The 144,179-nt window shown below is 42.3% G+C and overlaps 1 protein-coding gene across 1 annotated transcript; it reads right to left on the bottom strand.

Annotated features, from left to right (window-relative positions):
* Window positions 1–70,099: 70,099 nt before the first annotated feature.
* On the bottom strand, window positions 70,100–134,642 carry LOC145346991 (serine incorporator 1-like). The gene is made up of 10 exons (XM_080194879.1): window positions 134,607–134,642; window positions 127,330–127,491; window positions 124,710–124,900; window positions 124,060–124,139; window positions 113,702–113,839; window positions 103,877–104,046; window positions 89,657–89,744; window positions 79,441–79,609; window positions 74,976–75,191; window positions 70,100–70,253 (listed from the first exon to the last, which is right to left on the bottom strand). Exons 1-10 carry the CDS (start codon window positions 134,640–134,642, stop codon window positions 70,100–70,102), a joined length of 1,404 nt encoding a protein of 467 aa, XP_080051005.1.
* Window positions 134,643–144,179: the final 9,537 nt, after the last annotated feature.

The following is a 144,179-nucleotide window of genomic DNA, read 5'->3' as shown; positions in this document are numbered from 1 at the left end:
AAATTCCACCCTATACAATAGAGGAAGGGTATATAGTTGAAATCATCCCTAGAGAGTAATTGGAGAAATGGATCAGGTGATTTTTAAAAACTACATTTTGCTTCTCTATGGTTAAAGCCCTATTAATATCTCTCTCTTTTCTCTTACTGTACTCGCACCTTAATAGCATAAATGGCATATTCTGGTGTGAGTGGCTGAAATTCTGATTTCCCCAATGCATCTTCCCCCACCTAGAAGAGACAAATTCAGAGGAGGCTGAAATATTCAACACTTTTCTGGATGGGTGCAGCTAGAAAAACACTCAAGGAGCTCAACATAATTCAAGACAGTCTACTTGATGAGAAAATCCTTGAGGAACCTTAACATTCATTCCTGTATTAGCAACTTTCTATTCCATTTCAACACTCTTCCTGCACCTAGTGGTGAACTAAGGCAGACTTTTGATTTGATTCAATTTGATTTATTATTGTCACATGTATTAGTGTGCAGTGAAAAGTATTGCTTCTTGCATGTTATACAGACAAAGCATACTGTACACAGAGAAGGAAACAAGAGAGTGCAGAATGTAGTGTTGCAGTCATAGCTAGGTTGTAGAGAAAGAGCAACTTAATATAAAGTATAATATAAAGTCTATTCAAAAGTCTGATGGCAGCAGCGAAGAAATAGTTATTGAGTCAGTGGGTACGTGACCTCAGACTTTTATATCTTTTTCCTGACAGGAGAAGGTGGAGGAGAATATGTCTGGGTGTGTGGCATCCTTGATTATACTGGCTGCTTTTCCAAGGCAGTGGGAAGCATAGACAGTGTCAATGGATAGGAGGCTGGTTTTTCTGATGGACTGACCTTCATTCATGATGCTTTGTAGTTTCTTGCTGTCTTGGACAGAGCAGGAACCATACCAAGCTGTGATACAACCAGAAGTAATGTTTTTTGTGATGCATCTGTAAATGTTGTTGAGAGTTGTAGCAGACATGCCAAATTTCCTTAACATCTTGAGAAAATAGAGGCTTTCACAACTTGTAATTCTCAGAATTGGTTTAAACTGTCATTGGAGGCTTATAGCTTGAGGGTGCAACTCCACATCAAGCATGGCTGACTTGAGTTTCTCCTGCTGTTACCACCAGTCATTGTCATGTTAGAAGGACTTGCAGGTTAACACTCAAAGCTGTTTGGCTGCGATGTTAAAACACATTCCTTGTCAATCAGGTCCTGGGGTGTGTCTTGAATACAAAGCTTCCATCTCAGAAGCAGGGATGTTACCCACTATGCCACATGACTTCCAACCAATTGCTCCCATGTTTATTGGTTATAGCATACATTACAACAATACAACCAGCCTTCTTTGGCAGCATCTCCCAAGCCCATGACTACCATCATCTAGAAGGACAAGGACAAGGCACATGGTAACACTATAACCTCAACTTTGCTTCTGGTTCAGGGACCTTCCTGACTTGAATACATATTAATCTCATAAAAGGGTCAAAGCCCTGGGATTCCCACATATCTTTATCACATAGGCTACACAGGTTCAAAAAGGTAGCTTGGCACCATCATTTCATTGCTTTAAGAGATATGCAGTAAATATTGTCATTGACAGCAGCAGGCACAGCTGAGAATAAAATGAAAAACAATGCCTACTGTTACTTTTTACTTTGATGGCTACGTTTTTGATATATATTTCCTTTTGCCTGTTTTAATGGGTTTCTGCATGTTCTTATATTCAAACCAGTCTTTGTCATTCCTCCTACTGAGTTTGTAAAGATAGTTTGTTCTCCTTATTTTGCTTTTAATTGTTAATTCTTTTAGTTCATACATGCTATTCCGAGGTATGCACTGGTCATGAGTACTCAGAATTACATATTTATCAGTGCCCCACTTGCCTTATGCTGTGATATTGCCAAGCAATCCCCAATTTCCCAACCCAAATCGATTCTTAGGATACTCTTACTTTTCTGATGTAATATTATAATTATATACCCTTGGCTCCTTTATATTTCAGATTTCTGATCATGGACCATTACTAAAATAAAAACAAATAAAAATGCAGTTATTTAATATCTGATGTCCCAAATTTCTTTACATCCATGGAACAACATTTTAGAAATAATCATTATTGTTAGATAAATGCAGCAGCTAATTTATTCACAGCAACATCTCACAAAAGAGCAAATTAATTGAATGATCTGTTAATCTAACTTTGATAATATTAATTGAGGTAAAATGCTCAGAACCCCAGATGGGCACTTCTCTGTTAATAGTTCCATGAAATATTTCTCATCCACCTGAATGGGCAACCCAATTTATATGAGTTTAACATCGGAATGAAAACACGGCACATTGGGTATTCCCTTTTTATGAGATAGAAGCGTACAAGCGACATATACTTGAATTTACCAAAGCTTGGTTAGGCTTATAAAAATGTAACTTCACAAAGCATGAAGCCAAATGCAAACTGCTATCTGCAATTGGCTAGACCCACCCATTAGCAGTATCCATCCATCCATTATATGGCAAAGGAAGATTAACTTCTCCATTCGCTCAAAACCCTTCATATTTCTAAAGTCCTCAATTAAATCTCCTCGGCTTTCGCCAGTCCACACAAATTGGTTTAGTCAATGAATCATGAGACACTATTTCTTCTGGTTTTGGAGTTAGTGATGAGGAATTATCAGTTTAACATCGGAGAGTATTTAATATTCATGCTGGGCAGAACACTGCTAGTAGTGAATAGGCGACTTGAAATATACTCTGTCTGGTTTTCCTATCCATTGAAAATCTAATAATACAGGTGTTTACCTGGTCCACGTTGCTGCATTTACTGCCTGGCATTAAAAATCAGTTAAAATTTATTCAAACACTAGCCTTTGTGAATGATGAGAGACGTTAGGAAAAACTTATTTTCAAGCTGGTTATTGAATTATGTCATTGTCACCTTCTGATGAGCTGGCTGAGGCAGACACCGTTGCACATTTTAAGGGGAAGTTGGATAAATGTTCGAACTGCAAGGTATAGGAATATGAGAATGGAGAATGGTGGTGGGCTTAGTTCTGGGCTGTTCATAACTCAATATCAGGGCAAATGAATTCACATTATTGTATTGGTCTGTTTTATCTTCATTGCTTAAGAAGATTTCTAGTTCACTTTTGTCATGTAAACATGCAATTCAATAATTACTTTGTTTTGGAAAAAGCATTATTGCATGTCAAATTTGCCATTGTGAGGTTTATATTTGAAATTGTTTCAGGATATATTTACCCTGATTATTGTTCTTAGTTTTCCTTCTTTTATGGCTTACACAATACATGAAAATCCAAAACAATGTTGTCATCTTATATGTGTCTAGTTCATTTTTAAAAAAAAAATGCATTTTGGGTAGGTGATAATTTATGAAATAAAGCCTGTGCATCACGCAAGACTCACTGTGGTCTGACACTGATATGTTTATCAAGAAAATACATGCATAATTACTGAAATACCAGTTGTGCATTAAGTATAAGATATATGTTACATTGAGTCTGGATGTGGAGCACCAGCTAACAAGCATTTTCTGCATGGCACTTTTCCATTCATAAAGGCAATCTGGTCAGACAGCCAGTTTCCAGAATATTTTGTTTTGTTGGCTTATTTGATAAAAGAAAGATTTTGCTTGTTACTAGATTGTGAGGATGTTGTGCATTTCCAAGAAGCTGAAGCCGTTGCAACATTCTCCTGAAAAATGGTTTATCTGCGGTCTCTAACGTTATATTTCTGTAACATTCTGAAAAAGATCAGTAGCATTTCTTTCTCAGTCATTCTGGTTTTCTACTATGCACAAGGTTCTAGTTCAATTAAAGTCGTCTTGTAATTTCCTTTTTCATTAGCGCAATCTCACAACTCTTGATTAACAATATTTTGCTAGATTTTCCAAGGCCCTAACTGCAATCCAAAATGTCTCATTATGCCTGCGAGCTATAAATATAATTGTGAGCCAATATCATTTTAATTGTTTCTCCTATGTCTTTTTTAAATGATTCAGCAGTCATCAATAAGATAAGTGTTCTCATACCCTGTAGGCTTAATCTAGGGATGATGTTATAAGGCAATGTAACAGAGTTTTCGTATAATGAAACCTTATGCAGAGGATAATGACAAAGCACTTATATCTCTCACAAGATAAATGAAAACAGTAGATCTTCTTTTCTCTCTTTTATAACTACCATTTTGTCTCCCATTTCAATCGTAAGTCCTCAGTAAAACAGATTATTCTAAGGAGAGCATGCATGCAGTGCTCTTAATTTCACCATACATTTCCCAGTTCCTGGCTGTGAATGATGATATTAACGAACTATACAAATCTTCTTGTTCATTAACTAAATTTTAAAAGACCAATAAATTATCCTTAATCCCACTAGATAATTGCAAATAAAGATGCCTCAGTCTTTCATACTTGCAATCGACACTTGTAATTTTGCCAGATACTTCACAGGAATTTATTAAGCAAACAGTAGGTTGCAGTTATAGTTTACTGGTATTCCGATCCTTTGCAGAAGTAATAAACAGCACTGCATAATGACATTAATTAAAGAAGTAACTGCCCATTAAGGAATGGCAGGGTAGAATTATAGCATGGTGGAAACTCAAAATGCCTGCATTATTTTTGAGCTTTACTCACAGCAGTCATCAGCCTAATGTGAAACACATGTAATTTAACTGATGTTTGGCTTCTAATATACATCTTTCCTTTATGCATTATTAAAAATGCACTATATTCTTTTTACATATGCTTAAATGTAATCAAAGTTATTTTCCACAAAGCCTGATTCTTCTCGCATCTTCATCTTGGGCATCATTTCATTGTTGTTTGTCACAGTCAGTCTAGTCAAAGCCAGGCTTTCCAGCTTCCTAATGTGATGGATGAAACCACCTTCACCCTTCAGACATAAGTTAAAAAAATGAACCACTGACACGCTGAACTGAATTTCTGGAAAACCCATAGGTCACTGTTTGCCTATGAAATGTCATTGGAGATTTGAGCACTGCAAGCCATATTCTGCAGCAATCCCATTTGTGTCCATGTATATCTTTCAACTGAGAAAAGAGCAAAACCAATGCTGGAGAGAATTCTTGGGCCATCTACAAAATGGCATTTTAGACCAATTAGTATTAACAGTAAAGAAGCAAACTTGTGACTTTTCATAGCTTACGGCCCAGGGAATTCAATTTGACAAATCATGTGCCTAGTTTTATATGAACATAACCAAACTGCTGTTGCCTATAAAAGCAAGTTTGAACTTGCATGGCATTTTAGAGAGCATTCTACAATGGCTATCTTTAGGACCATTCTCAAAAATAGAATTCTGAAAGCATAACTATACATCAACTAAGGTATTGAACCATACAAGCCAGAACGGTCCTTGGTTCAAATCCTACTTTGTGGGGCATTTGTTCATATCAGGCCCAGTTGGCAGCACATGCACTACAAGTGGCAATGCTAATTCAAGGATAATGAGAAGAAAAGATCAGCTTTGGCTTCCATTTGCGATCACCATCCAGTGCTATGCTGAAAAGTGCATGTTTTGATGAAGAATAGATTGAACTCAGGCTTGATGCATTCCTCGTTTGAATAGGGCACTGATAGTCAGTATTTACTCATGAAGAAAGGGGCCTCGGTTGAGCTAGAGGAGCACGGCATCACTTGAGAAACATTGACTAGAGTTTTACCATCCTTCCCCGCCTCAGGAATTGGAGCGGGTGGGGGGTGGACCATGGAAAGGTCCATTGACCTCAGGCAGGATTTTACCTCAGGACGAGCAAGGACATAAAATCCTGCCCATTGAATAATATGACCATTTTGTTGCATCCGGCGGGCATTTGGAATTGGAAATGCTAAAGATGAAAATTAACTTCACCTTGCATAATTTAAGTCACTGTCTTCAGGAACAACAGGGAGAAAAACTAAGAACACTGGAAAAAAGAGTAATGAAAAACATGCTCAAGGCTTTGCAATCTGTGTCAATAAATAGAAGGAAATACTGAAACAAACAGTTCAGCAAATAAACAGAAGCCTGGGTGACTATTTTAGTCCTATTGACAAAGCACTTCATTGTGGAATGGTGACTAATTCAGTAGATTTTGAAAGCTATTATTCAAATGTTAAATTCACTCCAATTGCATTTTGGATGGAAATTTGTTTCTTTGGTCAATTAACTGTGAGCTTTAACATTCCACTTTAAGTTTATTTAGACAGAAACCATTCCACAAATATTCTAATCATATAAACAAAGATTACATGTAACTGATATATTCAGATTTTTTCACTTAATGTACATTGTATATTTAGGTATACCTCGCAATGAACACATTTTTTCATTTGATTTATTGTTGTCACGTGTATTGGGATACAATGAAAAGGATTGTTTCTTGCATGCTATACAGACAAAGAATACCATTCATAGAGTATATACAGGGGAGAAGGATCATAGAGAGTACAGAATGTTGTGTTACAATCATAGCTAGGGCGTAGAGGAAGATTAGTATAATATAAAATAGGTCCATTCAAAAGTCTGATGACAGCAGGGAAGAAGCTGTTCTAGAATGAGTTGGTACGTAATTCAGACTTTTGTACCTTTTCCCCAACGGAAGAAGTTGGAGAGAGTATGTCATGTGGTTCTTGATTATGCTTTTCCAGTAAGAGATCAATGTCACATTTTCATCTCAAATGCATGATTTATGCGTTTCCTCAATATTTGAAACACATCTCAATGAGTTCACACGAGTAGGTTTGGTGAATATAAAATCTGCCACAGCAGAGAAAGGATTCTGTTGTTTAAGTGCTTGGTGGGAAAAACCTGCTGTGCACACGAGAACTTTTCAGCATGACTTGCTGAACATGCACATGTAATGCTGGAAAGCCAGAAGAAAGAAATTAAGAATTCAGGAGTAACTTGCTGCTGTCCTGAGGGCTCAGTTGAATTTGGGTTTCAACCTTATTGCATTTGGTCAATGTGTTTTTTCTCTCTGCTTTTATTGTTAACAGACAAGGTGAGCTTTATCTTGGGTTTTGGGGGATTTTTGTTTTGCAGAAGCATTGATGTTTAGTCTTGTGGGGATGGTTGCATATTACTAGGCAATGTTAGAGGTTTTTCTAACTTTGATGCCTGGAACCTGGTTGTCCCTGTCCATCTTTGATTCTACCCTGAGTCATAGAATCATCGATTCATACAGTGCTGAAGATGCCCTTCGACCCATGAGTTTGCACTGACACATTAGAAACACCTGAACTCCCACCTAATCCCATCTGCCAGCACTTGGCGAATAGCCCTGAATGTCGTGATGTGCCAAGTATTCATCCAGATATATTGTAAAGGGTGTGAAGGCAGCCCACCTCCCAGGCAGTACTTTCCAGACTATCACCATCCTCTGGGTAAAGAAGTCTTTCCTCCCATCCCCCTAAACTTCCTGTCCCTCACCTTGAACCTATGTCCAATTGTGACTGACCCTTCAACCAAGCGGAACAATTGATTCTTATCCACTCTGTCCACGTCTCTCATAATCTTGTACACCTCAATCAGGCCATCCCTCAGTCTCCTCTGCTTCACAACAAAAGCAACCCAAGCCTATCCATAACTTAACTGTTCCATCCCAGGCAGCATCCTAGTGAATGTACTCTGATTCTCCTGCTTAATTTTGCACTGTTTAGAAAGAACACATTCCATTCTGAAGTGTGAATGCAAATAAAGGATTAGCCAGCATAAATGATCAAAATGCCATTATAAAATCTGCTGGTAACTGTCGATTGTGTTTTTGGTGATCAGACACAGGAAGGAATTAGTTATTGACTATGGCATAACTTAGAAGTCCATGGAAGTAAATTTGATCTTTATACTGCTATTGGAGGCTGTCTATTGCCATTTTGCCATAGTGAACACATGCACACCCTTTTGAGAAGAACCCTCCTTTAACTACTGACGTTGCCAAATGCCTGTGAAGCAGCACTATCCTGATATCACACAGTCCAACGGGCTGATGCAATGCCAGATATCGAATTTTGACCCATTCACGTCCAGGCTATGTATTCAGTTATCAATCTGCAAACAGCAGATGGCTTCTGTGCTAGAGATTTCAAAAGGGTCAAGTGCCTGTTACAGATGGGGTGAGATGGGATATTTTTCCTCTTTTCCCATCTCTCAGCTGACCCCCCAAGAAGACTTTCTTTTTCAGAAGCAGTGTTTTAATTCTTTTGACTGCTATAACTTTAAAGGACAGACATGAACTGGTGTTTGTGAAAGTTTTAATCAATAGAAAGGATCATTTTTGTTGTTTACAACAGTCAAAATATTAATGCAACAATGATACTCTCACCAAATATGCACACACACACACACACACACAAAAGAAAAGATGATTCCTGGAGATGTAACGTGCACTTTGATTACTGATGGAGGAACAAGAAACAGGTCACTTGTTTGCAATCCTTAAGATGGATTGTTGAAAAATTTGCAGGCCTAATGGATTCCCTCTTGGTTCCTTGAGGCAAATGGAAGTTAGAAGTTTCTGGCAATTTTAAGCAGTAATTTGGCCAATCTCCGACAGTAAAGAAATATAATACCACAGGCAAAACAAATTGGTCTCTTTTCACTGCCTGAGATGACCGTCTATTTGAGGCAGGTTTCTTTCTGTTTCCTTGTGATCTCTCCCTCTGAGGCACTGGTCCAAGATTATCTTGTGGCATGCGATGTGCCCCCTTCTTTAAATTAATTGTTTCCATCCAGCAGAAACTACTATAAAAGTCACCTGACTTCTTAGAGTCCATTTTGTGAAGGTACAGTATCAATATTTCATATTATTGGCTTATTTTTATAAGGATATTGTCTATTTCCTAATTAGTTTCATGGATATGACCATCACACATCCAATTCGAAGTTAAGGTCAGTTCCAAGAATTGCTATTGCTATTGCACTATCTCTGGCAGTACTTTGGACTGTTTTTAATAGTTTTGTGGTAAGTTTTTTTTATTTTTCAGAGTATTGCTGCATCCTCAGAGGCAGGACAAAGGAATAGGTGGCAACTGGTATGGAGTCAGCAGTGGTAGTGTCTCTCCATTAGTAACTGAAGAGGGAGCTGCAGCAGAGGTTGTGAAGAGGGCAAAAGCTGCACAATGCTCTCTGCCAACTAGGAACCAGCTATCTCAATGCTCCTTGAAGGTGATTGGAGGCTGTCTCCAACTCAGTCAGTATCTTGGTGTGTATGCCCATAAGCAACTAAGGATACCTCGCTGAATATTTTTAAGACAAAGATAGATAGATTTTTGAACAGTAAAGGAATTAAGAGTTATGGTGAGTGGTGTAAGTGGAGCTGACTCCACAAAAAGATCAACTATGATCTTATTGAATGGCAGAGCAGACTTGAGGGGCCAAATGATCTACTCCTGCTCCTAGTTCTCATATCTTATGTTCTTATAAGCATTTTCCGGGAAGCTGCACCATCATCTGAGTTATATGCAGCAGAACATGTCTGCAACCTCTCCTTTGGAGAACTGGCAAACCAACCATTCTTTCCCCCTGGCTTGGTTACAGCTCACTCATGCCTGGACAACATATCACATGCTGATTTGAACTGTATACTTGCCTCCACAAAACGCTCAGTGTCAATGTCTGCCCGTCAAACTGACAAGACATTCCATTCATCATACAAATGAGTAATGTGGTATATAAATTTCAATGTCAATGTGATGCTGGGTATGTGGGCCATACGTTCCAAAGACTGGTGGATCATATCAGATCGCATGTCCCTTCCACTGTCCACAATGGGCAAGGTACAGATCACACCCAAATAGCCTGCGCTTGCAAAATTTAAAACACAATGTCCAACATTAGACGAGATTCTGTGATTTGACAACATTTGCTAAATAATCCACAGTGCACTAAGAATTACACTGACAACCAAGTTAAGGTTGTCAGTTAGCCTTGCAGTGTGGTGTGTTTGTGTCTACAGGAAGCTACATATATGAATGAACAGGGCCCAGTTCTTTGCAGAAAGAAGGAACAAAGACACACATTTCACCTGTTTCAGAGAACTAAATAAGTGACAGCCATTCCTCAGGGCAATGTTTGACCAACTGGAGCCAAGTTTAAATTTCAAATAATGCTTGGTAGTCAGTTGCCAGTCACCATCAGCTAGGATATTCTCCATGTCAACACCTCTACCAATCAGAATTCACTTGCCAGTAAGTCAGCATTTTCTTCTCATACAGTTTATTGTTATTTCCCCTGACATTGTGTTTTTAAAGTTTATTTATAAGTCACAAGTAGGCTTACATTAACACTGCAATGAGTTACTGCGAAAATCCCCTAGTTGTCACACTCTGGTGCCTGTTCAGCACACTGAGGAAGAATTTAGCCTGGCCAATGCAACTAACCAACGTGTCTTCCAGACTGTGGGAGGAAACCGGAGCACCCGGAGGAAACACACGCAGACACGGGGAGACCACTTACAGATAGTGATTCTAGTCGGGAATCGAACCCAGGTTCCTGGCACTGTGATGCAGCAGTATAAACTACTGTGCCACCAAGCCTTCCCACTGCGATTGTCCTGATGAGTGCCAGACAAAAAGATTTGACAACTTTTTTTTACAGCAATATTCAAGTTCTGTATTACTAAATGACTATTTAATACTGAACTATTTTTGCAAGTGTCAGATCAAATAACAAGGCTGCTTCATTAAGGCTATGCTGCTGCTGTCTCTCCCTCTCTTTCCCTTCTTCCTTCGGCTGCTATTGGGATCAGTGGTTTCATCATCCCTAAAATCAGAAGATGAAGGCTGAGGTAAAGGAAGGTGTTTGGGGTGGGAAACAAGAGAACAATGGTTATATAATCTGCCATCATGCCAAGTGACAGGATAAGGGCATGTTGCGAGTTGAGAAGAGATATAATAAAGGAAAATGCAGGGACATCCACAATGTTTTCAGCCACGCACAGCTGCCCAGTGATTTCCTCCATAGAGCTCAGGAGATATCCCAGCTCTGCTCTCCTTGTGTACCAATCTGTCCTGCAAGAGAGAGAGAGAGAGAGCAGAATATCACCAAAAGTAAAATTGTATTTGGTTTTGCTTTGATTTGATTTGATTTATTGTTGTCACATGTATTAAAATGCAGTGAAAAGTATTGTTTCTTGCGAGCTATACAAAGCATACCGTTCATGGAGAAGGAAAAGAGAGGGTGCAGAATGTAGTGTTACAGTCATAGCTAGGGTGTAGGGAAAGATCAATTTAAAATAAGGTAAGTCCATTCAAAAGTCTGATGGCAGCAGGAAAGAAGTTGTTTTTGAGTCAGTTGGTGACCTCAGACTTTTGTATCTTTTTCCTGATGGAAGAAAGTGGGAGAGGATATATCCAGGGTGCATGGGGTCCTTGATTATGCTGGCCATTTTCCCAAGGCAGCAGGAAGTGTAGAGTCAAAACAATGGAGGCTGGTTTGTGTGATGGACTGAGCTTCGTTTATGACACTTTGTTGTTTCTTATGGTCTTGGGCAGAGCAGGAGACATACCAAACGGTGATACAACCAGAAAGAATGCTTTCTGTGGTGTATCTGTAAAAGTTGGTGAGAGTCGTAGCTGATATGCAAAATTTCCTTCATCTTCTGAGAAAGCAGAGGTGTTGGTGGACTTTCTTAACTATAGCATTGGCATGGAGAAACCAGGACAGCTTGTTGTTGGTCTGGACATCTGGGAACTTGAAGCTCGACCATTTCTACTTCATCCCTGTTGATGGATGCATGTCCTCCACCACGCTTCCTGAAGTCGATGATTATCTTTTTCATTTTGCTGACATTGAGGAAGAGACTATTATCGTCACACCACTTCACCAGTTTCTCTTTCTCTTTCCTGTAATCCGATCCACTACGGCGGTGTCATCAGCAAACTTGAAAATTGAGTTGGAGTAGAATTTAGCCACATAGTCATTGGTGTATAAGGAGTATAGTAAGAGGCTGAGGACACAGCCTTATGGGGCACCAGTTTTGAGGATAATCGTAGAGGAGCAGCTATTGCCTATCCTTACTGATTGTGGTCTGTGGGTAGAAAGTCTAGGATCTAGTTATAGAGGGAGGCGCTGAGTCCCAGGCCATGGAGTTTGGAGATGAGTTTTGTAGGAATAATGGGTGATGTGCCCACTATATCTGAAAATATAAATTACATGTTTTATAAATGGGATACATAGGAGGGAAGCTTTATAAAACACCCAAATTGCTGAGGAAAGTTATTTTGCCATTCAGTATCATTAACACTCACTACTTGTATAAAATCGTTGTTCCTTAAATGTGATGCTACAGACCTGTGAAATAGACTGACACCATGTTGTCTTCAGTACTGTAAGAAGCACAATCTCCACCAGAGTTCCCAGTGATTGTAGCTAGAAGGCTGAGTCTGTGTACAATCAGAAATTAGTTTTCAGGAGGTGCAGCTCAGTCACTGCCTAGGCAGTTTGACACTGCTGACTTGCATGGTTGAAGTATTGTAAGAAAAGATTTTCTGACACCCTGAAGGAGACAAACTCATACCCATTCCCGTGGCACTGTTGCCCCACAGCTTCTGGCATTTTTCACTCCGGCTCTGCGCTTAATGTGAGTTGAAAGTGGGATTCGTGCCAAATGTTTGGAATGGATGCAATGAAAATTAAATAAATTCAGGAAGACCAGATTTTGTTTTGTTTTTCCTGCTATGGGAAGAGTTTGTGACTTAGTCAAAGGTGTGTGGGTTAGGTTGATTGGCCATGTTAAATTGCCCCTTAGTGTTGGGGATAAATACATGGGGTTACGGTGAGATTGTTGCCAGCGCAGACTCAGTGGGCTGACTGGTCTCCTCCTGCACTGTAGGAATTCTATGATTTAGTGAACTATTAACTTGTTCACAACTTACTTATAATGTACCAGCTTTGCTGGGGGCTTCAACTTCTCTACTGTGCTCCTTCTATTTATGCTGCAAGCATGTTTTCAGACTCTGATTAATGTTGTGTGGAAGATAGTGATATTTTGTACAATTTGTCTTTGAAGTTCTATACTATAAATCTAAATCATGTGAAGTCCTATGTTACCAGCCTTTCAGACAGTACAGGAGCATCGAAAGACCTTCCCATCATTAACATAAAATCAGAGCTATTGCCCCAAAGGCACAATTAATAATGATAATTTTAATCAAAAAAATCACTAGCTATGGATGGTATCAGTTTGAATTCATTGGTAAAATTCTCCAGAAGGTTGTGAGTTCAAGCATAGTTCTAGGATTTGAACAGTTAATCCAAGCTGTCACTTCAGTGCATCTTTGAGCAAGTATATATTGTAATATTATTTGAAGTGTTCTCTATCAGATGAGATGTTAATCTGAGGCTTGGACTGCAGAAAATCCATAGCAAGAAAAGCAAGGAGTTTCCCCATATCCTGACCAATATTCACCCCACACCACCTCACAGAATCATAGAAACTCTTCAGTGCAGAAAGAGGCCATTTGGCCCATCGAGTCTACACCAACCACAATCTTACCCAGGAACTACCCCCATATCCTTACATATTTATCCACTAATCCCTCTAACCTACACATCTCAGGATACTAAGGGGCAATTTTAGCATGGTCAATCAACCTAGCCTGCACATCTTTGGACTGTGGGAGGAAACGAGAGCACCCAGAGGAAACCCATGCAAACACGAGGAAAATGCACTAACTCCAAGCTAGGAACCGAACTCAGGTCCCTGGAGCTGTGAAGGAGTAGTGCTAACTACTGTGCTACCAGTCCTAAGTTATTTATCTGACTTGCTGTTCATGGCATTGGTTGTCATCACATTGGTTGTTAACACATTGGCTGCTGTGTCTGCCTTTGCAGGAACTGTCATAGAGTCATAGAGGTTTACAGCATGGAGCCAGGCCCTTCAGCTCAACTTGTCCATGCCGTCCTAAAGTCACTACAACTTCAGAAGTTTTTAATTAGTCGTGATGCATTTTGGAATGTCGTATCAAAGAGTCAAAGCCCAAGATATCCTGAGTTAGTTAAATTCAAATATGATAGCAGTTCAGCGTCACTAGGTTAATGAGAGGAAGACTGGCTGTTCAGCAACCCTTGCTGGAAGTGATTGTAAGTGAATGTTGATTCAGTAGAAGTTTGAGTTTGGATGTAATGGTTAACAGGTTGTTTATAGCCATTGACTAAGGTTATGGATATCACTTGGGCAAAATGAGAAAGGTAATTATTATCCCAGCAAGAGTCAATACTTTCCAAATATATTGAGAAAAGGCACGATAATTAGCAATGCAAGAAGTAAAGCAAATGAAGGGACTCCAGGCACATCAAATTATAAAGTTATGACAAAATTTCAAAAGGTTCCAAAGAAATGTAATGAAAGAATAGTTTTCTCCAAGGTGTATGCAGGCTGGGAGGCAGAGTAGTGCATCAGTTTCAAATTCTGGCTTCCTAGATCTTAGCTGGATGCAGGCCCTTTGAACTACTAACTGCCCATCATATTGGCACAATGGTTAGCACAGCTGCCTCACAGCGCTAGGGATCCGGGTTCAATTCCAGTCTTGGAGGACTGTCACGTGGAATTTGCACATTTTCCCTCTGCCTGCATGAGTTTCCTCTGGGTGGTCCGTTTCCTCCCACACTCCAAAAAATGTACGGGTTAGATTGACTGGCCATGCTAAATTGCCACTTAGTGTGGGGAGGATTAGTAGGGTAAGTATGTGGGTCATGGGGATAGGGCTTGGGTGGTATTGTTGTCAGTGCATGCTCGACGGGCCAAATGGCCTCCTTCTGCACTATAGTGATTCTATGATATTGCAATAACATGTTATTTCAAAAATGTCTGAAAACACTTAAGTTTGGTGGACCTTAGCAGGACTTTGGTATATTATTACCTTATATGAATGTATTATAAATTGTGTATGGTAAATGTAATATTCAATGAGGTCAGCAGGAACAATATTAAATTCCCCAAATTTGTAAGATCTTCAGTCGTTTCTCATTGCATATTAGCTGTTCCTACCTAGAATGGATATTCACACAGCCTAGACAACTGACTTTATAATTAAGCAAATGTTAAACACAGAAACAGGTCAACCAATCTATGGTGTCTATGCTTCATACAAACCTCCTCCCACTGGTTATCGTCTTACCTATCAGCATCTCCCTCTGTTCTTCCTCCCTCATTTATATAGAAAATTACAAAGCATTTTCAGCACAGAAACAGGACAGTCAGTGAATTAGATCCATGCCACTATCTATGAGGAGGAACTTCTTCACTCAAAGGGTGGTGAATCTCTGGAATTCTCTGCCCGTTGAAGTGGTGGAGGCTGCCTCGCTAAATATTTTTAAGAAGCGGGTTGATGGGTTTTTGATAAGAGAGGGGATTAAGGGTTATGGGGAGAGGGCGGGAAAGTGGAACTGAGCCACGACAGATCAGCCATGATCTTATTGAATGGCGGGGCAGGCTCGAAGGGCCAGATGGCCTACTCCTGCTCCTATTTCTTATGTTCTTATGTTCTTATGTTCTTATTCTTCATAAAGCCGACTCCCACTCCTTTGAACATGTCCCTCTCATCATATGTTTATTGAGCTTCCTTTTGAATACATCTTAGAATCCCTACAGTGCAGAAGGAGGCCATTTGGTCTATCAAGTCTGCACTGAATCTCTGACAGAACACCCAGGCCCTATCCTTCTAATCCCCTGTCCTACACACCTTGGGACTCGAAGGGGCAATTTAGCATGGCTAATCCACCTTTGGACTGTGAGAGGAAGCTGGAACACCTGGAGGAGATCCATGCAGACACGGAGAGAACATGCAGACTCCACACAGTCACTTGAGGTCAGAATTGAATCCAGGTCACTGGTACTGTGAGGCAGCAGTGTTAAGCATCTGCCATCTGTGCTAGTCAGCTCCGCTATTCCTTATTGTTGTGCGTTCCATATTCTAACAACTCTTAGACTAAGAAGTTTCTTCTGAATTATATTTATTGTCCTACTTCTGGTCTCTGCTGGAAGTGGACACACCTTGTCTACATTTACCCTATCAAATCCCTTTAAAGATCTCGATCAGATCATCCCTTAGTCAATATTTAAGAGAAAAGATACACAGCCTGTTCAATGATCCCTGATTAGTATAACCTCTTAATTCACCCTCGAGAATGGTTTTGCCCCTTTTTGCCAACACCACCAGATCTTTTTGAAAATATGGAATCAAGATTTTGGAAAGCAACAACACATCCAAGGACTTTGTGCAAGAGAGGGAACTTAGAGATGGCATGATTGTCTCCAAAGACAGAAAGTCAATAACTATCTGTCACACGCTCGTGCTTAATATCATTTATGCACAGAATTATCTGTAGTTTTCTTTGCGAGCCCAGAGAGTAGAACCTTTGAGACAGTAGTCAGCAACCAAATTTTTCAGACCCTGATCTCTAAACAACATTGACACATTGACAGGGCATTTCCTTTCTGCAGCTAATATGCTATTTGGAATGCCTGTAGCTTTGTTGTAAAGAAAGAAATGTTCTAATTATTAGTGCAATTCTCTTTGTCATGATGTAAAGCCTAAGAAAGTTACAAGCCTTTGAGTGATCAGGCCTTATCTATGTTGTGTGTTATGGATTAGGAAGGCAAAGAGAAGCCACAAAATTAAATTCATTAGCGAAGGAATAGAGCAGAGGGATGGTGGACAATTAATGTAATTCCTATATTTAAACAGGGAAATAGAACAAGTACAGGGAATTAAAGACCAATTAACTTAATGTTGGTGATAGGAAAGATAATGGAATCCTTACTCAAAGATGTAATAGAGGAACATCAAGGAGTTGAAAATACAAAGTGTTGCTAACTTGGATTTCAAAGTGATGGCCATGCTTGACAAAACTTACTGGGTTCTTTAAAGAAGTGTGTAGAATGGGTAAGGACCATGTAGCAGCTGTCATATATTTGCATTTCAACAGGCATTCAAAAAGATATACAGTAGACTCTTGATTAAGAACAGAACATCTGGGGACGGATTCTCCCTTCAAGTTGGGAAGTCTGAGTCTGGCCATTTTCAGACATTGTGTTCCCAACATCTGAAAGTTGGTCCACTCACACAGCATTTACATCCTCCAGAGAGAGGGACATGCTGAAGTCAGGGCTATCACCCCCAGGAGCATGCGCAAGGCAGGAACAGAGGCAGGTGAATGTCGAGGCCAACATCTGCTCACTGGGATGTTGGCCGAATCTCCCAATTCCCCAATTCATCCTCTACCCTCCCCTCCGGCACCCGGCCACACCATGTAATCTTGACCCCTCCCACACTCATAACAGCCCCCCACCACACCCCCATCCCAATAGCCTCCCTCCCTCTATCACCCAGCCTGCCTGCAGAGTGGCATCATGACCCTGAAGCCCCTGCCCCCTAAACGCCCTACCCCCTCTTATCCCACACTCTTGGCATTCATATGGCTAGTCTGGTTCAGTTTCTGGTCATTGGTAATGCCCAGGATGTCGATAGTGGTGATTCAATGACAGTAATGCCACAGTCAATGTTCCCAACTATTCAGCAGACTTTCCCCAAAGTTCACAAACTGATGTAGTTGCTGTGATTCACAAAGCCTTCAGCAATATTCCCGCCTCATCGGAAATAACACTGTCAAGAAAAGTTGCATCAGCATCACATGTTTAAATGATAATTACAACATCACTTTGTGTGAGCATCAGCTCGGAAACAGCCACATTTCTCATCCCAGAACAATGGCATCATCATACATGGTAAGTGTAAGTTTGTGGACTTGCATTCCTGCAGTTTGGTTCACCTGGCATAGGTTGGCTCAGAAGTCAGGAGGGCAAAATCTAATCCTTGGATTCAGGAGAAACGTAGCAGCATGAATAGCAAGCTGGCTACAAAATGAAGAACAGAAAATAGGGCTCAGATTTCCGTGGCCCTAATTGGACACAAATGGTGGTGTGCCAGTAAAAATAAAGGCTGGAGAGCTCCGCAGCCAGATATTCTGCTTCCATTTCTGCCAGCCCCCATTTCCTGAGGACTTGCGTGGAAGTGGGCCCCAGAACAGCCCCACTGCCATTAAGAAGCTAAATTACACAATTTTGGGCTCATCAAGACCTCATTTCCAGAAACAGAGTCTGCGCATTCTCCCCATGTCTGCGTGGATTTCCTTAGGATGCTCTGGTTTCCCCCTAGAGTCTGAAAGATGTGCTGGTTAGGTGCATTGGCCATGCTAAATTCTCCCTCAACTGCACCCGTAGTGGAAGGATCATCCCATTGAACTATGTCATGAACACGTCTTTTGTGGTCAAGAGGTTCAAACATGGAATATGAATCCAGAGATTCAAGTCCAGTGGCAGGGACACTATCACTGTGCTATGATGATAGTGGTTGCTCTTTATACAATGTTTGAGGAAAATATTTTAAAGGTTAATTTTTTTCTACAGGCAGTCAGTATGTCTGGCAGGAATACAGCTCAGATGATGCGAGAGCAGTATACTTGCTCATTTTAGCCTTGTGCTATTTACTTAGGAAAGACCTCATGGATTTTTGTTTATAGATGTATTCCTATTTCTATCTTAATTCCCAGCCCAATTAGATTTACCCTGTCTAGCTGTACAGTCATTGTTGTGCACATTAACTACTTCTCTATACTGCTGACCAAGTTTATTTCCCATAGAAGATTCCAGCTTCCCATGTGCTTTATCTGTATATACCATGCAGGATACTTTCCACTTATTACATGATAGTTCACATAGCATCAATTTGCCCTTAAGAGCAGAAATCATCCCTTTCCCGTCACTACATAATGAGACATGATAGTTTACAGAAAAATAAAGAAGAAAGGAAACAAAGTGGTTCACACAAGACCAGCATCTACCCAATTTCATTCATTGATTCATTTTTACACCAGCCACTGGACTCCACATAAATACATTTTATTCCTCTAAATTAGTTCCCACCTGTGAACTATTTTAAAGTTTTAAAGTTTATTTATTTTACTAGTGTCACAAGTAGATTTATATTAGCACAGCCAATGAAGTTACTGTGAAAATCCCCTAGTCTCCACAATCTAGCGCCTGTTCAGGTACACTGAGGGAGAACTTAGCATGATCAATGCACCTACCCAGCATGTCTTTTGGACTGTGGATGGAAATCGGAGAACCGGAGGAATACCATGCAGACACGGAGGGAAGGCGCATACTCCACACAGACAGTGACCTAAACTGGGAATTGAACCCGGGTCCTTGGCACTGTGAGGCAGCAGTGCTACTGTGCCACCACAAGTTAGTAATCAAAACCAGAAAGATGTTTGAAAAGTGGAACTATCTTCAGGTCCTTTGAACAGGGCAAGTGGTATCTTCTGCATTAAGTTAACAATTTACTATTAAATGCACACTTTGCATTCATAAATCTGGTAATCACTGAACTCTTCACATTCAGTTCAAAATAAACAGATGCCGGTAATGTTTCCCATACTAGGATTCTCTCAACATATGCTGGACATCTGCAGGACCACAAGACATGAACAATGTGGTTATATGGTTCACACTGGAATGCTGAGTTAGAGAACGTGAATTGAATTAACCTGTAGTTTTCTACTACATACAGCACACACTGCCTGGCTCCCTCTCATTCACTGATGTGCTATTTGTATTACATGATTGCACTGTACCTATTTTCAGCTCATGAGGACATCCTATTTTATGTGGAACTAATATTGATTCATCTGCAAGACTTTCTCTATTTGAATCACTGAGCTTTTACAAGAACGTGATCCAGTCTGTGTGCATACATACAGAAAGCATACAATTTCACTTGTTATTAGCTGATATAAACTCACTCTTCTATGGTGGCAAAATTAATTTTTCCTTCCAGCCATTTAGGGCTTAAATGGTGAATAGGTTATCTTTGTACAAGCCTGTTAAGCAGCCTTACCCAATGCTTTCCCATTATATTTGTCACAATTTGGAACCACAAAGGCCATTCTCCCATTCCACTGTGCTAAAACATTAGCGCAGTGGGCTGGGAGAATTATGCGTTGGCCAATTCACAGGATTTCAGCCTTTCCAGTGTGAATAGGTCCTGCCCCCTGAAATCTAATGGTAATCATGCTGTTGATCTCTGTGTTGCACAGAGTATGGGAGATTCTAGCGTCAACTCCCACTGAAAAAAACAGCGTGAATTACTCCAGTTTTCCAGTGAGTTTGGCACTTAGAATTACTTTGGGGAATTGCACCACCCCACCCCCCCCACCCCATATTTATAAGAAATTATACTTTTAATGGATCAGAGTTGCGCGGAACACTTTCCAAACCATATTTCAAGCAAAAACATACTCAAAGCAGGGCATCTTTAGTATCATCAACAGCTAATAGAAAACAATGTGTTGATTTTGTTGGCTAATGTGAATTAGTGACCAGATTAACACAAATAAATATTTTGATCAGTCCAGACAACAGAAATGAATGTATGTTGTAAGCTCACACTCTTAAATAAGGTTAGATCAGAGCAGGTATCATGCACATAATCTATCCTTATCTACATACCTTTGTGTTGTAGGAACAAACCAGTACATGGTTCCTACCTGCTAATGTTTGTAATGAATGCTCCAACGAGATTCATATTGGCACAGGGAACATACAGTTGATTGTGAGAGCTAAGTGTGATCATTTTCAAAACCTACTTACTTCTAAATAAATCCTCATCCATGGTGGGAGCACCTGTTAAAGTAAGTTTATAAGTTTCCCTTATGCAGCCAAACTTAAAATTTCTCTAGGTTCGGTGGAGTGATGGAAGTGACAGTGAGCCAGTAGAATCTGTTAACATTCAACCTTAGCTGAAACACTGAAACTGGAGTCTCCCTATGCCATGCATCTGACAAATGGTATTCCTGATAGGGCAGCTGCCAGTATTTCTTAAATCTGCTCTTCTAAATTATGCATGATTATTTTACAGATTGCTAATGATAGAGCTTAATGTTAGTAATTCTATCAGTAATAATGCTAATTATAACCTTGTTCCTTGAAGTTCGAAGCCTCTATTCCACTGTGAATCAGATTTGAGTGGTCGTTACAATCATGGAGGATAAAATTAATTCAAATTGGTTGAAAAATGCCACAACACACATTCTTCAACGGATTTACGCAAAAAGGAACACAGAAACTGCAAGTGTGAAATAAAAGCTGGGAATCACACCGGAATCAACCAGCAGGATGAAGAAAAATGATGGATTAATATTTCCCATAAGATTCTTCATCAGTACTGACAACTTGGTATGCTGATTGTTTATTGGCTAAATATAGATCCAATTCTGCTTGGCTAACTTAAAGACTGGCCATTCATGGATATGCTTATAATGGTGTTGTTGTCACACGAGGTATTGTCCCCATCTGCTTTGCCTTGGAATAAACAATAGATCAGTCAGTTGTGAATTCAGAAATCCAATTTGTAAATAAAATCCATCTTTAAAATGCAGTGACAGATAAACGAGCCTGATTTTTGTAGTTAGTGCCTCTGCTTTCTTTGAAGTAAACCAGCAAAAGAAGCGGCTGTTTTACGACGTCAGATGTTGGATGAGAAACATGCCATGCCAGGCAAGAGGAGCTGGCTCGTATCTCATCAGCAAAACATGAGAAGGTACTTGAGTAGAAAATCTCAATCTGTTTGCCACAGGCTATTTTCCAGTGCCTCATGCAATATGCTGTGCACGCATTTTTTCCTGCTCCTTTTTAAAAATTAAATGAAATACTCCCAACCAATGACTAGGTGCTGCTGTCAGCATGTACAAACATTACACTCAAATTTCTTCATGTTTCTGGGGGAATATGTAAACGAGGAAGTTGTCTAGATCTGATTAGAATTTGGTTTATTTAGAACTACAGTCAGAACACCATCTTTTTAATGTTATACGCAAGCAGCAATGGAGCAGATAAAAATTGACATTCAAATATAAATGCAAGACCTCCGTGTTCCTTCTGGTGAATAGATTTACAAATAGAGAAAGCCTTGCAGTTATAGAAGCATGATCATTCAAAGATTGTAACAACGTTTTTGAATCTACTAAGTCATAAGCGCGTTCGTTTTTCATTTCATGTACCAAAAATATTTCCTTTTCAAAAGGTTTTAATTCAACTCAACTTTAAAAATAAAAAGTGAAGATATTGTGATATGAAGATTAAGCACAAACATTGAGCACAAAGTGCAAAATATATAACTTTCTGTTTCATGTATTGATCAATCTGTCACATTTCCAAGATTTCTTGTTCTAATTCCAAATAGTTAATATTAACCATGTTTTTTAAAATCCCTAAGCTTGTGAATGTTGGATCAGTTCACTGTTTTGATAGCAACACATAATGGTTTAAAGAAATCTTTTTTTTCCTGATGATCAGCCAAAAAGCAATAACACATTTAAAAATTATATGTATAGGTGAAGCAAACAATATCCTCAACTGTTAGGAAAAACAAGCGATTTTGCCAAAAATATATGCCTGGTTAGTGGTATCCATTAATTTGAAAACTGGTTATTCATGAACATGCTTGTAATGGTGCTGTTGTCACACAGATTGTCCCTATCTGCTTTGCGTTGAACAAACAATAGGTCACCGTATTTGTGATACTTAAATTACAAACTCAGATCATTTTCCTTTGGGTGGAGTGTAGATCATCAGGGTTTAAAATAAAACAGTTGCTCTGCTTTCTCCTGAGTCGTAGCCTGCAGCCTATGCTTTTAAAAAGCCCTATGTCAGGGTCTGAAGTCACAATGTAGCAATAATTCACAGGATTCATTCCCCCTACTTTTTAAATGTTTTCCAATACAGCTATTTTATAGGTGATACAAATTGCACTTTAATGACCGAACAGGAAATGAAATTCCCATTTCTCTTGTGTATAGTGACCTTCAAGCGATTTAAACTCTTCACTGGCAGAGAACAGAAGGACTGACCCATGAACGCAAAGTGAACTGTGCCTAAGTTCGTCCCTATATTAAGTGGAAGGCTTTACCGTTCTGCAGGGAATTAGTGACTGTGAGGACTCAAATCATTTGAATTTGCCACGATTTAGACAAGTATGGAGTTGATTTGAGCAGATGATCCACAGTAATAGGATAGCACATTGAGGAAGGAAATGTTCCTTCCTTTGCTGTTTCTGCATGTGTGAGCCCTCGTTTCACACACTCGGCCATGAATTTAACCGAAAGCAGGTGGGTGTATGTATTTCTATTTGCTGCTGATTCAGTTCAATAGGCAGCCTTATGTCAGCCTCCTTTCCCAAGCCAACATTTCCAGTACTGAGGCACAAATTAGCAATGCAGGATAAGTCATATCTTTCACATGCCTGACACCAAGATCACAAAACAACAGCTTGACTCCAACCTCCATTGCGGCAAGAGACTCCCAGAAGACAGAGGAGATGTTTTAGAGAAATTCTCAAAGCATCCTTGAAGAGATCCAACATACACGCAATTCATGAAAATCCTTGGTCTGCAAGTGCAGGGGAGGAAGCATTTGGGAAGACACCAAGCATCACAAGAGACATCGACAGGAGGGCAAGAAGGCCAGATTCAGGCAGCAGAAGGGGCACGCAGTGTTTGGGTTTTGGATACAATGCTGTCCCAACTAACTGGCTTGCCATTTTCATGTGACTGTGTCATGAGAAGGCTACCTCTGAACGCAGACATCATAAGATCAGTTCACTAAGGCCTCTCGTAGAAACACACACAGTACAGTACAGCCATCCTTATACTTGCAACATGATGTCTGAGGGTGGCAAAAAATATATTTTTAAACCCAGCGAGAAGGGCAGAGAAGATACTGAGAAGCCAGGAACACCGAAAGATTCAAAATCCATGGCAAAAAAAAGCTGCTGAAAAGCAGAAAGCAAAACAGGCAATGGGGGGAGTTTTCCTGTCCCCACCACCACAAGAATTGTTGTGGGCAGGGGCTGCACCATGCAAAGGTCTTCAGGTGGGATTTTCCAGTTTTGGGACAAATGTGACCGGAAAATCCCGCCCAATGACTGCAAGTGAACTTACTGGCTGCAGAGAAAAAGACAAAAGAAAAGCACACACAGGTTGCACATGAAATTATTGACTGTGGGAAAAAGGACAAATGAAAAGTACATACAGACTGCAAGTGAAGTTACAGCTACAGAGAAAAATAAAACACAGACAAAGGCTGCAAGTAAATTACTGACAGTAAAATTGGCTTCAGTTAATTCTCAAATCCAATTGTTAGTATCATTGGACAGTGGTGTGACAAACCTGGCAGTTTCCAATTACAATGACAAAACAATCAGATTGCAAAAGGCTTAATTAAGAAGCCTGAACTGATAAGAGTAGCTACACTTTCAACACCGCTGGGGAGGGACTACTACAATGTGTACTACAAACAAGCAAAGAAAAAAGACAGAGATTTTGAAAAGGTTTCAATGAGCATTTTGAACGCTGAACGACTGTTATGTATGACTGTTATGCATTCAACACTGGAGTTCAAAGTGAAAATGAGACCAGTCTCATACATCAGCTAGTAGAATTCTGAGAATTTGGGCAACTCAAAGGCATGTGAGACTCCAGAATGAAAGCAAGTATATAGAAAAATTAAAGACTTTTGCAAAAGTAAATGATAGCTGTAAGCAGAAGTCATGAAACAACTGTTGGGGCATATGCAAAGGAAAATCAGACCAGGAGATGCTTTATGCTGAGAGACAAATGGCTGACTAATCGCAAAAAAAGGGCAGGATGCAAACATTGTAGAGCTCAATATGCACACAAAAAGAAGAATTTACCAACATGGTGAAAGCAGTATTTTAACTTTAAGAAGCAGAACTATTTAATACACAAATAGGGGAGGCAATGGTGCAGTGGTATTGTCACTGAACTATTAATCCAGAAACCCAGGGTAATGCTCCGAAGACCTGGGTTTGAACCCCACCATGGTAGTTGTTGAAATATTAATTTAATAAGAATCTGTAATTAAAAATCTAATGATGACCATAAAACTATTGTCAATTGTAAAAAACCCATTTGGTATACTAATGTCCTTTATGGAAGGAAATTTGCCATCCTTACCTGGTCTGGCCTATGTGTGATTCCAAATCTGCAGCAATGTGGTTGACTCTTAGATGCCCTCTGGAATAGCCTAGCAAGACACTGAGTTCAAGGGAATTCTTGAGATCTCAATAAATGCTGGCTGAGCAGCGACATCCATATCCCATGAATGAATTAAAATAATCAAGTTCTTCACCCAAAAACAGCAAAATAAGCCAATGTAGGTGGCAAAAAAGGGATTTTAGCAGATAAGCCTGATGAAAAATTATACACAATATAACAGGTTGGTTCAATGGAATCTATGGATGGGATTTTAAGGCCTCACTCAAATGAGACTGGAAATTCCTGCCTGAGGCCAACGGACATTTCCGCTGTCTGTCCCTCACTCGCTCTGATTCCATGGTGGGTGGAGTGGTAGAATTCCGGCATATATGTGACAAGTGGTTTGTGACCATTACCCTGATGACTGTAGACGGGAAGCACCAAGTGAACAAGGAATGTCAGAGAGACTCTGATGTGTCATGCAACATAATGACCTTCACAATTCTGTGACAATCTAAAAATGAAAACAGGAACAAATAAGATTGAGACTATATCATGGCACAAGACTCAGACTGAGAGGATGAATGAGTCTGCTGCCCAATGCAATGTCAACAAGGAAGATCTGGAGTTCCAGATCATAGATGGGGAACAATAGTCGGTAGGAGCGAGTCTAAAACTTGGGCTGGTAACACTGGATATCCAAACAGAGGAAGGGCAGATCAGGACCCCGGAGAAAGGGAAACAAAAGACTTCATAAAGAGGGAGAGAACATGCAAGAAAGCTACAGGATAGTTGCCAACCATGTCAGTGCAATGAAATGCACATGCCTAAAGTAAATGTCCAACAGGAAAATGTTCACATCAGAGCTGAACTGGCAGAATGAAAGGACAAGGTCCCAGCTGAGGATACACCTTTGAAAATGAACCCAGTTGTGTGAGATCTGACCAAACAAATTTCAAGGACAACAAAAAGGTACCAGGAAGAAGGAATGACCCACAATTCAACATATAATAACTCAATGGGAAGTTGAAAGAAGTCAACCAAAAGTACAGACACAACCGGAGGTATATGGGGTCAACCAGCGATGCTGCTCCTTCACAGCAATTGGGCAATCTGAGAGATGGGGTCTCAGCAGCTGTACTGAATATAGAATTACCAACAACTACAATTGTGCAACAGGAGTCACCAAGTTTATAAAGGCCATGGGAAAAATATTCTCTGGGCAAAGGACATAATGTGGCAATGCCGGCATTGGACAGAGGTAAACACAGTAAGAAGTCTCACCATACCAGGTTAAAGTCCAACATGTTTATTTGCCCCTTCATCAGGTGAGTGGGGAGCCCTGATCACAAACAGGGCATATAAAGACACACACTCAGTTTACAGAATACAGATTAGAATGCGAGTCTTTACAGTTAATCAAGTCTTAAAGGTACAGACAATGTGAGTGGAGATAGCATTAAGCACAGGTTAAAGAGATGTGTTTTGTCTCCAGACAGAACAATAAGTGAAATTTTGCAAGCCCAGGCAGGTCATGGGGGTTATAAATAGTGTGACATGAACCCAAGATTCTGGTTGAGGTTGTCCTCATCTGTGTGGACCTTGGCTATTAGTCTCTGCTCAGTGACTCTGCGCTGTTGTGTGTCGTGAAGGTCGCCTTGGAGAACGCTTACCCGAAGATCAGAGGCCGAATGCCTGTGACTGCTGAAGTATTCACCGTAAAAAGTCTGACAACACCAGGTTTTAGTCCAACCTATTTATTTGATAATATTCTCACAAGCTTTCGAGGGGACAGCCTCTTCGTCAGAGGCTGTCCCCTCGAAAGCTTGTGAGAATATTATCAAATAAATAGGTTGGACTAAAACCTGGTGTTGTCAGACTTTTTACTGTGTTTACGCCAGTCCAACGCCGGCATACCCACATCAGAAGTATTCACCAACAGGAAGAGAATGCCCTTGCCTGGTGATTGTTGAGTTGTGTTCATTCATCCATTGTCATAGCGTCTCTATGGTCTCCCCAATGTACCATGCCTCAGGACAACCTTTCTTGCCGTGTATCAGGTAGACAATGTTGACCGAGTTGCAAGAGTATACCTGGTGGATGGTGTTCTCACGTGAGATGATGGCATCTGTGTTAATGATCTGGCATGTCTTGCAGAGGTTGCTGTGGCAGGATTGTGTGGTGTCATGGTCACTGTTCTCCTGAAGACTGGGTAGTTTGCTGCGGACAATGGTCTGTTTGAGGTTGTGCAGTTGTTTGAAGGCAAGAAGTGGGAGTGTGGGGTTGGTCTTGGTGAGATGTTCGTCTTCATCAATGGCATGTTGAAGACTCCGGAGAAGATGTCATAGCTTCTCTGCTCCAGGGAAATATTGGATTACGAAGGGTACTCTGTCCACCGTGTCCTGTGTTTGTCTTCTGAGAAGGTCAGTGCAGTTTTTCGCTGTGGTGCATCGGAACTGTCGATCGATGAGTCACGCACCATATCCTGTTCTTATGAGGGCATCTTTCAGTGTCTGGAGGTGTTTGTTGTGACCCTCCTCATCTGAGCAGATACTGTGTATACAGAGGGCTTGACCCCTCATCCCCACAACCCCCACCCTTGGGGAGCCACAAGCAAGCACAATGGAGTTTGCTTTTAGTGTTCCCCACAGGGTTACTGCCCTGCTGACCACAATCTACTCTGCCCAGACCCTTCACGTTTATGAACCTGATATATCAAATCTCCACTCCCCTTATATTCTCCAAGGACAACAGCCCCACCTTCTCCAGCAAAGATGTGCGGGTTAGGTTGATTGGCCATGCTAAAATTGTCCCTTGGTATCCTGAGATGCTTAGGTTAGAGGGATTAGTGGGTAAAATATGTAGGGATGTGGGAGTGGAGCCTGGGTGGGATTGTGTTTGGTGCAGACTTGATGGGCCGAAGGGCCTCTTTCTGCACTGTAGGGTTCTATGATTCTATGAAATCTATGTGATTGAAGCTCTTCGTCTCTGGAACCATTCTCCAAAATCTTTTCTGTTCCCTCATTCATGGTTTCACATCCTTCCTAAAGTGTGATGCAGAGAACTAGACTGGAACTAGATAACTTGCTATTGAGCCCAATCTAGTGTTTTATACAGGTTAATCTAAACATTTTTTTTTCGCTCTATGCCCTTACACATAGATTTCTACACATCGTCTCAGGTCCCTCTGTTCCTGCATTCCTTTCAGAATTGTACCATTTACTTTGATACTGCTCCTGTTTGTTTGTTTTACCAAAAAGAACCACTTCACATTCTCTTCATACCTAAATTTCATTTGCCACTTGTCAGTCCATTCTACCAGCCTGTCTACATCCTCTTGAAGTCCATCACTATCCACCTCACAGTTATAATTCCAAGTTTTGTGTCACCTGCAGATTTTGAAATTGTGGCACATATATTCAAGTCTAGATTATTGGTATTGATCAAGAAAAGCATAGGTCCTGGCCCCTGGAAACCACAATATACCTTCATCCAGCCTGGAATGCAACCATTTACCACAACTCTTCATTTTATTCAATACAACAGCTAATATTATAAATGGCTCCCTCTCCTCAATACTTACCCTTCTCTGAAAATAAGCTATATCACTATCCCAACCTTGAGAAACATTTGGTTGACTATCCTCAAAAGGTTATCTGAAACACCTTTGTCTTTGCTGATCTCTAGTCACCCTTTCTCCTTCAGTTGCTTGAATCACACAAATCCATGTTTGAATCTCCCTGGAATCAGACTCCCAGCCCCGCTACATCACCAAAATGGTCTGAATCAAAGTCACAAATGACTTTGACCTCAATTTCCTTGACCTCTCTGTTGCCCAGGATATGGTCAACTGCACCATCCTCTTCCAAAAGTTTGTCTTCAACATCCAGCAAAGTGATATGAACCTAATCATAGCCTGACTCCATTTTCAGTCTCCACACCATTATCTCCAGAGTTCCCCAAAAATCTACCCATGATCCGTTTCTCATTTTCATTTATATGCTACCTCTAAATGCCAGAAATGGGCTCATATTTCCCATGTTTATTGATCCAACTTCTGTTAATATCCCTTTACTGCATCTGTGGTCCAATTTTACATGAACTAAATTAACTCCAGGTAAACTATTGGAAGACTAGAATGATTGCCTTTTGCCCCTGACATAACCACTCCACCTTGGTCTATCAGAAAGAACTACTTTATCCGTATAACATTATCTACTTTTACTTCAGCCCATCTGCTGCTGAAATCCTAATTCATTGCCTTGACATCTCCAGAATCAATCCTTCCAATGCATTCTTAACTAGCCTTCCATTCTATACCCTCCATAAACTTCAGCTCATCCAAACTTGACTGACCAAAATATATCCAGCAACAAGTCCCATTAACCCACAACAGATAAATTAACCCATATTAATTTCCAGTGCCTGGTGCCTACAACTTAAAATATTTATCCTTTAAATTAAATGCCTTCACTGCTTTGCCCTTCCCTATCTCTAACTTCCTCCAACCCTACAATTTCCCCCAAGTATCTACCTCTAGCCTTGATCTTTAAATGCATCATCCATCCCTTGATCATACCTTTGGGGGCCATGTCATTAACTGGCCAGTTCCCTCCATGTTCAAGCCCTTACCAACTCTTCATTTCTTCTCCTCCATTAAGAACTACCTGGAACACCATTTTTTTGGTTATACCTCACAATATCTCCTATAGCTTGGCCTCCATGTACTTCTGATTATGCTTCACTGAAGCATTTTGGAACTTACAAATATTGCATAAAGACAAGTTGTTGTCGCACCCTTCATAAGTGAGGAGGATTATTTCTCTGCTGTATAATTTCTGTATTATTTCTATGCCTTCCTTCAGTTGAAGTTAAAGCACGAGCAACAAATGGCTTCATGACATTATTAGAGTTTACAATAGTTGACGACAACATACATCAGAGCTCTCTAACATCAATGCAATACCTTAAAAACTGACTTAAGTTCAGATTTTCAGATTCTTCCACAATGGAGCCTTGAGGAATAGAGGAAAGATGTTTCCCAGCAATGTTGAGTCTGCCTTAGGAATTTAGAAGCTTACTCCTGTTGGATTTGACTGACTGAAGAACAGGTAAAATCAACCATGATGATAATTTTCACCTGCATTGAAGGGACTCCGCAGTTAGCACACGCATTTTTTTCCGAACATCAAACAATGGGTGGGGAAGTGTCATGGCAGGAGATTGGGCAGATCAGACTCCACCCAGCCTCTTCCTAGCCAAGCTGTTCCAGTACAGTTACAAGGCTGACAATTGCCCAAATTTATCCTGTCCATAAAAATTAGGACAAATCCAACTCAGCCAATTACCGCATCATCACTCTAATATTGATCATAAGCAAAATGATGGAAGGTGTCATTGCCAGTGCTATCAAGTTGCACTTACTCAGTAACATTCTGCTCACTGATGCTCAGTTTGAGTTTTGCCAGGGTCACTGAGCACCAGACTTCACTATAGCTTTGGTCCAAATCTGGACAAAAGAGCTAACTCAAGAGGTGAGGTGAAAATAGCTATCCTTGGCATCAAGGCAGCATTTGACCAAGTCTGGGACCAAGGAGCCCTAGCAAAACTGAAGTCAATGGAAATTAGAGTGAAAACTACTCGTGCCAAACACAAAGGAAGATGGTTGTGGTGATTGGAGGTCAATCATTGCTGCAGGAGCTGCTCAGCGTACTGTTTTAGGCCCAACTGTCTTCAGCTTTCATCAATGACCTTGCTTCCATCAAAAGATCAGAAGTGGGAATATTCGCTGCTGATTACACAATGTTCAGCACCATTCGCTACTCCTCAGATACTGAAGCAGCCCATATGCAGCAAGACCTGGAAAACATTCAGGTTTGGCTGATATGTGGCAAATAACATTCACACCACACAAGTGATAGCTAATGAGCATCTCCAACAAGAGAGAATCTAATCATTTCCCCTTGACATTCAAAGCCATCATCATTGCTAAATCTCCCAGTATCAACATCCTGGGGTTACCATTGACCAGAAACTGAACTGGGCCAGCCATATAAGTACTGTGGCTGCCTCCAGACTGAGATGGCCTCCTGAGTCTGTCCACCATCTACAAGGTACCAATCAGTGGTGTGATGGAATACTCTCCTCTTGCCTGGATGAGAGCAGCTCCAACAACAATCAAAAAGCATGACATTATCCAGGACAAAGCAGCTTTATTAGCATTCCATCCACTGTGCTAAACATTCACTCCTTCTGTCACTGTTGCAAAGTGGCCCACTGTGCACCATCTACAAGATGCACTGCCAAAACTCACCAAGGCTCCTTCAACATCACCTTCCATATCCATGTGCCAAAATCTTGCTGACATTAATGCCAGCAGGATTTTCTGGTACCACCAACAGTGCACCCCACCATAGATTTCCTGGCGGCAAGCGGTGTATTCAACAGGAAACCCGATTGACAATGATGGCACTATAAAATCCCATCACTAGTGAATAGCACACCACTGCAAAATACACTGCGGAGAAGAGGAAAATCACACCCTAACCATCTGCCATCTAGATAAGGGCAGTAGTTGGATAGGAATCCCATCACCTGCAAGTTCTCCTCCAAGGTACACACCATCCTGACTAGAACAGTATTACTGTTCAAACACGCTATCTGGGTCAAAATCCTGGCACTCCCTTCTTAGAAGCACCATGGATGTATCTGCATCACACTGACTGCAGTAGTTCAAAATGGTGGCTTACCACCACCTTCTCAAGGGTGCTTAGGGATGGCAATAAACGCTGACCTAACCAATGATGTCCATATTACTTGGACAAAAATGAGAGCCTTCGCCAAGTTGGAACCTAAGGTGTTGTAAGTGATACAGTTGAAAAAATAAGCTGAGCTTGATTTCTGTTTGTGGGAGTTCTCTTGAGGTAGCTGTTGGTGTTATGTTTATGATGTTAGTGGATTTCCCAAGCTGTGCACATAATGGAAAAGGACTGTATCACATTTACTGTCATTCCACGTACGACATTTTGAAGCCTTTCAAAGGTCCATGTGAGAGTTTCCGCTGATGAAAGAACAAAGCTTGGTATGCAGCCATTGTAAAGGGCACATAGAAACTGTTTTTATGATCTTGGCTTCCCTTCCTCACGTTACCAATTGCATTGTCTCCTCACCATTGGTGCTTGTGCTTCATCCTATTCCCTTCATTGATTCCAGTGTTAGTTCCCCTGAAGTGCAAGTTCAGGGTGGTGCCTATGGATGTTGATCTGATCGGGTTGCTTCGCATTTTTTCTTGTCTTGCAGAGCCCTAAGTAAAGAAGGAGGAATATGTCAGCAGGGGTTATGTAATCAGTGGTGGTGATCACTAGAGCAAAGCAGGAATGTGGCATGGGTGGCACTTAATCAATGAATGTGTGTACAATGTTAGCAAGAAGAGGAAGCTGAAGTGAGCTCTTATCTGGTTGGACTGGCACAAAACAAATATATTTTCCATTTCCCAGTCCCCAGTTGTAGTTTAGCAAGCAGTTCCTCATTTATATCTGGGATACTTTATGGTGCCTCTGATATTTGAGCCTGATGGGAAAACACTGAACTGGGGAAAGGCGAGCTATGGTAGGATTAGGAGGGAGCTGCAGCAAACTGACTGGGAGGGACTGTTAGCTGGCAAGTCCACGGTTGGCAAGTGGGAGGCTTTTAGGGACAAAATGAAATGGTTGCAGGGGAGGTTTGTTCCGGTTAAGCGAAAGGATGGGAAAGGTAGGATTAGAGAGCCGTGGATTACGGGGGATATTGAAGACTTGGTTAGGAAGAAGAGGGAGGCGTATGATAGGTCAAAACAAATGGGTACGGAGTGTGCGCTGGAGGAATATAGAGAGAGTAGGAGGGAGCTAAAAAGGGGAATTAGAAGGGCGAAGAGAGGACATGAGATGGCTTTGGCCGGTAGGATTAAGGATAATCCTAAGGCATTTTATTCCTATATTAGAGGCAAGAGAGTAGTTAGAGGGAAAATTGGTCCTCTTAGGGACAAGAGTGGAGAGTTGTGTATTGAGTCGGAGGGAATGGGGGAGCTCCTGAATGAATACTTTGCGTCGGTATTCACGAAGGAGAGGGGTTCGGAATCGTGCGGTATCTTGGAGGGAGCGGAGGTTCAGTTGCAGGATATAGTTATTACGAGAGAGGAAGTGCTAGGGCTTTTAGGTAGCGTAAGGACGGATAAAGCTCCGGGGCCTGATGGTATTTATCCCAGGCTGCTTAGGGAGGTGAAAGATGAAATTGCTGGGCCTCTGGCGCACATCTTTGTCTCTTCTTTGGACACAGGTGAGGTCCCAGAAGACTGGAGGGTAGCAAATGTGGTCCCGTTGTTCAAAAAAGGTAGTAGGGATAACCCTGGGAATTATAGGCCAGTGAGTTTGACGTCGGTGGTAGGGAAGTTAATGGAAAAAATACTTAGGGGTAGGATGTATGAGCATTTGGAGCGTTGCGATCTGATTAGGGATACGCAACATGGCTTTGTTAGAGGGAGGTCTTGCCTTACGAATCTGGTGGAATTCTTTGAGGAGGTGACAAGAACGGTTGACGATGGGAGAGCCGTTGATGTCATCTACATGGATTTCAGTAAGGCGTTTGACAAAGTCCCTCACGGTAGGCTGGTAGAAAAGGTTAAGGCGCATGGGATACGAGGCCAGGCAGTTAGGTGGATTGAAAACTGGTTGGGAAATAGAAGACAGAGGGTAGTTGTGGAGGGTACCTTGTCGGGCTGGAGGCCAGTGACCAGTGGTGTGCCGCAGGGCTCGGTACTGGGACCTCTCCTCTTTGTAGTCTACATAAATGACTTAGAAGAGGGAGTAGGTGGTGTGATCAGCAAGTTTGCTGATGACACCAAGATGGCAGGGTTGGCGGGTACAGAACTGGATTGTCAGGTGTTACAACAGGATATAGATAGGTTGGTGCAGTGGGCAGATAGGTGGCAGATGGCATTTAATCCTGACAAATGCGAGGTGATGCATTTTGGAAGGAATAATGCAGAGAGGAGTTATGTGATAAAAGGTAGGCCGATTAGGAGTATAGATGTACAGAGAGACCTGGGAGTGCAGGTCCACAAATCCATGAAGGTTGTGTCACAAGTGGAGAACGTTGTTAGGAAGGCTTATGGGATGTTAGCCTTTATAGGAAGGGGCTTAGAGTATAAAAGCTGCCGTCTAATGCTTCAGTTATACAGAACGTTGGTTAGACCGCATTTGGAGTACTGCGTCCAGTTCTGGTCACCTTATTACCGGAAGGACGTGGAGTCTCTGGAAAGGGTGCAGAGGAGGTTTACCAGGATGTTGCCTGGCATGGGGGGACTGGGTTACGAGGAGAGACTGAAGAGACTGGGGCTATTCTCCTTGGAAAGAAGGAGATTGAGAGGGGACATGATAGAGGTATATAAGATACTGAAGGGAATAGATAGAGTTAATAGTGAGAGACTGCTCCCTAGACTGGGTACGAACACAAGAGGTCATCAATTAAGGGTGAGGGGGGGGAGGTATAATTTGGAGGTAAGAGGAAGGTTCTTTACACAGAGAGTTGTGGGGGTCTGGAATGCGCTACCGAGTAGGGTGGTGGAGGCAGGCACGTTGGACTCGTTTAAGATGCAGTTAGATAGGCATATGAGTGAAACGGGAATGGAGGGATATGGTAGGGGCTATTAAATAGGGTAAACCTCGGGAGACACCGGAAGGGCAGGCTGTATAACTAATATGTTTTGTCTTTATTCCACAGGTGGAGGTCCACCTCGTGTCAAGCGAGGGGCATGCACACGGCGGGTTGTGCGTGGGCTGCTCTTGGAAGTCCAGGAGTGGCCTAGTACTTCATGTCGGTGTGTGTGCTTGATCCTGGACCGATAGACGGGCTCCACAACAGCTCAGTGACTAGCACTGCTAGCTGTGCAGATACATGGATTTGGGCCTGTGTCTGTGGGAGTTTGCGCATTCTCCCTGTGGCTGCGTGGGTTTCCTCCGGGCGCTCCGGTTTCCTCCCACACCCCAAAGATGTGCTCTTAGGCTAATTGGTTTCCACCAAATTGACACTATTTCTTCCCTGAATCTGACTGAGTAGGGTCCCATTCGTAGACATGCAGGGTAGGATAGGTGTAGGGCGATGCGGCGGCGCGGGCTCGTTGGGCCGAAGGGCCTGTTTCCCGTGCTGGGTTGTTCTTTGTTCTTTGTACATCAAATTGAGTGCTAAACAACCATGGTATTTCTGTAGAGCTATCATGAGGGATGTTTTTCAGACATCAGTGGAGGATAGGAACAAGAAATGCAGCTTTGTGCATTATATTACATCACACAATAGATACATTTAAGAAGTACTTCAAATGTCTTGATGAATGGGGAAGCATGCCATTTGAGTGAGATGGCAAGAAGGCAAGAAGATGGAGACTAAAGTTTCTGCATCACCAAAATCTACCATGCCCTGGGAAACAGAAAAACTACAGAGAAATTTGAATTACCCTCAAATCTATACAGGCACAATAGAATAGAATAATAGCCTGCCTTTAAGGTGAAGATGGGTCAGATAAAGTCAAAATACATTCCTAAGAGAAGATAGAGAAACTAAGGCCAGGGCTCCCTGTCATAAAATCATAGAATCCTACGGTGCAGAAGGAGGCCATTTGGCCTATTGAGCCTGCACCGACCACAATCCCACCCAGGGACTATCCCTGTAACCCCATGCATTTACTCTAGCTAGTCCTCCTGACATTTTGGGTCAATTTAGCATGGCCAATTCACCTAACCCACACATCTTTGGACTGTGCAAGGAAACCGGAGCACCCGATGGAAATCCCACGCTGACGCAGAGAGAACGTGCAAATTCACACAGACAGTGACCCAAGCCAGGAATCAAACCCGGGTCCCTGGTGCTTGAGGTACCAGTGCTGACCACTGTGCCACCGTGCCACCCTGTCGATCAGAGTCCAATTACCATTCCACTCCAAGTATCCTACATATAGGCAATCCTTTCTTGGTTGACCTTCCGATGAAGGCCAAGTGAGAACTTTTAGGGCAGCACACTCTGAAGACTTTCACTTGTGGGCTGCACAATAGGACAAACAGAGACCATGCCCCCTTTTTAACGCCACAATTGCCATAAAGCCAGTAACCTTTAAAGATCTAGTCACTTTCAAGGCAGGGCGAAGGTAGGGTAAGGTAATTGGATATGTTTGAGGGTGCGGATTAATTGGGGGTGAGTTGTTTGACTGAGGGGTGTGTTGGGTGTCAGTGCAGGGCACTATTTGGGGACAGTTGTTGGTTGGTAAGGGTGCAGGACAGCTTATCAGTGGTGGGAGGATGGGTCAAGGGAATCGTTGGGTAAGAGTCAGTTGCTCAGTGGGTGGGATCCAGATCCAGAGGTTAGTTCTGGGGAGTAGTCATGGAGGGGTGCATTGGGGGGCTGTGCAGTTTAAGGGTGCAGTCAGGGGCTGTGTTTGGGGGCTGGGTTTAATTCAGAAGGATGTAGTGGGGGAATTGTAGTCAGGGCTGGTGTCATGACGGCCTGTAGTCAGGAGGGTGTAGTCATGGGATATAGTCAGGTGTGGGGGATGGGTTTAATGGGGGGAGTGTGCAGTTAGAGGATGGAGTAGGCAGAGGGAACTCCCATCAGGGTGGAGGAGTGGAGGGGGCTGAAGTTGCAGGTAAGGGCATTGCAGTAGAGCATACAACCAGGAAGGTAATTGCAGCCGTGGGTGGTCCAGTCAGGGGGTGACCCAGTCAAGGGGTGCATTTGGGAGTTGTATTCATAGATGGTGTGTAGTCTGAGCATTCTATGTGGGTTAGGGGTGTAGAGGCGACTTGTTGGGGTCAGGCTAGGTAGTTGGGGAGCTTGCAGGGTGGGAGTGGTTCTGTGGGGATTTGGAAGGCATGCAGTGGGGTGGGGGGGGTGTTGGGGGCGGGGTGGAATGTGCTCAAGTGTCTGGTGGGGATTTGAGGGAAATCAGTGCAGTCTTTACCCGGAAGCTAGAAATGTTTTAAATTCCAACTTTATCTGGGTAACTATTCGGAGTCATCCAATGTTTGTGATTTAAGTCACATGTTTGGATGGTTCCCGGTGCAGGGAAATTGCCCATGAGAAGTTTAAACTTCTTGGGCAATTGTCATGCAATCCTTACCTGGTGTCCAACCTCTGAGGTTTGGTAGCATGTTCCCCAGCACATCTTTGGGGTAATAGCCCCCAGAAATACTGTCCTGGATATTGGAAGTCAAAACAAAGGGGGCGATTCTAAAGTGGGTGCAGGAATAGAGAATCCTGGGAATATATGGGAAAAAGTAATTAAAGTTGGTTGGGCAGGTTGAGAAAGTGGTTAAAAAGTTCTACAGGATCCTACGCTTTATGAATGCTTTGGGATATCTGTACAATGCAGCCCATGGGATCCGTATGCAAAGCGCATGTTGCAGGCATGACAGCATCATGTCATAGTCGGTGCCTGAGATTATGCTTGATTCTGTCAGAGCCTGAGCCAATCCCCACATTGCAATCCCCACACTTTCTGGTCCTTATGATCTAAGCTAAATGAATAAAGCAGGTGTATGTAAAATCTACCAAATAATTAAATGTTTTTATTTAATTTTTATTTTAAATTTTTTATAGCTGGGGTGTGCATGGGGAGGTTGTGGCCATGTTTTCATAGTTAACGTTTTGGAATCTAAAAAGAATCTGCTTTATACTGAGTCCCACTATTGTGGACTATGTAGTAGTGACAATCCAGTGTAGAAACTCAGAGCACAAAAGCAAGGAAAGTATGTAGAACTTTTACAAAATACTGCTTGGACTGCAACTGAAGTATTGTGTCCCATTCTGTGTTCTACACTTAAGGAAGGATGTGAAAGTTTTGGAGAGTGTGTAAAAGTGAAACTGCTTTTGTCGTACATGGGACCCCACACCCCACTAGCTCCCTATATAGAGGGATATAAGTGGTTAGTCTAGATTGGACAATATGATTGATGCAGACTTGAAGAACAGCAGAGCATAGGGACAGGGCTGAAGGGCCAGCTCCTGTGCTGTACTGTTCTTTGTTCTACTGTTCCCAATGAGCCCCTGATCCCTACACTCCCTAACTGCACCTTGTCAATAGTGCCAATATAACTAGGTGCCACCAGATCAATTATTACTGTTATGGGTAGCTGCCCATTTTTAGGACCAGCAGCTCATTAGTGCCAACATCTCATTGTGTAGATCAGGAGACCATTGGAGAAATCCTAATGAGAATGATGCTAGAAATTCTAAGGGGTGGAACCAGCACTGGAGTTGCTGTGCTTACTTCCCAACAACTGACAAGATGAAAAAAAATACAAACAGCAAAGATGGTACAAAGTTACTTAAGAGATAGACGACATAATGTTATGCCTTTGGTCACTGCTGTGATTGTAATAAATGTTTTAAAACCAGGGATGGGATTCTTCGGCCGCGCTCTCTCCAAAACCGGAGAATCCCGCCCGAGGTCAATGGACATTTGTGTGGTCCGTCCCCACCACCACCCCCCCCCTACCCACTACCGCCCCGTCTCCACGCCCCCCACCCCTTGCCCAATGGGAGAATTCCTTCCCCCCTCCCCCAGATTTCACATTTAAATGTCAGCTACATGTTGACCCATGGCTTATCTTTGCAATGCAGCAAACCAAAATTATTAAGAACACTCAGTGATCAATCTGAACAATATAATTTGGTTAAATGAAAGCTTTCAGTAAGAGACCCATCCTGGTCTGTTGAGATTATGTATAAATTGAGTCAAAAGCTAGAAATACATCTTGATCCGCACCAGCAGCTTGTCAGAGTTGCGTCGACTGCCTGATATTTAGTTCCATTAGGATCGATGTTGTTTGCCTATATTTTACTATGGTCCAAGACAAATGTATATCTCATTGTCTTTCCTGTTTTGCACCTAAGCTGTCAATTTCAGAGCACTTGGAGAGAATGTATTTATATTTTTGAGCCTAAGGGCTTTCATTCAAATAGACTACCTGTAATCACTATGATCAGTACATTGTAAGGGTAATCAGCAATGTTTAGTGATAGTGGTAAGGAAATCACATATCCTAGGTATAAGTATAAAGGTTGGTACATCTCGACTGAAGTTGCAGAATCTATATTCATGGGGTGAAATTGATTAGTAAATGCTATAATTGTTACTGGGAGATGTTTAGTTCAGCTGGCAAATGTGTGGTTCAGAATAACACCAACAACGTAGGTTAAATTCTCATTTCAGCTGAAATAGACTGGAGACCTGGTTTATCACTTGCGCCATGTTTAATGTGGAGTGTTGCTCCTCAAGGTATGTGACCGATTGTCTCTCTCTAATAGGGAGAGATGCATTCAGTCTCTCTTAAGCTATGGATAATTACCTATCTACCTATAGCTGTTACCTGTTTGAACTATTGCATAATATAAATTTTGTATACCCTGAGACAGGAGAACTTTCCTCAGATGTTACCGAAATGTCAACCTGACTGAAAAATTTATCAATTGACTTAATGTAGGTTCATGGCTTTCAAGTTTCCTTTAGTTATTTATCCTGAGTTATACTTAGGATTCCAGAGCTGCCAATAGACTCTGAATTGAAACTAAAGAAAAATGCATCAGAATATAAAACAAAAATTGAGCTCAGTAGAAACTTGCAGAGTTTGGTACCTTCAAGGGTGGTACCTTATGCGTGGAACGGTATGGTGACACAATGGTTAGCACTGTTGTCTCACAGCGCCAGGGACCTAGTTCACTTCTGGCCTCGGGTGACTGTGTGAAGTTTGCACCTTCTCTCTTTGTCTGCATCGGTTCCCTCAGGGTCCTTTGGTTTCCTCCCACAGTCCAAAGACGTGCGGGTTAGGTTGATTGGCTGTGCTAAATGGCCCCTTATTGTTAGGGGGATGAGCAGGATAAATACATGGGGTTATGGGGATAAGAGCTGGGTGGAATTGTGGTTGGTGCAGATGCGATGGGCCAAATGGCCTCCTTCTGCACTGTAAGGATTCTAGTCTGAGTGATCACAATAGAAAAATTTAATGCTCGAACTTAGCACCAATTTGGTATTTTCCACACATTCAGTGAGGCCAGCAATCCAGTGATGCAGGAAATAAGAGTGTGGCTGAGTTGATGCCATAACTACACAACTTAAAGAAACAATTTCTTCATGAAGAGAAACAGGTTTGAACAGTAACAAGAAAAATCAATGTAAGGGTAAGGTACCATGCTCATATGTACTGCTATTGATATGTTTTCACACCCAGGTGGCTTATCGGACATTCAGTTCACCTGCTGATTGAATAGTGTTTTGTATCATCTATGATGATGAAATGAAGTGTGTGTGGAGAAATAATGTCAAGAATCGAATTCATGGTCACCTTCAAATTTTGTGCACAACAGAAGATAAATGGATGATCATTTTGCATATTGCAAATTAAAGATTTTTGTGTGTTCCAGTTTAAATATTATTCCCACTGTTGTTTGTCAATTAATCCTTTCCAATGTTTCAAAAGTGATTTTAGCTTGTCATAATGTTCGACAGCACAGTATTATATTAACATGTTAAACTGTACTTCTCAGAATGAGTACCGCATAGGAAATACTGCATATTGTGAAATGCAGGTGAAGTCTAAAGGCCACAAGAAAAATTGAAACTAAGCTGCCCCAATGACTTTTCCCCCCTGCATTAAATGAATTTTCATTGGTCTTGAATCCCTCTGCATCTTAGCTGCTGGAAAGGTTAAAGAGTGCATTACTTTTTTAATTGCTTAGGTGTCTGTATTGTCAGTTGAATTAGCTTTGGTTCCTTCTTGCTAGCTGGAAGGAACTCAAATAACAGGCATTCTTGGATCAAGCACATTTTAAGACTGTGAAATGTTGTTATCTTTATATTAGCTCATTAAAATTTACATTGAATTGAAACAGTTTTTGACATTTGTGGCAGACTTTAAAATAGACTTCTGTTTTTTCTTAATTTATGAAGAAAAACACCAAACACCCATTGAAGATATATATTCTGAGAAAAGGCTAAATGCTTTATCTGCATTCTGTAACATATTTAGTCAAAAATTTGGTCAGTTTTCAAGGAAGAATTAATTCTGTACTGTGCATCATATGTTCTGCCACTATTTGAATGTTGATTTTAATATTTAGTTCACTGATGCCTGTCATGCCCAAATGAGGAAATAAAGATTGAGATAATTTGATTTGATTTGCTTTATTATTGTCACATGTATTAGTATACAGTGAAAAGTATTGTTTCTTGTGCGTTATACAGACAAAGCATACCGTGCATAGGATAGGAAAAGAGAGAGTGCAGAATGTAGTGTTGCAGTCATAGCTAGGGTGCAGAGAAAGATCAACTTAATGCAAGGTAGATCCATTCAAAAGTCTTATGGCAGCAGGGAAAAAGCTGTTCTTGAGTCGATTGGTACATGACCTCAAACTTTTGTATCTTTTTCCCAACAGAAGAATGTGGAAGAAAGTATGTTCGGGGTGCATGGATCCTTGATTATGCTGGCTGCTCTTCCGAGGCAGCGGGAAGTGCAGACAGAGATAAACCAAAAAATTAGTGACAAAGGTTTGCTGCTAAGTTTGATTTTAAAAAAGGCACATTTGTCAACAATTGTCAGCAATACTTATAAAATAGCTGATGATTTTTGATGCTCTTGCTAACAATCACATGTTTGGAGGGGGAAATCATTACTCTGAATATGTACCTGTGTGTTGCTTGAACTGTCAGTTGGGTGAAAGAGGGGCAGTGATACGACATAAGCCAGTGATATGAGAACGGAGGATAATAATGGCGAGCAATATACCAGCCTCGTTTTACTGAGGTATTTTGTACTTTTCAGGTTTGTCCATCTTCAGATTACAAGTTTAGACTTTAGATCAATTGACTTAATAATGAAGGAAACATTGAAGAGGCCGAGGAAGATGGGCTTTGTTGAAAAATTAATGGATAAACAGAAAAGAAAATCAAAATGAAATTACATTAGCAATTCTATATTGCATTACTGCGGGTAATGCATCAAGGTCAATACATTGGAACTGTGAACATTCCTGTACTAGTTATTGGTCCTGTATATAAAGATATAAACCAAACAGTAAACGCTAGGCTACAATTGCAGTCATTATTCTTCCCTTCCTAATTTTGGGATCTGTCCAGCCAGATATAATATGCAGGCATTAAGAATTGTTGGAAAAAGCCCACTGTACCATTGTCATTTTATTCTATGTAGCCCAAAGCGTTTCTTATCAGAAAAAGTAATTTCTATTCACAGTGCAATAGCCCAACCAAGTGGAGACAAAGCATATTGCAAGCCTGAATCAAACTGTAAAATAGGTCGGTAGAACATGAAAATATGGTATGTATGTACTGCACTGCAATATATGTATATTCTTGGTGCTCTGTGTAGCATTGAACAGTAAGTTGATGTGTTACAAGGCAAGAACACTGGGGGTTTGACATAATCATTGTAACCCGTGACATATTATTGCTGTGGAAACAGTTTGGGGCTTTCTAACTACTTGTTATTTTTGTTGAGAGGATATCATGATGGGCAGTGATAGACAGGCAATGCAGCAAATGACATAATTTAACAAGTGATAATACTGTACAATTAGTTCATAAGTAGATTAACACTGACATCAATATCTTTTTCAATATCTTACATGGAAAAAAAATTATAATTTGCACACATTACAAAGCTCCTACACATTCCTTCAAGAACACTTCAATCCCCAAAAGTAAAGTTTGGATGGATTTATATGTTTTTTAGACCCAAGAAGCTGCACACACATTGAGCTCCCTTTTATTTATCTTCATGCACACAGTTTTTATTGTTGCGGTTTGTGTCTTTCATTATACCTGAGACTTTTCCTTGCTATTGCTTTAGTGACTGTCAATTTTGTCATGTAGCTTCACATCATGTGACAAAAAGGACAAGGGATTAACAAGATTAATAACAAAACCATGATTTTATTAGTGCCAGCTGACAAGGCAGGGAAAAATTTTCTTTCAAAACATTGAACATTATTTCTTGTTGAAGATAATTTTCATTCAGGATATCACTGAAAGGAACATAGCATTTTATTTCCCTTTTTGATGCTTTGCATTAGCTGCAAGCATATTCATTGGCTCTAAGGTGCTTTAGAACATCCTGGGAAGGTGAAAGGTTCTGTATGAAAGTAAGGTCTTTCGATATTGTTAGTACGGAACAACCACAGAGGTAAGCTTCTTTATGCTCTTTGTTATATAGGCTTCTGCAGAAAATGCAGATGTATGGGATTGTGGGTAATCTAGGAAGTTGGATCAGGAATTGGCTATCAGATAGGAGACAGAGGGTGGTGGTGGATGGTAAATATTCATCATGGAGTGCAGTTACGAGTGGTGTGCCTCAGGGATCTGTTTTGGGGCCACTGTTGTTTGTAATTTTTATTAATGATCTGGATGAGGGTATAGTTGGGTGGATTAGTAAATTTGCTGATGACACCAAAGTTGGAGGTGTGGTAGATTGTGAGGAAGGGTGTCATAGTCTGCAGGGAGACTTAGATAGGTTGCAGAGCTGGGCCGAGAGGTGGCGGATGGAATTTAATGCGGAGAAGTGTGAGGTAATTCACTTTGGTAGGAGCAACAGATGTGTCGAGTATAGGGCTAACGGGAGGACTTTGAATAGTGTGGATGAACAGAGGGATCTAGGTGTGTGTGTACATAGATCCCTGAAAGTTGGGAATCAAGTAGATAAGGTTGTCAAGAAGGCGTACGGTGTCTTGGCGTTTATTGGTAGGGGGATTGAATTTAGGAGTCGCAGTGTAATGTTGCAACTGTACACTACTCTAGTGCGGCCGCACTTGGAGTACTGTGTGCAGTTCTGGTCCCCGCATTACAAGAAGGATGTGGAGGCGTTGGAGAGGGTGCAGAGGAGGTTTACTAGGATGTTGCCTGGTATGGTGGGGAGGTCCTATGAGGAGAGACTGAGGGATCTAGGGTTGTTTTCGTTGGGAAGAAGGCGGCTAAGAGGGGATCTTATTGAAACATATAAGATGATTAGGGGTTTAGATAGGGTGGATAGTGATAGCCTTTTTCCTCGGATGGAGAAAGCTAGCACGAGGGGGCATGACTTTAAATTAAGGGGGGGTAGCTACAGGACGGATGTCAGGGGTAGGTTCTTTACCCAGCGGGTGGTGAGGGATTGGAATGCCCTGCCTGCTGCAGTTGTAGATGCGTCTAGTTTGGGGGCGTTTAAGAGATCTCTGGATAGGTTTATGGACGAAAAGGGATTGGTATAGGCTAGTGGGTCATTGTTTTTGTAACTGGTCGGCGCAACATCGTGGGCCGAAGGGCCTGTTCTGCGCTGTAATGTTCTATGTTCTATGTTCTATGTTCTATATGCCCTCATCTCAGAACAGCTTGCTTTGGATACATGTTTTTCCATTTTCGCACTTTCAATCTAGTCTTCCTGGTAGTACCCTGAATAGGTGGGGTGATTCCACCATCCGAATAGTTCCAGTGGAATGTAGTACTTGTAAGAAGCAAAGATCAGTAAATTGGGGTTTAATAGTCCTAGAATTTCTGTGCATTGATTAAAATATACCACATTTTGAATAATTTAAAAGTGGGAGCACTATTCAGTACAAATAGATGGGCCCCACAAAACACTATCAGAACCCATCATCCATCCTATAGTGCAACTTTCATACCCAGGCATCAGGTATATACCTATGATTTAGTGAATATTAAAGAATCATTTTAATACTGCATTTAAAACCGCATTAGCAAAAAAAACTTCATTTTATATATTGTATTTACGTTTCTGTTTCATTTTCATAATTTTTATAGGTGTCAAAAGTAAAATGTATTTCCTTGGATAACCCCGTTCTGTTTAAGTTCTGTTTTGGTGACTCATTCAACATAAGCCTATATTTTCTGGTCACACTGTGAAAAAGGCAGGAGTAGAATGCAGGGACACAAATCATGCAGGGTTGACTCTACCAGATCTTGAGATCAGTAGGATTTGGGAGTAGACACAGGGTGAACTGCTAAGACTAACAGTCCAACTTAACATGAAGTTGTCACAACGTTGTTCTGTACATTTACAGATTTGCAAAGTCAAACCCTTTCATAATTGCACCCTCTTTCATTGTTTACCAGGTATCTGTGCTCCAGCAACGTGTACATTCAAGCTGTAATTTACAAATCTTCAAAATGCTTTGCATGTAATATAATTAGAACACAACCTAGCTATATAAAACTTTGTTGCTCAATGATTCATAAGATTTGACACATGCCTGTCACTGCTTATGCTTACAACATCTAAAAATCTCTGTTTATATGTCAAATTGGCACAGAATGCAAGTGAAGTGATCCGAACTGGAAAAAACTTCAGAAACTATTTCCAAATGCGTTATCCTAGACATCTTTATTGAAAGAACATAACAGGACCACTGAGAGGAGAAATCACAGAGTTCTGACATACTTAGATCGCACACCATCACATTCTTACGCTTCTCTTTCTTCTCACTCATTACTGCACAGTAAGACAAATATCACACTCACTGGAATACAAGTTCTATTTCAAGATGTGCCTTTGTGTCAGTATTCTAACATTTTCTCCTTTTCCAGCATCCTGGGTTTGGAAATGCAGCCTGCTGCAATTGTCAATAACTATATTCCACACGAACCTCAGCAAGCACCACCTCAGGCAGAGACATTGGAGAATTCAATTAGTGAGCTTGAGATGGTAGCACAATATGAATTACAGTACACAGCTGAGGAGGAGCAGAAACTGCATGCCAACATGGCTACAACTAGTGGCGCCTTAGAAAATGGAGCATTCTAGAGCTGTTTGGTGTCTCTGGTGCTATTCAGTAGAAGAAAGCTGTCTCCCTGGAGGAGGGAGTGACAAAAGGTCTCTTTGGAGCTGAGGTGGCTCCAAGTTAAAAAGTCTGGTGATAGAAGTTAGGAAGTCTCCTTTTATTGTATGGCTGCTAATCTGACAACTGAACTAGACAGAACTGCAGCAGTCCAGGGCACAGTTACTAACTGACTAACCACCCAATAGGGAGAAACATTTCCGACAAGCATTGACATTTCCCAGATTTTACTGTTTTTTTTCTGGTTCACAATTAGAAATGAGATCAGTCATTGAAGGCTTGGATTCTTCCCAATGAGCTTCCAATAACTGTGCAAACCAATGCTGTATTACTATATATACAGAGGCCTAGCAGGAACAGGAAGTGTGGGAGGGGGTATCTCTTTTATCCTCTTCTTAAAATCAAACAATTTTAGGCATTTAAAGTTCTTCAGAGATTTTCTTTCCCAGTAACAGGGGTGGAATTTTCCACCTGTGGGATTTTCTGCTCCCGCTGAAGTCAACAGATATTTGAATGGCTCACCACATTTTCCAGTCCCACCCCTTCTGTGATGGGCCACAAAATTCAACCCATATGCTAAAGTTTTCCAGCCCTAAATGCTGTTGACCTCAGCTTGACCAGAGGCTCCTACCAGCAGCCAATTGTGGGCCACCTTCACAGCCACAAAACATGCCTGGTGAGAGTATGTGTGTGCACGTGTGTGTGTGTGTGTGTGTGTTTGTGGGGGGCGGGGGGGAAGGGATAACTCATCCCACTCATGAGTTATCTCTGCTAGCTTTTAAATTTAGTATACATATAGGGGGAGGTCTAGAGCCCAGGCTTTCCATCCGCCGGAATGGCAGCGTGGCCTCGAGTTCTGGTGAAACCCGGATCCCACTGGCAAGATCGCAATCTCTGATTTTCGCCATGCCTCTCAAGTGGCGTAATCACGTCTGTGCCCATAAAGGGCATAAACTTGATTTTCATACATTTTAATAAATTTCTCCTCGCCATATATTTCCCCATCGACATCATTTAAAACCACATCGACGTGATATCACATCGGCAAGGTTTACAACAGGTTCACTGTTGTGGTGTTCCCCCCGGAGGGGTGTGAAGTTGTTTATAGCACCCGGGAGAGAGGGACATGGTAAGACAGTGGCTTGGCACTGTCCCCTGGCACAGGTTGCGGGGCAGAGAGAGTTGCCAGCCCTAATCATGGCGGGTTGGGGGAAAGCCCCTGAGACCCTGAGAATTTTGGGGGATAGATTATTATTTAATCTGATCGGCATCCTGCTCTCTGTGAGCCAGCTTTACTGGCATCTTTAGGTCCCACCCCTCAAACTGATGGCATGAAACACATCACCTTGTGCATTTCTGACAAAGTGCCATTAGTTCTGGAGAAAAATTCCATCTGTTTTACTGAAGATAAACACTCCGGTTTTCAATCAGACCCTGAGAACGCAATCTTACTGTCCGTTCATATCCCTCCCCCCGCTGCAGCCAAAATGGAAAATTTGACAACAAATCAAATCCCCATTCTCTGAAGCAGGATAAGAAAATCCCACTGGCGTGAATGGTTAGAAAATTCCAGCCTAACACTTTGATTTTTTTTGGTAAGATTCCTTCAGTAGTGAATGCAGTGGTGATGGAACATTCAGCAGTATATTGCTTAGCTTTAATGAATGTGGTTACATTAATGTAGAGTTGTCACTGGACAGATTTGGTGAAGTAATGTGGCACTTGTGATCATCTGAAGTATTTGCACAGAATATTTAAAATGTGTAGGATGTAAAAGTAAAACAAGGGAAGGGAAATGGGATGAAGAAGGGAAGGAAAAAAACTAAATAGATAAGTACGAACTGGTAAAAGGGGAAGATTTGATAGGAGATGAACTGAAGTAATAGTATTTGCACAGTGGTTAGCAGTGATGCCTCACGGTATCAGGGACTAGATTTTGATTTCTGGCTTGGGTCACTGTCTGTGTGGAGTTTGCACATTCATCCCATGTCTGCGTGGGTTTCTTCTGGGAGCTCCAGTTTCCTCCCATGATGTGTAGGTTAGGCGGATTGGCCAAAATAAAATTACCCCTTAGTGTCATGGGGACTAGCTCGGGTAAATGCATGGGGTTATGGGGATAGGGCCTGGATGGGATTGTGGTTAGTGCAGACTCATTGAGCCTTCTGCACTGTAGGATTCTATAATTCTCTGATTCTAAACACAGCAAATCTGCTTCAGATGCATTCAGAGACTGGCATGAGTGGACAAATTGACGCGTCACCACTAGAGAGAGACACTACTGATCTCTGCATTTATTTGTCTGTCCCTCTGATCAAATAAGTCATAAATATTTCTATTAAAGTCATCCGATTTCTGGAATTAGTGCTGAAAGCAGACAATTGTTTCCATGGTACACAGACTACAAAATGTGCTGCAGACTACTGTTGCAGAGCAAGTATTGATTACAAGTACCATTTGAGGTTCCATTGTCAAAATAGAAATATAGTTGTGCAGTAATGCTACAATAATGTGATTACAGCTAATATTGTGCTACTAGAGATTGAGCTTTATCATTATTCTGTGGACAATTATAGTATATGCATGTATGAATCTGCATCAATAAAGTAATGGTAAGGATATTGAGATGAACCTTTTGAATGTCTCTGATGAGCTCGATGTGTGTTGGAGTTCCACAGTGACTCTCATGACTTGTTGGTTATCTCCCCATTGCTGTTTTTTAACTTCAATTAGCTTCATGTGGGGTGATTCCATTTCAGAAATTGGAGGGCAGGTTGTTCATGGAAAATCAGCCAACAGAGACGGACAAAGGTACAACCTTGCACTGCTGGCCGTCATGACAACTGCCCAACATGGCTCTGATGCGCAGAGATTTTGGAATCGAGGTCAACAAGCGAGACCCAGCAACCTGCCTGAATATGGCCTATGAGCAAATGAGAATGGAAACAGGTTAGTTGACAACCTCATTCAGGCATCAGTCTGGAACTTCCAAGCCAAGGAGCAGGAACTACTCTGGGGGTTAAACAAAGCGATAAAGCAGAGGTGGCGACACAGTAGGAAGCTCGTCAAGGGCATACATAAAAAAAAGGTGCAAGGATCAGAAGGATGCTCAGCTTTTGACGCCCAGTTACCATTGAAGGAGCAGAATTATCGGAACAAGTTGTATGTGGGTATGTGGGGAGGAGTGGTTGGGGGGGGTGCGGGGTGGATGTGGTGAAGTTGAGCCTGGTGAAATTATGGGGGCACAGAGAGGTCTTCAGGAAGTATTTCCGGTGCAGCTGACAACAATGAAAGCAGCATATGAACATGGGATTAAACTACTTGTAATTGAGGACAAGTAGCAGTGAAGATAAGTATATAGATCCCCAGGCATGAGAAGAGCAGAGGAGATGAATGAGGTCAGGAAGGTAACAAAGGCCATACCGTCACCATCTATTTAATCACCAAGTTTAAGCTATCAGAATATGGGATAAAGCAATGCTGCAGACTCTGCCTATCACAATGCCCTCATTGAGGAACTTGCAAAACTCATGGTAGTCATTGTCATGCACACTCTGGATCATTCCAAGAATCAGTATGGGACCTTGGTGATGGCTCTCAAATGATAGCAATGTTGCATCTTGCATGTGCTGTTTCAACAAGGGGGGATTACACCAATACAAACAGCCAGTGGGATTTGCCACAAAAAATGGATTTCATCCAGATGCAGTACAACATCTATTACACCCAGATAGCCTTAAAGGCACCAAGCAAGTGAGGTCCACAAACAGGAAGGGCTTCCACCATCCTCTGGCAATTGAAGATGCCTCTGCTTTTCATGGTAACAGCAAGACTCTGTGGATAGGGTGGCATGGTGGCACAGTGGTTAGCACTACGCCTCACAATGCCAGGGACCCGGATTCAATTCTGGCCTCAGGTCACTGACTATGTGGAATTTGTACAATCTCCCTGTGTCTGCCTGGGTTTCCTCCAGGTGCTTTGGTTTCCTCCCACATTCCAAAGATGTGCAGATTAGGTTGATTGGCCATGCTAAATTGACCCTACTGTCAGTGGAATTAGCAGGGTAAAAATGAGGGGTACAGGCATAGGGCCTAGGTGGGAATGTGTTGCAGCAGACTCAATGGGCCAAATGGCCTCCTTCTGCATTGTAGGGATTTTATGATTCTATGATGGTTTCTAGAAGATAGTATCCCTTCAGTAGATAGCTATTGACACCTTTACATAGCCCTGCAAAGTTAACAGAGCCACAGCTGAAGCTTACAATGACCACCATTGAACAGGACATTGAGCTTCTGAAGATGTGTTTCCAATGCCTGAATTGGTCAGGTGACACCTTACAGTAGATTCCTCCAAGTGTCTGTACTGGTCTGAAGTAATTAACGTATACTGGTCTGCAACTTCCAGGTTCCTAGTGACGAATATGGGGGTGGGGGGGGGGGGTGGCGGTTTACTGCAAAGTTGCACTCAGGAATCCTTCTCAGAAGTTCCCAGGTAAGGGTTTATCTGGCAATTGTTCAGGGGCACTAAGTTCCCCTGGACAATTGCGTTCTGCTGGAAACCATCTAGCAAAGTGATTTAAATCGCCTACTTCAGATTGTTCTGCCAGTTTTACACCAATATTTACTGTCAAAGAGTTAGAAGTGGTAAGACCACTTCTAACTTCAACATAATTTTAAACCCCCAAACCAATCCTGCAAGGGATAATCACAACTCCCTGACTAATCACCACCACCTGAGTATTCCCAAACACTCTCAAGCCCCCCCATTCATACAATTCCCCCCAGTACCCAATCCCCAGCTGTGGGGGATTCCAATCCCTCCCCCTCCAAACCATAGACCTAACCTTAAATGGTTCCCACGTCATTCGACTCAACTCAACTGCCCTCCTGACTCCCCGCACTCTCCTTTCTCTAACTGATCCCCTCTGACTCGAATCCCAGCCCCCACCAACCTCCAAATTAACCACCAGACTCACTAAACTAGCCCCTGGATTACCAGTCTATTAACAATCCCACTCCACCAAACTCTTCCCTCTAGGGTGTCTTTGCCTTCTGAAATGTTGGTGATTTGAGAGATGAGGAAACGGGACCTGGAGGGTGAAACAGCTCTTGGCTATGTGAATGCAGTGTCCAGCCCATCAAACTTCATTTTGCAGGAGTGTTGCCTGAATGTTTGTGGAATGGGCTTCAAGAACTGTACGTATAAAACACATGATATAAAGAACAAATCGTGGATAGAAAATGTGCAGGAAATCCAACAACACCTGGACACTAATGGCGTGCTCAACTTCTTCAGTGCTGTTAAGAGGTGATCTATGGCCTAGTCACCAAAGATCCCACCCCATTAAGAACCAAGCATGGAGGGAAGCTCATCACCTCAGAAAGGTAGTCAGTACTTATAGGAGACAACAAAATTATTGGGGAGGATTCCTTGAGTCAGGATTTATTCCCACTTGGAAATAAGTGGGCTTATTAGTGAGAGGCAACATGGTTTTGTGAAGGGGAGGTCGTGTATCATGAATTTGATCGAGTTTTTTGAGGAAGTGACGAAGATGATTGATGAGGGTAGAGCAGTAGATGTTGTCTACATGGACTTCAGTAAGGCCTTTGACAAGGTCCCTCATGGCAGACTGGTGCAGAAGGTGAAGTCGCATGGGAGCAGAGGTGAGCTGGCAAGGTGGATACAAAACTGGCTCAGTCAAGAAAGATAGAAGGTAGCAGTGGAAGGGTGAGTTTCTGAATGGAGGGCTGTGACAAGTGGTGTTCCTTAGGGATTAATGACGGAACTTTGCTGTTTGTAATATATATAAATGATTTGGAAGAAAACGGAACTGGATTGATTAATAAGTAGGCAGATGACGCAAAGGTTGGTAGATTTGCTGATAGCGATGAGGACCACCAGAGGATACAGCAGGATATAGATCAGTTGAAGACAGGTCAGAGAGATGCCAGATGGAGTTTAATCCGGACAAATGTGAGGTAATGCATTTTGGAAGGTCTAATACAGATAGGAAATATACAGTAAATGACAGAACCCTTAAGAGCATTGATAGGCAAAGGGATCTGTGTGTACAGGTAAACAGGTCACTGAAAGTGGCAATGCAAGTGGAGAAGGTAGTCAGGAAGGCTTACGGCATTATCGCCTTCATCGGCCGGGGTATCAAGCTTAAAAATTAGCAAGTCATGTTGCAACTTTAAAGAACCTTAGTTAGGCCACACTTAAAATATAGTGTTCAATTCTGGTCACCACACTACTAGAAGGATGTGGAGGCTTTGGAGAGGGTACAGAAAAGATTTACCAGGATGTTGCCTGGTATGGAGGACATTAGCTATGAGGAAAGGTTGGAGAAACTTTGTTTGTTCTCTCTGGAGCAACAGAAGTTGAGGGGAGATCTGATAGAAGTCTACAAGATCATGAGAGGCATGGACAGAGTGGATAGTCAGAACCTTTTTCCCAGAGTGGAAGAGTCAATTACTAGGGGGCACAGGTTTAAGGTACGAGGGACAAGGTTTAAAGGAGATGTACGAGGCACATTTTTTATACAGAGAGTACTGGGTGCCTGGAACTTGTTGCCGGGGGAGGTAGTGCAAGCAGATACAGTAGCAACTTTTAAAGGGCATCTTGACTAGTACATGAATAGGATGGGAATAAAGGGATATGGTCCCCGGAAGGGTAGGGAGTTTTAGTTAAGTCAGGCAGCATTGTCGGTACAGGCTTAGAGGGCTGAAGGCCCTGTTCCTGTGCTGTAATTTTCTTTGTTCTTTATTCCTAATCGCGAGGTACTGCCTAAGAAGAAGGTTGAGCCTTGTGAAAACAGCAGCTAGTCCTCAACCTTCCATGTGTTCCAATAAATTACCTCATTTGTAGTAAATACAAATTAAACTTGCCACAGAAAGTTTAACAGCATAAATAACCTATAAAACAAGGTGATAATTGTTAATGCAATGCTAATCAATCTTTCTACCCCAAAGGTTAAATTGCTTTGTTAATGCTTTGATTTTTTTCCCTTACTTTCTCTTTCTGTCTCTCTCAATCTATCCTTTCTTCCCCTTTCTATTTTCCTTTCAGTCAGTAACTTGACTCCGATTCAAAAGCAAAATATTGTAGGTGAATGTGTAAGCTGAGGTCAAATTGAAATTAAGACAGGAAATGATGGAAATATTCAACAAGTCCGACAGTATTTGTTGGTAGAGAAGCAGAGTTAACATTCTGTCAGTTCTCTGTTTGGCTCTAATTCAGTAAAAAGTCTGACAACACCAGGTTTTAGTCCAACCTATAGGTTGGACTAAAACCTGGTGTTGTCAGACTTTTTACTGTGTTTACACCAGTCCAACGCCGGCATACCCACATCATGGCTCTAATTCACCATATTTCATTCTTAGTCAATCCTCAGTTTATTTCTCTATTTGTAAATCTCATTTTTGAAGGAGATAGAGTGTTGGCCTAATCATTCACTAAGGTTCCAGATGTCATGTTGCCCTGGCCATTATCAGATCACACTTCCAACAGTTTGCAGCTTTTACTAATATCGTTCTTCTGTATGAAAAATAATCCTGAGACTACTCCACCTTTAGTTAATACAGATCAGGATTAGCTCTCCTGGGGGATGGACATGAAAATTGTCAAACTAATTGTTTCTGATAACTATCCAATAATCAGTACTGTAAATATGCATGTGCAGACACTGGATTAAGCTCAGATATAATTCCCCTCTATGCTGGAAATTCAAGGGACACTACTCTATTTAGACCCTAACAATGTGCAGATAGAACTTAGCATCAGCTAATGTTTTTTGATCAAATGTTACATGGCAGTCAGAAATTTCTAAAAACCCATCACCACCAGCAGGCATAACAAGTACTGCAGGTACACATGGGTACTTTCAAAAAGCATTATCTATAACCATTGAGCTACATCGTTTTTGGTACATTTTGAAATGTTATACATCTATATTTGAATGAATATTTTCTAAAATACAGTGCTGTGACGCTAATTTCCAGTCATTGTTTAGCAAATTCTGTTTCTTTTTTCAACAATTTTGTTTGTTTTCTTTCTTTACTTCTAATACAGCTTCTAAAAATATATCGCTATTGGCACCAAGGATGAAATGTTACACTGAATCAATTGTAAAATGATCTGGAAAAGGGGCTAGGCATTAAATGAACCACATGTTGCCAATGAAAGCTTCTGCTCAATTATAGCCAATATTCCATGCTGTACTCTGAGATAAAAGTTCAGGCAATATCAAGCTCTGAAAAAATGGTGTTCACTAAAACAAGTCTCAGCAATTTAATGTATAATTTTATAAGCACACGGAAGCTGGTTGTAACATCATTTTGGTCCATAAACGCCCATTAAATAAAAATGGGATTGTCATCTGACTCCATGGTATAGATTCCTGCTTCCCAAACTTGGAACAGTTAGTAATATCCAAATGAGATATGACCTTGTATGATCTGGGCTAAACTTGTCTCAGGTATTCATACCAATTTCATTCAAAATTGCCATTGTCAACAAACCTACAAGATATAAGTGAGAAGCAACCCAATAAGATTTATCATAACATAGCTGAAACTAGGCAGAATCGTTATGGCGTTGGGAAAGACAAGAAGCTTTGCACAATCTGCTTTTCATTAAAACATTGTGAGACATGTGATGATCTGCTTTCAGAAAATAATTGCTGTTTTGTCCCTTTGGGGTAAATATTTACAGGGAGGAAAAAATACACTGCCTCTAAAAAGATATTTTGTCTGTTTCTATCCTCAGATGTACCCATCATAGTGTTTAATGCAATTTTGATATTATGCGATCTGGTTCATGTCTATATAATTAAAATAAAAATTTAATTTCTCAGATTGCTTCTTGGGCAGATGCTACTTCTATGCTCCATTTCTATGGCTTGCTGGTATTTGCTGTCTGTAGCAATAACAAATTTATGTGCCAATACAACGACTTCTTTAATTATTCACAGCTTCATTTGATATTTACTGGTTCCACAGACATCCTCCCTTATCAATACCTGCTTCAAGTATGCCTCCTGCCTAGTAAAATGATTGAACAGATAATTGCAAAGCGTTACGTTAATTTTATGATGTGGTGTGCTGTGACATGTGTGGTGGGGTTCTTTTAAAGCAAAATTACTTAGAAGTGCATCTTTGAAATGTTTAATTTTCACTTTTGATGTGAATATCCATTTTTAACTTTTATTCCTATTTTGATTTTATTTTACCCTCCTGTGCTCTGGCTGAATTAAGACTATGGTGGAGTTTTTATTGCCACAATTTACATTTTAGAATATACTTATTACGTAAGGTATTAAATCAAAATCAAAGATTTTGACATAAATGCAATACAAAATCTGTAATAATAAAGACTCAGATTCTAAACTGATCTGCGCTATTCTAATACTTTGGACGCAGGACAGGATAAACTGAAGAAGAAGCAGATTAGTTATAAAAATTGGATGTCAGAGATATTTAGAAAAGTAGTGTGGTGTGATATCATTATGCAAAAGGAAACTGCACCCAGTAATGGACTGCCATAAAATTGTATTTTTCTGCAAATAGCAAAGACTCTGCAATAATTATATCTTGTTAGTGTCTGCATCCTTCTATTTGTGATTTATGCTTTGCTGCACAGATGACAAGTAAGCATGAAAAATTGACATACTGAGTGCTAATAAATGTGTCTAATATTTAGATCTGCCTGAAAATACTTTACATTCCAAACTTAAATCAAAGCATTCATCACTTTCCTTGCATATTGCCATATATTTCAGCATTGAAGCAAAATGCGATTTGTTTTTTCCAAAGTAATAACTGGCACAGAGGAAGCATTTGTTTTTTTTCAACTGAGCTCTCATAATGACAAAATGTCATTCTTGGATAGAATCGCTGGTAATGTCAGCAGCAAGCCATGAGAACCTGCTTGTAAAACAATGCATAATATAGAGGAAAATGACATTTATCTTTTTACCCTAATCTTTAATTTACTTTAATTCAGTTAAGCTTTTTATTATCCACATAAATATTACTTTATTAATGTAGCAAATTATTTATGAGGTTAAAATCTCTTCTACCTTTTGAGTCCAACACACAATCATCTCCCAAATCTTCCTCCTATTTATTAGTGTCATAAGTAGGCTTACTTTAACACTGCAATGAAGTTACTGTGAAAATCCCCAAGTCGCCCCACTCCAGTGCCCGTTCGGGTACACTGAGGCAGAATTTAGCATGGGTAATGCACCTAGTCAGCACATCTTTCGGACTGTGGGAGGAAACCAGAGCACCCAGAGGAAACTTACGCAGGCACGGGGTAAGCGTGGAGACTTTGCACAGGCAGTGGCCCAAGCCGGGACTCAAACTTTGGATCCCTGGCATTGTGAGGCAGCAGTGCTAATCACTGTGTCACTGTGCCGCAGAGTGAACAAGTGGGGCATAGAGAATGGTTTGAGCTGCTATTACAGCAGCTCTGCCACAGCCAACAGAAGGTTCAGTAAGCCAGGATGTACTTGAGTAGAGCAGTTTTCCCTTTCCTGATGTTGCGCCTTACAACAAAAGAAAACCTCCTGCAGTCTGGATAACAACTACCTGTATTTTGTATAGGAGGACTGCCACGTCTGAATTCAGTCCAGTGAATGAGTTTATAATGTTTTGTTGCCTGCTCTTGAGACACAAATGCATCTGGTGCAATTTTAAAATTGTCTAAATAAATGCAACATTGATACTCATTCAAAATACAGGAAATGACTGGTTATATTGGTTATAACAATCATATTGTTAAAAAGGGTTTTCTGTGGTTGCGAATTATAAAGTATTTTGGTTATGAACTTCACAGTTTGGGACTGGTTTAAGGGATCAACCAGTCTTGTTCTGCCTATCATTTTTCTGTATTCATACGCTCAATTGCTGGCCATACATTTAAAAACCTTTCATATTTCACGGAAGAGTCTGCTAGCAATATCCATAGGAATTGCAACCACTGAAAGGTTTTCACCCCTGCCACAGTACAGAAATGGCTCTTATCAAAGTCACAGATCCCATCTTAAGTGACTGTAGCTAAGGTAAGCTAATCCTCCTTGATTTTCTTAACCTCTCTGTGGTCTTTAATATAGTTGACCTGACCACTCACCTCTAATGCCTTCCCTTCCTGTGTTTAGCTGGATGGGACTGACCTCACTTGGTTCTTATATCTATTTGGTCACCAATGGTAGATCAATGATATTATGTACTGCTGTTGGCATATGTTAGGAAGCTGGGAAAGGAATTCACAAGATGTTCTTCAAACCACGATTTTATCAACTGATGGAACAGGACCCAAGGACCAAAATTCTTGTTCCTAATTTATATGTCCCTATGCATATTTGTATATAGATAGTAATCTCTGGATTATTGATGGCTCCACATGCTGAAGAATACAGAAAAAGGTGGATAATATTGCTGAATGTGTGATTGGAAAGGTATATAGGAGGGAGGACTTCAAATTTACTGAAGATGAGAGAAGCATTGCTTTGTTCTCGCTGCAAGTCTTCATCATTTTTCTTCAGAGTCAGGCCAAAGGCTTAAGCCCCAGAATGGAAAATGTGCAACCTAACAGTTAGACAGTGGTGGCACAACATCATTGGTTTGACCTTACACCCATTGTGGGAGACCTCACCACCTGCTACTCCCACTCGCCCCTGGAACGAGAGGCGATCAGGGTATCCCTTGCTTGCCGTTATGTTCCCCCTACTCACTACTTGAATGACACATCGACATTCTTGGGGTTTAGTATTCAAAAGTGTTCTAGCCCTTGTCTCCAGACTGTGCAAGTAGATCTAGCTCTGGATATTAAACTGGCATGCTGGACTCCTCCAAGATTAGTCAGTGAGTCGCTCTGGCAACAACATTCATATTGATAAGACACAGCTGAATCAGCATTTCAAACAACTCTCTAGAGGGAAACCTCATTCTTCCAGGTCTTTAATGGTTAAACAATCTTGCATGAGAATAATATATGCCCTTTTAATGCTCTACCTGACTGTCAGAGTTTGCAGAGAAATGGATTTAAACTTCCTTTCCAGTGGTCTCCTCTGGCCTCGTACCATTGACAGAGTGAGGGTTTCAGGTTTTATTACCTCTCCCGCAAGTGACAAGGTCTTTATGCCTCATGAGGCAGGGTATCTCCTCATCACCGATACCTCCTCAGTCTGGCCTCTCACAAAGCAGGATCCCAGGAACTCCTACTCAAACCCGGTACTGCCTCTCTGTTGTGGCCGCCTCCCACCCACTTTGCAGCTCCCAACACGGAAGGGCACCCACTCAGCAGTTACTTGAACACAAACGTAGCACGGAGGGACTGAGAAGTGATGCCTTCTTGCCGGCCAACACACCCCCTTGAAGCAAGGAGTGACCCAACATAAAGGAAATGCAAGGCTAATGAGTGACACACATACACACTGCCCCCAACACCGATCCACTCCCTGGATGGTTACAGTGACCCCCCCAAACCCTGCCGAGTCCAGAGCTGCAGTTCTCTTTGTCCCCAGCATTCTCCCTGGTGCCCCTTGAGTCTTAGAGTGCCTGAGAATTATTGGCTGCCTGAGCACTCATGTCCGATATCCCCCTCGAAAGTGAAATCAGCAGCTTCACACTTATGTAGACTGGTTGGAAATGGTACTGGCATTGTGTCACACTGGCGCCAGCTGACTATTCGGTGCAGCCTCAATATCCAGAGTGAGCGCTCAAGAATGAGACGCTGATGCATTCGAATAAGGTTCGCACCCTTCCCCAGCACATTTCACATCTCTCCACATTTTGAGCCTATGTTGCCATTCCCGTGCAGACTCTGGGTCAAGATCCTGCGCAGAGAAAACAAAGTTTAATAAATAGACAAGAAAAGGGAGTGTTCAGTGATTAGTGGTATATATGTCAATACAAGGGGCCTAGTAAATAGGAAAATGAGCTGAGTGCACAGAAAAACACTTGGTAGTATGATATTACTAAAACGTGGCTTAAAGAAGAACAGGTTACTTTGCTGGTTACAGGGTTCTCAACGTGATGGGGGTATTAAAACGAGGAACAGCTTTCACAAGATTGGTTAAAAAAAACAATTACAGCTGTGAGGAGGGAGTATATGTTAGAGGGAATATCAGATGAGGCCATACAGGTTCACCTGGGGAGCAAAAAAGGACCAATCACATTGTTGGGAATACATTATAAACCCTCCAAAATTAGAAGAGGATAGAATAATAAATATGTATGCAATCTGCTGAGAAGGGCAATCATAGGGGATTTAAACCATCCTCATATCAGCTGGAATTCTCTAACCTCGCTCACGGCTGGGGTTTCCCAGTCCCGCTACAGTGAATGGAATTTTGACTGAGCGTCAAATTCTCCATGCTCACCAGTAGCCATGGTAGGGCTTGCAAAACTGGAGAATTCCAGCCATTACTTGGGATAAATTCAGTCTAAAAGGCAAGAGGATGCAGAGTTCTTAAAATGCATTTAGGACATTGTTTTTTGCCAGAACGTGTGCAACAAGTGAAGGGAAAATTTTGGATTTAGATGTGGAGAATGAATCCAGGCAGGTGGAAGAAGTTATCAATGGAAGAACCAACTGGTAATGATCATAATTCAGTTAGATTTAGCATATTAATGGAAAAGGAAATAAAGAGACTGAGTAGAAGTTTTAAATTTGGAGAACACGCAATTCTAATTAAACTAGGATGTGATTTGACAAAAACTGGACTAGAAGCAGCTACTTGAACATTAATCAGTGTCAGAGCAGTGGGAGGTATTTGAGGAGGAGATGGAGCTCAGAAGAAATGTGTTTCCAGAAAGGAAACGTCTGGATCAGTCCCTACCCCCACGCTCCATACCTCCCCACACCTCCCTCAGGATGTAAAGTGCATACAGAGTAAGATAAAGCAAAAAAAAGGAAGCTTATGTCACTTGCTACCAGTTCAGGACTACAGGAACCCTAAAGAAATACAGGAAGTGCAGAGGCGGAATTATAAAGGAAATTAGAAAAACATGAAAGATTACTGCCAAGTAAAAGGAAGGAGAAACTCAGGATGTTTTATTAATGCATAAAGAGCAAGAGGATAACTAAGGGAAGAGTGTGCCAATAAGGAATGATAAAAGTAACATGTGAAAGAAGAAGTGTGCATGGTTCTTATTAAATACATTGCATCTATCCTCACAAAAATGGGGGACAATGAAGGAAGTATAATTAAGGAGGAGGAATGTGAAATATTGGAAGGTGTGAAGATAGTGGAAGAGGAAATACTAAGGTGTTTAACATCTATAAATCACTAGGTCCAGATTAAACGCATCTCAGACTCTTAAGGTAAACAAGGGAGGAAATAGTGGAGGAATCGACCATCAGTTTCCAATCCTCAGTAGCTAAATTCTAATAAGGTGTTGTTCAAAAAGGGAACAAATTCCAAAGCAGTCAGCCTAACGTCGATGGTGAGAAAATCGGTGTAGAGAATTCGAAGGAACGGTATAAATCGTTATTTAGAAAGGCCCCATTAAGAAAGTCAGCATGGATTTGATAAGGGAAGGTTGTGTTGGACTAACTTAATTGAATATTTTGAGGAGGTCACAAAGAGTGTTGATGAGGGTTTATTAGCAAGACTTTTGACAAGGTCCTACATGTACATTGGCCACTAAAGTAAAAGACCTTGGAATCCAAGGGAAATTGGCATATTTAATACAAAATTGACTCGGAGACAGGAAGCAAAGATTGACAGCTATTTTTATGACAGGAAGGTTGCATTCAGTGTGGTTCTTCAGGGCTCAGTATTGGTTCCCTTGTTGCTCATGGCATATACCAATGATTAAGATTTAAATGTAGGGCTGTGATTAAGAAGTTTTCAGATAATGCAAAAAATAGCCATGCAGTCAATGGTGAAGAAGAAAGCTATTCTTGCTGCAGGAAGATATCAATGGAATTGATCAGATGGCAGGTAAGTGGCAAACAGAATTCAATTTGAAGGAGTCATGTGAGGTCATGCATTTTGAGAGGATAAACCAGTTAAATGCTAGAAAAGGCAGAATACTCAGAAGTGCAGAATAACAGAGAAGCTTAGAATGCAGGTCCACAACATCCTGAGGGTTACAGCTAACCTGAAATTAACTGGACTAGCCATATAAATTCTGTAATCAAAGGCTAGGAATCCTGTGGTAACTCACCTGCTAACTCCCCAAACACTGTCCCGCCATCTACAAGGCAGAAGTCAGGAGTATGATGGAATCCTGTCCACTTGCCTGGATGAGTACAACTCCAATAACACTCAACAGCATTCAAGACAAAGCAGTTTGATTATTATCCCTTCCACAAATGTTCAATCTCTCCACCACTGGTGAACAATGGCAACTGTGTGCACCATTTGCAAGATGCACTACAGGAACTCAACAAGGTTCTTTCGGCAGCACCTTCCAAACTGATGATTACTACCATCTAGAAGGACAGGGGCAGCAGATACCTGGGAACAGCACCCACTTGGAGGTTCTTCTTCAAGTCACTCACCATCCTGACTTGAAAATATATAACTGTTCCTGGGTCAAAATCCTGGAACTCTCTCCCTAACAGTATTGTGGGTGTGCCTACACCTCAAGAGCTGTAGCGGTTCAAGAAGGCAACTCTCCACCTTCTGAAAGGTAACTAGGGATGAGCAATAAATGCTGGTTTAGCCAACAATGCCCATATCCCATAAATGAATTTTTAAAAATCCCTGATGGTAACAAGATATTAGATAAGGCTGCTATGAATATAGGATACTTTGCTTTATTGGCCAAGGCTAAGAATATAAAAGCAAGAAGATTAAACTATTTATGGGATGTTGTCAGGAAAAATGGTGAAAAGCTAATTGTTTTGTTCTACTTCAGGAATAACCTCAAAGGGATTTAACGGCCTGGTATGTTAACAGTTACTAGGTTATTTTTTAGTAAGCAGGGGTAGAATTGGATGATGTTATATAGGTGCAAGTGGGCCATCTTGGTGATGGAGTGGATACATGTGGAACATGACATAATGCTTCCGGAGGATGTCTTGAAGGCAGACTGCTTTGGAGGTCTTCATCTGTGTACCGGCACTATGTGAAGTAGCAAAAAAAAATCAAACGCAAGTCATCCCTCCATTCCTCAACCCTCACGCATCCTGGACATTCTCTCTTCCACCTTCTTCCTCTTGGAAAAAGATGCAAAAGTCTGAGGTCACATACCAACCGACTCAAGAATAGCTCCTTCCTTGCTGCCATCAGACCTTTGAATGTACCTACCTTGCATTAAGTTGATCTTTCGCTACACTCTAGCTATGACGGTAACATTACATTTTACGCTCTTTCATTTCCTTCTCTATGAACAGTATGTTTTGTCTGTATAGCACGCAAGGAATAATACTTTTCACTGTATGTTAATACATATGACAATAATAAATCAAATTAAATCAAAATTTGTTACAGAGCAAGCTGATCAGCAATTACAAGAAAGATTAACATTCCGGATCGTGCTTTTTAAGAGTTCTGATATCCCCGTGTCTTTATCTAACTCAAGTCCAAGAAAATTCCTGGATTGAAAATAAAATTACAAAAAATTACAAGAAATGTACAGTACGGAAAGACAATTTGGCCTAACTGGTCCACAGTGGTGCCTCACATGGGCTTAATGCTACTTTTAGGATGCTGCCTCTCCTCCAAGGATGACAGATGAGCATCACCTTCCTTTAGCACCAGCACCATTTTTCTCTGCTGCACTATGTCGTGCAGGATATAATATCCAATTGCTTTCCTGGGACACGTTGAATGGCATTCCCCAGTCAATTCAGGTAATGGAGTCTCATTTTGACCAAGCCAGTGGTTGCTCTTTTATGGTCTTTGTTTGTGAGATAACTCATGCCATGCCTCTCCTGTGCCACTGTGGTAGGATTCTTCACTGGGATGATTATTTAGATCTTGGGTGCGTCTCCTTTATTCCCCAGACAATGAGCTGCAGAAACTATAACTCCCAAGAGATGAAATGGTCATGGCAACTCCCTGGATACTTAACACGTGCTTACATTACTCTATTGCGGTAGTTACAGAACAGCTGTGTATAAAGGAGTGGAAGTCCTTTCAATTAATTGATATTCAATTAATTGATATTCAGATGGTACGCCAGTTCCATGATGGCATGATGGCCAGAATACTGGATGGTGGAGAATCCTCTAAGGCATTCCCAGTCACCAATGGCATCGAACAGGGCTGTGTGCTCACACCCACACTGTTTAGCATGATGTTTACTGCAATGCTGAATGATGCCTTCCAGAACAGTTTTCCCGGAATCAGCCTCAAGTAGAGTGGATAGGAAGCTTTTCAACTTGAGGAGACTTCAAACTGTTACCAAAGTGAAGGAGACTGTTCTGAGTGACTTCTTCTTTACCGATGACTGCGCCCTGTAGACGGGCTCAGAGCCGGAGATGCAAGTCAGTATGGACAAATTTTCCATGGCTGTGACAACTTTGGACTCACCATCAACATTAAAAAGATCAAAGTCATGCACCAACCTGCTTCTCATGCACCATACACAGAACCCATAATCACAATCACAGGGCAGAAACTACAGGCAGTGGACCAGTTCACTTATCTTGGCAGCACCCTCTCCCAAGCAGTGACTATTGATACAGAAGTCAACAGCAGAATAGCAAAGGCAAGTTCTGCTTTTGGTAGACTGCTCCACTGTATGGGAAGGTTGAGGAATCAGCCCAGCAACAAAACTGAAGGTCTACCAGCGCCTTGGTACTCACTACCCTCCTGTACGCCTGTGAAATGTGGACTGTGTATCAAAGGCATGCAAGATAACGCAATCATTTCCACATGACTTGTCTTTGCAGAATATTACGCATCAGATAGCAAGACAAAGTACCAGACATTGAAGTTCTCTCGAGAGCAAGTCTACCATCAGTCCACATGCTGCTGATGAGAGCACAGACCCGATGGGCAGGTCATGTCATCCGTATGTCAGACAAGCGTATACCCAAGCAGCTCCTTTTTGGGGAACTCTCTGCTGGAAGACGCTTGCATGGAGGGCAGAAGAAACATTACAAAGACACACACAAGGCCTTCCTGAAGTTGCCTGACATAGACACCACTACCTGGGAAATGCTGGCACAAAACCACCCTACCTGGCGCTGCCTCATCCACAAGGGCTGTCAAGCTTATGAAGCAAGGTGCATTGCTGAAGCACAACTTAAGTTCGAGTTGCGTAAGTCCAGAGCCACCAGCGCAACAACTATAATGCCTACATACGTCTGCCCAATATGTGCCAGGACATTCCGTGCCCAAATTGGCCTGATCAGTCATCTTCAGACACACCACATCCAGCCTCAAAATCACTAATGGTGTTGAGGTCCTCATAGGCGATGATGGACGAACAACGTGCCTGGCTCTTCTGATGAAGGCTTTATTGCCACATGAGTGCAACCTATGACCCCTGGACCTGTGGAAATCCCATGGTTTCATTGGTCTCAAAGTTGATGTCGCTGGAACCCCTTACAAATTGTTGGTGACCTGACTGCAACATCTCAAATCAGTAGCTGAGCCCTGGAACGCCCCAACACAAAGTCAGCACCTTGGCGACCATGTGCAATGGATGATGACCAGCTCCTCTTGGGAAGAGGTCTGCTTCCAAGAGGGTACAGGAGTTTGTGACCACCAGGTGTGTAACTTTGAGACTTCAATAGCATTTCAGTTCAGAGAGCTTGAGGAAGCTGATGAATGGCCCTGTGCTTAGGCTATTGCCTCTTTTGAGGTGTGGTCCTGTATCCATTCCCTCTGTTCCATCTAGCTGCAATGTGGCTGTTGAGCTGGAGCATGTACTACTTCCTCTTCAGAGGTCAACCAACTGCAGAATATATGTGTGCCATTCCACAGGGAAGTCGCACAGGCAATGAGGGGAGATGACCCTGAGGGCTATCAAAACCACTTGCAATAACTTGTATAAAGTTGCTGTGTTCAACAAAACCAATGAGTTTTGGTTGAAAGAGCTGCTGCCAGAAGTAGGCTTTTATTGTAGCTGATTACAATTATGTCTGCTTCATCTTTTATACTGCTCATATGAGGTGTTTCACTTTTCCTGCTATACACTCACCTTCTTCAACCTGATGAGTTGCAGACACAGCAATTACTTGTGCGCAGTGGGTGGAGAGGAATTCCCTGCTTTACATGGCTATTTGTTGCTTTTCAAATGACCATAATTGGCTTCCTGCCAGACCCATAGGGATTCCCTGATGGACCCTGAGATATCTAGATGAGGGCAGGATTACCTCAGAGTCCTGACCTGACATCCATTCCTGGAACTTTCTCACTTGTCTTGCTTCCAAATCTGCCTCCGTCAGATTGAGAAACTCTTGTCCCATTATTCTGCATAGTACTCCAAGTGTGGTCTAACCAAAGTTCTACACAAGTTTGGCATAACGTCCCTGCTTTTCAATTCTATTCCTCTGGAAAAGACCTCCACTGATTTAATTGCAAGAACCTATGTAATGAAAAACATTCACTTTTTTAAAAAGCAGAGTCTTTGCCAGATCTGTATACATCGGTCCATGAGCCCATGTGAATGATAGAATCACAGGGATGAAAGACAATGATCTTTTTACACAGTTTCTCATTTATTTTATATAAGTTGCACGTGCAACTTAGCAAAAATGAACAGTGTTTGACTCAATGTGGTTTTGACAACCGAACACTGTACTGGTACTTTTCCAACCATACATTTTCCAACTTTATGTTTGTAATGTGTATACATGATCCTATATATTTATGTATCATCGAGAGGCTGCTGAACTTACAAGATCAAGCCATGTGCCCCTCATTTACTATTAATATATATGGGGTTTTGATTAAGGCAAGTTGAATGGCACTGATACGCTGAATACTTACAGTCTTGGCAGAAGCAAATCGAAGCTCAAGGCATGAAACAGATGTAACAGTTTTGAGTTTGTGATGAATGTTTCAGAGTTTTTCAGACAACAAATCAAAAATGTGAAATGTGAGTTTGGTCTTTTGTATTCGATTGCTTTGCACGGAAGATGTAGAGTAGAGGAAGGAGCAGGTGCAAGAACAGAAGTACTCCCACCACTACTGCTCCTCCTCCTTACACTCTGCAAAAAAGCTAAGGGCAACTACTAATTTAATTTTATATCTACTTTTATGATCTTTGCTTGGCTTATGCATTTACCCAATCACTCCCACCAATGCGTACATTCATGTACAAGGAATGTGTGATAAATTCCATTTTTAATATGATTCAACGATTTTAAAATGCTTCCTGTCTTTTTTTAGATGCAGAGCAATTTTGGCCAATTGGTTCCCCTCATGCAAAGTGAAGCAAGACTGACCGGTAGGATTCCTTCACACTGGTAAGTTTCTCTGGTCCTGCCGGTGGTGCACCCCCTGCCATGGGTTTTCTGGCAGCATAGAGTGCCTCCAATGGGAATCCCCATTGACAGTGGTGGGACCAGACAATTCCGCTACCAGCATGGCCTCCTGCTGCCGAGATAAACGCTGAAGGGATGCCGGAGAATCTCGCCCAGTGTGTGAATTTTCAGTTTGATTCTCCAGTTGGTGTGAGTTCCCCATAGACAGAAAGTGCAGAAGCAGTGGTGGTGGAACACACCACTGATCCCTTGGATGTGAATTAAATGGTACTTGTCACCATTAAAACAGAAGACAAAAAGAAGACGATGGAAGACAGCTTGTGAACTGTGAATTTAATTACTTTGATTTTTGATCTGATTTGATTTATTATTTGTCACATGTATTGACATACGGTGAAAAGTATTGTTTCTTGCACACTATACAGGCAAAGCATACCGTTCATAGAGACGGAGAGAGTGCAGATGTAGTGTTATAATCATAGCTAGGATGTAGAAAAAGATCAACTTAATGCGAGGTAGGTTCATTCAAAAGTCTGTGACAGCAGGAAGAAACTGTTCTTGAGTCAGTTGGTACGTGACCTTAGACTTTTGTATCGTTTTCCTGACGGAAGAAGGTGGAAAAGAAAATGCCTAGAGTGCGTGGGGTCCTTAAATATGCTGGCTGATTTGCCGAGGCAGCAGGAAGTGTAGACAGAGCGTGTACTGAGCCAGTCTCAATGATGGTAACCATAAAGCTATCATCAATTGTAAAGACCCATCTGGTTCACTAATTATTAGAGGAGGAAATCTGTGATCCTTACATGTGACTCCAGACCTATCACAACATGAATGACTCTTAACTGTTCTCTGAAATAACCTAGCAGCTAATTATTTGCGGGATGGGCAACAAATTTCAAAGGTGCCCACATCCCATGAAAAAAAATCATTTAAGTTGCACATGAACACGCTAACTGTTCATCAACAACTGCACAACATACTTATAAGGCCTAAGTGAATATATAAGGAGGGATTCTTTGCCCCCTCCTCCACCCTGCAGCTCTGTGGTGTGTTTCTCGGTAGCAGGAGATGAATTGCCATTGGCCAGCGGCAGGATCTTTTAGTCCCGCTGCTGTCAATGGGTTTCTCATTGAATCCGCCCCACACCTCCAGAAAACCCCGCAGTGGAGGTACACCGTCAGCGAGGCTGCAAGATCCCACCGGGGGAAAGTGGAAAAATTTCATCCAACATTGCAAACACATTCAGAAAATAACACTTAATATTTTCTCAGACTATTGAAATTATAATGATATTTATTTAAAGGCATTATATACATATTTGTCCAAATGCAGTGAAACAATACCCACAAGAAAAATACTAAATCAACATTGGTACACTCACTACGCAGAAGTTCATCGTAAGATCCTTCTTGTAAACATTATGTAAATAAAGCATGCAGTGGGACAAAGTGATGCGCTATCATTAAGTCCAGTAGGAGTGTAGAGAAAGGTCTTAATTCATCCAATATTTAGATAGATAAAATCCTGACTTTTGCCATCATTTTTCATAAAACTTCGAGAAGGGCAGAATATCTACCCATCCAAACCAAGGGTCAGTGGCATAATAAGGGATGTGACCCCGAAGGGGATTCTCAGATGAAGAGATTCCTTAACTGGTAGCTGGACATTAGTGGGTTAGTGTATTGAGAAAAAGCTGGCGTGCCTGCTTCTCCACCTAATGGCATATGCAGTGCAACTACCCTAATTATGTAAATAATGTGATCTCACCTTGCCTCTGCAAGTCTTGACAGGTCAGTGCAGATTCTAATTTCAAAGATCAAATGGCTTTCAGGTCTTGTGTGACCTAAAAGCATGTTTCTCTGAGTGGCAGTGGCTAATTTGCTATCAGTGCTTTTTATTCATAGAATCATAGAATCAACAGTACGGAAGGAGGCCATTTGTCCCCATGAGCCTGCACCAATAACAATCCCACCCAGGTCCTATTCCCGTAACCGCATTTATTTACCCTCCTAATCCCCCTGACACCAAGGAGGAATTTAGCATTGCCAATTAACTGATTCCGCACACCTTTGGACTGTGGGGGGAAACCAGAGCACCCAGAGGAAACCCATGCAGACAAGGGAAGATTGCGCAAACTCCACACCGGTGGTCACCCAAGGCTGGAATCGAATCTGGGTCCCTGGCGCTGTTAGGCAGCAGTGCTAACCACTGTGCTACCGTGCTGCCCCTTTAAATCTCTTTGTTCTCAGCGACTCCTCTGGTTTGTTGCATGATACCTATTGACATTGTCGTGAAAAGTAATGATTGATTGTGAAAGAACTGATTTAAATTTTACCACTTCTGTGAGTAACTAAGGAAGTTTGACCCTCCCCACTCCCCATCCATTCGTCCAGGTATCAGAGCCTTTTCTTTGGAAACTCTAGGATTTATTTACTTCTGATCATAGTTGCTGAATTTGCTGAGCCACATCCTCCCTCTTGTATAAATTGCAGTACATACACAAGATCCATGTGTCACAGTCGTCTGTTCACATTATTTTGTATCTCCTATGTCCTCTGCAACTATTCCTTGTTTCCAAATCACTGCCATTGAAGATAAACAATGGACTTTCATCCATTATTTTCCTTTAGAAAAGGAATCCCAAATTATTAAAAGATCTAGATCTGAAGTGAGATCAACAGAGGTGTCTGTCTTCTCATGTATCTGCTCTGAAATGTTGTTAGTAATGTTCTTTCCCTTCATCTTTGCAAGTAGATTTTCTCTTATTAAGATTTGCTGCAAGATATTTCAAAGAATTATCCGACAATGGGATTTGCAACAACATGATCTCCAATATTCTACTTCCTCAGAACATACAATAAGCAACAGAGTTTAATAAATAATGCTTAGAATGTTCTAGCTACTATATATTTCAACAGATATATTGAGAGCTGGATATCATTAGACACAATAATCATAGGCTTTCCTAATTTGGATTTTCATTACTGAACCTACTCAATGCAGAAATCAGAAAGAGATTCTGATTATGGCTATTAACAATGCAAGCACCAGGACTGAAACTCATTGTGGCATCTGTCAACTTTAAATTTTGTAGAACATTATGAATAGACTTTATTGACAAAATGTTTTATAGTTAAGTTCAAGCATTTCTATGCCAATGACATAGAGTATTGAGCAAGCTCTCATAATATTGCTATTGAAAGATCTAAGAGCATTACAATGAGTAATAATAACCTTTATGTTTTATTGCGTTATATATTAGATAACAATAACACCATTTCAGGCAGTATTATGGTTATTACAGCCCCTGAGGGGATTATTACCAACCTGAGAAGATTTGGTTGGTAATAAAAACCTCAGAAATCGTAATGACCTTAATGACTAAATATGATTATCAATCAATGTGACCTTCTGCACATTTTCTGTATTTGGTTAATCATTTTCTATATTCTCTTTGAATCCTCTGAGTATACATCAGTGTTGTTATAATTACTGCTACCTCACTGGGCCTCACAAATAACTATTGTTTAGCCTTCACAACTGAGGACTGCCTGATTTCTGTCAGCCATCCAACCAGCCAGTTACCATGGTTAAATCATTAGGTCTTTTGATTACAGTTCATTATCAATTGGCACAAATTCTTTGGTCACAAAGATTAAAACACATATTGAAGATGTACATTTCACTTAGATTAATGTAAAACTGTTATTCACCAAGATTTGCTTCTCTGAGGGTTGGGGACTCCTTTTCCATCCTTTTGCTTCATTTCACTCTTAGCTTACTTGGTCTTCAAAATCATCTTGTTTCGAAATAACAAGAGGAGCCAAGAGTGTCCAGATGTAAAGGGAACTGCAGACCCAGCTGGAGGCAATTTTCATCCATACCGCAATCCAACTGCTCGATATACGCTTGAAATCAGGACCATGACTGGATATGGAATGCAAGAAAGCAACTATCAATTAGCATAAAAGCATAGAATCCATACAGTGCAGAAAGAGGCCATTCAGCCTACTGTGTCTGCACTGACCCTCCAAAATACCACTGTACCTAGGCCCACTCCCCTGCCAACCCACCTAACCTGCACATCTTTGGATTTAAAATAAATTTGTTCAGAAATAATTCACCCAAAAACTTTGTGAGCATTATCCCTGGCAGGAAAAGTGGTGAGATTCCCGCTGGGTGGCTCAGTGCAATCCAGATCGCAATCCAGCCAGGGGATTCCCAACGGCAAAGAGATGTGCGGAACCTAAAGACACCGGCTCCTCAGAGATTGGACAACCTAGAAATAGAGCACCCGATCTCCAAACAACCCTAGTGACCACCCAAACCCCCACACTCATCAGCTAACACCTCTGTAACTCGCTGGCATCAACTCCCCCTCTCCCATGCACCCAATTGCCATTGCCACTAGCCACCTGCACAAGTATGCGAAACTGCACTATAGGGTTGCCAAACTGCTCCCACCCCCCACCCACCTTCAGACTCCACTCTCATTCTTGACATCTACAGACTCTCACTTTCAGGCTCCCCCACCATCCCTCTTTTCAGGCTCTGTCCCTTGGCAGTGCCAACCTGGCAATGTCCCCCAGCACCTGGGCAGTGCCAACCTGGCAATGTCCCCCAGCACCTGGGCAGTGCCAGACTGGCACTTGCCCCAGCTCTGCCAAGGTACTGCCCCAGCATGACCCTCTCCACTCTGGGGGATGTATTCAGCTGTCCACCACTGCTGGGGTTCTTTACATTGGTTCCTATTTTTCAAAATCTGCTGTAAATCCTGCTGGGGGAATTCCCTATGTGAAGGGATCTTACAGAAGCGAAGCCCACTAAGTATATGATAATATACTGTAATGGAGTTCCCTTCATTGCATGGCGGGAACTCCGTTCAAGCACTGGCAAGGGAGGGCTGGGGATAATCTAGCTGGGAAATCCTGCTGACGTGAAAGCCATTTTGGGACTCACTTGATTCTCCACAATTCCAACCCACCCAAAAAAGGGGCAGAAAATCTCCCCCAAGCTAAGCCAATATCCCACAGTTTAATTCATGACCATCTTTATAAATAAAATCTAGAGAAAAAACTAAATTTTTCAATCATAGAATCCTACAATGTTGAAGGAGGTTATTTGGCCCATCGCATTGACCACAATCCCATCCAGGCCCTATCCCCATAACCTCATGCATTTATCCTAGCTAGTCCCCCTGATGCTAAGGGGTAATTCTGCATGGTCAATCTATCTAATCTGCACAGTTTTGGACTGTGGGCGGAAACCCACACAGACACGGGGAGAATGTGCAAACTCCACACAGACAGTGACCCAAGCTGGGAATCGAACCTGGATCCCCTTTGCTGTGAGGCAGCAGTGCTAACCACTGTGCCACCATGCCACCATTCTTGCCCCAAAATGAGTACTTTATTTCAGAACTACATTTTCCGTTTATCAGAATAGAAAATTTCTGATTGTATGTCCCCTTATCATCAATAAACAAAAAATATAACATTGTCATTTCTTACGTTCATATTATTCTAAAAAGTCATCAAATTTGATCTACATCAACAGCAACTCCAGACGAACCACGATGAAATCTATCCTTTGGAAGACATTGTATGGTACAATTTGTTTCCTTTGTATATTTTGAATGAATTTATATTAATATAATTTTCATAACCATGTGTCAAATGACCACATATGCAGCAGAAGCTACTGAGCAGAGGAAATAATTCAGAAAATAGCTCAGAGCTCTGAAGAGCTAATTACCTGCCTAACCCTATTGTCTACTGTTTTATTACAAATATCGTCAATACTATTGACATACTTCCATCATACTTAAAGGCCGTGCATTCAATTTATCACAGTAAAACCCTTTCATCAATTTTAAAGCCTAATACAAATAATTTACAACAGCAAATGACTGAATCATCTCTTAATGGACCCGGGGTGGGGCGGGGTGGGGGAGGGGAGGAGGGGGAGATGTATGAGAAGTTGCAACTTTGCTGCTTGGGAGTGGATGAACTATCCATTGAAAAACCCACCTGGTTTTCACTCTATGGATGGCTGATATACTCTGTAAGGCTCTGGGTGGCAAAAATTAATTCTCTGGCTCGACATGTAACATTGTTGCCTTAGGGCTGATTTTCAGGGCCTCTGCCCAGCAGGAATGAGCTGATGGTGAGCTGAAAATGGCAATGCACCATTTACCTTTCCTGTTCCAATTGCAGCCACAGCCTCTGCCCTTTCTTTCAATGATATAAGTGGGCAAATACACAATGTTGGAAAGTAAAATGCAGCCAAAAGAACTTCTCTTTGAGGAATGCTTTCAAGACAAAAGTTTTGAAACTAATCTTGCCAATGGGAGTTCTGACCAGCTACATGCAATTTATGAAGTTAATTCTACCGCTACCTGCCCTGTGTTCTATTGTCAGTATTAATAACCGGCCAGATTTACTACCTGATCTGTAGCAAGTCATCATCATTCCCAGAGCAGATAATGCCTCCACCTGGCCCTCATAGATTTTGCCCCACCCCCACAACATTACCGACACCTTACCCCCTCCACCTACTGCACTACCCAGACTGATTGTGGGCTCTGTCCCCCCAACTGATCTCAAACTAGAGTGGCAGTGGACCCCCCCTTCCCCCATCACTGATCACATGCTGGGTGGCAGTGGGCCCCTCCCTTACCCCTCACTGATCTCAAGCAAAGTGGCAGTGGACCCCCCCCCTTCTCCCTCATTGATCTCAAGCAAAGTGGCAGTGGAACCCCCCCCTCCCCATCACTGATCACAGGCAGAGTACCAACGGACCCTCCTTTTTCCCCCTCCCCACCAGTCTCAAGCAGAGAACTATCAGATGCTTGGCGCTTACCTCCTCACAAATTGGAGTACCCAAATTGAACTTTTGTGGAGCATGTCTGTTTTGCACCGATTCTGGATGGGCAAACGTGGTGGCAAAGGGGGAAGTGCAGGTAAGGTTGGGCATGCAACCCATTAAGTCAATTTAAATGCATGCAAATTAAATTGATAAACTGCTTCAGGCACAGTCCCGATTGTGGCCATTTTCGGGCCTTAGCCAAGGGAAGAATCCATGCAGAGGCGAGTGCGGATCACACTACTCACCTCACGCCTGGCTTTGCAGCCGACAAGGGGTGCAACCTGATGGTAAAATCAGGCCCTATGGGGAAATTTAGCATAGCCAATCCTCCTAACCTGCACATCTTTGGACTGTGGGAGGAAACCTGAGCAGCCATAGGAAATCTACAGAGATGTGGAAGAACACGCAAACTCTACACAGACAGTCACTCAAGGCTGGAATCAAACTCATGTCCCTGGCACCGTGAGGCACAGTGCAAACCACTGTGCCGCCATAACTAATTATCTAATTGAAATCCCTTTCCTATATATAGGAGTTAACCCTTCTATTCACAACAACAATAAGGTTTTGTCAAACTGATGCTTTAAGTGTCACTTGTAAATGAGCAGGAAACCCACTGGGCTAGAAAATGGGCATTGTAATTGAAATGAAAAGCAGTGAATAGTGTCAAATGTAAACTATAGATTCATAAACTCGCAAAGAAAGATGAAAAAAATGGCCCTGATCTTTGGAGTCCTCACTCTTCAACTACAAACACAGCAGAGAGGGACTTCCAGCCATCAGGAACCAAGTATCTAGTATCTATCCCAAATCAAATTGTGGATCATTCCAAAGGGAGGTCCACATCTGTACAAATGTAATGGATGTGCCCCAGTTGTCAAATGAAAAATTACAGCAGTATTTAAAATTCTAATAACTGAGGGAGTAGTTCATGTTTTATTTTTCATCAAAGGAAATATTTGTTTTTTATGTAAATGAATTAATGAGTTTGATTAGTCAATTGTTTACAATTTACATAGGTGAATTGTTGCAGTTGCTGCTGTGTGGAGGGACCTGGGTGTCCTTGTGCATGAATCACAAAAAGTTGGTTTGCAGGTTCAGCAGGTAATTAAGAAGCCAAATGGAATTTTGCCCTTCATTGCTAGAGGGATGGAGTTTAAAACAGGGAGGTTATGTTGTAGCTGTATAAGGTGCTGGTGAGGCCACACCTGGAGTACTATGTATAGGTTTTTTCTCCTTACTTAAGAAAGGATGAATTGGCACTGAAGGTGGTGCAGAAGAGATTTACTAGGTTGATTCTGAAGTTGAGAGAGTTAGTTAATGAGGAGAGACTAAGTAGACTGGGACTATACTCCTGAAATTTAGAAGAATGAGGGGGGGATTCTTATAGAAACATATAAGATTATGAAGAGAATAGATAAGGTAGAAGCAGGGAGGTTGTTTCCACTGGTGGGTGAAACTAGAACTAGGGGACATTGCTTCAAAATAAGGGGGACCAAATTTAGGGCTGAGTTGAGGAGGAACTTCTTCACCCAAAGGGTTGTAAATCTGTGGAATTCTCTGCCCAGTGAAGCAGTTGAGGCTACCTAATTGAATGTTTTTAGGGCAAAGATAGATACTTGAATAGTAAAGAAATTAAGGGTTATGGTGAGCGGATGGGTAAGTGGAGCTGAGTCCACGAAAAGATCAGCCATGATCTTATTGAATGGCAGAGCAGGCTTGAGGGGCCAGATGGCCTATTCCTCCTCCTAGTTCTTATGCTAGTTCTTATGTCCCTCTTACCTGTGCCAGTTAGTTAGTGTCATCATAACGTACATGGAGGCCAGAAACAGTATAAAGTGGAAAAATGAGTAACTGTAATGAACCCCTTCCTTTTCGTTGTCCTGAAAACGATGCACTTCCTCACAGCCTTCTTGTATTGATACACTTTCTAAAGATCCGGTGTCTGGATTATTGATGGAGTGGCTTTGCCTCTGTGTGCAGCTGCTTTTCCTAATGCTAACAAAACGAAACATCAATAGAATTAGTTTAAAAATCAATGGTTCTCAGTTTTAATAAACTGTGACTCTAAAATTTGTCAATAGGGACTTAGGAACATTGTAAAGTACAAATTGGAAAAGGATGCAGTCCATCTGACAGGTCCCAGACCTTTCTATTCTCCACACCCTTATATATCTCATTAATGTTCCTCTAACATTTTTAAATTTTTAAATCCCTTGCTGGACAGTCTGATAGCCACGTTCATTATCTATTTGCATAAATCACTTAAAACTCATACCTTTCTCTTCAGTGTGAGCCAGTATGTTCCAGTTCAATGGTTTAAGGCAATTTTAGACCTATGATTGAGGTGCAATGTATCTGTTCCCTTGGGATTCTTGAATATTTGAAGAACATCTCCCCTGAGTCTCCTCTCCCCCAAAATAAAAAACGTTAATCTCCTCTAACCGAGTTAACGGTTAAGTTATGACCCTTTCCTGTGCTGCCCCCAGCACCAGGATGTCCTGCTTGTAACACTGCACCAATTGTCAAGGTGTGGCTGTTCCAGTGTCTTGTCACCTTCTAGATTACATTCCAAGTAGTGATCTTAGACACAAATTGAAATTTAAGATAGATCCTGGCAGAATTAATAATTTTAAACCAGAGATCAGTAGATTTTCACTAACCAAGGCTATTAAGAGATGTGAAGCTGAGGTGGGTGAAAGGAGTTAGGATACAGATAATTCCAGATCTTACTGAATAGCACGAACAGGCGTGCAGGGCTGAATACCCTCTTCTGCAACTCTGAAATACGTTAATAAGGGCTGAGGAACATTTTAAAAAATTTATTACTGTCACAAGTTGGCTTACATTAACACCACAATGAATTATTGCGAAAATCTGCTTGTCGCCACATTCCAGCAACTGTTCAGGTACACCGAGAAGGAATTAGGTGCTAATGCACCTAATGTCTTTTGGACTGTGGGAGGAAACCGGAGCACCTGGAGGAAGCCCACACAGACATGGGGAGAATGTGCAAACTTCGTAGAGATAGTGACCCAATGCTGGGAGTTGAACTCGGAGTCCCTGATGTCATGAGGCAGCAGTGCTAACCACTGTGCTACCATTCAGCCCTTAGGACAGTGCAAGTTAGAAAATGATGCAGTCCATCTGACAGATCACATAACTTTCTATCATGCATACCCTCATATATCTCACAACTGTCTTTCAGTAAGAATGGGACTCTGCACATACTGGCTTCCACAAATAGGTTGTATTTCAGTTTAACATTTGTTAATTAGGAAGATGCATTCTGTCCTAATATTAAAAGTTGCTTGCAGCTCACTGAAATAAAATTTGCTGTAAAATCCAGGTGATAAGAGATTAGTACTGGAGCCTAATCATATCTTTGGGCTTCAGTTCAACACTGGAAGGCTACAAGTGTTGAGGTGCAAGCAAATTTAGAACTATCTATAGAAATCACTAAAAGTTAGTGGGCAGCAGTGAAAAATAAAAGTGTATTCAAACACAAGGAGGTACAAGTTACACTACAATTGAATAAAGCTTTGCTGAGACCAGTTTGGATCATTGCACTTCACAAAATATACATTGGCCGTGAGGGGGTACAGTCAGATTCTTCAGAATGATACAAGAACTAAAAGGGTTAAATTGTGAGGGCAGGTTGCACAGGCATACTCGGAGGCCCTTAAGTATAGCAGAATAAGATGTGATCTAATTAAGATGTTTTGAAGGATTGCATAGGCAAGATAGAGATGTTTTTCTCCGTTGGGGTGTCCGGAAAGACATTTCCCTTACAACCTTGAAATTAGAATTAGGCCATTCTGGAGTAAGAACAGGAAGAACTTTTTCACACAGAAGCACTGATAACTTGGAATTCACTCCCCAAAATCCTATTCAGCCTACAGCATAGAGTCATAGAGGTGTACAACATGGAAACAGGCTCTTTGGCCCAACTTGTCCATGCCACCTTTTTTTTAAACCTCGAAGCTAGTTCCAGTTGCTTGCATTTGGCCCACATCCCTTTATACTCATTTTACCCATGTAACTCTCTAAATGCTTTTTAAAAGACAAAATTGTACCCGCCACTATTACTACAGCTTGTTCCAGACAGTCACCACCCTCTGTGTGAAAAAATTGTCCCTCTGGACCCTTTCGTATCTCTTCCCTGTCATCTTAAACCTATGCCCTCTAGTTTTAGACTCCCCGACCTTTGGGAAAAGATATTGACTATCTAGCTGATCTATGCCCCTCGTTATTTTATAGACCTCTATAAGATCACCCCTCAGCCTCCTACGCTCCAGAGAAAAAAGTCCCAATCTATCCAGCCTCTCCTTATAACTCAAACCATCAAGTCCCAGTAGCATCCTAATAAATCTCTGCTGCACTCTTTCTAGTTTAATAATATCCTTTCTATAATAGGGTGACTAGAACTGTACACAGTATTCCAAGTGTGGCCTTACCAATGTCTTGTACAACTTCAACAAGACATCCCAACTTCTGTATTCAATGTTCTGACCGATGAAACCAAGCATGCTGAATGCCTTCTTCACCACTCTGTCCACCTGTGACTCCACTTTCAAGGAACTATGAACCTGTACCTAGATCTCTTTGTTCTGTAACTCCTCCCGATGCCCTACCATTAGCTGAGTAAGTCCTGCCCTGGTTCCATCTACCAAAATGCATCACCTCACAGTTATCTAAATTAAACTCCATCTGTCATTCGTCAGCCCACTGGCCCAATTGATCAAGATCCCGTTGCAATCGGAGATAAACCTTCTTCACTGTCCAATCTTGGTAACATCTACAAACTTACTAACCATGCTTCCGATATTCTCATCCAAATCATTAATATAAACGACAAGTAACGGTGGGCCCAGCATCGATCCCTGAAGCACGTTGCTGGTCACAAGTCTCCAGTTTGAAAAACAATTCTCTACAGCCACCCTCTGGCTTCTGTCATCAAGCCAATTTTGTATCCATTTAGCTACCACACCCTGGATCCTGTAAGATTTAACTTTATCAACAACCTACCATGCAGTACCTTGTCAAAGGCCTTGCTAAAGTCCATGTAGACAACATCAACTGCGCTGCCCTCATCTGCCTTCTTTGTTCCCCTTCAAAAAATTCAATCAAATTTGAACCTTCTAGAACTGTTAGAGTTTTATTAGGTCTCAGCAGTATATAGAACGAAGGTGTGTAGAGTTGAGATTCTGATCAGCCATGGTCTAATTGAATGTAGAATAGGTTTGAGGGGCTGAATGGCCTCCTCTTGGTCCTTGCTCATAATAAGGTCAGTTTGACACTTTTGCCAAATTCTTGCTGCTGTTCTCGCCGGTGGGAACTTACGATCCCACCAATGGCACACCCCCACCTTGGGTTTCCTGGTGAGGGGTGCATTAAAAGGGAAGGCCCATTGATAACAACGGAACAATAAGATTCCACTGCCAGTGAGTGGCATGTCGCTTCCTGTCACCGTGAAACATGCCACAGAGGGAGAAAAATCCAGCCCCTTGATAATGCTGATTAACATGTTGCTAGGGGAAGTAGCGGTAATGTCACTGGAGTAATGATCATGGGTTCAAACCCTACCATGGCAGCTGGTGGAATTTAAATTCAATTAAGTAAATCTGGAATTAAAAAGCTAGTCTCAGTAATGGTGGCCATGCAACTATCATCAATTGTTGTAAATCCCATCTGATTCACTAATGTCCTTTAGGGAAGGAAATCTGTCGTCCTTGCACTGTCTGGCCTACATGTAACTCCAGGCCCACAATAACATGTTTGACTCTTAACTGCCCTCTGAAATGAACAAGCAAGGACAATTCAAGATGGGCAATAAATGCTAACCTTGTTAGTGATGACCACGTCCCATGAAAAAATAAAATGACACAAGAGTGTTGGTGTAATCAAGTTTTTTTTATTAGTGTCACAAGTAGGCTTATATTAACACTGCAATGAATTTGCTGTGAAAATCCCTGGGTTGCCAAACTCTGGCACCTGTTTGGGTACACTGTGAGAATATTTAGCATGGCCAATGCACCTAACCAGCATGTCTTTCGGACTGTGGGAGGAAATCAGAGCATCTAGACAGTGACCCAAGCCGGGAATCAAACTCAAGTCCCTGGAGCTGAGGCAGCAGTGTTAGCTACTTTGCCACTGTGCCACCCCTATAGCACAGTATAATGGAAATATGTGCATAGCAGTAATAATGTGGCAAGAAAAATCTGGTCAAACTAGTATTTATGGTTACCTCAAATATAAGATGCAAATAAGGAATAATGCCAAGCCAGCAATGCACTGGCCATCCCACCGCAATCCTGCATTTGAAGCATTGATTGTGTTCACAGTATTGTTGTCAAAATCAGTGCTGGGAAATGTCCGTTCAAAAAAGCTCATCATATTGGAATTACACTTGTCATCTGAAAGCAAAACACAAAATGAAGAAGGTTTACTCTTACTGCAGAGTAAAATATAACTTTTAATCTTCATCAAAAATAAATTATTTCATGGTTGTTAATGATTCCATAATTAATGTATTCTATCCAGAAGCAATTTTTTTTGTTACAGAGTTTATTATAGTTGTATTTGTATAGCAATAAATCTCTTTTCCAGCTTCAATACCAAGGTATCAACCAAAGAGGTCAGAATACATTTATAAAAAGCTTAATTACAAATAATACCTTCTGACATAGACTTTTTTTTGTTATAATTATGTCCCTTGGAAAATGATTTGGTTGTTATTATGCATTAGGGCTTAGGGGCAGTCGTCACCCTGACCATGCCAGAACCAATGCCCTGGTAATTGGGTAACAGAGTGGGAAAAAGGGCTTTAGTCAAACTGGAAGGGAGGTAGAAGGAGGCAGAGAAATACATATGAGGAGATGTGATAAATTAAAGAGGAATGAAAAGGGAATAGGGCAAGGTAGAGATATGGGTAATGATGAACAGTCTGTGGCAAGAAGGGAAGGGACACAACAACTTAACACAACACCAGCAGATAAGGCCAGAGTTTGCAAGAATGGTAAAAAGACTGAATTAAAGACAACATCCGGGGTTCTCCCAAAAAAAAACAAAAGTTCAACGGGCGGAAAAATGGGAGAATTTCCCACCTATGTTTTGGGTGAACTTAGCTGAATGCATCTCCGATACTCTCTGCATCACAGAGTGCCTCAGAATGATTCACTCTGGGGTGGGGCCTCATCCGCTGGAGAGGGTCGCAGCAGAGTGCTGAGTGGGCCATTGCGCGTGCGGCGATCTGTCAGTGAGGAGATTGGCACATGTGCATTGAACCCCCATCACTGGCCTCCTGACGCTGGCCTCCCCCTCACAAATCACTAGCCTCAAGACTCAGTCACAGGCCTCCCCAGCCCCCCACTGATTGCCAGCCTACCGGACCCCACAGTGGGCCAGCCCTGATTTTCCCCCCACCATGGCCATCTTCGATCCCCCCTCCCCCTGACCAGCGCCAATCAACCTCTCACTCCTCCCTCACCGATGGCAGCAGGTTCCCCCCACCATGATCACCGCCCCAATAGGTCCCTCCCCCCAGTATGTCCCAACCCCCTCTGACCCTACACCTTGGCACCGCCCGATGGGCACTGCCAGGGTATTCCTTGGGTGCTGACAGGATGCCAGGCTGACAGCAGGCTGGCACTGCCCTTTGGACAGCCCCCATTGCTGACTTCTGTCACCACCAGTGGGGTGAGTACGCCAGTTCCCCGGTGGTGGGGAGCAGTTGAAAACCCCACTGATCAGAACTCTCCCAGTTTGTGGGGGGGGGATATTCCAGCGGGTCTGGAGGCTACCATCCTGGGCTCATTAATCATATACAAATAGGGCCTTGGAGACTCACAATTGGACACTGGTTGCTATAATGGGTACGACGGGTTCTTGAGAAACATGAAGAAAGACAAGTCCCCGGGGCCTGATGAGAAATACCCGAGAATACTGAGAGAGGTGGGGAGAAAATTGCTGGGGCCTTGAGAGAAATCTTTGTATCCTCACTGGCTACAGGGGAGGTCTCAAAGGATTGGAGAATAGTCAGTGTTATTCCTTTGTTTAAGAAGGGTAGCAAGAATAATCCAGGTAATTACGGGCTGGTAAGTCTTACATCAGTGGTAGGGGAATTATTGGAGAGGATTATTCGAAACAGGATTTATTCCCACTTGGAAATAAGTGGACATATTAGTGAGAGGCAACATGGTTTTGTGAAGGGGAGGTTGTGTCTCACAAAATTGATCGAGTTTTTTGAGGAAGTGACAAAGATGATTGATGAGGGTAGGGCAGTGGATGTTGTCTACACGGACTTCAATAAGGCCTTTGACAACGTCCCTCAAACCAGACTGGTGCAGAAAATGAAGTCGCATGGGATCAGAGATGAGCTGGCAAGGTGGATTCAAAATTGGCTCGGTCAAAGAAGACAGAGAGTAGCTGAGGAAGGCTGTGTTTCTGAATGGAGGGCTGTGACAAGTGGCATTCCTCAGGGATCAGTGCTGGGACCTTTGCTGTTTGTAATATATATAAATGATTTGAAGGGAAATGTAACTGGATTGATTAGTAAATTTGTGGACAACACAAAGGTTGGTGGATTTGAGGATAGCGATGAGGACCATCAGAGGATACAGCAGGACGTAGATCAGTTGGAGACTTGGGCAGAGAGATGGCAGATGGAGTTTAAACCAGACAAATGTGAGGTAATGCATTTTGGAAGGTCTAATATAGATAGGAAATATACAATAAATGGCAGAACCCATAAGAGTATTGATAGGCAAAGGGATCTGGGTGTACGGGTACACAGATCACTGATTGGCAATGCAGGTAGAGAAGGTAGTCAAGAAGGCATACGGCATGCTTGCCTTCATTGGTATTGAGTTTAAAAATTGGCAAATCATGTTGCAGCTTTATAGAATCTTAGTTAGGCCACACTTGGAATATAGCGTTCAATTTTGGTCGCAACACTACCAGAAAGATGTGGAGGCTTTGGAGAGGTTACAGAAAAGATTTACCAGGATGTTGCCTGGTATGGAGGACATTAGCTATGAGAAGAGGTTGGAGAAACTTGGTTTATTCTCACTGGAATGACAGAGGTTGAGGGGGCGACCTGATAGAAATCTACAAAATTTATGAGAGGCATGGACAGAGTGGATAATCGGAAGCTTTTTCCCAGGGTGGAAGAGTCAATTACTAGGGGGCACAGGTTTAAGGTGCAAGGGGCAAGGTTTAAAGGAGATGTACGAGGCAGATTTTTTACACAGAGGGTGGTGGGTGCCTGGAACTCGCTGCCGGGAATCATAGTGGAAGTGAATACAGTAATGGGTTTTAAGGGGTGTCATTACAAATACATGAATAAGATGGGAATAGAAGGTCCCAGGAAGGGCAGGGGGTTTTACTTAAGTTGGGCAGCATGGTCGGTGCAGGCTTGGAGGGCTGAAGAGCCTGTTCCTGTGCTGTAATTTTCTTTGTTCTTGTTCTTTGTTCTTTAAAAGTTCCCCCTGATGTTTCCCCTTGCCCCGCTACACTACTCGAGCAGCATAGCGGGCCGAGAGAATCTCGGCCAACATATCTGAACATGTTCCGCATTCATATCAAAACAGATTGCTGATGACACAAAGGTAGAAAGTAAAGTAAGTTGTCGAGGGATTTAAAGAGCCAAGAAAGCTTTGTGAACAGCTTAAGTGGGTGGGTAAAAATTTGCTAGATAGAGTAAAACATAGGAAAATGTGAGCTTAGGATCACTTAGGCAGGAAGAGTACAGGACAGTATATTATTTAAATGGAGAAACTGTAGAACTCTATGAATTGGTGGATTGTGTGTGCCTGGTACATGAATTTAGAACTATAAAAAGTTAAAGCCCAACAATAAAAGTGCTTATGTTTGGAAACACATGCCACAACCTATATTATGATGAAAAGGCAGCTTCAAAAATAAAAGAGATCGTGTGACAAAAATAACAAGCACAAGTGGAAAAGTGTGAAAGCAAGGCAAGCATAGGGTTTTCCAAATTACTCCTCAGGGAGAAATGGGTCCACAGTCCTTGTGCAGAATGGACCTGTCTCTTACACTGAGCAGACCTCAGGTGACATTATTTGGAGGAGACATGGAGACCAGTTACTGGCTGGAAAAACAAGTCCATTAACATTGGAGCCTGTTGAGAATTCAGTTTCAGCCTTACCCAAGTCAGGGCTTTCCTGTGACCCCTACACCATTAGACGCTATTGAGAAATCACCGTCTGTTCAGGCGCACGGACAACCTCCAATTCCTGTGACACCAGTTAAACCAGTCACCACTGACATCAGCGTGAAGCTGAAAATGCCAGAGGTTTGCCATCAACCATTCTGAGAGTGATGATCTCCAGGCCACCTGAATTTATATCAGTGACTAATCCATTGACTATTGTTCATGTTGAACTAGTTTTGGGCATCTTCAAATTAAAGGGCACCTTTGCTCCTTTTGGCTCACCACAGAGCCCTGCTGTAGTAATAACTGCAAGGAAGTGATGTAATGCAATGTAGAGTGCATAACAGAGAAGCAGCAGGTGTGAGAGAGAACACACCACAATAAAGTTACATGTCATTTATCGGCTGTTCCTGAGTGCCATTCTCCAAATACAAAAGTCTCCTTACTTAAGAAAGCACATAATTGCATTAGAAGCTATTCAAAGAAAGTTAACATGATTCCTGGGATGAAGGGTTAATCTTGTGAGGAAAGATTAGCAGGTTGGGCCCATAGCCTCAAATTTTTAATTATCTTTGTGAAGTTTTCTAAATTTCCCTCCCTGAAGTCAGAAACAAAATACCTGTTCAACACCATTGCCATTTCTTCGTTTTCTATTATCAACTCCCCAGATATACTCTCCACGGGACCAAAACTAACTTCAGTTACTCTTTTCCTACTCAAATACTTGTGGAAATTGTACTATCTGTTTTTTAAATTATTAGCTAGCTTTTTCTCATACTTTGCTTTCTGCTTCTTTATTATAATTTTAGTAATTCTTTGCTAGCTCTTAATGTCTGTTCAATTCTCTGACTACCTATCACTAATCTTTACAGATTTGTGCAATATTTTTTTCAACTTAGTACAATCTTTGACCTCCTTATTTAGTCATGGATGATGTATCCTTCTCAAATAGCCTTTTTCTTTCTCACAGGGGTTAATTTTTGCTGAGAGTTTTTAAATATCTTCATGAAATTCTGCCACGGCCTTTCAACCTAGTTTCCCAGTTCACTATGACCAGCTCTGTCTTCTATACCCTGATAGTTATCTGTATTTAGGTTAAAACATAGTCATGGTCTGACACTTCTTGCTTTTAAACTGAACATGAAATTCTATCATGTTGTGATCAATATCACTGTGAGGCTCTTTTGCCCTGAGGTCATTCATTAATTCTGTCCCATTGGATAGCCTGTTCCCAAAACACTCATTTCCCAGGCTACCTTTGTCAATCCAATTCACCCACCCTATATGTAGATTAAAGTCACCCTTGATTATAGCAGTTCCCTTCTTACATGCTTCATTAATGACTTCCTGTCTGCTCTGTCCTACAGTGTAACTACTGTTGGAGGCCTACAAACTACTCCCACAATTGACTTCTTGTCTTTAGATTCCTCATCTCTACCCAAACTGATTCTACAACCTGATCTTTCAGGCTAAGGTCATCTCTCACTACTGAACTATTGCTATCCTTAGTTTACAGAGCCACCCCACCACCTTTTCCAAGGTTCCTGTCATTCCAACATGTCCAATATCCTTCAACATTTAGGTCCCAGCCTTGGTCACCTATGTCTCTGTAATGCTTATCAGGTCATGTATATTTACTTCTATCTGTGCTAACAATTCATCCCTTTAGTTACAAATGCTGTGAGCATTCACATATGGAGCGTTAAACTCTGATTTTGCATTTTTTCAATTTTTGGCCTTAGCAACTGATGCTTTCTTATGATCATGATTATGGCCCTTCCTGTTACTCTCTGGCAATCATTACCCAAATTGCTGCCCTGCTCTATTACTCTGTTGTTTTGCTTTTCTATATTTCCTCGCACTTGATCTCTTCATGCTCCCCACCCCATTTAAAGCACGTCTACCACTCTAGTTATATAATTCATCAAAACACTGGTCTTAGCACAGTACAAATGTAGAAAATCACAATGGTACAACTCCCACTTTCCCCAATACTGGTGCCCATGTCCCATGACTTGAAACCCATTTCTCCCACACCAATCCTTGAGCAAAGTATTCATCTCCCTAATCTTATTTACCTTACACCAATTTGCTTGTGGTTCAGATATACAGAGAATATTACTCTTGAGGTTCTGCTTTTTAGTTTAGCTTCTTATTGCTCATATCCTTCAGCAGTAACTCTTTCTTAGTCCTCCTCAGTTGTTGATTCCTATGTGGACCACAACAATTGGATCCTCCCTTCCCCATTGCAAATTCCACTCCAGACCAAAGCAGGGCAGGGGGTTGGTTCCCTGGGTCGCAGGAGAAATCTCAGTCATTGGCCAGAGAGCACACGTGATCTGTGGCATATTAAAGATGGTGGGTGGGGGTGATAGTGGTTGGGGGCAAGGCGAATGGCAGATCCAGCGTGGGGGGTTGGAGAGGGTGAATGCACCATGTGAGTCCCACAAGATCTCTTGTTAAAGGCATTTACCTCAGATACCATCCCAGTGAAGCCACCCTTATTCTGCCAAGTTTCCTGTGGTCTGGAAAACCCAGCTGCCTGCGGTTAAAAATGAAGTGACTGTTAAAATGAAGCAACACAGCCTCATTATAATGTTTAAATGATTGACTCACTTCCAGTGAGTGGGAAAATCATCTGTTCCCCATCACAGCATTGCTAAAACCAGCAGCAGGCAGATTTAAGAGGAGTTTGACACCTGTCCCAGATTCTTAGCATTTTCACTTTCAACATGACCCTGGCTCACCCATATTTAGGAATTCTGATTCAGCTTACGGTTTAAGATCTTTAGCCTCACCTCTTCATAGACCCTAACACATTTGGTCAAATTAATTTGATTTGATAGGATTAGCCATTGCAATAGCTTATGATAACTTTAATGATAATTAATGCCCCATTCTGGTTCATTACTTTCTTTTTAGTTCAACAAACGTTCACAAGAGATGCTGAATACTATATTGAACAATCAAAAAGACATTGCGATATTGGGTAAACTTCCAGGAAATCTCCAAGTGTGCATTATATTGGTATTGTGAAGTTGGGTAGGGTAATTGTAGATAGGAAGTTAGAATTTGGTATTTGTAAAATTGTAAAATGCAAGTACACAGAGAGCCCAAATTGAAACATTTGTATCAAAAGACCAAGCAGCAGTTTTACCAAGACAACAGGCTTTTGATTTTTTTGAATTTCAATCAGGTACCAAAAACCTATTAAATTTAAATCTGATGTTTTTGGAAACCCAGGTCCAATCCTATTGTGAGAAAATGGGTAGAGCAATTGCCACTTGCCGGAGCGAACAGCTCATAGCTCTCAGTTCTCAAGAGAGAGAGAATTGCTGGCTCTTATAGCGTCATCTATGACTTAGAGAAAGCACCACCTAGATAGCAAAGATACCAAAGAAGAACATAAGAAATAGGAGCAGGAGTAGGCCATCTAGCCCTTCGAGCCTGCCCCGCCATTCAATAAGATTATGGCTGATCTGTCGTGGCTCAGTTCCACATTCCCGCCCTCTCCCCATAACCCTTAATCCCCTTGCCTATCAAAAACCTATCAACCCGCGTCTTAAAAATATTTAGCGAGGCAGCCTCCACCACTTCAACGGGCAGAGAATTCCAGAAATTCACCACCCTTTGAGTGAAGAAATTCCTCCTCAACTCCGTTCTAAACCACCCCCCTTTATCTTGAGGCTGTGCCTCTAGTCCTACTGTCCTTTCTGAGCGGGAAGAGCCTCTCCACCTCAATCCTATCCATCCCATTCATCATCTTATATGTCTCCAGGTAGAAATTCCAGGTAGAAGAATCAGCAGAGAAATCCTAGAATTTTCCAGAAGACACAAAACCTGGTTGTAATTTAGAGAGTGACTAAATTCTACTTTGCTAATGAGGGGAATTGTATTTACATGAACAGCATACCATTGGAATCTTGCTTTATTTGGAAATAGTTAATAGAAGAGATTTATTTGGTTTGTTAGTAGTTTAGTTAATTTGTTCACTGTTAATTAGATAAATAAATTGTTGTGTTGAGTTTATAGTGTCAGTGATTTATTTTGTATTTAACCACTAAAAGTTGCTGAAGCGCAGGTCACACCATTTCACATACACTTTTTACAGATTAGAAGGTGAGGTACTCCTCTTTGGGTGTTTTGGTGTTAGTTCTCAAAGGGAGGATCCACCTCCACTTTATAACATTTGGTCAGCAATGGTGAGTCTACACTGTATTATGTACTTTATACAGCACTCACCTTTTATATCGCTCTTTTGTTTAGACACATGTAATGATGTGATTGTTCCCCCAAGTCACTGCCACTTCAAGAAAGCTGGCAAGGAATCTTGCAACTCAATCTACCAGACTATCTTTTTTTAAACTATCAAAGAGTTCCCAACAGGCAAAGCGCCAGCATAATTGTTGAGATTACAGGACTGAAAGATTTCCAGGGACTGTGGCTAGGGTTCAGAAAAAGCTCACCGACCAATGAAGACAGAAGTCTTGGCCCCATTTCCATCTCTGGCCATTTTTAGCTGAGTGGGTCAGGAGCCTCATACGTGGTTTAGAAGCCACTGGCATCATTGGAGAAGTGGGCATTTCAAAACTTCTGGAGTTTGCATTGAGGTGGCTGCATTTCGGCAGACTTCCAAAAGAGTGGGGACACGAACCAAGGATTGGAGGTGTGAAGGTATGGTAGATGGTGATAGGAGACAACAAGGGCATAGAGGCAAAAAGGATAAAAGAGGGTAAAGGAAAGAGAAGGATGAGGGAAGGGAGGAGTTAAAGGTGCTGTGAAGATGGTAGGGAGATGAGTGGAGTATGGAAGGGGAGGAGGTATGAAGGTAAAGGGGGTGTAAAGGGGAGGAGCAGGGAGAGTAAGGAGTGAAGGGGGTAAGGGTGAGGAGGAGCTTTGCACTGTCGGGTGGATAGTCTACCACCTTCCTTCCCACCCCCAACTTCATGCCCTTGATATTGGGAAGGCTCCCGCTAGGCCTTAACACCCACAGATCAGTTGAGGCCCTTAAGTGGCTAATAATTGGGCACTTAATGGCCTAAGTCTACCTCCAAGGCCAGAGTGCATTGATGGCAGAAGGCAGACAGGAACAAACAGCATTCTTTTTCAGTAAGTTTGCAGAAAGGGCAGGAAGGAAGGTGGGGGGGTTACCTCCTTTGCGGGTGCTCTGTGCACATCAGGGGCAACACCCCAAGTTGGTATGTCCACACCAGGCTTCAGCACCCCTCCCATCACCCTCTCGTATTCTTGTATTCTCATACTCCTCCACATACATTTGCATCTCCCCTCCATCCCCCAACCCCCTTGCCCCAATCCACAAACCTCTATCCCTTCCCATCCAAAACTGGGACTTATTTCTCTCTGACAGCCATGTCCTCTTGCAGTCCAAGAAGTGCCCACTACTGAGTTCAGGAGCTGCTAGGGCTGACCCTCCTGACTAGCTACAGCTCTCAAGGGTGGAACTTCCTTTGCCTCAGCGCTGGAAGTCCCACTCTCAGCTTGTTAAGGCTGCCTCCGGCATGTCATCACTGCATGTTATATCTGTCAAAATCAATTGCTTTGCGATCAACTTTACTTCTGATGAGGTAAGACCTTCCCTACCGCCCAACAACCTCTCCGTCCCTACCCACCCCCCACCCCACCCATGGAGTCTCTTATCACTATCGAAAAAATAATATTCTTCAAATAGAATATTATCTATATGGGTTCAGTGTGCAGGATTAGCAGTAATTATGAAGTTAGTACACTGCTGAAAAGACAGTTGCACCTTAATCAACAAGTGTAACTACTTCACAATTGCTACAGTGAGATTAATAGAGTAAACTCAATCGACTTCCGTGATTTTCAAATGGGGGGGTCGGAACAGCAAAGCCTGTGGGGAAGCACAGGATCACTGAACTAACTCCTGCATTCCTGGGTGGAATTTTCCAGCTTTGCCCACCAGTGAAATCTTCCTGCCCCCTCGAGGTCAATGAGGCCGGAAAATCCCTGCCTCTGTGTCACTCAGCGCGTGAGCGGACCCCCAGAGGGTGCTGTCAGTTCCAGTGGAGCAATGATTCAGAATGTTAACAGTTTAACTCTCATTTCAGCTGCAAAATCTGGGCCAAAACAAATTAATGGGCATCTATTAACCTTTCTGATGAAGGGTCATCAACTGGAAACATTATCTTCTCCACAGATGCTGCCTGACCTGCTGAGTATCGCCAGCATTTTTTGTTTTATTAACTGATAGTATTAATTTGCCATGAAGAAAACATCTATATCAATAAGAGGAAAATAATCTACTCACTTGGCTCATTTGTCATTGCCGACCAGGTAAGGTACATAATATACAGAGTGATGATGGAGGATTGAAGACCAGTGCAAAGCTGAAATTCCTGGAATTGAATACAATTCAATAAAGAATCTTAATTGTTTGTGAACAAGTAAATATATTTTTTAATGAAATCTAATAACTTAAGAAGCATACTTGATCATGAGGCTTTTTTTGCTGAATAACTTGTTAAACTTTCAGGTTCAGGCGAGAAAAACAATTTCAAATTACATTGGGTGTAACTTATTTTGCTCAAAGCATTGTTAAGCAGTGTAAAATTAAAGATAATAATGCAAATTAATGATTCCAAGTAGCACCAAGACATTTTCAAAGATTGCTTACATTAACTTTTCTAATTTTTTGAAATTTTCTGAAAACCAATTAATATTGCTAATCATTACTAAATAAAGCCAAAATGTACAACTTGCACAAGTTTAAACAATGCATATGCAGTTCTTATCATAACTTGAAGTATAAATCATTTTACAATGGCAGGGGCTCAGTGTAGCATGAGCTAAAATATTACAGTATGTCATTTCTCAAGATAAGAAATTGTACCTCTTTCCTAATCATTTTTCTTGCTTATTTCCCAGTTTTGTCACCACCTTTCTGCTTATTATCAACCTCTTTGTTGGGCTGCCACAGTTTTCTCATTGTTCTGTTTGCACAATGGTTTTTTTCTCATTCATTCTGCTTTGCTGTTTCTGTGAATCTCCACCCCTCAGTTCACTTTCATATCTTACCGGTGTTTATGGATCATGATATTTCATTAATGATATATCTAATGGGTGGAATTTTCCTGTCCCACCTGTCACGGGAATCGTCATGAGCAACGGCAGACTACACAAAGGTCCACTGACCTCGGGTTGCAATTTCTGGCCTTGGAGTAAGCACAGCTGGAAAATCTTGCCTAAAGTGTCTCCTATCTTTAAGAAGCCCAAATAGTCACTGGAAAATGGGGCTGAATTTTCACCATGAAGACAGGAAGCTCATATATACAATTTTGGCTTTGGGAATGTGAGGTTAGGGCATGATCTAGTTGGGTGTCCCTCCAGAGGCAGTTTGGAAGCAGTTATGGATATGGATGAATGATAAGGTATGCTGATTAGGAGACCCACCTCAGTTCTCTGAAATTTTGTCCCAGTTTATCAAAGGATGTTAGGCTCTTTGCCCACTCCCTCATGCCTCCTGATACCTTTGCTTATCTACTCAATATCCCTCTTACCTCATGCAACCTCCATGCTACCTTATACTTCCAACATTATTACCTTCATGCCACCTCATATACCCCAATATCATCTCCAAAGTCACTCACCCAGTATTAATTATGGATAGGCTTCAGGAGTCATGTGGAGATGAAAGAAAATTAAACTTATAATATTCTAAGAGAACTCTCACTGAAAACAATTTCCATTCATGAAACCAATTCAAAGATTTTAAATCACCTCAGATGCTCAAAAACCCCTAAAAGGAAGCTAATTGTCAATAGTTTCACAAAACTGTTAATTAAAATGTAAACTCTGCTCCTCTGCTGAGATAAGTTGTTTCTGAGCATTTGAAACTCAACCAAGCATTCATATTGGGCTCAGCTATTATAACAGCCACTTAGAAATTTCCATGGCCAGAGTGTAGCATTCAGCAATCGTGCTTCAGGTGAACTTGCTGATCAGGATCTGATCGTGGAGTTGGATGCTTAAGCTTCCCTTACAGGAACGCTGAGATAGAAAATTGGAAGATGTAACTCAGTATGCCACCTTTAATATTACTGGTGAGAAGTGATGTCACATTTTTATTATTCCTTTTGAGCTCCCTATTGTACAAGCACACACTAAAGAAACAGAATAAAACAGAACAGAAATGTAATAAATTCAACAACATCTCAAATATGACACATAAATGTGAAAACACTAACCCCAGTGTGTCCATTAATGCTCTAGGCGAGATAGCACCCTACACTCACGCACATTCCTATGATGTGCCCTCCTTGTTGCCTCGGAGGAGTTGGTGGCAGGCTGTCTAAATGGCAGTGGGGATCATGGTGGCTGACCTCATTGTGCAGGCATCCTTTGGAGCCCTTCTTCAAACACTAGCCTCTGTATCTCTGTATGGATAGCCATGGTCATTGGCAGCTGGGGAGCAGAAAATGACTCTGGTGGAGGGAGTGGAAAGGTAGAAGAAAGTGACAGTTCTGAGGAATGCTCATTACGTTCACTCTCCTCAGAGACCTCTGCAGGTCTACACTGGCCTTCAGGCAGGGTTATTGGGACTGGCTGCTGGTACCCAGCAGTCGCACAATCCAACAACCATTGTTGGGCCAACATTGTGATCATCATTTTAAGAGTATGTAGCTTCTCCTGTTTCCTATGCATGTCAGCAGTCACACCTTTCAGTGGATTGATCCTGGCCAGTGAGGGAGTTTTGCACCCTTTCCTGGTTGGGACTCCTGTGTCCACTCTGAATATTGCTGCATGTGTTTCTCCACATGATCAGCCGATCTCTCACATTCAGAGCTCACGTGGTTGAGTCCCAGGCACAATGTGGAGCTCATGGTGGCTCACAATTGGATTCCTCCAATCGCATTACCAGAGCACTCACTACGTCAGGGAACTCTGCTGGATGGTTGCACATTTGTTTCTGATTGGACAAATACTGTGCCCCAAAAGCTAAATTCTGAGGCTCAGTACAGCAGTGCCACAACTTTCCATCCTCCTCCGACAGGGACTGAGTGCAGATGTCTCTGATTCTGACACCTCCTCCTGCACACTGGTACGGTGATTTTCACCTTGTGCTAATGACTAAATGTGTGCTACCTCCCTCCAATCTGCTTGTATCTGTATTGTTACAGTGTGGACTAGAATGGTTGTGTGTCTACTGACATCTCTTCCTCCTCTTGATGCTTGAGGGATGGTCTGAACTGATGGGAAACAGCAAGCAGAGCTGGGACCTGTGAAACACAAAATGAGATATTTACGTACAGCCCTTCTCATTGTGTAAGTACACTCTGATGTTGCCTTAACCATGTTTGCTCTGCCCATATGGCACAATCCCATCATTGCCCTCATGCTCATGCCAATATTCCATTGTGCTCAGCAAAGTAACAGCATAATCTCCACCATTTCCACCAAGTGCCAAGCAATCTCAACATTTCTTTTCTCACTTGCTACTGGAGATTCACCATCACCAACAGACAGTTACCTAGAGATCTCCATAGTCAACTGCCCCATTAAGCACTTGGGCTTCAGGTACGCTGACCCACCCCTAGCCCCGGCCATCACCTTTACATTCTTGTCCCTTCTGGTCTGCAACCAAAACATGAATTAATTTATGTTACCCTCATGTATAGTATATGTGGTGGTACTACTTTTCATTGCACCCATGCACCACAGTGGCTAACTATGCTGCTTACACATAAAAAAAATCTCAATGCAGAAGCAGATTTTGCACTTTAACTTCCAAACACAGATGTGATCCTTCCCTTTGACTTCTGTGTCTACGAGCCAAGCTACTCACCTTGCAAGAACGCAATAGGTCACTGAATTTACCGGATCCACAATCTCTGGAGATCTCCAGGGGTGCTCACCACTGCTGCAATCTGAATCCGTGCATTCTTGGTTGCAGCAGGTGGTTTGTGTTGGCTAACGGACATATGATCTCCTTTTTCCTCTGGGCCTTCTCTACCAAGAGCTGCAGGTCCCAGTCAGAATAGCATAGGGCAGCTGACCCATCTCTTCCAAAGTAGCAATAAATCAATTAGTGAAAGTGTAAGGTGAAAGAGTCATGAGCAACTCAGAATACGTTGCTGTAGTTCACTTCTAAACGTAACATACACTATTTGCATTATCTCATCTTATTAAGTGATTGAGAGAAGGGCTTTGCACCTATGCTTGGGGCTGTGTATGTTGCAGTGACATGTGCAAGGTGACATGTTGTGCTCAACCACATTGTACTGAACCAATGTTGTTCATTTATCCACTGAATCTAGCGAGCTTACTAAAGCACTGCATTTCACCTTAATCAAGTAGTGGTGGTGAGGCGTGCCACCTCCGTGGCTGTGTCTTGAGAATCCATTCAATAGCTTCAGCACGTTTTTGATTAGGAAGTATCAATGACAAATCTGCCATAGGGAAAGCCCACGATGGGTCATCCATTCTGGATAATCTGTTTACAACAATGACAGCTTTGACACTCACCTGAAAACTCAAAGCTCAGAATTTTCAGTATTCAAGAATTACTACTCAGACCAGCAACTCTGAGATGCTTTCTGTATGAGCTTAGTCAATCAGCCCCCAACCACACCCCGTTGCCCCCAACCACACCCCATTGCCCCCAGCCAAAAATCAGAACTGTGGATGGCCATTTTTAAAGGTCAGGTTGTTAGAGCCAGGAATTCTCCTGTTGTTGCGTACCCAACCCAGAAGCAAAAGTCTGGTTTTCAACAGCACGCTTCCTGAATATTTCTGAGAAGCCGTACTTATGGAGAGTACACTTCTCCAGACTGGCTGCTGCTGATCTTTGAAACCCCCTCAAACAAGGAGTGCTACCTGTGCTGGGCCAAGTGGTCATGTTTCAACAGTGCTGGAAATATATTTTTACCACAGGCTCGTTCCGAGATGCTTATAGGGTCATCTCTACCCGTCTGCAATGCACAATTATATCAAGCAGGCCCCTTCCCTATGAATGCCAGCAATCACAGATGGTCTGGGATTTTCAATACTAGACAGGAGGTGGAACATTTCTTTTCTCCAGGGGGGCAGGTGGCCCTCCAGATAGCTGCTAAGGAGATAGTTGAAACATTACTCAGGACACCAATACCTGGAACATTGTTCCAAAAATGTAGGGTACAGTGCAGGAAAGAAATCAATTATTTGACAAACATTGTTGAAGTATGAACACAGCTTGAATACTTACTCATCACTGCTCTCAGGTTCATTCATCACAACACTCAGCACTGACCATACTCCCCTGCTTTATTACCCTGCTATGGTCAGTGGCAACACTTGAGAAGATTCTGTGCAGGATTTCTTTACATTATTTTGTCTCTTGTCACGTGCTTTCAACATCTGCTTCATTTTAGTTTGCTCTCCCTCACACCACAATTTAAATCTTCTAACATTTTTTCATTTCAAAATAAATAGGTTCTAGGTGGAAGTGGGGAGGGGATGGGAGGCATGATAACTGGAGACAAAACCGGGAATGTTGTTTGTAGATTGGAATGCCCAATTTCAACATAGGATCAGAGAATCTCTACAGTGCAGAAGGAGGCTATTTGGCCCATCAAGCCTGCACTGACAAAAATCCCGCCCTATCTCCAAGGATTTATACTACTAGTGCCTCTAACAGTAAGGAGCAATTTGGCACGGCCAATCCACCTAACCCGCACATCTTTGGAGTGTGGGATTTAACTGGTGCATCCGGAGGAAACACACGCAAACTCCACATAGAGAGTCACCCCAGACCGGAATTGAACCGGGGTCCCTATCACTGTGTGGCAACAGTACTAAACACAGTACTGACTAATATTCACCCTCAGCTGTACGGGTCTGCAACAACTGGAAATTAACTGTGCAGGAAGCAAACGGGCCACACAAGCAAAATTCCCTTCAAAACACATGTCAGTCTCAAAGGGCCTGTATAGGTGACCTGATTAGGGTTTGGGGTCTCACATATCCAGTGTGCATCAACAAAGTTAGTGTGCACCCAAGGCCCAACCTGAACCTGAATATTTGAACGATATATTTTTACCATGACTGAGCTCTGGGTGCCTTTGATAGAAGAGAGTTGGAAAGCATGTTGTAACAAATTACTTATTGACTATTTATTCTATTTATGGAGCTGGATTTTAGCAGGATTTCTTTAGAACCTTCTCCCCTCAGCTTCCAAATACATAGAATCCGACATCATCTGACATCATTAATGATGCACTCTAGCTATTAGCATAATATTAACCCTTTATACTACACTCCGACAAGTTTTTTTGTTCTACTCATTAGCGTTAATTATTTACATATCCTACTTCACTCCTACTTCAGTCTCTTGTGATAGTGGCAACAATTTTCTACTGTGTTCTCATCTATCTTGATGAACTGTAGGATGTATGCTCTCCGTAACCTTTTCCTGTGAAAGCACCGACCCCCAAAGGCGGAGATTTCTGATTCTGGCCTACGGTATAAAGGCAGCAAGCAGAAATTTTCACTTTCTTTTATTTTCTCTTGTTAATTAAGGGAAAGGTTGAACTGCTGGCTGCTCTGACTTGAAGGAATGTAGCTCGTTCAGCTCTTGTGAAGATTTGTACAGCTGTAGAGGGTTTACTACTGCAACAAACAAAGTATTATTTTTTAACACCTCATCCATGAACAAATCAGACAGATGAAGAGAAGGACCAAGAATATCCTAAAGAAAAAATTATGATTATGATACTAATACAGTGGGAGTTCTTTTTCGCTAGTTAGTGATTTGACTCATGCACTGTTTTTGACGGTTATTTATTATTATTTATTAGTCACAAGTAGGCTTACGTTAACACTGCAATGAAGTTACTGAGAAAATCCCTAGTCGCCACACTCTGCTGCCTGTTCGGGTTCACTGAAGGAGACTTTAGTATGCCCAATCCACCTAACCAGCACACTTTTCGGATTGTGGGAGGAAACCGGAGCACTCGGAGGAAACTCACATAGATACGAGGAGAACGTGCAAACTCCACACTGGCAGTGAGCCAAGCCGGGACTCTAACCTGGATCCCTGGTGGTGTGAGTTTGCTCCTTAGAGGACTTGAACATTTCTGGAACTTTAAGAATCTACACTATCACCAGTATCAGCAATTCAGACGTAGAGAAATGACACCTTCTTGTACACATATAGCATAGTAAGATAAGTAGTGATTGTCTCTGTAGCTTTATAATCTCCAGATTTAACTTCAAATTCAACAACAGCAGAGGCAATAGTAGAGACAATAGTAGGAATGTCTAGTCTTGGTTCTTCACTGTATAAATGACTTGCTACATCAGGTTGTTGTTGTGTATCACTTGTGCCTTCAGTAGAATTAATGAATAAATAATATTCTGAACCCCCTCAGTGGACATCTGGGTTGGCATCAGCATCATCTATACTGTTCTGAAAGAAGAAAGCAAGGATCAGTGTCTCCTCCTGCAGCTAGTTATTGATATCAGTGGCACTTTGGTTATCATATTTCCACTCTTTCCTGAAAAAAGAAAATTAAGGTCTGGAATGTCATCTTGCGGTTGGTCACCTTCATTCTTGGCACCCTGTCTCCTGCTTCATCCAGCCTCTCCTTGAATAGAAATGAAAGATCTCTGCTGGCCTCCTGTGACCAGAGGGATGGAGTTTGGTCTATGAAAATTAATTCGCAGTGTCCTGGGTCAACTGGTCTTTCTTCTGTAAGTAGTGAACAAAGGAGGTGCAAAGCTATACAAGCTTCTCTGGTCAACAAAGAACAATGTTGATTAGGAACAATGATATAGAATATCGGTGAGCTCAATGCCGTTATAATGTAACTTAGCAGTCATCTCTCCTTACAGTTTGATTGGAAGACCATCATTGTTGGGAAATTCAGGACTCAGCCATGTTTGTTGTAGCAGGAAGTATGGACACTGCTGCTCCTGTGTCCTTAAAATTTGTGTTCCGGCCATTAACCATTGTATCTACAAACCAGAAAGAGCCTTGGGGTTCTGCCACTTCACCTAAAAGAATACATCCTGTTCTTCAATATCAGTTATTTCTTGGACATTTTCAGATTGGAATGGTTTATCTTTAATTTTTTTTAACCTGATAATGTTTCCTGCTGCTGCAGAATACTATTTTAAAGTGCCCCCTTGTGGTAAGAGGAGTCACAGTCAAGATTAGTGGCTGGACAGGCTTTGCGCCTGTGAGGTTTCTTTCCCATGGGCATCCAAAAATTATGCTGATACACCCCCTTTATGCTGGGTGTTTTCTCACAGGCACACTGCTATGGTTCACAAATTGAACCAGGCCAGTGGTCTGTCCCCACACCAGAAGGCTCTATAGCACTCTGGATGAATAGTCTGATGCGTTAGCAAAGTTCAGGCTGCCTGGTTAACTATCCTGCTTTGGACAAAATGACACCTTCTATGGGCTGTCAGAAATCCAACAATGCCACATTGACCATTTCCAGCACACTGTAGTGTCCAATGACCTCTTCTTTCAATGTCCTATAGTCACAGTTACAAACCATTTATTATATATTTGACAAAGGGTCATCTGGACTTGAAACATCGGCTCTTTTCTCTCCTCACAGATGTTGCCAAACCTGCTGAGCTTTTCCAGTATCTTCTCTTTGGTTTTATTTATTATGTGTGCTTGCTTGGCTGAAAACACAAGCCTCATTATGTATGCTTGCCTGAGAGGCCTGGCATCCATTACTCTTGTTGAAATAGCAGCAGCCTAGAGAAAACATTGCTTGAGCGACAGTTCAGGCTTTCTGATCTTTTTGGTTAATGTTTATTTATACAAGATTAAGTGGTTTCAATGACTTGTGATTTCTGTTATTGATACTCTAAAGTGCCTGGATGTTTGACACTTTTATGCCTTGAAGTGAAATGACTTTTTTAAAACATAGTACAAAGTTATGAGTGAATTACTTTTTAAAAGCTTCTTTTAAATATCTGACACCATTGGGTTCATTGGTTCTATACAATGTATAGCGGGTCTACAAGCATGGAAGTGTCATAGCTTGGCACTGGGAGTATAAGGGCCATTGGCAGGTGGGTGAAGGGGCATAGTTTATGCAAGGGATGGGGGACCATGAGGGTGGTTGGAGAAGCATAACATGGCATAGACGGCGTGAGGGGGCCATAGGGTGGGTGGAGGAGCATCACATGGTATGAGGGCATGACGGACTGTGGGGTGGGTGGTGTGCATAAGGTGCATGGATGAGATATGGGAAGTCTGTGGGCTGTGAGGGCTGGAGTGCCTTTGTGATTTTCTTTTAATTGGGGTGAGCATTGAGGCTGGCCTTTCAAGCCGCCCACCTCGGCAGGCCTGTGTCTGCCTCTAATATCTTTCCTGGATTGGTTAGCCAGACTCCAGTCCACAGCCACACCCTTTAGCAATGAAGATCCTGCCTTTGTGGGTACTTTTGCAAGAGGCAGGTGAGCTAAACCAGGAATTTTCCCAACTCCTTAAACACAGCTCAAGGATAAAAAAATCAGACTATAGCCCTGTAGACCTTATTTCAGTGACTAGTAAAATATAATAGGCCTGATTTGTGCTGAGGGACAAAAACATGAACATTAATTCATATCCTGTTCTTCTCTCCTCCAGGGCCTTCAACTGTAGAGCTTGATTTTCCTGAAGCTGGTTCCTCAGAGGACCTCATTTCAGCTAAGTGTGCATAGTCACAGAGCGCACTACCAGGCAGCATCACAAATACTTGCTGTTTGATGGGGCCAGTTTGACAGCAAATTGGATGTTCATCCAGTGATTCACACTTCACAAGTCATCTCAAACAGACACTGATGGCTCTCCAAACTCTGCTGAATTCGACATGGGCACTGAATCAAAGGGGTCATCAGTGAAAAGGCAGCACGTTTGTGAGGTACTGCAGTCTCTCCACAATGGTAGAGAGGACGGAGAAGTCCAACTCCATCATTAATGGCTTGGTGTCACAGATCACTGTAAGAATATCTTTCGTGTCATGTGTAGCCTCCTTGAAACTATCAAATAAGCCCCTGTCAGCTATGACCACGGCAATGCAGATTTTGGAAAACAGCATGCCCCTGCCTTTAACAGAACGATAAATATCTTGACTGCGGTCTTACAACACGTCACTGATCTGCACCAAGCTGCTGTGCAGCAGAGTGGGAACAATGGCGTACCAAAGCCTAGGAGAGAAATGATATTGAAAGGGAACATGGAAGTGGATACATTCAAAGCATACCCATGTCTCATCCGTTGCCTGTCCTGTGGGCAGTAGCCAACTTACTGCCTCATCTCCTAATGGCTGAGGCTGCCCCTGCACAAATGCAAGTGGAGCAATCTGTGGCAGGGCACTCCTGGGTTCCAACATCCAGAGGCTGTAGAGCAAGATTGTCTCAGCAGGAGTTCCAAACAGCCTGCTTTGACCTGTACGGAAATCATAGAAGTTGCACTATGTAGAAGCAATTGGTAAACTAAGAAAATTCACCAAGGGCAGGCATATGGGTGTTTGAGAAAACATTACATTGTTAAGTTTCCTTTCATTAAACAGCATATTAAATGTACCATTTGCATAGTGGCCCCACACTGTCAGACTCCCATTTGCTGGCCAGTTCGAATGCTAGCCAGCCTGGGACCCCCGCAGTGCTGCCTCTCCAAACCATCCCCTCCCATGGCCCAATCGCAGCTCCATTCCCACGCCAGCCCCAACCCCTTCCCCACTGCCCCAGAGCACCCCAATCTCCAGCAACCGCACCACCGCCCCCCCCGCAGTAGTGATGATCCCTCCACACCCCCAGCCCAGCAGACACACCCCCAACGGGAGACAGATCCCCTCCCCCACAGGAGGCAGACCCTCCCCCAACTCAGGAGGAGGACCCACCCCAGCAAAACAACCCCCACCTCCCCGCCCCCCCCCCCCCCCCCCCCGGCCCTCCCTCCAGCACAGACTATTCCCCATGCAGAGCAGCAACAGGACTTGTCATCCCCCCATGATCATCCCTAAGCCCTGCCCACAATAGGCCCTGCTCCGTTGGCTCTGCCGATTGCAATGGACAATGCCAAGGTGCCCCTGGGTATAGGCACTTTGGCCCTTGGGCGGTGCCGGAGGCACAGGCTGGCACTGCCAGGGTGCCCATGCCCAGGGTGCACCAGCCCCCACCGCTCGACCCCTGGGCGTCCCCAATTGCCCCTCTTCACTCTAGCAGAGTCTTCCGCTACTTCCCCAACCATGGGGAGCTACTCTAAATTCCACCCCAGTGAAACACTCCTGGTGGGGTGAGAGATGCTATTGGGCCCAGAGAATTCAGTCCTGGGCCGAATAATGACATTTAAATTACGTGAAAAATAGATTCAATTCACTTACCTGGTCTTCCTGCCAGTTTCCAACGTGGTCTTGACCACGCTTGCTCTCCAGCAGTGGCAGACACGCCTGCGTCAGGAATGCATACGCGAATCCCATAAAATGGCTGATATACACATCTCCCAACCCGATGCGCCAAAAAATTGGGAGAATCGGGCTGGTGAATCTGAGTGCCTGCTCATTCTGACCATTATTGTCACAGGGGAAGGCACATGTCACCACCCCAGCAAAAAGAAACGATCCATTGCCCACCTTGTGCATTTACGTACAGCGAACTGAGTGATCATCTGTGCCTCCAGTAGCACCCTGACAGAAGTCAGAGGCAAATAAATTAAGGGCAGCAATGACTTTGACAGAGACCAGCAATGCATGGCCACTGGGCTCAGCTGAAAGTAGTTGTTGTTTGAGAAGGCTGCAGAAAGCACCTGAGAAGTCAAGAAAGCCAAGCTTCTGTCTGTACATGCTATTAAGCGCCTTCCATGACTTCAATCTCTCCCTGTTACTCACCTCTCTGGTTTTCATTTGCAGCTTCCTCCACAATATGGTATTGCTATGACTGTTGATCACATTCCTGCTCCAAAGTCCAATCTAAAGCAGCCGTGGGGCCACCCACACTAATGTGCAAGTGAGCACTTCAAACTTCAACACATGTGTCACCACAAGAACTCTCAGCAGGCAGCTTACTAGAAGGAACTGAGAAATGAGCTGTGAAAACTGACACCTCTTTAATATTGGAACAACTGACCTTTAACTAGGCTCATGACATGCCCTACCTTACTGAGCCCTGAGAGATACATGCTGGAGGCAATACATTCAAATTCCACCTATATATGGCAAAGATGGATCTGTCTCTCAGAACTGTATTAGTTGGTCACACCAAAACCTACCCATTCAATGTGGAACTTAGTGGGTTTGAGTCAAGAGTTTGCATTCCATATATTTTAGCCACGCCCTCACCTTCACTGTCCATTAGTAGTGGGATGGGGAAGGACATTAAAATTCACCCCCAACCCAATGAGACTGACAGAGCCTTGCCTATAGTAGGTGGTTTATAGCAAAACCATGGTGGTACTGTTTGTAATTGTCTTTCCACTGATTTCAATGGACGAGAATTGCAGATGGAACACACTCTTCTATAAAGAGAATAATTAATATTGAAGTTAAAATTAAAAAGGGAAAAAAAGTATGAGAGAATAAGAGGCAGAAAAACAAGCCCATGATTAGTCTACACCCTAGCTATGACTGTAACACTACATTCTGCATTGACCTCTTTCCTTCTCTATGAATGGTATGTATATTGTGCAAGAAACAATCATTTTCACTGTATAACACGTGACAATAGTAAATCAAATCAAAGCAAAATCAAAAGAGGTGTTTCTGTAACATGAATGCAAAATTATATTTAAATTAGGTTATTTTTAATATTATGCAAAATAATCCCTATTCAACTTACACCTTACTATAACACTAATATTGATTTAACTGTGCATGAGTTGACACAAACAAAAGCCAGTCAGCTTGAGAGGGGCAGCCCTCACTGAACATATCTGCTAAAGTCAACTACTTCAAATTGGCTAAGATGCAAATGAGATCAAGCCTTGGAGGAGCTACACCTACTCCAATCAGCTTGGATCATGTAGATCAAGCCCAAGACAGGAGGTGAGAGCCCTGTCTTGTCAGCTTGGATCGGGAATGTCCCAACTTGTTGGGACTCTGAATTGGCTTTAATTTGACTTGAATAGATTGGAATAAAATAAACAAAAAAAAATTAGTGTAAAAATGCAATGCTGTGAAATTCCTTGTTCTCTATTTTCAAAGTGAACCTGTTTAAGTGTGAAGTGTCAAAATTTCTAAAAGAAATTCCAGACTTAATTTTATGTTGACAGGAACTTAAATCAAGTGTGAGGAGAGAGAATCTACAAACAGTGAAAACTCTTTCTGGGCAGCAATTTTACAGAGAGCATAACATTTCTTTATTCTGTGAGTGGGATTGGGAAGGCAGCATATATTGTCCATTCCTATTTGCAATGAAATTACTAAAGCCAAACATGTAGGCTGGAATTCTCTGGCTGCTCACTAGTGGCGGATTCTTTGGTTCTGCCAGCAGTGCATCCCCGCTGTTCGTTTCCTGACGGCGTGGAGTGGTTTCAGTGGAAAAACCCACGTGGGATTTTCCGATCTTGTTCATTCCATCTCCACTGCCAGCGAGAACAGGAATTTTGTGCTCAGCCAAATCTCCATTCCTTTCAGCTGCACCAGAGAATCCCAGCCACGGAATTCTGATGCCCATTAACAACAGTGGGACCAGAAGATCCTGCTGCTACTGAACGGTGTGCCGCTTCTTGCTGCCAAGAAACCTATTGATGGGAGGCCAGAGAATTCCACTAGTAATGTGGAACAGGATTACATGCGTACATTAGTGAACTGATTGTTTAAATGATAAAAACTAGCCATTTTGAGGTAGAAATGACCAGATCTTTCAAAACTTCATTGAATCCCTACAGTGCAAAAGGAGACCATTTGGCTCATCGAGTCTGCACTGACCACAATCCCACCCAGATCCTATTCCCATAACCTCTCATATTGACCCTGCTAATCCCCCTGATACAAGGGTTAATTTAGCATGGCCAATCAACCTAATCCACACATCTTTGGGCTATGGGAGGAAACTGGAACACCTGGCGTAAACCCATGCAAACATGGAGAATGTGCAAATTCCATACAGACAATTACCCAAGGCTAGGATTGAACCCATGTCCCTGGCACTGTGAGGCAGCAATGCTAACCACTGTGCCACCATGTGGCCCCACTTTTACCATAGTTCAATATGGACTCATGATATTGAGATCCCTAATCTAGTACATAACCACTGGGATACCACACAATCTCTACTGAATGCACCTGGATAATTCTTGTCTCAAGAACAAATTTTACTTAAAATAATGCAGTCAGCTCCTAAGAGCCAAAGTTTTCTTTTAATTTATACCTCTAATGCATCAGTATCAATTCTTAACCCAAGTTTAGTTATCTTTAGTTATTTTAATTCACATACGTTCATTTAAATTATATTTTCCGCTGTAAAAACATTAAAGAAATCTTGGGATCATTATTAAAAGAGACAATCTTAAAAATTATTACAAAATTAAGATTTATAATATGCTTACCTGGATCTTTGGATGAACTGATATTAAAGAAGCTACAACACAAATAAGTATGTTGAAGCTAATAACGAATTTATTTTCTATACAGCCATCAAAAGTGGTGTAAAACACATAGCAGAGAATTGCAGTGGTTAATGACAAAGCATAGTTCAGACATGTAACTGATAGAAGTGCTGCAAAGATACAAAAACAGAACAATATCACTAAAAATCTTATAATGACTGTTCCAACATTCTCCAGACAATTTCAAAACAATGTCATTAAATGATAAAACAATGTTTCAGAACAAAGAATTGGAAGTGGTCCCTTTACCAAGTATTAGAAAAGATGATAAAGCATCAACTACTGTAAAAGTACAGTATATAGAAATGGTAACCAGGGGAAAATGTTTTGATTTAAGCACTAGAAGATCATTAGAAGATTTTCTCCAGAGACCTCTGAAATAGACTGGATTTCCCTGGTTCACAAGTAATTCTTTATTTCCACTTCTCGATTATCTGAGTGAGATCATTAATTTAGTTAAACTTTCTACTGAATTATAAACATGTTCAAGTTGTCGATGTGTGCTTTTAAAAGTAGGCATTTGTCTAATCCAATTCTATTCAACAAGTCCTTCAATACATCGAAGCCAATTTCAGTACCATGTCCAATTCAACTGCCCACTTATGAGAAGGGAGATTCTGTAGCAGCTCTGTATGGGATTTGAAGATGTCTGAGTTTATATCTGTCCTGATATAGAGATTAATATTTCCTCTGCAATGGAAGAGCTATTTTAGGGCCTACCCTGCCAGCTGTGTTTTTAGTGAGGGGGACATCCAAAGTGGTGAGCCCATCACCTGCCCACCCACCTTCAAGCACCTTCACCTTATATGGGGTGGGGAGGGTTTCTTCTGTGCATCAAGGGTTGTCTTCCCCCAGCCCAAGATCTCAAGCTGTCTCTTCCAAATCCTTCCTTGCCGTCTAGCCCCCTCTCAATTCCCTGAGCCCTCAGATTTCTAAAATACTCTAAAAGCCCCAGACTTGTGTTCCTGCAGCAGTCATCACTCTCCTTGCTCCTTCCTACAGTACCAGCAGTGCCCAGTACTGAACCCTGGAACTGCTGAAATAATTTTTGAATGTTTTTGAATGATTGCTTACTTTTACGGGTAAGTTTTAAGTTTATTCATTATTGTCACAAGTAGGCTTATATTAACACTGCAATGAAGTTACTGTGAAAATCCCCTGGTCACCACACACCGGCTCCTGTTGGGATACACTGAGAGAGAATTTAGCATGGCCAATGCACCTCCCAGCATGTCTTTTGGACTATGGGAGGAAACCGCGGCACCTGGAGGAAACCCATGCAAACACAGGGAGAATGTGTAGACTCCACACAGACAGTGACCCATGGCGGAAATCAAACCCAGGAACCCAGGCACTGTGAGGCAGCAGTGCTAACCACTGTACCACCGTAAATGCTGAAACTAAGGAATGTTCAAAGGTAATGCTGGTGATTGTATAGCAAAAACAGTGTACATTCCCTAACAATGTTACCTGCCACTCTCTCTTCATATCTTAAAACATGATCAGTATTTAGTTTAATTATCTTATTTGCATGAAAGACAAGGTAAATTTGATCATTGTTCGAACCCAGGATCCTCTGGCCTCCAGTTAAGCACACAGGTAACAGATCTATTTCTAGATGTTTTGCATTAAGTTGACACAGAACAGATAATTTTTTAAAAGGTGAGTATTCTGCATCATTACTAATACAGGCAAAATGCAATATTTACTGTTTATCAACAACTTCAAAAACTGTAATTAAACACATTTCAGTGAGCATGACTCAATAAAGCTAACATGCAAAAGATATTCTAACATTATGATCCTGATATACGGGGGGGGGGGGGGGGGGGGGGGGGGGAGCGGGGGCGGTGGGAGGTGCGGTGGGTGGTGGGGGGGGAATGCGGTGGAGTTGAGGGGGGCAGTATTTTCCCATCTCATCCACCGTGGGAATTGTAGCAGGCAGGGGACAGACCTTGAAAAGTTCCATTGACCTCGGGATATATTTTCCAGTTTTAGGACAAGCGTGGCCGGAAAATCCTGCCCATAGTGTCCCAATTTATACAGGTTAGGGAGATTAGAGGGGTAAATATGTGCAGTTTTGTGATAAACCTGGGTAAGAGCCGGTACAACCTTGATGGGCCAAATGGCCTCCTTCTGCACTGTAGGGATTCTATGATTCTGTGACAATAGGCAGAATATGATTGACCTTTGTTATAAGATACTATACTCTGACTGCTTTCCCTCCTACTTCTAACATGCACCTTCATTGGAAATGGGAAGTCAACCATGTAGCAGTAATGACTGTTGGTTGTCAGGCCTTTGTGCTGTTGTTTCAAGCAGCAGCCAGATGACCTCCACACCCAAAGATACCATTCGATGCCTGGACCTAAAACACAGCTGTGTTTTCTTGCTGCCGGCTCCTCTCAGATCTTTCAATCTAAGAGGGGATGTGCTGGATTATCCTCCAAGTTAAGCATTCCTCTGGGCTCAAAGAAGGTGGAAATTAGACCCATCATGTTGCAAACTCTAACCGAGAAATAATGCAAAATATTACATTGTCTACTATTTTAACTACACTTACCCGATGAAGGTGTTCCAAAAACTCATGATTCCAAATAAAGCTGTTGAACTTTAATCTGGTGTGAGATCTCTTACTCTACTGTTTTATTGCAGGAATTAATCTAAGCAGTGTTAATGACTTGTACAATAAGATTGCTGAGCCTGATATTTAGACTCATGTTAAAAGATATACAAGGTCCTAGATTGAAATCCTGTTGTAACTGTTATGTGGGGACCTCTAGTGCCAATAAGTATTAGAGCAGCTTTTGATGCAGTGTTGAAAATATGGTTCTAGACTAGAAATTACTGTGTATGTCAATATACACGTGCTCAATACATTTGTGCGAAACTTAATTCCAACCAATAAAGTGGATAGTGGCTATGGTCATCTGGGACGATGGCAACTTTAATTTATATTTTAATTCCAATAGTGACATTACCCCTTCCTGCTTAACCTATGAATATAGAAAATAACTGCAAGTACTTTTTTTCAAATTTGTACATATCATTGATCACTTGACTTCCACCAAGGCTTTCGATAACAGGTCTCTCCTTTTAGAATCATTGCCTTTCCTCCGTGATTTCCTTCCATTGCACTACCCTATCATAATATTGTTACTCTCTGTCTCAAACTAATTTGTACATAATGTGGGGAATCTTACCAAAAATGGCAGAGTATTGTTTCCATTGTGAAAACTGGCATGTTTCTCTCCAGAGAAACCAGTCAATTTTCTCTTCAGATCTTGCAACAGTCTCCCTAAAAAAAATCAAAGGGGTGTGTTTCACGCCATCATTCAGGAGGGGTGGGGTCTCAACTCATCGACAAAACCCCGCTCTCTAAAATCGGCACAGTGGTTAGCACTGCTGCCTCACTGCACAAGGGACCCCATTTCGATTCCCTACTTAGGTCACTGTCTGTGCTGAGTCTGCAGATTATCCCCGTGTCTGCATGCATTTCCTTCAGATGCTCCAGTTTCCTCTCACAGTCTGAAAGACGTGCTGATTAGGTGCATTGGCCATGCTAAAATTCCTCCTTTGTGTACCCAAACAGGCACCGGAGTGTGGCGATTAGGGGATTTTCACAGTAACTTCATTGCAGTGTTAATGTAAGCCTACTTGTGACACTAATAAATAAATACAATTTAATTCGGGGTGCCACGTTTAAAGGGCATCCCAATCACATAGCAGGAACAAATCTGCCTTTCAGTACACCATGGAGGGCTTCCCTCCCCATTCCCGATTGAAGTTGCCACGTCTCTCCAAACCCCTTTTCCCCAATCATCAGTCAGTTTCCCCGCAATACTGATCATCAGCCCCTTCCCCTGATCATTGGTCCTCCTCCTTGTCTACTTCAGAGCCATCACCCATCGCACACCTCTTCCCCCGACCCCAACATCCATCGCTAGCATACCCTGGTCCTCCGTCACCTCCTTGCTCATAACAAAATCTGAATGAATTCCAAACCCCCATCCCCTATGAGGTTCCCGTTGGGACTGCATGGGCATGGTGCCAATATGACATGGCCAATTTGTGCCAAGGGGAAGTGCCAGGGAGCATTGTCAGGCCAGTGGCTGGCCATGTCCCTCTCTCCCAGGAGTTATATACAAACGTACGCCCCCAGAGAGACCCCCACGACAGGTTCATACCCGGGTGAAGTTGTTATAAATGGCGCCAGCATTATACCACACCAATGCCCACAGAATATCCAGTAAAGAGGGTATGGTTATGCATTAAAATGAATTTCCTGGGATCCCATGGCATGTTTGATGCCACTCCGCCTGCAAGGGGGATGCAAGATTGGAACTTGGAAACTCGCCAACGCAAATTGCATTTTCTGGATTTTGAATGCACGTCACCGCTCCTGCAGATGGTGAGTACAGGCTTGCCCCCATGGTTAATTGGCTTCTATTTCAATGCCCTCTTCTAATAGCTAAGACCCTGCTATTTTTTAATCCCTTTTATTCCTCATTATTAGCTTTGGGCCATCTTCCATGGCATTGCGGTCCTGATATTCCGTTCCTTCAGTCTCAGCAGTACAGAGAAAAGGGGGCCGAGTATTTCCCTGGATTTCCAGAGCTTCCATAAATGGGTGGATGTGAGCTCACATTTGCATTATGTGCAAGCTCAACACATCCGTGAAAATGAGGCTGGCGTTGTGTTTCTGGTTTTCTGATCTCAAACTCCTCTACTGAAAATAAATGGCTGTTTAATTCCAGCGACTCTCCTGGGCACTGGCAGTGGACCCTGCAATTAAAACCTACTCAGAGTGGGAAAAATCACCTGGTCTTTGGGTCTAACAGATTTCTAGATGGTGTTTTCCGACAGTCAAAACTATTTAATGCTGGCAGTCAAGTACATAGCTGCAGATCTATCTATTTTAAAATATTTATTCACTGGTGGTTGAATAATATGCTCAGGTGCAGGGAACATGATCTGAACCAGGAAGTGGGCAGCCTTCTGCTTCCTGGCACCCCAGCTGAAGTACACCGGATAAAAAGGCAATTAGGCAAATTGGTCTGGGTGGGTTTCATGGTAAGTGTGTTGACAGGATGGCGACATGTTCACACGGTACACAAATATCAAACATGCCTACTGCTCGATCGCCCACCCACACTTTGGCAAATCAAACCACAAGGCTGTGCTCCTGCTCTCAGCTTGCAAGCTAAAATTGAAGCGGGAGAATCTGTCAACGAAAGCCGTGCAATGTTGGTCTGAGGAATTGGATCTCCTGTGGGACTGCTTGGACTCAGTGGACTGGTCAGTATTTCAAAGCTCAGTGACCAACCCAAGTGAGTACGCCACTACAGTATAACTGACTTCATTAGTACATGTCTAGAAGACTGTTCAAAGAAGCAAATCCGCATGTTCCCCAACCGGAAATCATGGATGAACAAGGATATCCACTGTTTGATGAAGTCCAGGTCTGAGGTGTTCAAGTCAGGTGACCCTGACCTATACAAGAAAACCAGATCTGTCAAAGATGCCAAAAGACAGTATCAGACCAAGCTAGAATCCCAGGCTAGCCACACCGAGCCCGTTGACTATGGGAAGGTCTGCAAGACATAACAGGCTACAAGATGAAGGCATGTAAAATCACCAGCTCCAATGCACCCCTCCCTAATGAGCTCAATGCATTCTATGCCTGTTTTGAGCAAGAGATCAGCGGGAGCATGCTTTCTATCCTGGAAGCCCTGGATGAGCCTATATCTGGGTCAGCACTGCAAATGTCAGAACAGCTTTCTTGAAGGTCAACCACGGCAAGTGACTGTCTTGAAAGGGGAACCCGGACGAGCACTTAGTTCTGCACAGGTCAGCTGGCGGGGTTATTCACAGACATCTTCAACCTCTCTTTACAACAATCTGAAGTCCCAATCTGCTTCAAGAAGATGACCATCATCCCGGTTTCTAAGAAAAGCATTTTCAACACTGGTGCCCCACAAGGCTGTGTTCTTAGCCCTCTACTGTACTCCTTATACACCTGTGACTGTGTGGCCAAATTCCCCGCCAACTCAATTTTCAAGTTTGCTGACAACAGCACCGTAGTGAGTGGGATCTCAAACAATGAGGAGGTAGAGTACAGGAATCATTTAGAGAATTTGGTGAACTGCTGTGGCGACAATAATCTCTCCCTCAATGTCACCAAAAAGGAGATTGTCATCGACTTCAGGAAGCGTAGAGGAGAACATGCCCCTGTCTACATCAATGGCGATGAAGGGTCGAGAGCTTTAAGTTTTTAGGTATCCAGTTCACCAATAACCTGTCCTGGTGCCCCATGCTGATGCTATAGTTAAGAAAGGCCACCAACATTTCTACTTTCTCAGAAGACTAAGGAAATTTGGCACATTTGCTACAACTCTCACCAACTTCTACAGATGCACCATTGAAAGCATTCTTTCTGGTTGTATCACAGCTTGGTATGGCTCCTGCTCTGCCCAAGACCGCAAGGAACTACAAAAGGTTGTAAATGTAGCCCAATCCATCACACAAACCAATCCATTGACTCTGTCTACACTTCCCGCTGCCTTGGCAAAGGAACCAGCATAATTAAGGACCTGATGCACCATGGACATTGTCTCTCCCACCTTCTTCCTTCAGGAAAAAGACACAAAAGTCTGAGGTCCTGTACCAAACAACTTTTAAGAACAGCTTCTTCCCTGCTGCTGTCAGACTTTTGAATGGGTCCATCTTACATTAAGTTGATCTTTCTTTATACACCAGCTACGACTGTAACACTACACTCTGCACTCTCTTGTTTTCTTCTCTATGAATGGTATGCTCTGTCTGTATCGCGCGCAAGAAACAATACTTTTCACTATATGTTAATACATGTGACAATAATAAATCAAATCAAAGATTTCACATGGAATTATGTTTAGACATGCTGTGCTCACCTCCCCGAGACTGGGGCTTCATAACCTATTGGAATCATCGGCTTATCAAGCATCCTTTGTGCCTTGGTAATCCACTATAACCATGTCCAGGACCTTCTGCCTGAATGTCAGTATGTTCTGTCACCTCATCTTCACCCTCAACTTCGAAGTCCTTCTGTGCCACTGTTGTGGAGTTATGACGGCCTCATAACCTTCTGTGTCTGTTGCAGTTCTGCCACCTTCATGGATGGCCAGTGCATCCTTGCCCTCTAAATCCTCCTTTTGCCACTTTTGACTATTTTAGACAGTTTTATGGAAAAATATCTTGGTGTCATATCAAGCAGAACAAAACTACAACTATGCTTTCACCTTGTTGAACAGCAAGACTTAATTTTATTTATATTTAAGAATCTCATAGATTGTGCCCCCTTTCAGATTCTGAGCCAAAATTACTGGGGGCCATCTCTTTACTTTAGAACATCTCCTTCAAAATTCCCACCAGGATACTTTTGCTGGAGACTATTGCAAGCAGCCTCCTCCTGGATGTTAGAAATGGTAAGCACATGGATAGCTTGTATGGCTATTGCATATCCTTCCTTCAGCAAGTCTAACTTCATGCAGGGCGCTTGTAGTTTTAGGTGGCAGTGCTTAGCTTTCAGCACTTATCCCTGACAATGCAATCTTACAAGTGTATCCTTCAGTTTTTCTGCAACAAGAAAAGAACAAGAGAATAGTTCCTTCAAGCTTTGAGATTATTCAAGGCCACATTTTGCTTTTAGCCACGCCAACTGTTCTCATCTGTATTAAATAATGCAAAGATCAATACTTAGGCTCTCCTAACATATAAAAAGGCTATGTTTATCCCCACATTCTCTATCTCTCTCCTACAGCTTTTGAAATTGATTTTTCTAAAGAACAATTGTATTACTGGGGAATAGTTTGGATGGGATTTCTGCCTGCTTGCCTGACCCTGCCTATTTTCCTATGATAGGGAGCATTAAATATGCTGTTAAGGGTCTTTGGAACAATAACAAAGCCCACCATAGCAAACTTAAGGGATTATGCGGTGGGAAAGAGCCATGGTTGAAGGAAACAGACACGTTCCAAGTAAGTTCAGTTAAAGATACTCTATGAATCTATTGTCATCTAACTGAAGGTTATGAGCCTGAAGGAGGCCCTAGCTTCACTCACAGCTTCCTCCAAATGATGACTAACTTGGATATAATTGACAAGGCAGACAATGAGTAGTCTTTTCTTGACCTTGTTTGGCCTGAAGCTATGAGACTTCGTAAAGTATACAGCTACTGCTGTGAACTGCGGGGTGGCACCGCAGCACAGTGGTTGGCACTGCTGCTTCACAGCACCATGGACACAGGTTTGATTCCTGGCTTGGATGACTGCCTGTGTGGAGGTTGCACGTTCTCCCCATGTCTGTGCAGGTTTCTTCCAGGTGCTCCGGTTTCCACCCACACTACAAACATGTGCAGGTTAAGTGGTTTGGCCATGCTAGGGTTGCTCCTTAGTGTCAGAGGGATTGGCTAGGGTAAATGCATGGGGTTATGGGGATAGGGCCTGGGTGGGATTGTGTTCAGTGCAGACTTGATGTGCCGAAAGGCCTACTTCTGCACTGTAGGATTCAATAGATTCTATGAACTCTGAAAACCCTCCCATCTGCTTGCATTCCACAATGCCCCACTGCTGGTGGATCTATCCTACTGGAAGGAGACTACATACCCAAAGGTAATACTGTAGGAGTTTGAGAGGTGACTGATTGTCTATCTATTATAATGCTAGGCATTCAGTGAGAACAACCGTATCAAACTGTCATTCACTAGCCTACAGGAAACAGAAATTGCCCCTTAGTGTCAGGAGGTCTAGCTAGGGTAAATGCGTGGGGTCATGGGGATAGAGCCTGGGTGGGATTGTGGTTGGTGCAGATTCGATGGGCGGAATGGCCCCCTTCTGCACTGTAGGGATTCTATGACATTGCAAATTTCTTCACAACCAGTAAATTAATTGTACTGTGATCCCTGTTGGCTTTTAGACAAAACAGCATCCAGTTTGTACACATCTGGGTCCTGTAAACAGCAATAAGGTAAATGACTTGCTCATTTGTTTTTGATGTTGCTGATTAAAGGATACATGTATGCTGAAATGTCAGGGTAACTCCTGGTCCTCTTTGACTAGTGCCACACAATCTTTTGCATCAACTGAAGAGGCAAACAGATCCCAGTTTAACTCTGTCAATGTTAATCATCTGACCTTGGAACACTTAATACTATTACCACCTCAACACCCTGCTGAGATTTGTAACAATCATTGAGAATTTACATCAATGGAAGTGAATAAAATGATTCTTTAGACTGGTTTTCTGAAGGCATGGGTTGTTTATGCTGTGTGACTTTCATTTGCAAAAGTGATATAGGGTGGCAGGGTGGCACAGTGATTAGCACTTCTGCCTCACAGCGCTAGGGAGCTGGGTTTGATTCCCTTGGGTCACTGTCTGTGTGGAGTTTGCATGTTCCCCCCATGTCTGCATGGGTTTCCCCCGTGTGCTCTGGTTTCCTGCCATAATCCAAAAGATGTGCAGGTTAGGTGCATTGGCCATGCTAAATTGCCCTTCCGTGTCCCAGGATGCGTAGGTAAGAGGGATTAGCTGGATAAATATATGGGGTTAGGGGATAGGGTCTAGGTGGGGTTATTGTCAGTGCAGACTTGACAGGCACCTCCTTCAGCACGGTAGGGATTCTATGATTCTCTTTCAATTTACGATTGATTTTGAGTTAGAATAATGTCATTAATCTTAATTAAACTTTACCTAACACAGCATGTAAAAGGCAAATAATGCACATACCAAAGTACCAACATCGTGATCCACCTTCTTCTGATCTTTTCAGCCAAGATTCATTCCAGGAATTACCAAAATCAACCAGTAATACCAGCTCAGTAAGAATAAAACAAAAGGCACCGGCTGAGCCAATTCCAAACGACACTAAAAAGAGGAAATGTTATTCAATGATAAATTCTCCGAAACAAACATTAATCCAGCTCTAAAACAATATTCATATATACTGACTACACTTTAGCTGAATTTGATAGTTATTTTTTATTCCTTAAATTTGCAAAATGGTTCAATAATTGGAGTTTAGAATTTTCAACGCTACCCTGAGATTTTGCCTCATTTGTCACTTAGCTGAAGAATCAGATTAGATAGTGGAGGGCACAGAAAGGATCACTTTCACAAAGGGGAAGAAACACCATGGGGCACACTGACCGTGCACACCTTCCTGGCTCTTCAAGTACTAAGTTAACTCTAGCGTGAGGGGATTAGCAGGATAAATATGTGGGGATACAGGAATAGGGACTAGGTAGGATTGTGGCTGGTGCAGACTCGATGGGCCAAATGGCCTCCTTCTGCACTGTAGGGAACCTATGAAATAGCAATGCCACCACAGGTTGACATGAAGCAAAGGTGGCATCACTGCCATTAAGATAATGGACATCTGCATGAATAATCTGAGCGTATGCTCACAGAACACTGGTCCTGAACGGATCAGAACTCCTTTCTGTTCATAAAGGTGCTGAGATTGATGGTGGGAGCTACACTTTGAAGATGATGTGCTGAAACAACAGCTGTTGGTCCTGCAGCAATGCTCACATCTCATGAAAGAATTAATTTAAATGAAAATACCAGCACAGCAAAGGCATGAAGGCAACATTTTTCTCTTTGTGACTGAAGAGTTAGAGAGGATAAACTAAAAGGTGATGATCTTTGGAACTGGAGCCACTCTCTAGTGAAAAAACAAAGCATATGGAGGGAGATTGCTGACTGAGTCAATATAGTTCATTAAGTCCCTTATGAACAAGTGCAATTGAGGATGGAGGTTGCTGATAATAGTAGTGCAAGCAGCAGTGTGCTCCTCACTTTTATACACGTTTCTTGTGGAGCCTATCAGCTGTGGCACCACTCAGATTTGGAATTACTCCACTCACTTGGAGCTACCATTTGAAACTTTGTGCACAACGGTAACTTTTCTTCACACACGTATTTGCATCCACGCTGGACAGCAAATACATAAGAGCAAACAAGTTGCTCAGTTATACAACTTGAGGCTCCCATCTATTGTTAAACATTAATCAGTACGCCAGTACCCATGAATGCAGATGTTAACCCTGGTCTTTCTAGAACCTCTGCTTCTGTTCCTTCTGAAATGCAGACACTGTGAACTGTTGCTCAAAGAAGGCTTTGTGGCTGCTTCCTAAGGAATGATCACTGACATGCATTAAGATGTTTCTGTGATTGGATGCAACTTTGGCATTAATTAAGTGCAAATCCTCACTATTTGTGGAGGCCATGAGGTTGATTGGATGGCATTTCATCGGAGCCTTTTCCACGCATACAAAGGGACAGTTTTCCTTCTTTCAGAAGTGATGAGGGAGCCTTCTCTGCCACACATGTATCAGGGAAAAATTGGGTTTCATACAGCCTGTTGTTTTTAGACATTAACTCTTTCCTAAAGGTCAAGAATCAAATCCCAGACCTGGATACGTGCATTTCTGATGGGAACGCTATCTTGGTGCAATGCACCTAACGATCACTGCCAGCAAAGATGATGGCATTAGTAAGGGTGCAATGCTGATACATGCTGGTACTGCCATTTTCAGATGCTCATTTTAGTCACTACGCTCTCGTAAGTTCGCACAGCTCAATATGCTTTAAATGCCATGAAAGATCGCCTCACCAGTACTTGTTAAAGGGATCAAGAGCTATTTGCAGGTTAGTTGCTGAATTGTTTCTTCTGACTGGTGGTGCAATTGTGCACATCTCTGGAGTTTCCTTAGGCTTGCATAAAGTTTTGAGAAATCACTGGCAATGGTCTCACTAGCGGTGAAGTATTTTTCCATTAGCTTAAAAGCTTGTGCTGAAACAAGTTGCTTCCAGAATGAAAGGTCTGATAGATTTTTCTGTTGGAGGAGAGAGGAAAAGGTTCTCAGCAGGAGGATGTATCTACCCATGGTCTTTAGGGAGCAATTTTCTGAGCTGAAATTCAATGAGGACCTCCAGCACTGGATTATGTCATTGCTTCACTAAAGAGATTGTCACTGAAATCTGCCAACTGCTGTAGCCACAATATTGGGCAGAGCAAGGGGTCACGTTGCCTGTGGCTGTCAAGGTGGCTGAGGCGCTTGATTTTGCCTCCTTCCAGCCTGCTAGAGACCACAGTTTGCAATACATTGCTGCATGAAGGAGATCACTGAGTCTCTCTATGCAGAAAGAGATAACTTCACCTTATTCACTTCACCAGAGAGGTGTGTTATTGATTCGTTAATTATGTTGCTAAGAGAAGCAGATGAAGGACATTGTTTAATTGAGTTCATTGGGCACTTACTGAGCTGCCCCTTGGCTTGGCCAAGATGGTCATCAACATGTCCAAGTAGTGGCTTGCTGAGCTGGTCTTCAGGCCCAATTTTCTGTGGCTATACTTACATCTGGATGTCCCTGGAAAGGGAACAAGCGGTGTTCACTGGTACACTCGAGGTCATCCACAAGTTGTGGGCACCACAGGAGTTGCAGTGCACCATCAGTCCCCACACCAACATTTTGCTTTGATTTTTTAACGGTCCTTCAAAGTTTTCTCTTTTATTACAGTGTCTCTTTAAGGGGCTGCCACTTTAATTAGTTTATCTGTTAAATACCTTATTTCATTTTAATTGGTGCTCCAAAGGAGTATAAAGAGAGACTGAGCCTGTTCCTGGACCTGGTAAGAAAGCCATCTATAAGTCCAAGTAGCTGGCGATTGAGTGGAGTCCTTCAGCTCAATTGTCTTCCCCTATTCCATGGTTACATTTGTGCCTGGGTCCCTTGGATAGGGTGACCACTGGTATGAATGAGGCCCTCTGCAAGCAATGCTCCAGAAGTAAGAGGCAGCACGGTGGCACAGTGGTTAGTACTGTTGCCTCACAGCTTCAGGGACCCGGATTAAATCTCGGCCTCGGGTGACTATCTGTGTGGAATTTGTACATACTCCCCATGTCTTTGTGGGTTTCCTCTGGGTGCTCCAGTTTCCACCCACAGTCCAAAGATGTGCAGGTTAGGCGAATTGACCATGATAAATTAACCCTAACGTCAGGGGTTAGCACAGTAAATATATGGGGTTACATGGATAGGGCCTGGATCGGATTGTGGTCAGTGCAGGCTTGATGGGCCGAAAGCCCTCCTTCTGCACTGCATGGATTCTATGATTCTAAAACTTTCCTGCTGTTCCTATTGCCGGGATCCTCCGGTCCCACCAACAGTGACCCCACCCCCTCATCCCTATCACGGATTCCCCAGTAGTGAAAGGTGCAGACAACAGGAAAACCCATTGACCAGAGGATCCTGCCACCAGTCAGTGGTGGGCCACCTCCACTACTGCAAAACATGCCGTGGGGAAGGGTGGAAAATCCCACCCAACACTTTGATTTGAGTTGTTAATTTTCCTTTCATGTTTTGCTTTTTTTGTTAGTGTCCCTTTAAGGAGCTGTCACTTTAGTTAGTTAATTAATTGACACTTTGTTTGATAGGTTTCTCAAAAGAGGACAAAGGGAGACTGCTGGGACACTGGGTTGGTAGGTCGGAAGTGACATATGTAATGCCGCATCCTGTGAATAAAGCTGTTACCAAGAAATGTATAAGTATTTTGTCTCATACTTCATTAACTAGCATGGGACTGGAGAAACAATGAGCAGGAAGAGGGTGTGCACTGATTTTAGACTTCCCTATTGTGCATGTTGCACACACATTGGTTTGTGGTGCCTCAAGTCAAATTGTTCGTCTTGTGAACTGAAAGCAATTCCACTTCCTCAACATGCAGCTGGTATGTGACTACAGGCAGCACATCAAGTGAATGCTTGTTCTCTTGGCACTGAACACAATGGCCCTGATTTTATTGGCATGCTTGCCCTGAAATTGGGGTGGATAAGGCTCAAAGAACAGCATTCTCCATTGGCCTCAGGTGGGATTTACGAGCCTCGGGTGGGCGTGCTGGTAAAATTCTGGCCAATGTCTTAATTTTGCAGCAGTCATCAGTGCCAACTACATTTAACCCACCATGGTAAGTCAAAGGCTTACCCTTACCTGAAGAAGGAGCAGCACTCCAAAAGCTTTTGCTACCAAATGAACCTGTTGGATTTTAACCTGGCGTTGTGAGACTTCTTACTGTGTATATCCCATGCTGGCCAGCCAGCACTGTCTCTACCATATAGGCTGCTTACCTTCCACCTGTTCATTCTTGCTGCCTGCTGCAATGCAACACCTTCTCGGGCAATAAAAAAAGATGTCACCCAGTGACTGTTGTGCAATACGTTTGGGTGATATGGCTGTCATGGTTAAATTTCACCAGTGAGTGAACCATGAGTTATAGGCGTAAGTGTGTGAAGGTGGGGTATGGATTGTTGCTGGATGGACAATGGGATATACTGAATTGAGCACTGGAGAAGGGTACTGGTGCGATAAGTACACTATGTCATCTGAAGATGAACATGCTCATCTTGAAAATTCATGTGAGGGCATTAAACATCCTCATTGCAGCAACCCTCCAGGTGATATGCTCTGCTTATTCAACCTGCCTCAAGCATGTCCATGGAGGGTCTCCTGTCCTTTCTGTAGACTCAGGACACGTCTCTTTTTATCCACCTCTTCTACTATGGGCTTAGGTGCATTGTTGGTAAGCCTGGATGCCTGCCCTCTTACATACTCTGCCTTGCTCAAAGTCCCACAGCACTGATACACTTTGAAAAACTTTGAATATTTGTTGCAGCCACAATACACTTGTCTTTAAGAGGAATCACAAAAACAAAATACTGCAAATCTGAAGTCAAAACTGACGATGCTGGATAGAGAAACAAAGTTATTGTTTCAGGTCTGTCAAAGGTGCCTTTCAGTAGCACTAGGCACTCACGTTATTGAGCCACCTGCTGATGGGTGCAGCCAATGAACAGTGAGTGTCATGATGGCAGCGTACAGAAATCCTTCATATAGAAACATAGAAAATAGGAGCAGGAGGAGACCATTCAGCCCTTTGAGCCTGATCCACTGTTCATTAAAATCATGGCTGATCATTTAACTCAATAGCCCGATCTCACCTTTTCCCAATCATGCTTCGATCCCCTTCGCCCCAAGAGTTATATCTAACTCCTTCTTAAAAACATAAAATGTTTTGGCCTCAACTCTTTCTATAGTAGTGAATCCCACAGGCAGCACACTCTCTGGGTGAAGAAATTTCTCCTCATCGCATTGATTTGATTTATTATTGTTGCATGTATTAGTATACAGTGAAAAGTATTGTTTCTTGCGCACTATACAGAAAAAAGCATACCATTCATAGAGAAGGAAAGAAGCAAGTGCAGAATATAGTGTTAGAATCATAGCTGGGTGTAGAGAAAGATCAACTTAGTGCGAGGTAGGTCCATTCAAAAGTCTGACGGCTGCAGGGAAAAAGTTATTCTAGTGTCAGTTGGTATATGACCTCAGACTTTCCTTTTTCCCGAATGAAGAAGATGGAAGGGAGTATGTCCAGGGTGCATACGGTCCTTAATGATGTTAGCTGTTTTTCCGAGGTAGCGGGAAGTAAAGACAGAGTTAATAGATGGGAGGCTGCTTTGTGTGGAGGACTGGGCTTCATTCATGACTCTTTGTAGTTTTTTGCTGTTTTGGGCAGAGCAGGAGATATACCAAGCTGTGATACAACCAGAAAGAATGCTTTCTATGGTACATCTGTAAAAGTTGGTGAATATTGTAGCTGACATGCCAAATTTGCCAAAGCACTTATTCTAATTTGCCTTCAAACCACTTTTAAATACGTTGATGTGTTTTAAATGCAATCTGAGCAACTATATTAAAAACCAGAGAACTTCTTGATCTTCAGATAGTGCTGACAATTTCATTTATTAATACGAGAAATTTTCTATTTGTTAAAGGATGATTGTGTACATGCCTGTGCAATGTAAGGAAAATCAACTGGTATATTTAAAAAGCCTAGAATAAATGCATCTTCAAATTTATAGTAGAAGCTTGTTTTTCAGGAAAAAAATGAATATGATGTTCTTATTACAGAGACTCACCATATCAGTTTCCTGCTGCCAAAGTTCACTAATTGAATTTTCATCCTTTGGCTAGAGCATTAAGATATTCCATTAAGCACTGAGTGCTAAAATTCAATAGCTAATGTAAGGAGAACAGGATACATTTCTTTTCCAATCAATTTAACAGCAGCATTTCTATTCAGGGCACTCAGTGACCCAACTTTTGAAGAACTTATTAGTGTGGAAAAAAACTAAGGGCAAGATTTTATGCTGTTCTGGCAGGAGGAGCACTTCAAATTGGGCATCTTTGCGCCACCTAACCACCTGCCCTCAATCTGTATGAAATTTTACAGGGGTCAGTGGACGCATTCATTGTTCCACCCACTGTGGGCGTGAATCTGATTATGTCACCAGCAAGTGGTGACGAAAATCAGAAGTCGTAATCTCACCAGTGAGATTGGCAATGTCTGGGTTTAACTGGATGTGGAGCCCCTGACGTCAATGCCGCAGGCAGCGAACATGGGCTCAAGATCCTGCCCACGGTCTTTGTTAGAAAGCTGTTTCTACTAGAGAGAGAGAAGCAGAGAAAATACTCAGCAGGCAGCCATGAAATGTGCAGCTTCAGTAGCTAAGGTGGACTGAAAGCTGTTGGTCAGAAAAGGATCTACTGGAGTTGACATCTTAAAATTGCAAAGGGGTTTGTATGTGTTAGAGTTAAGTTGGCTTAGCTAAAATCTCAATGGGTGTTGTGAGTCAAGAGGCCAGGTTCAAGCAACCAAGAGATGACCCCAGAAGTCCAAGGATCCACAATAAAGGTAGACTAATACATGTTAACTTGTGCATTGTGCCATGCCTCAACTAACAAAATGTTAAGTATCAATCTTTATCTTCCAATAAAACTCGTCTATTTGCATTCTAAATTAGAAATTGTCCTTTTTGTTGATATGGTTGTTCCTTCACAAGAATCTCCTTACTCTGTTTTAGTATAGAATCCAAATCACTACACAAGAAATGGCTGAAGGCACTGGATACTGCAAAGGCCTTGATAACATTCAGTAACAGTACTGAAGACTCGTACTCCAAAACTGGACAAATGCAATATGGCCAATTACTGTCCCATCAGCTTCCTTTCAACCATAGCAAAGTACTTGAAGGTTTCACTGCCATCAGTGCGATCAATCAACATCTACATATCACTGATGCTCAGTTTGGGTTCCACTCCTGACCTTATTACAGTCTTGGTCAAAATATGGTAAAAGAAAGCTGAACTTAAGAAGGGAAGGTGAGAGTGCTGCCCTTAATATCAAGGCAACATTTAACTGAGTGTGACATCAAGGAACCTGGAGTAGTCCAGGCAGCATTGTTTAAGGATACCAATGGTGTGCAGTGTTATATTTGGCTGACAGCATGGTTTTTAGTGAATGTTTGGTCACATGTGAGCATGGATTGCATACAGGAGTCATAAGCCATGTAGTAAGTAGCCCAATGGTCACACTTGATTTGCTGTGATGGCTCAAATATAAATGGCACAGCAGACTGGGCCAGTGAAGAGATCATGACTGTTGCCAGACTAACAGGCCAGCCATGACTTGTTGCCTATAACTGGTTGTTATGGAAGTGGAATGCCTTGTTTCCATAACTGGTTGTTATGGAAGTGGAATTCCTTTTGGTTCCAGGACATGACAGAGTTGACATGCAATGCTCAGAAAGTGATGTGCATGCTGTCATTAGCACTCTGCCACGTGGGAATACCTGCCTTCTTAGACAGGCAGTTTGCTGGTTCCACCTGCTTCTTTCTGGTAAGAAAGATTGCATTAAGTCGGCTGTCATTGAATAGAGAATCTCGTTGACCTCCCTTAGGCAAGAGTGATCAACAAACTACAAGACATTGCAAACTTCTCCAGCTGTAATTTGGAAGATATTACAGGCGTTCAAATCCATTACCACAGTCACCCTCATAACCACTGGAAGTGTGGACCTTGCCCTGCTCTGAGGATGCAGCTGTAGCAGATTTCAGTGAGGTGGACCTTACTGAAGAACAGATGTCTCACAAATTATTTCACAGCAAGGTTCAGTTAGGAGAAGAGCTTGGGAAACACCTCACTTGGAATTGAGTGCCCTGCTAATGGCCTTTGCTGCGATCCTCCTCACTCTTCTAGTAGCTTCTTTTGTTCTGAGTGGCTTCCGTTCATTCTCCGAGTCATGATGTATTCCAAGGGAAATGGCTACTGGTGAACCCATGTCTGGGAACAACTGGTGTGTGAAGCAGCCTTGTGGATGGCAAAATGTCAATAGATGCTGACACACCACTCCCTAAAAATGTTTGTAACTTTAAACTGGAAAGCAGTAAACACCTATAGAACTGAAGCAGCAGACAGAAGAAATCAAACAGCAACTAGCCTGTAACTAGATCCATTACTCTTAATGAGATAATAATTTTAAAGAGTGTTGTGTCGCTGAACCTGTGTTAATAGGGGGCATCTGCTGGAGCACTGAGATCAAAAAAGACATCACTAGCTCGAACACTGTACTGCATGCTGAGCAATGTTGGTGATCTGCCTCCTCTGCACACTCGCAGTAACTGTTCACTGTGTATGCAATGACACTCTGAACAATATGGCATCCAATGTTATTCTCCATTTTGGATCTCCAAAGGTGCTTGTAGCTTCAAATAGATGGGTGTAAAAATGCAACTTTGCAAAAATGCTCAGATGTTGTGGTTCTTTACTTCTGTAACAGGGCTCTGAGATTTCCAGCTTGCCATCCCAACAATTGCAGAATCTGCAGGGTCAGTGTGAAGCCACTCTATTTGCAAGGGTACAGCTATCACTTCTGCTACATCCCCTGCATCCATCTGCCTGAAAAATGGTAACCCCAATTTCTGCCCATCCTGGAGGTTCCCCAGGCACCAATGTAACCACAGTTTCCCCAGCACCCTGAGCAAGGGCACAAATATGCAATTTTTTAAAAAACCTCTTCTTTGGATTTCCAGGCCAGTTGCTTGCCCACTCACTGATGGGGTCCACCTCCACCTTTGTAGAAACCAGTACATATGTCACTCAGTGTACCAAGCTCCATTGATATGCTAGGGCTGTCAAACTTAAGGAACAAGGGTGGCAAGTCTCTCCCCCAGCTCTATACATTGGCTATCATTTGCAAAATACAGACAGAGGTTCTGCCCTTTCGAAGGCAACTAGAAAACAGGACTCTGCGATTTCCCTAGAGATTTTGTTGGCCTCTTGCTGGGGGTAAGGCTGGAGATCAGCACAAAGAATTTCAGGGCATACATGCTTATCAAGCATGTTTTTAAATTTTATGCTATGTTTCCATATATCCTTTCAGCAAATTGAAAGTCTGCACCTTAATGAACAATATCAAATGAGGAGCTGTGGGACACAATTTATCTCCCATGATTGCATCAGCAAATTCAAGATTGTGAGTTATAATTATAAATATAGGTGACTACAGATTGACTAGCATAGTTCCTCATCATTTTCTGTTTCTACTATTAGCGTTTACTTCTATGCAGATTCTGGGCATAAACAACGGGATCCACTTGTGCCGTTGTGAAAAGGAAAATATTTAAACTAGTTGTTAGATAAGGAGATGTCTGCTTTTAACGAGTGGCTGGAATTCTCTGGTCATTCACACCCTGCCACCACTGCTAATGAGAATGGAAAACTTGGCGCTCAGGCAAATCTCTGTTCACTGCAAGGGAACTGGAAAATCAAAGCAATGGACAAGGGTGGGGAATCCGGCCCTGTGCATCTCTATAAACATATGCTTATAAAAATGTGTAAGAATTGGCTCTGGTTCTATCCTTCGCCAACCAGAGTACAACATCTGCTTACATAAAATAATTAAAATGACAAACATTAACCATTAGTTGAACTAATGTCACTACAAAATGCATTTGTCAAAGATCTATCTGTTTTCCATTATGATGTTACCTTCATGAAATATAAGTAATTCTTGGAAGTTCAATCACTGTCTATATTCAAAGGTTACTTCATGAGTTAAAGTATTTCCACAGACAATTGTTGACGGAAGCTATCATTATTTCCATCAGTGTGAGGTTTACAGATTTTGGTATCAAATGCTGAATGTAAAGGCACTTAAAAGTCCATTTAAATCCACTCAGCAACTTACCTCGGCTGAAGTGTCCCTCAGGGATATAAAATGCACCGACCATTATTGCTACAAGTGCTCCAAACTTGAATAACCAGAAACTTTAAAAAGAGAATGTTAATGGAAGCGTAAGTCTTAAATGTCTGTGTCATATTCACTGCATTCCATTCTTGTACACTCCTGAATAATTGAATATATTCTTCATAATTTAATTTCATTCTAAGAAAAATAAAATAAACTGTTACTTCAAAATGAGATGATTGCAATTCACACAGTTTAATTTAATATAAAATTAATTTGATTTTTAATGCTGAGTTGTTTATTGAGCAAGTGATGGGTAACTATTACATAAGAACATAAGAAATAGGAGCAGTGATAAATAATAAAACAGTTTTAAAATACAATCATTAAAGACTGATACACAATATATTGTCTTGAAGAAACAATATTAAAATGGGCTGATTTTTATCAATCCCCCACTCCTTAAAGAAAACCTTGTCATCCTTGAGCGTAAATCAAGAATTACAATTTCCAGTAGGTGCTACAAGTAGGCAAGGGTTTCTGTCGAGAGCATGGTTTTGCAAGCTTGATCCTTGTAAGTAAACATTTACGATCAATGCAATGTTTCTGCCAAGGAATCTCTTTCAAAAACAATTTACAAAATGACTTACCCATTGTGTATGAGGGCCCTGGGATCTTTGCTATTTCTCACATTGATCATGAGCAGAGCTAACAGCAGGAAGAAAGTGGCCAGTCCAAAGCAGATACGATACACAGACTTGTAACCAACTAAGACTCTGCAGATCACGGGGTTAACCTCAGGGAACTGTGCATTGTATCCAATCTCGCAGAACCCTGGAATCTAAAATGTCATTTCTTGAGAGTTGCAATTTGTTTAGCAAGAAATACCATTTGTAATAAAGGAATAATATTACAAATATGTACGGTAAAGTGAGTAGGCAAAAATTTGGTAGATGGATTATAATGTGGGAAAATGTGAACTTGTCCACTTTGGCAGGAAGAAATGAAAAAAGCTGTATAGCAAATAAATGAAGAGGAAGTACTGAACTCCACAGTACAAAGGGATCTGGATGACCAGTGGGGTGGTTTTCCGGCCTCACCACACCTTGTGCAGATTGCACCCACAATAGCGTGCTTGTTTTGCAATCATCCCAATCCCTTTCTACTGGCGCAAACTGGATAGCGCCCAGAAAGGACATGAGGCCGATCAGCATATTTAAAGAAGCATTTGACTATGCTTAACCCATACGACATTGAATTCTCCCAACACCTTCTGACCTTAGAGCGTGACATGAATCCAGTGAGAATCATTACTGGTCTCCATGAGCAGAGGTCAGGCATGATAGCTATGCCGGGGAACTTGGAGGCTATCGCAACGCTCAGGTAGTTGGGGACATGGTTGGGCAGTGCCTATCTGGTCGTGCTAATCTGGCACCCTAGCAGTGTTAGGTGGACACTTCCTGTGTGCCAGGGTGATGGTACCTGAGAGGGGGTGGGGCCTGTGTGGAGGCTACGGCAGTGGGCTATGCAGGGGGGAGCTATTCAGGGGAGGCTACACAGTGGTTTGTATGGGGGTGCGTGCAGGGGTGGAGCATGAAAGAGGGGGTCATGAAGGAGTGGAGCAAGAGAAGGGCATGTCAGGAGTCATGGGGAGGGCATATTGGGTATTATGGAGGGTGACCCATTGGGAGAGGCCCAGTGACCCAAGGAGTGGGCAGTCCCAATTTCCTTGGGGGGGGTTCCCAGTGCACTGTGAGATCAGGCATCCTTCCAAGCTGGGCTTACAGGTGTGTTTAGCCAACCACCCCCCCAGTACCTGTGCCAAACTCGCCACTCTCCTACAGAGTGATTAAATGTGGGATTATTGCAGTTGAGACCACACTTTCTTGCCGTTATGACACATTTTAGTTTTTTGGGGGAAAACTCTGCCTCTGGTATATGAATCACAAAAGCATTAGCATGGAGGTACAGCAAGTGATTATCTTGGGGAAGTGTGTGCAATTGTGACCTCCTTACTTTAGAAAGGATATAATTGCATTAGAAGCTATTCACAGAACATGCACCAAGCTGATTCCTGAAGTGAAGGGGTTGTGTTATAATGAAAGGCTGAGCAGCACAGGCCTATGCCCATTAGAATTTTTAAAAATGACCGATGATCTTACTGAAAAATATAAAATCCTGACAGAATTGATTCTGATTGTTTTCTTTTCTCCTTGCCGGGGAGTGTAGAACTAGAAACACCATTCAAAAATTAGGATCCTCCCATTTAAGAGTGTCTTCAATCTGTGGAATCTCTTCACCAGAGAGCAGTGAATATATTCAAGACTGAGTTAAAATTTTGATCAACAAGGGGGCCAAGTGTTATGAAGTCAGACAGAAAAGAGTTGAGGCCACAATTGGATCAGCCATAATCTTATCGAATGGTGAGCAGTCCCAGGGGGCTGAGTAACCTCCTGCTATTCCTAATTCGTGTGTGCTTTCACCTTCACAAAACATATTTGGGAAGTATTTGTTTCAGGAGAAAGATGAGCTAGAAGATTTGTACATAGTTTTTGCCATGACAACATCATTCTAAAGCAATTTGGTGTATCTTTGAGATAATTTTTCAATGATTGTTTACTTTTAGGAGACAAGTTTTAAGTTAGTTTATTAAGTGTCACAAGTAGGCTTACATTAACACTGCACACTCCAGTGCCTGCTTGGGTACATTGAGGGAGAATTTAGCATGGCGAATGCACCTAACCTGCATGCCTTTTGGACTATGGGAGGAAACCGGCGCATCCGGAGGAAATCCACACAGATCTGAAGAGAATGTGCGGACTCTGCACACACAATGACCCAAGCCAGGAACCGAACCTGGATCCCTGGCACTGTGAGGCGGCAGTGCTAATCACTGTGCCAGGGTATTTTCCACTTGGGAAGAAACCCAGCTGTTTCACAAAATTGGAAATAACTTTTGATGTCATGGAAGTAGTCTGATTTCATGCTCTTGTACCATGAGCAGAGAACAACGTGGACAGGAATTCTCAGCACACAAATGGTTAGTACAACAAATGACAAAACAGACTCTGAGCACCTATGACTTTCCATGATGCACTTCTTGCCAGTGCTCCTACCCACTTTGCGTACAGAAGTAGACTCAATAAGCTTAATCTGCCAAGCAAATCTATAAAGTCTGCTTCTTTATACATTACAGATGGAGCCATGTGCCTCCATATCTTATCAATTCAGACAATTCATTTATTATTAAAGCTTAATACTGTATCATACCTTCCTTAACAGATCTTCGACAGCTGGTACAAGCATAACACCAGCAACGGCTGTACCAAGCAATAAAATGGTTGTGTACACCAATCTTGTTACTATGGAAGTTCGCCCAGTTGGACAACATGAGCACACCAGACATGGAGCACCACTGCACAAACATGGGATCTGCAAACAGAGAGGGAGATTGAATTTAAACATGGCAAACATTTGCTCCGCATCCTCTACATAGAGGCAGCACATGTTAACAATTGAAGCAAAAGCAAGATATTCCAAGTGTATAGTTAATGTAAGCAAATGCAAAACACTATTGACAATCAGTGAATCAAGGTGATTGAATTTCTTTTCAAACACGTTCTTTTTAAGAGCCCGATTTTACCAATGCGTCGTGCCCAAAACTTGTAAAGTCGGGCGTGAGGCCATTAGCGCGATCCGTGCCCGTGTCCACGCAGATGCCCACTTTAGCAAGGCCCAGAAATGGCTGCGATCCAAACCACACCCAAAATGGGCGCATGCATTTAAATTGAATTAATGGCTGCCCGTCCAACGTTACCAGCATTTCCCCCTTTACCATTGTGTTCACACATCCAGATTTGACGCGAAGCAGACACGCTTGGCAAAGGTCTGTTTCAGGCACTTCAGCTTCTGAACAGATGAGTTCAGAGCTTCCAGCGGCTCTCTGAATCAGATTGGTGATGGGGGGCGTTGGGAAGGGAGACAGGCCAGATCATTCTCTGGTGGGGGAGAGGGAGGAGGGAGGCAGGTCAGATGTTGGGGAGGAGGGAGGCCTGATCATTTTCTGGTGGGGGGAGGAGGAAGGAGGAAGATGGGTCAGTTGTATTTCTGGTTGGGGAGATTGGGGGAGGGAAGGAGGGAGGCTGATTGCTCTCTGGTGAATGGGGGGAGGGAGGCCAGATGGTTTTCTGGCAGAGAGAGGTGAGGGGAGGAGGGAGGCCAGATCATTCTCCAGTGGGCAGTGGGGGAGGAAGGAGGCCCGATCACTCTCTGTTGGGCAGGGGGAGGAGGGAAGCCTGATCACTCTCTGTTGGGCAAGTGGGGGGGGGGAGGAGAGACATCCGATCATTCCCTGGTGCGGGGGGAGGGGGGAGGGCAGATCGCTCTCTGGTTGGGGATGGAGGCGGGGGGATGTGGGGGAAGAGGCAGGCCAGATGGATCTCTAGTGGGGGGCAGGGGTTGGGCAGGGGAACCGCTGCCATTCTGCGGGCAATCGATGGGTGGGAAGGGTGGACCGCTGCCACTCTGTGAGCAGTCGTTAGGAGAGGAAGAGGGGCAGGAAGTTGCAATCAATCTGGGTAGCGAATTGTGGGTGGATAAGGGGGCAGTTTTGTTGTGGAGGGCACAATGTCTGTGGGGGCCATCACTCCTGCTTTTTGCTTCCAGACCGCTTTATCCGAGCAATGTGACAGGGGCGCATTTTTCAATTGTTTTGTTCACTGCACATGTGCAGTTCAAAGCCCCGATCGAAGCTGCAGCGTTTCGGGCACGATGATTCCCACCCACAACGCAATTCAGACTCGCGATTTTCTTTTCAGGCTAAGTGCGTACGGGGGTGCCTGAGACTAGGTTTCCAAGTTGGATCTGAATTGTGCCCAGGTTCAGCAGTTAGAATCACAATGGTAAAATTGGACCTAAGTGTCCAACTGGTGTGAAATTGGGAGAGTTTCAGATCTGTTTTTCAGGCGAGTTTTCACACCCAATCGTGTGCAGTCTGGTTCTAAAAAGATGGACTTGTCAGTTTCTAACCAGAGAGGCAGTGGGCAGGGCCATAAAGACAAGTGAGCCCAGACGATTGAGCACCAGGCTCGCTAAGCACATGGAAATCAACACTGAAATAAATTTACATAAATTAATCAACTTGTCACCCATTGCCAGTGAGAGGCTGACCGCACCAGAAATCAGGATGTCGTAAAATTGTGACAGACGTGAAAACCGGCGACTTTTGCTCTAGCTGCTTTACGTCCCATTTTACAACATTTTCCTGCCTCAAAAAGGGCATAAAGAGGTTGTAAAATTCCACCCCTAGTTTGTGCAAGTCAAAAACATTTGTCATATAGAGAAATGGAAGTTTCAGTAACTTGCCCATTTTTCACAGCATCACTCCAATCAGCTTGGATCATGTAGATCAACCCCAAGACAGGAGGTGAGAGCCCTGTCTTGTCAGCTTGGATGGGAATGTCTCAACTTGTTGAGACTCTGAATTGGACTTGATTTGGAATAAAAATTGGAATAATTGGAATAAAAACGTTGTCCTTGTCTGGATGTGAATGCAGTGATACAGTTGCAAGGACATTACAGTTGATTCAAATAAGCCAGCACCAAGTGTCATTCTCAGCTTGCATTTCTGGAGAAATGCAACCTGTTTTAAGAGTTAAGATTATTTTATTCAACAAAACACAGACTTAAAGAGAAGAATGCTAGCTTTTAAATAACAAGGGAATTGGATGGAGTCCAGTTAGTTTAGAAATGGATAGGGATGATAATACCGGAGATTACTGCTATCAAATCTATTGGCAGAGAGTTGTATTAGATGTCCGGAAGAGGGTGCAAGGATGATATAAAAGGGTCATTTTCTGGTGTTATGTTGCCAGCAATGAAGATGCATCTGCTGAGAAACATAGTCAGAAATTCAGGTGAGAAATGTGCACATTTTTTCAAATATTACTGATAGGTGGAGCTTTCTGCTGTAGCGCTTTGAGGAAATATAAGCCTCAAGGTTTTATGATTGAAATCTGTAAAATGATGATGGAATTACCAGTCAGCTTAGAAGACTTATTTGAAATAGATAATGACAGTCTGACTAGAGGATATTGCTGTCAAATCTATAGACAGAAAGTGAGGATTGAGTATATATTTGCTATGAAGCCAACACCTTCTGGAATCAATTGTCATAAATGTGGCTTCGTTACAATACATTAGTTCATTTAAAGGGAACTTGGCAAGGAGAAGCTTCAGAGGATAAAATGAGAGGTAACTATGAATGCAATGAGTGGCAAAGTGGTTAACACTGCTGCCTCACAACACCCAGGGACCTGGATTCAATTCCAGCCTCTGCCTGTGTGGAGTTTGCACTTCCTTCCCATGTCTGCGTGGGTTCCTCAAGATGCTCCGGTTTCCTCCCACACTCCAATGATATGCTGGTTAGGTTGATTGGCCATGCTAAATTGCCTCTTTGTATTAGGGGAAATAGCAGGGTAAATGCCTGGGGGTTACAGGGATTGTGCCTGGTTGGGATTGTTGTTGTTGCAGGCTCGATGTGCTGAATTATCTCTTCTGCACTCTAGGGATTCTAATGGGTCATGGGAAATATTGGGGCTGAATTTTCATTTCAGGATCACGACCATGCCATCAGGAATATTTCTGGGTCCTGAACCCTCTCCACATCGCTGCCAAAATTCCAACAGTTTTGTGGGAGGTTGCCAACTAATGCCATGCCAATGTGTTCCCCATTCAATAAGAGGTAGTATGTACATAGAGGAAAGGGGAGGTAGACATGGTGGCCCAATTTAAAGAGCACCCTGCAGCTATGATTGTGAATGATGGCAGAGAACAGAATGCTGTGGAGCAGCAGCATGGCATACATCAATGGTAGAGGGGTGCCACAATTACAGATACTTTTCTGAAGGTGCTGTTGGAGGCAATGGCAGCCTGGAGGAGGTCCAGTTTCAAGAGAGTGGTAGGTGGAGGCCTATGAGCCAGACAATGCAAGCATGGATGGAGGTGGTTCAGGAAGTGATCAGCCGCAATGTGGTCAGCAGGATGCACAGGAAGCACTTTAAAAACTTTTGGCTCTGGAAAGATGAATGTAATGCTACACCCAGATGACAGGCCTCCAGGTCTGGGGTTGCCAGCACACATCAAAGTACTGTAGCCAGAGAGCACATAATGCTGAGGAACAGTGAGGAAGTGTGTGTGCAGGTGAGTTCATGAGCCATGGGTAGTAATACTGACCCACAAACGCCTCACACAGCACCAAAACCACAAATTACACTCCACATGGATCATCCCTCTTTGTTTTCCCTGCAACCTTTAAATCACATCATGGCATTTCAATGTCTCTCATCTGTTCCTCTAAACACAACTTTCCTTCCTTAATTTCATGATTAACCAATTTGATCAATGCCAAAGGATCTCTTCATGCACTCCTCCATTCTGTTACCTGTGGGCTTGATTACTTTAATGTTCTTCTGACTAAACCTCGATCCTCTTCCCTTCATACAGCTCAGTTCATAAGAACATAAGAATACAAGAAATAGGAGCAGGAGTATGCCATCTAGCCCTTCGAGCCTGCCCCGCCATTCAATAAGATCATGGCTGATCTGTCATGTCTCAGTTCCACTTTCCCGCCCTCTCCCCATAACCCTTAATCCCCTTGCCTATCAAAAACCTATCAACCCGCGTCTTAAATATATTTAGCGAGGCAGCCTCCACCACTTCAACGGGCAGAGAATTCCAGAGATTCACCACCCTTTGAGTGAAGAAGTTCCTCCTCAACTCCGTTCTAAACTGCCCCCCCCCCATTTATCTTGATCCAAAACTCTGTTGCATTTTCTATCCCATAACAAGTCCTGCCTGTTTGTTCTCATAGTCTCAGTAACTTCCTGCAATATATATCCATTATCCACCATCAGCACAGTCGCCACCCAGCTCATAGGTTTATAATCCTACAACACTTTCTTTCAATTCACATTTGCTGACTGTGCCTTCACTCATGTAGACCCATGGTCTGAAAATCCCTTGCTCTGCCCTTTTATATCCTTTCTACGTTTAAGGCTTTCATTAAAGCCTATCCTTTGACCAAGTATTTGTTACCTCCCCTAATATTTCCACCTTGATTGGTATCGCATTTTCCTTTGCATGTGATGGTCCTTGTTTTTCTTTTCAACATTAGCAGGCACTATATAAATGTACGTTGCTACTAATGCTGCCACTTCTCCACCCTCCACTTTTTCAACCTTTGTAAAGGCTTCTGGTGGAATGAGAAACTTTTAAAATTATCCAAAAATGTTAGGTGGGATGAGCAGCTTTTGACCCATTTAACATGGATGGACCAGAAGATGAAAATCAAATCCATTGATTCGATCATTAGGTGAAAATCATGCAAGCAAAGAAGAAAAATGGAAAAAAAACCTCAATTTTTGTCATCCAAGTTCAATGGCCTGGATGTTGCAATAAGCAGTGAAGACACGGTGTTTGCCATTGACCTTGAAGATAACGATCCAAGAGATCTAGTGAGAATGGTGTCCTTGGTTTTCCCTATAACAATGTCAATTTTGTTCTTGTGCCAGTGATAAGAAACCTGCAGCATCCAGGAACAGTGAGGTTAATGAACAAGGTGAGTAACCAATCAATTTAGAGAATGCCTACACACTGCAAACCATAAAGCAAAAGCACTGACTATCAATCACTTCTTATCATTTTACAGAGACCCAAAAAAAGGTTGTGACAGACTCGTGGATTATGATAGAAGGTAAAATAGCATAACCAAATGTTTAAACTAAAAATACATATTCAACTGTTAAAAATCTACAGAATATTAACCATGGAATGAAGGGAATGACATGTCAATCATCTGAAGTTAACTTTTCACAGCCAGAGAAGTTATTCAGCTGTAACTATGTATGCCATTAAAAACTCAATTGTCTTTCAGGAGGTATAATACCTCCTGATCAGAGTCAGTGATTTCTATGCTGCATGCATGTGCAAAGAGTACAGCAGCAGAATCTGTGGAGTTGCAGATTATCCCTGAGAAACATTACTGCATGTGTGAGACACCAGAATTTGCTGACAGTTTCAGTGTAATGAAGGCAAAAGTTGATTGTTTCACTATTATTATCATTTCAAAATTTAGACCAATCTGAATTCCTCTCCTGTTCAATATTTGTCTCAGTAAGTGGACTATGTTTACTGTCTTCACTTGGTGTTAACATAGATGTAATGATCTCATCATTGCTGCCATGTGGAAAGGTCGAAATCACCCAATCTTTTCTGACAATAGGTCCATTATAATATGAAAACCAAAGGTCCTAGGAGGTAAATAGGTACTATGTTTGCCATTTTGGTGGCATTTATACAAGGGAGAGAACTGAGTTGGCCTGTCAGAGATATGTGTTAAATTATTTTTTGTGGACCCCAAAGCAGCAGAAATATTTCCAGGAAGCTGAAAAAATAATGTTGACTGTTCCAGATCCTAACTACTTGCAATCAAGAATCCAGTGAGGGTCTAGGAAAATTATTGGGGTGCTGAATTACTCCCTTCACAAATCTGTTTATTTTCACTGGAAACTGGTTTCACCACATAAAGATTATCGCTGGCTTCCTCTCAATGGGTTCCCAGACCCACACTGTGACAGCAGCAGCCAGCTAACATTAAGGTGTCGCCTGGAAAAGGAGACAAGAGGACGAGGCATCAAAGAGGGGGGAATAATATAAAGGTCACTGGATAGTAACGATGTGAAGGGTGTGAATTGGGAGACTGAGGTACAGAGAATAAAACTACAGGAGAGAAGGAAAGTCAGACATTGAAAAGGAAAGAATTGGAAAGAGTGTCAATAGCACAAAATAACTGTAAATGTAACTGGCATAAGCAGTGGCACACCAGAGCTCCCTATAGTCTTGGAACTGGTCAGTACATCTGAGATATAAAATCAAAATGTGCTGTGAAACCATCAGGACATTGCAGCAGTCACAGTTTCAAATCTTTCCGAGCAAGGCGCACGATGTTTGACAACACGGTCATCGATTAGGGCATTCAATTCGACAAATCGTGAAAATATAGACTGGGAATTAAATAACTTGAACCCGACAAAATAAATATACCTGGGCTGTACACAAGCGTCCGTTTAGGGTAGATCTTGTGTCAATGCAAGGCGAACCATGTAACTGTTGCCTGGAGAATGTGCCCAGCAACAAAGTAGAAAGGACATCTGACAAATGCTCAGAAAAAATAATTTGCCAAACCCAACGCCGCTGGCACACACAAACACCACTTGCAGTTCTTATCTGCAAGAATAATTGTTCGATTTCACAAGCAGATTCTTCCTCCCAGCGTTTTAAGAAATGCTGTCACAATGGAGAAAAGAGACTTCGATGAGCACGTCTGTACCCAGACACCAGAAATCTCCTTCCCCAACACTTTCCCACAGCCCGGCTTACCGCGGAGTGACAGGGACATTTTTTAACAAACCTCCCCCACCACCTTCCCCTATTGCATGCAGCCAGGGTAAAATCTTAGTTGTGCTACGGGATTAAAGCGGTGTTCTCACCCAGTTGCTGACTGTGGTCACTAAGCGGCAGCCCATGTTTGCAGTCGCTGGCAGGCTCCAGTATCAGCCAGGTGTGAGTGAGGCAGCCAGCAGCACAGTATAGCCCAGAGACTGGCGCCCTCACCACTGCCTGCTATTGGGCAGCAAGACAGGAGAAAGCATCGGGGACATTGGACCAATGCAAACAAAGGGACATTTTCCGGCTTCTCCCTTTCCCGGATGCTAAAAGGACACTTGTAACTGGAAACCGAGATGTACCATAATAAACCAGCTCAGTATCACTCATTTCCTCCAAAACGGACTCACTCTGGTGCTAATGCAGTGTGTAGGATAAACAAATCTCAGTTCCGAATGTATACATTGTTTCCAATTTCTCATTCGTATCAATTTTGAATGTCACTACAAACACCCTCCTGCATCGTCAGCTCTGCAGTACGTAGATGGAATTGTTTGCACTGACAGGGGAGTTCGCAACTAAAGGACATAGATTGGAGGAATAGGCAAAAGAACCAGAGGGCCGATTACATGCCGATTTGTTAGGGTCTGGACACCAGGGATCTGACAGGGTGCTGGAAACAGAATCAATAGCAGCTTTCGGAAAGGAATTGGATAAATACACACAGTGCAATGGGGTTGGAGCAGGGGAGTGGGACTATCTGGACAATACTTCAAAGAAACAGCACAGCATCATGATTTGATTTGATTTATTATTGTCACATGTATTAATGTGCAGTGAAAAGTATTGTTTCTTGTGCACTATGCAGACAAAAGAGAAGGAAAGAGAGAGTGCAGAATGTAGAGTTAAGTCATAGCTAGGGTGTAGAGGAAGATCAACTTAATGCAAGGTAAGTCCATTCAAAAGCCTGACAGCAACAGGGAGGAAGCTGTCCTTGAGTCGGTTGGTACCTAACCTTAGACTTTTGTATCTTTTTCCTGATGGAAGAAGGTGGAAGAGAGAATGTCCAGAGTGTGCCGGGTTCATAATTATGCTGGCTGCTTTGCCCAGGCATTGTGAAGTGTAGACAGAGTCAATGGATGGGAGGCTGGTTTGCGTGATGGATTGGGCTGCATTCACAACCTTTTGTAGTTCTTTGTGGTCTTGGGCAGAGCAGGAGCCATACCAAGCTGTGATACAATCAGAAAGAATGCTTTCTATGGTGCATCTGTAAAAGTCGGTGAGTCGTAGCTGACGTGCCAAATTTCCTCAGTCTTCTGAGAAAGTAGAGGCGTTGATGGACTTTCTTAACTGTAGTGTCAGTATGGGGGAACCAGGACAGGTTGTTGGTGATCTGGCCACCAAAAAACTTGAAGCTCTTGACCCTTTCTACTTTGTCCCTATTGATGTAGACGGGGCATGTCCTCCAACATGCTTCCTGAAATTGATGACAATCTCCTTTGCTTTGTTGACATTGAAGGAGAGATTATTGTTGCCACACCAGTTCACCAGATTCTCTATCTCATTCCTTACTCTGTCTCATTATTGCTTGAGATCCGACCCATTACGGTGGTATTGTCAGCAAACTTGAAAATCAAATTGGAGAGGAATTTAGCCGCATAGTCATAGGTGTATAAGGAGTATAGTAGGGGGCTGAGAACACAGCCTTGTGGGGCATCAGTGTTGAGGATTATTGTGGAGGAGGTGTTGTTGCATATCCTTACTGATTGTGGTCTATGAGTTAGGAAGTTCAGGATCTAGTCACAGAGGGACGTCCAAGGCCCAGGCCACGGAGTTTGGAAATGAGTTTCATGAGAATAATAGTGTTGAAGGCTGAGCTGTAGTCAATAAATAGGAATCTGACATAGGTGTTCTTGTTATTTAGGTGTTCCAGGGTTGAATGCAGGGCCAGGGAAATGACCTGAATAAAATAGAATTATCACATTATAACACATGGGGCATCAGGACCTGAGCTTGCCCATAAACTACCCAAAAGGAAAACTATCGTTTTTCAATACTTAAAAGTTTTTATGTATCGGTGATCCCTAATTATTGCCTGGAGTAAAACCATAGGATCCTTACAGTGTAGATGGAGGCCATTCAGCCCATCGAGTCTGCACCAACTCTCCAAAAGATTATCTTACCCAGGCCCAAACCCCCACCCTATCTCCATAGCTCTGCACATTTGGCATGGCTAATCCATCTAACCTACACAACATTGAACAATAAAGGACAATTTAGCATGACCAATCCACTTAACCTGCATATAATCCACTTAATCAGCATATCTTTGGAGTGTGTGAGGAAACCGGAGGAAATTTATGCAGACACAAAGAAAATGTGCAAACTCCACACAATCACCCAAGCCAGAATTGAACCCGGGTCCCAGGCACTGTGAGACAGCAATGCTAACTGCTATGCCACCCAACACAGAAACCAGTGTAATTGTGCCACTTATCAACCATATTCAGTGTGGTATGCTTATACAATATCATTAAAAGGTCACAGAATCCATGATATTTGCACATTTTGCCACCTTGGAGAGGGCGAGTATACAGTGGGAAGTCATTGCTAAATGAAAATAACTTGTCAGCAACAGTATGAAGGCTGAAATTGACAAACTTGTGGTCAGCCTCAGTGAAAGGTTAACATTGAAGGGGGGGGGGTTCTTTCAACCTAAATTCAATACTTTCGTTGGGAATTTCAAGTGCCTTGAAGTTTACTAGGCTGAATCTCAACTTCTCTCCTGTGAAACCTCATTGCAACTTACTTGTGCTGCACTACTGTAGAGCTTTGAGGAGGAGCAGCAGTTTGATCCAGCCCAGCAGCCACAGTGACAACAACAGCTGCCTTCTCCATAGCCTCAGACAGCTCCAGTGAACAGACGAACACAGGCTGCATCGCCAAGGAAGAGATACTCACTGCACAGAGTCTATAGACCAAGGGCAAACTTCCTTGGCATATACAAACAACAGTGGCAAATAGTCACAGGCATCTGCAGCCTTCTAAAAGAAGGGCCACAGCCAAGAAGAGTAGGTGGCCGTGTATTGTCCAGGGCTGTCAAGGTCAACATGGCCCTCAATTTCCTTGAATCTGGGAGCTGAGGGTGACATATTCAATATATTGCAATCTTCAGGAAACAATGGCATCACCCAGGTCAGCAATGTTTTGTTTGCCAAGGCCGCAAACTGTATCTCCTTTGACCAGCTGTAGTTTGCCATCTTTTACAAGACAACATGTGATCAGAGAGAGGGAACAAGGGATAGCAGGAGCTAAGCTCCAGAGGCATTGATTAGATAATTAGGTAGTGAGTAGTTGCTGAATTTTAAGGTTTCTTTTTTACTGATGAAGTGGCTTAAACTAGTACCAGGGATAAAGCATTGTATTAAAACTATAGATTAACTGGTTATGCTGCTTATTGTAACTGAATATTCAAAGTTTTTTGGAAAAACAAAAATATGTGAGGCAACTGCATAAATAAAGGATGAGACCAATGCAAAAGATAAAGATGTAAGACCAAAACGCTGCAGATGCTGGAATGCTGAAATAAAACAGAAAGTGCAGGAAAACTCAGCAGATCTGGCAGCATCTGTGCAGATAGAATTGGAGTTAATATTCTGGGGCCAATATGAATTCTATGGAGTTGCAGCGATGTAGCCTTGCAAACGGGTACAGCTGAGGATCTGAATGTGTAGCCACGAGTTTAGAATTGGTTCTTACTCCACTAAAGGGAAAGGAGCCAGATGTTTGGTGAACATGTGGCAAGTGGTTAAGGTCTGTTCCAGTCCTGAGGTTTAAGCTGATGGTGGAGTTAATAAAGTATGTTTAAAGAGTAACATAAATGAGTGAATAATATAACTAAGTAGTCCAGAATTTTACATTGCTCAGGCAGGCACAGAACTGACCCGGAAGCATGTGAAATCATAGGAAAAGACAAAGAGTGCACATCCCGATGTCATTACACACACATGATATTTCAGTCATGGGAGTGCATGGGAGTCCGAAGTGTGCATGCCAATATTCAAGTAGCCAATTAAGTCCATTAAGGAGTCAATTAATAACAAGTACATGTGCATGTCAACTCTTACAGTTGGTGGCGGATGTACCAATTGGCAGGCAGTCTACAAGTTTTAGCTACAACCTCAATCCAAGGCGGGACGAAATGTCAAGTCTGAAATAATATTTTAAAAGGTGTCCGGGGATTGAGGTTTTCTGAGTTCTGCTGACAGATGTTTGAATGCGCTGCCTACAAACAATTTGCTCCATTTTTTCACTTAATTTGCGGAGGTCTGCAGCTCCCTGAGACAGGTCCACAGCAGCCGCCTGCCTTGAGGGAGGCCATTAGAATCGCTAGCCCACATTGTCTCTTTTCTTGGTGTCCAGCCCCTCAGTAGTGCTGAGTCTTTCTCAGAATGGATTTCACGCTGGCTGCATGCTAAATGGCCAAACAACATGAAATCGTACTCGAGGGCCATCAAGGCTGGAAATGCATTTCACATCCACTCCTGGTCCAGCCGAATGTACGTGCCCAACGGGCACATAACTCAGGCCAACTAACGGCCTCGATCCCAGTGTCACTTGAGCTTTCGTCAGTGCTGTGTTTAAACCTGTGAAAAGGATCTTTTGTCTGTGGAAGGTTTTGGTTTTTAATTGGGACAGTTTCTATATATTCATTAAGGGTTATATATTATCATGATTGTTTGTTTCTTCTTGGTAATTGATCAAAGTTCATGCTAATTTTCTTACTATACATGTTAACGATGTGAATGTGCCCAACAGGTACATAATTCAGACCATAATTCCTTAAAACACATTGTTACAGTTCAGGTTCGAAATTCCGAAGTGTTTTACGAAGTCCACTCAATCATAAGTTTTGCATTTTGAATTTGTCTAGGACATGCATGATGTTTCACTTCAGGAATGATTCAAGTGACTCACTAGGGAGCTTTTATCAAACAAAGTTTATTTAAGGATATAGTTAACAACCAAAAACCAAAGTCTTCCATAAATAAAAGGCCCTTTTCACAGGTTTAACACAGCACTGACTCATGTGATACCTGGATTGAGACAGTTAGTTGAATTCTGCAGTCAAATGCTGCTGAGGCTCAGAACGGTTTGAAGACAAGACAGCTTCCCAGAACACCAGAGAGACTCTGGTCCAGCCCCCAACAACAGGGAGAAAGGGAGAGAGGGAAAACACTTCTTTTTAGCTTGCTGGCCCTTCTAAAACTAAAAACTCAAAGTTGCAGCTCCAAATTGAAACTTAAAATGAAATCCTATCACCTGAGCTGCACAGACTTTTTTTTCTCCTCCTAACAGTGACATCACCTAAGGCTTTGAGCATAAATTTAAAAAAAACTTTTAAAAGTAGATTAAACCACAACATTAAGGATGGCAAACCATATAATTAGGGAAGTTGAAAGGATTTTAACTTAAATACTGGGGGCAAGAGATGAAGCATGGGCAGATGTGGCACATCAATGAGTGAAAACAAGGGCAGAGAGGAAGGGTGGGATATTCTGGTTGTGTGTTCCAAGACTGGAAATTTCCGCCCAAGATCAATGGACCTTTAAATGGTTCATCAAATTTTCTGTCCCGCCCTTTAGGATTCCTGAAGCGGGTGGGATGGGAAAAATTCCACCCAAAGTTTTTAATATGGAAAATGACAAACTGACTGTGACAGGAAGGAACAGAGAGTAAAAGTCTAGGAGTAAATCAACAGAAAACATTTTGAACATACAAATTAGGAGCAGGAGTAGATCATTCAGCCTCTCAACCCTACTCCACCATTTAATAAGATCATGGCTGATCTGATAGTAATCTCAAATCTGCACTTTGCCTACTCCCTGATAACTGATCATCCTCTTGTTTACCAAGAATTCATTCACCTCTGCCTTAAAAATATTCAAAGAGTTTGCTTCCATCACACTTTCAGGAAAAGAGTTTACAACCCTCTGAGTGAAAGAGTTTTGCCTCATCTGCATTTTAAATGGGTGACCCCTTGTTTTTAAGAAGTGACCTCTAATTCAAGATTCTTCTATAAGAGGAAGCATCCCCTTCACATCCGCCATGCCAATACACTGCAGGACATTTTTTGTTTTAATCAAGTTATCTCTTACTCTTCTAAACTGCAGTAAATACAAGCCTAGCCTGTTTAAACTTTCCTCATAACACAACCCACCCATTCCAGGTAAACTTTCCCTGAACTGCTTCCAACATATTTACATTTTTCCTTAAATAAGATGACCAATACTGTCCACAATACTCCACATGCAGTCCCACTACTCCCTATACTTTAGTATTAAATTCCCCTCACAATAAATGATAACATTCTATTAGTATTCCTAATTATTTGTTGCACTTGCAAACTAGCCTTTTGTGATTCATACATAAGGACACCCAGATCCCTCTGCACCTCAAGTTCTGCAATCTCTCACCATTTGGAAAATACTTCCTGCCAAATCAGGCAATTTCACATTTTGCCACATTTTTATTACTGTGTGCAGTAATCATCAAGTCAGGCAGTAGCTTCCACAATGGCTAGATGAGGCTCTCTGAGCCCTCTGCTGAATTTTGTCTTCTACGATGAGTTAGAGGGTCAGGGGAGGGAATTGGGAGGTGGGACCTAGTCAGCTCCACTGTCTTCCTTAACTTAACTATGGACCAGGACAAGTTGGAGCTTAGAGCTTTGGAGGGAGGAGGATGGAAACTCTTGGAATAATTATGAACAGAGTGACAACAGCATGGATAAGGCGGACTGATGTAGAATTGGAGGCAGAGAGTCTTGGTGATTAATAGGATGAGGGGTTCAAAGTTTGAATGAAAAAGCATGCAAAGATTTACATAGTCTGGTTCCATTGGCTTTCAAGGAATCAATAGGATTATGGCTGCGGGGATGGTCTGAAGAGATAAAAACAATCGTTTTGGTATTCTTGATGTTAAGCCAGAGGAAATTGTGGTACATTCGTAACCTTGTGTTACATTGGTGGCTGTTCTATGATTTGGAGGTGACTGATAATGCAGCATTGACTGTAGCATCAAGAGGGCTGAACTGCAATCGTACAGAGCAATTCTTTTTTCAAAACTGGCGATTTGTTTTCAAACCTTGAACTCTTGAATTCTATTTCTCGGCATCAAGCTTCTCTCTGGAGCATTTGCAGATGTCAGTCTTGGCAGCTATTCTCATGGATTCACTGGGTGGAACAAGTTGACTTCTCAGCTTTGTGACAATTCACACTGTATGGATATTTAGAATTCATTTGCCTTTTTGTGATTGAAATTATGAAAAACAAATGGGAGGTCACTTATCAGAAATTTAAATTGTTCGAAATTTCATCTCCCACAGAATCATAGAATCCCTACTGTGCAGAAAGAGGCCATTCAGCCCATCGATCCTGCACCGATAACAATCCCACCCAGGTCCCAACTCAGCTATCCCATGTATTTACCCTGCTAATCTCCCTGACACTAAGGTGGCAATTCAGCATGGCCAATCCACCTAACCTGCACATCTTTGGACTGTGGGAGGAAACCAGAGCACCCGGAGAAAACTCATGCACATACAAGGAGAATGTGCAAACTCCACACATACAGTCACCCAAGGCCAGAATTGAACCCGGTCCCTGGCAGCAGAGCTAACCACTGTACCATCATGCTGCCCAAATAGACAAGAAGAGCTCCCAAAACCTGTTCAAAACAAGATAGGTCAGATCGAGAGCTTAATAATTCATCTGAAATATGAGCTGTAAGAGTCTGGTATCCCTCCCCGTGTAAGATATTCCCATAAGTATTCTGAACTTACCAATTGTTGCTATTATGGGCAGTGAGACAACATGCCCTAGGACTGGAAATGTTTGGTGCACGAATGCATGGTATTCTTCATGTGCTTTCAATATCATCGCCTCTTGTTCTGTGAAGATAGCAGGTGGTACATTATGAACACACAAGCATGTTTAACCATTTCAACATTATATTTTCACTACATATATTATAATGTGCTCACGTACAATCAATGTGTATGGAATCAGTAACCAAATATTGCACACATCACAAAAGTTGACTGAGGATGATGTAACATTTGAACATCTGCAGTTTTCTTGAACTTCCCTTCTGATAAATCTATATTCTCTCTTGAGATTCTGGAAACTGTTTCAGCTGCCTGCTTCACCATCTGTTTCATTGTCTGCCCTGAGGTTATATGTAGGTTTTACCTTTAGAGACAGCACAATATTGAATGAGGCAAAATGTTTTGGTTTAGAAAAGTATTTTTCTTGCAGCACATTCTTTTATTTATTAATGAAATAAATAATAGAATTGGCATAATACTGCCATCTTCAATTTTATCACTTTGCAAACTTTTTTATTTGCGTACATCTGAAGTTTCTGCTCTCAATGGTCGGATATAAGGAGGATGAGTGAAATAAAGACTGGAGTCAGAGGAGCAGAGTGTTCCGGGGAAAATGTGGGGTGGACAGAAGAAATTGCAGAGATGTGGGGCCAAAGTCATTGTTAAGATTTGAAAATGGAGATGATGAGGTTAAATTTAAAGCAATGGGAGACAGCTAACCAATGTAGTTCAGAGATGGTGCATAAATAGGACTTAGTGCAGGAGTGGATGTGTGTGGCAGAGCTTGGACAAGCTGGAATTTGCAGAAAATGGAGAATAGCAGGCCCAGAATGATAGAATTGAAATGATCATGTTTGAGTGCAAGTAAAGGATGTAAAAGGGTTTCAGAACGGAGGTGGAGCAGAGGCAGACAATTTTGTGGAGGAAGATGTATTCAACTGATGGACATGATGTGAGGTTTAAACTTCTCTTAGGTTCAAACAAAATTAAAAGAGGCAGGAATTCTCCAACCCTTGACCATGGCTGGATTCTCCACTCCTGCTACTGTGAATGGAGTTTTTGGCTAAGTGCCAAATGCTCTATTCTCGTTGGCAGCCGTGGTGGGGCACACAACAACAGGGAATACCAGCCAATTTCAGAAGAGGGTGGAAGAAGAGGGTGATGGAGTCACCATCAAGAGAGCATAGCTACATTGTTATCAATGGTACATAATTTCTCCATTACAATAGCTTCTTATTATTCTTAAAATTCATTCCAGCAACAAAGTCTTGACTGAAATAATACACCAACATTTGAATGTTAGTATATGACATTATCCAAGTTTTCTTTTTGGGAGAACAGAATAAATGTGGGATAGACAAAATCCTGTAAGGATGTGTACTGTATGCATGAGTGAAGTAGCTGTTATACGTACAGCAACATTGGGGAATTGTGGTCTGTGCAAAAGGACCTGTTAATCTGACATTATTAAATATATCGATAATATATATGTGCACTTCCATTAGAATACTGAAAATCCTTGAAGGCTAATCAGATGAATAGTGAACTACAATACTGGACAAACATTAGATAGACAAATATCACAAACAAATCCCTTTGCTGAGGCCATTTTAGGATATTGTCAGATTAACCACAAGATGGCATTAGTGTGAACTCATGCTATGTTAGTTTCACCTTAATGTGAAACTAAGGTTTTACAAATTAAGCTCCTTATCCAAATTCATTGTAACAGAATTTAGAATTCAGCAAAAGTATAAAGAAAATGCAGATGCTGTAAAATTACAATTCAAGA

Source organism: Carcharhinus amblyrhynchos, chromosome 8, assembly GCF_965287045.1.
Source record: "Carcharhinus amblyrhynchos chromosome 8, sCarAmb.v2.hapA, whole genome shotgun sequence".
In the NCBI taxonomy this organism is placed as follows: Eukaryota; Metazoa; Chordata; class Chondrichthyes; order Carcharhiniformes; family Carcharhinidae; genus Carcharhinus; species Carcharhinus amblyrhynchos.
Note: the sequence above shows the minus strand (reverse complement) of the source record. Positions and strands in the feature narration are given on the sequence as shown.

Coding starts and splice junctions, on each gene's coding strand:
- LOC145346991 (XM_080194879.1), bottom strand. CDS start 134,642: ATGGGCTGCCGCTTAGTGACCACAGTCAGCAACTGG. Junction 113,840..124,059: donor TGAGGGACACTTCAGCCGAG/GTAAGTTGCTGA, acceptor TCCTCTTTTTAG/TGTCGTTTGGAATTGGCTCA. Junction 79,610..89,656: donor GGCAATGACAAATGAGCCAA/GTGAGTAGATTA, acceptor TTTTGCTTTCAG/ATGACAAGTGTAATTCCAAT.